The sequence below is a fragment of the Symphalangus syndactylus genome, chromosome 2, assembly GCF_028878055.3.
Source record: "Symphalangus syndactylus isolate Jambi chromosome 2, NHGRI_mSymSyn1-v2.1_pri, whole genome shotgun sequence".
NCBI classification, from domain to species: Eukaryota; Metazoa; Chordata; class Mammalia; order Primates; family Hylobatidae; genus Symphalangus; species Symphalangus syndactylus.
In genome coordinates, this window is record NC_072424.2 from 8,308,591 (window position 1) to 8,452,251 (window position 143,661).

At 46.3% G+C, this 143,661-nt stretch overlaps 2 protein-coding genes across 7 annotated transcripts; one reads left to right on the plus strand and one right to left on the minus strand.

Moving 5' to 3' along the window:
* Window positions 1-23,050: 23,050 nt before the first annotated feature.
* Window positions 23,051-67,369, plus strand: C2H10orf143 (chromosome 2 C10orf143 homolog). Of its 6 annotated transcripts, XM_063616521.1 has the most exons (7): window positions 23,680-23,727; window positions 24,069-24,264; window positions 29,478-29,607; window positions 29,712-29,859; window positions 51,271-51,435; window positions 51,544-51,606; window positions 54,221-61,402. In XM_063616521.1, the coding sequence occupies exons 4-7, from the start codon at window positions 29,815-29,817 to the stop codon at window positions 54,518-54,520; spliced, it is 573 nt and encodes a 190-aa protein (XP_063472591.1). In that variant the 5' UTR covers window positions 23,680-23,727; window positions 24,069-24,264; window positions 29,478-29,607; window positions 29,712-29,814; the 3' UTR covers window positions 54,521-61,402. The 6 variants fall into 6 exon arrangements, 5 of the variants coding, with proteins under 5 accessions (XP_063472590.1, XP_055101404.1, XP_063472592.1 ...); XM_063616522.1 differs by lacking the exons at window positions 23,680-23,727; window positions 24,069-24,264 and adding an exon at window positions 23,254-23,637; XM_063616523.1 differs by lacking the exons at window positions 23,680-23,727; window positions 24,069-24,264 and adding an exon at window positions 24,272-24,456.
* LOC129464326 (melanoma inhibitory activity protein 2-like) lies at window positions 25,436-27,927 on the minus strand. Its single transcript, XM_055245418.2, is given in 4 exon segments — window positions 25,436-25,572; window positions 25,575-26,224; window positions 26,354-26,747; window positions 26,749-27,927. Coding segments are annotated over 4 exon segments (2,286 nt in total). The 5' UTR covers window positions 27,892-27,927; the 3' UTR covers window positions 25,436-25,473.
* Window positions 67,370-143,661: the final 76,292 nt, after the last annotated feature.

Sequence of the window (143,661 nt, forward strand, 5' to 3'; positions counted from 1 at the left end):
GGGAGGGGCAGCACCAGGATTCACTGCCCCGACCAGTGCCCTGGAAAGTCCATCGTCTCTCCCTATGACCATGTTAGGGCCCACAGGGAAAAACTGGCCGTGACCCTATGAAATTGGCCTGGGCTGGCACAGAATGCGCTGGACGTGGACTTTCCCTTAAGCCCCATTAAAGCTGAAAAGCAAGGACTGTGGCTGATTGTGGCCATGTGCCCACAGGTTCCTCCTGGCCACTAATATTCTGCTGACCCTGTATATAAGTATATAAGCATCATTTAGCCATGTTTGTTTGTTTGTTTATTTATTTATTTATTTATTTTGAGATGGAGTCTCGCTCTGTCCCCCAGGCTGGAGTGCAGTGGCACGATCCTGGCTCACTGCAACCTCCGCCTCCCGGCTTCAAGCAATTCTTCTGCCTCAGCCTCCCGAGCAGCTGGGACTACAGGGGTGCGCCACCACGCCTGCATTTAGCCATTTAGCCATGTTCTAATCCTTCTTGGTGGTGGTGGTGGGGTTCCCATAGCCTGAAGAATAAGGGCCTGGGGCTCTGGGCCTGGGGGCTGAAGCTGCAGTGGAAGATGCTTTCCTGGACTTTGCTGGCAGCAAAAAACTTCATCTCTTGCCCGTGAATTGCCTGTATTTTAAAGGGTGTGTCTGTGTGAGAAACAGAGAGAGAGAGGGAGAGAGAGACGGAGAGAGAGAAAGAAATTGAGGTGTAATTATTTTGCTGGGTAATGACAACAAACATTTACTGCTCCTAAACAGGCAAGGAAATGATTTAGCCATGAACTTTTCATGATGCCTCATTCCCTCCTGTAGTCCCGTGGTCCTCAGCCGGCGCGGTGGGAGAAGGGGGGTGGGGGGCCACAAATAACCCACGTGGAGAGGAATGCGGGGTCAGCCTCAGGAAAACTGGGAGGGGACGTCCCACCTGATGGGGGTCTTTGTAAACCCTACCAAGGGAAGCCCAGAGACACAAAAAGGTGCAGGGAGAGAAAGAAGGAGAAGGTGTTTTAAAGAGTAAAGCCTGGCATTAAAAAGTGTTGTTATTCGGGTAAAATGGCCAACGTTTCCTTTCTTTTAAGAGCGACTCTTAAATTCCAATTACTCCGCCCCCAAAGACCAGTTGAGAATAACCCCAACTGGAGGGAATTAATTTCCTTAGGAATTTCACTCTTACAAGATTAATAGAGCCCCCCTGCAGAGAAACAGTAAAACTGTAAGTACAGTAGATTTGCACCTGAAGGATACATATTTTAATTTCTGTTCTCAAGCTGCGATAACATCTTCTCCAGCTACTATAAAAAGCACAAATGAGCACCCGCACATCTGCTGAGAACTTGCAACCCCAGGCTCCCCGGGAGCAGCCCCGCGCCGACCCTCCACGCTGCTCGCCTGGGCGTGGGGACCGCGGCGTGGGCGCGGGGATGGGAAGGCCCGGGGCAAACAGCCTCCCCGAGAGCCGGATCGACCCAGCCCAGAGCAGAACCCCTGGACCAAATTATCCTAAGTCGACCCCTACCCCACCCCCAGCCCTGTCACCCACCCTGGCACCGCCCTCCCGCGGGGACAATTGGCCTGGACCAAGAATGGGGAGGCTGAACAGTGGCTGGTCTCCCACCCGCTCCTCCGGAGCCTGCAGCGGGGTTCAGCCTCTGTGCAGCAGACTTCCTGGCCCCAAGAACGGGCCTTGGGAAGGGTCTCCCCTGACTCCAAGTTGACAGCAGCCCGTCCCTTCTCCTAAGCCCAAGCCACTCTGGCAATGGAGACCCCCTCCCTCACGCTAACCAAGGACCGGTCTGGGATGGGGAGTTGGGGATAGGCTGTGAGGACTCTTCTCTCAGCCCTTAGGAGTCCAGAACTTATCTGGGAACCCATCAGCCAATTTTCTGTTCCCTTCTTGCCAAGAACTGCTTTTATTGGAAGAAGTCTATGTATATGCGTGCTATAAAGGTTGTTTATGCTGTCATAGCTAGATTTTTATTGGTTGTATTTTTGCTGCACTTGCTTGAAAAATAATTATTTTCAAAGAAAAGAAGAATTACATATCCAGTAAACTAAATAAGACTCACTGTTTATTAGAGACCTCTGACAGCTCCTCAAACACAAAAAAAAAGATTTCCAAGCAGTGGATGGACAATTTATGTGTAAGTTTATTTGTAAAACAGATTTCAAGACATACTTCATCTTGGCTCTGCCAATAAAAATACATTCCATTTCTTTTCAGAAGCATGTCTTGTCTGATGGCTTCACAGTAATCTGGTTTCCCCGAAGAAGCTAAGACTCTGGGTAAGTGTGTACCCAGTAGCCCAGTCTAGCTTTGGGTTGAGTTGTGGGGCTGCTATACAGAGGGGAAAAGTGATTATGTCCCACAAGGGGTTCTCTAGAAGAAATGTATTTATAAGAAATGTAGTTCATAAATCCCAACCCAGCTATTGCAATCTCTAAAAATGAGTTAAAACAATTTTCAAACATGTTTTTAATTGTTTGTTTACAATTTATCAGGGGGAAGAAAAACTCACCTTGGAATTGCCTGCCCATTTTCCATTCCCTGCATGGATTCTAATCTCTCTCCCACCTAGGATGAGTCAGGGAGTTGGGCGCGAATTGCAGTGCCAGATTCCAGGCTGTAGGTGGCATAAGTGCCTCTTCAGGCTGGAGAAACAGCAGCCTTTGTTGAGTGGCTTTATTCAACCTGAGAAACCACAGCTGAGAATTCACACAAACCGATGCTGTATTTGTGGAGGCTCCACCGACCCACCCAAAATACGTGCTTTTCCCCTGACCTGCAAACTTTTAACACTTTCTTCTCTTCCCGTTTCACTAGGCTATTTGAGATCCTGCAAGATTTATCAAGACTGTACTAGCCATATGAAAGCATGTTAACACAGGGAGGGAGAGAGGAAGAGCCCCCCACATGTTATGACTGGCGTACACGCTTACAAAGCATCATTACTAACCGAAGGCCCAGTTCCTGAGGCGATCACCCCAGACACACTGAATGCAATTTGTTGGTCACTGAGTGTGTATACCTAATCACCACAGATGTTTACATGCAGCTGCATTTTCTCTCCGTTTGAGTCACAATGTTTTATATGTAAATAGTATTGTGTGCATGTGTGTGCATATGTGTATTTATCCTCCAAGTCCAGTTGGAGTTAATTTTCTGCTGTTATTTGTAGTTCATGTTTCATATCTAAGAAACTAAGGACCCAGATGAGCTTTCCTTGGTGTCTCACAAACTTTTTTTTTTTTTTTTTAATAGAGATGAGGTCTCACTATGTTGCCCAGGCTGGTCTCCAACTCCTGAGCTCAAGTGATCTTCCTGCCTCAGCCTCTCCAAGTGCTGGGATTACAGATGTGAGCCACTGCACCTGGCCAACAAATTTCTGATTCTTATAGAATCAGATGTAATTCCTTAGAGACCTGAGAAGTTCTATACTCAGGTTCTTTCGTGCTGTCTGACACCAAGAACTCTCGCCTGAAGGAAGTCCCTTCCAGGACACTGGGTCCCAACCCACGCCACCTCCTTGGAGGATGTGTGCCCTCTCTTCTGCTGACCTTGATATTCTTACACAGGCTGCTTTTGCACAGAGGCATCACCTCCCAGGGGGGACCTCTTGAGTGGCCCCAGGCACCAGGTACAGTCAGCCGCTCCTACCTGTGGAAGGCAATCAGGGTTGAAAGGTCTGGGAAGCACTAAAAATACACACAATCCTTACAAACACAACTCGGTGATACACGCTAATAGTTCTGGGCTCCAAGCTGGGGCCAAAGCACAGACTCCACAGCTAGTTCTAGCGTGTAGCAGATGTCACCCAACCTGGGAAGCTACTTGGTTGAAATTTAGTTAAATCAGTGGCCACAGCAGTTTTATACTTGCCCTGAGTCCTCCAATGTCTGCCACGCCTGCAGTGGCTTCCTTCCCATTCTCTCTCTCCTCTAAAATACAAGAGGCATTTCCCCCCAGTGCAGGAAAATGGAACATACTATTTTGGTTAGTCGTCTAAATTTGTGTTCTTGAGTTTCTTCTGGAGTTGTCCAGGCTGGGGCTGCATGAACATTGGCCCACCACAAATGCCTCCCTCTGCCGAGAGTGAGGTGGGCTGGTCGGGGCAGAATGCCTGCTTCTCATGGCACCCCTTGCTCACTCAGCTCTGGGAGCCCCCCTGCCAGCGTGCCAGAGAGCTACTGTAAATGAAGTTCGAGTTCCATTTCAGGAAGCTGGTGAGACAATAAAATAACCCAGGATGACGTGAACAATTTTGCATTTGCTTCAAACTCTGAAAGGATTCATAGTTCCCACGGCCTCCAGACTGGATGGCCCATTTTGGGTTTCAATGGCAGGGTGATTTTTCTGTAAAACAATGGCTGGCTTTAAATTTCTTCTTCTAGAACAAACCAAAAAAGAAAAGAAAAAACAAACCACTAATTTTTAAAGGATGCATAGGCCCCAACTGCCTGATGGTATGTAGAAAGAAAGCCCAATCCCTGACGGTATGTAGAAAGAAAGAAAGAAAGAAATACAGCGATAAAGTCCTGGTGAGGGAGCTAATTTCATAAGAGTCAAGTGGAAGTTTGCTGTTGACTCCATGATTAGCCTACGTCTGAGGTCGTATCTATTACTTGCCCATCATATGAAATATGCTTTAATCAGAAACATCTTATTGAAACACTCCATGCCAACATTACCTTCAGACTTTCCCACCATAACATAAATGTTCTTTTTCCAGTTAGCCACTGGTTGAAATCACTGAGAAGTGGAAACAGGAGATGCAGGAAGAAAGTCACCCTCCTAGGATGAGAGATGGATGTGTGGGGCCCTAATGAGGAACCCTTTACTCCCTGAAACTGAGGGAAAGAGCTGCGCTGAACCATATCTGGCTGACTCTGCACAGACACAACAGGGCAGCTCTGCCGGCCACCAAGCCCATCAGCAGCCAGGTGGCCAGGGAGGAGCAGCTGCCCTGAGGGCTGATGGTAGGAGGCTGAGAGCCCAGAGGCCGAATGAACAGAGGGCTCATTGCCCCGCTCCCTCCTCCTCAGCCCCCCCATGGGGGAGCACAGTTTGGCCCCATTTTCAAAACCACTTTGTTTTATTTCTATCGTCCCAAACTCTCTGGCCTTCTTCCTGGAGAACACCAAGAGAAATGCTGTCACCAGTTTGGTTGAAACCCTTATTTTTCAGTTTGTGCACATTCTATGTCACTGTGCTGAATGACCAGATGTATTAGTCAGTTTTCATGCTGCTAATAAAGACATACTGGCCCAGCATGGTGACTCACGCCTATAATCCCAGCACTTTGGGAGGCAGAGGTGAGCGGATCACCTGAGGTTGGGAGTTTGAGACCAGCCTGACCAACATGGAGAAACCCCATCTCTACTAAAAATACAAAATTAACCAGGCATGGTGGTGCATGCCTGTAATCCCAGCTACTCGGGAGTCTGGGGCAGGAGAATCGCTTGAACCTGGGAGGCAGAGGTTGCAGTGAGCTGAGATTGTGCCACCGTACTCCAGCCTGGGCAATAAGAGCGAAACTCTGTCTCAAAAAAAAAATAAATAAAAAAGACATACCCAAGATGGGTAATTTACAAAGGAGAGAGGTTTAATGGACTCACAGTTCCATATGGCTGGGGAGGCCTCACAATTATGGCGGAAGTCAAAGGAGGAGCAAAGTCATGTCTCACATTGAGGCAGGCAAGGAGCTTATGCAGGGAACTCCCCTTTATAAAACCGTCAGATCTCATGAGACTTCTCACTATGGAGAGAACAGCACAAGAAAAACCCAACCCCATGACTCGATTACCTCCCACAACACATGGGGATTATGGGAGCTACAATTCAAGAAGAGATTTGGGTGGAGACGCACCCAAACCATGTCACCAGACTGCCTCTTCAGGGAGTGAATCACAAATGTATTCCTGACCACCTTCTTTTCTCCCCTCTTGAATCAGGTAAGTCCTTGCCCAGGACTGAGATTGGTCATAACTGTATTTGCCCTAAAGCAGTATGTCCTTTTATGATGGGATATATTTATTAAATAACAGTATTCTGATATTTAATGACTACATGACCACTAACACAGCTGGATGAAGTTGAATTCCAAAGGAATCCCAAGGCCTGATCCTATCCTTAAATAAAATATTCTTTTCTTTGAAAAAGGGTCTTGCTTTTTCACCCAGGCTGGAGTGCAATGGCGTGAACACAGCTCACTGCATCCTAGACCACCCAGGCTCAAGGGATCCTCTGCCTCAGCCTCCTGAATAGCTGGGACTACAGTCGTGTGCCACCACACCAGGATACTTTTATTTTTATTTTTTATAGAGATGAGGGTCTCCTGTATTTCCAAGGCTGGTCTCCAACTCCTGGGCTCAAAAGATCCTCTGCCTTGGCCTCTCAAAGTGCTGGGATTACAGATGAGAAGCACCATGCCTGGCCTAAAATGTTCTTTTTTAAAGAGATAGCTATAACAATCTTTAACTATTTAGCAATCCATTTTTGGGGGGAAGGTTGTCTCTTGTTTGTCAGCAAATGTAGCATGTGAGTTTACATGTCTTTGCTTTCATTGTATAATTTCAAATAGTCAGAAAATATTGCATTCACTGGCAATCAATTTATTTTGATTGATAAAAAGGGGTTAATAAAAACCCCCTTAGAAATAAAAAGAAGGTGAATAGTAATATATCAGTCATGGTGCCTTCTTTCTGCTATGCATAAAGAAAACAAGCTTTTTTACTTCTCCCCAATAAGTCTTCTCCCCTTATTTTCTACACCTATGGAGTCATTTATAATCTTTATTATTTCCAACCACACACTAACATGGCATCAGTCATATTTCCACATGCTGGGGTTTTTTTTTTCCTTACTATGTTGTGAGAACTGAGAGGCAAAAATGTCCTATAATTTATATGAAAATACATGTCCAAAATGGATTATCAGACATAACTGATGTGACTTCATAAACCTGAAAATAAAAAAAATGAGGATGAAATATAAAACATCATGGTAAAATTTCAATCTAATGTTGAAACAAAGCATGACTTAGAAAGGACACTGGTGTGTGGCATTTAACAAACATTGTCAAGCTCTTAGAAGCAGGGGTAGGTTAAGATGGGAGACAGTACTTTCCATTCAGACATAAAACTATTGACTTTGGAAGGTACATTTGTGGTTTATTAATATTTTTATTTATCAACAGCACCTATGAAGAAAATGCAAAATGACAGACTATAAAATTCTTACCTTCTGTACATAGCAAGTGTTTATAGTACCATTGTGAGATAGACTTGGGCATATACATTATACAGTGTCATATAGATCTCTAATTTGCACTGGTCATAGTTTTTTGTTTGTTTTTTTTTTTTTTTTTTTTTTTGAGACAGGGTCTTACTCTGTCACCCAGGCTGGAGTGTAGTGGTGAGATCTTGGCTCACTGCAACCTCTGCCTCCCAGGTTCAAGTGATGCTCATGCCTCAGTCTCCTGAGCAGCTGGGATTACAGGTGCCTGCCATGACACCTGGCTATTTTTTTTTTTATTTTTAGTAGAGACGGGGTTTCACCATGTTGGTCAGGCTGGTCTCGAATTCCTGACCTCAAGTGATCCACCCACTTCAGCCTCCCAAAGTGCTGGGATTACAGGCGTGAGCCACTGTGCCTGGCCTAAAGTCTTTTGATATTAAACAATTATCTTTCTTTATCATCCTTAAAAAGCACATTTACAATGTCAAAATAATTCAGGGCACTGACTTAGATTACAAAAGTCTGCATGTAGAGACATTATTTTGAAAGTTGAGGCCAGGTGTGGTGGCTCACGCCTGTAATCCCAGCACTTTGGGAGGTCAAGGCGGGTGGACCACCTAAGGTGGGGACAAGTTCGAGACCAGCCTGACCAACATGGAGAAACCCCGTCTCTACTAAAAATACAAAATTAGCCGGGCATGGTGGCGCATGCCTGTAATCCTAGCTACTCGGGAGGCTGAGGCAGGAGAACTGCTTGAACCCAGGAGGCAGAGGTTGCGTGAGCTGAGATTGTACCAGTGCACTCCAGCCTGGGCAACAAGAGCAAAACTCCGTCAAAAAAAAAAAAAAAAAAAAAAGAAAGAAAGAAAGTTGAAAAATGGTGGATTGTTACTTTCTTTTTTGTTTTAATGAGGTTTTCCTGGATTATTATAAGGATTGCATTTAGAAAAGTCTTTCTCTTTTTTTAATCTCATATTTATGAGCAGGTAGAAAAGTCTTAAACTGAGTCTTATAAAAGAAAATGCAGCCTAAGCTAAAATGATATTGGAACAAAACCATGACCCTCACCAAAACAAATGTGTGGCTTCCCTTGTAGGGAGAAGGGCATCCTTCAGGTTCTAATCCTCTTAGGCTGGAACTACTGCCCTGTCCACAGGGAGAGGAGAGGGCTAAAGACCGAGGCTAGACAGGAGAGACAAGAGACAGCAAAGCGTGAGACCCTCCGTAGACAGTCCTATGCAGCTATTCTTTAGTGATGCGATTTGAACATACAAGTGTCAGATGTCATGAGAAAATCACGAAGCAGCGCCTGCGTGGCTTGTGCATTCTCACCGACTTGTCTCACTTAACATCGAGCTGTGTCTGCTTCACTGGAGCCTCTCCTGCAGAGAGGGCGGGAGGGCAGGGGGACCCCTCCTAGAGGCCCCCCCGAGGGCTGGGCCTGAGCAGACACCCCACAGCTAACTGCTGAACTCACCCATCCCCTGGCCTCGAGCAGGCACCCACTCTGGGCCCTGCCAGTGTTGGGCATCAGGACACACAGATAAGCACACACAGGGCACCTGAGCTCCCTCAGCAAGTCCAGGTGAGCAAACGCGGATGGCCGGCAGAAGGGGGAGCTCCTTTGGAGGACCAAGTGCCAGGAGAGGTCAGAGGAGCAAGCCTGAGCCATGATGGGAAGTCCCCACGCAGCACTGGCTGCACCTGGCAGGAGGAGAGAGGTGGGGAGGGCATGGCATGAAGCCAAGCCTGGAATGCACGGCCCTGGCAACTGGCTGGTAAGTGGGACCAGCAAGGAGCCGCGTGGGGAGGCAGACAAAGCCCTTAATAGCACATGGCCCTGCACAAGCCACTTCAGACGCCGAATAAAGAGTACACAAGCGTGTGCAACAAGAGGCTCATGTCAGAAAGCCACGCCCTGGGCCTTGCACGTCACTCCCCAGCAGGGCGCCCAGAAAATGCCACTGGGAAATAGAGGCCTTTGGGGTAACTGACAAGCTAGAGCTGTGGGTTGCTGTTTTCGTTTGTTTTTGTCTAACTCACCTTGTTTTCAGGAAGACTTGCAGCTTAGTAAGGAGGCTTTACATGGGAATGCAAAGGCTACTGGGTGCAGAAGGGTGGGAAACCAGATGGACTTGGTTGAATTCAGGTCTGCCACTTGGTGGCCTTGCAGCTGTGGACACCATGGGTAACTTCTCTGAGCCTCAGTTTTTTTTGTCTGAACATGAGGATAGTCCTGTGGTATTTCTGTGATAATTAAATGAAATCAAAGGTGCCAGGCTAACTAGCAAAGTCTCTGTTGGCACACCTCTTTCCTGAGTGCCTGCAGTGTGCCTGGCTCTGGACAGCAGGGAACAAAGCACTCTAGGGGGTTGGGGAGAGAGTACAGAACATCAACTTGTGAACCCCGAATATCTGAGACAAGCCTCGGTTAATTTAGAAAGTTTATTTTTGCCAAGGTTGAGGATGCACGCCTGTGACACAGCCTCAGGAGGTCCTGATGACATGTGCCCAAGGTGGTCAGAGCACAGTTTGGTTTTATATATTTTAGGGAGATACATCAACATATGTAAGATGTACATATCGGTTCGGTCCGGAAAGGCGGGACAACTCGAAGCGGGAGGGGGCTTCCAGGTCATAGGTGGATAAGAGGCAAATGGTTGCATTCTTTTGAGTTTGTGATGAGCCTCTCCAAAGGAGGCAATCAGATATGCCCTTATTTCAGTGAGCAGAGGGGCGACTGTGAATAGAAGGGGAGGCAGGTTTGCTCTAAGCAGTTCTCAGCTTGACTTTTCCCTTTGGTGATTTTGGGGCCCCAAGATTTACTTTTCTCTCACAAAGCAGAAGAGAAACTGCCAGAGTGATGAGCACCCTGGAGAACTGGAATTGAGCCACACAGGCCAGCACCAGGTGGCTGCTTTAGCCTGGGTGGTCCACACGGCTTTGCTAGGAAGGGGACATTTCAGTCAAAATCTAGAAAACAAGAAGCAAACGAGGTGTAGTTGAGGGATTGAGGGGTGATATGGTTTGGATGTTTGTCCCCTCCAAATCTCACGTTGAACTGTGACCACCAGTGCTGGAGGTGGGCCTAGTGGGAGGAGCTTGTTAGGGGTAGATCCCTCATTAATGTCTCCGTGCAGTCCTCCAGGTACTGAGTGAGTTCTGGCTCTATGATTTCATGCAAGAGCTGATTGTTTAAAGAGGCTGGCACCTCCTCCTCCCTCCTTGCCATGTGATACCCCGCTGCCCCTTGGCCTTCTGCCATGATTGAAAGCTTCCTGAGGCCCCACTGGAAGCAGATGCTGACACCATGCTTCGTGTACAGCCTGTAGAACCATGAGACAAATAAACTGCTTTGTAAATACCCAGCCTCAGTATTCCTTTATAGCAGTGCAAAACAGACTAATCAAAGGGGGAAGCATTTCCAGGTAAAGACGATAACCAATTATTGTAATATCTAAAGAAACTGTAAATTTCAAAGGTAAAAACTAACCTTATTCTAGTGCCCAAGGAAGTGCTGGGAATGTTTAAATAAGAGGGCAGCAGGGAATGGAAGGAGCGTCTCTGAAATGCCTACTCCATGCCAGGCTCCCTACTACAGGCTTTACGTGTTATCTTGTACATCTCAGTAGTAAGATGAGCAGACATGGTGCTTTTTAAAAGACGTCATGGGAGTTTGAAAGTGGGAAGATTGGGTAAATGCAAGAACAGAAGTAATGGCTTTGCAACAGTTGAATCAAACTGCTCCTTGGCCCAGCCCCACCACACACACAGATCCCCCTTGGCATGGCCAAGATGAGTGTGTTCATTGGCAAATCAGCAGCCACTCTTGGAAGCTCTGACTTCTCTGGAAGGCAGATGACAGAAGCAGTCTATTTTATTCCTATTTTATACATGAGGGAACTGAGGCTCAGAAGCAAACACTCATCATTTGAGTACAGGAGCCATTACCAAATCAAACCTCTCTGGAAACCTCCTGAACTCTATGTGATCCAGGAAGGGGAAAGACTACGTGCTCAGTTAGAGAAAGACTAGAGATAGTCACACCAGCTACCATTAGTTGAGAGCTTACCAGACACAGGGCTCACCACTCTGAAGTCACAGACAACATCTCACTTAAAACTCCAAAGTGGCCAGGTGTGGTGGCTCATGCCCACAGTCCCAGCACATTGGGAGGCCGAGGTGGGCGGATTAAGGGTCAAGAGTTTGAGACCAGCCTGGCTGACATGGTGAAACCCCATCTCTACTACGAATACAAAAATTAGCTGGGCGTGGTGGCAAGTGCCTGTAATCCCAGCTACTCAGGAGGCTGAGGCAGGAGAATCGCTTGAACCCGGGAGGCAGAGGTTGCAGTGAGCCGAGATCACACCACTGCACTCCAGCCTGGGCGACAGAGTAAGACTCCGTCTTGGGGAAAAACAAACAAACAAACAAACAAATCCAAAAGTATTCCACTGAGGTAGAAACTATTAGCATCCCAATTCTTAATTTTATTTCTCTAGTTTTTAGACAAGGTCTCCCTATGTTCTCCAGGCTAGAATGCAGTGGCCATTCACAGGTTACACCATAGCATACTATAGCCTCAAACTCCTGGGCTCAAGCAACCCTCCTGCCTCAGCCTCCCGAGTAGCTGGGACTACAGGTATGTGCCACCACGCCAGGTTTTATTATTCCAATTGTTGTGGGAAGTCAGGGACCCCGAACAGAGGGACTGGCTGGAGCCGAGGCAGAAGAACATAAATTGTGAAGATTTCATGGACATTTATCAGTTCCCAAAATTAATACTTTTATAATTTCTTACGCCTGTCTTTACTGCAATCTCTGAACATAAATTGTGAAGATTTCATGGACATTTATCAGTTCCCAAAATTAATACTTTTATAATTTCTTACGCCTGTCTTTACTGCAATCTCTGAACATAAATTGTGAAGATTTCATGGATATTTATCACTTCCCTAATAATACTCTTATAATTTCTTATGCCTGTCTTTAATCTCTTGATCCTGTTATCTTCGTAAGCTGAGAACGCACATCACCTCAGGACCGCTATTGTACAAATTGATTGTAGAACATGTGTGTTTGAACAATATGAAATCTGATTGTAAAATATATGTGTTTGAACAATATGAAATCAGTGCACCCTGAAAAAGAACAGAATAACAGCGATTTTCAGGGAACAAGAGAAGATAACCATAAGGTCTGACTGCCTGCGGGGTTGGGCAGAATAGAGCCTTATTTTTCTTCTTGCAGAAAGCCTATAGACAGATGTGCGAGTAGGAAAAATATCGCTAATTCTTTTCACAGCAAGGAACAACCCTGGGGAAGGAATGCATTCCTGGGGGGAGGTCTATAGATGGCCGCTCTGGAAGTGTTTGTCTTATGCAGTTGAGATAAGGACTGAAATACGCCCTGGTCTCCTGCAGTGCCCTCAGGCTTACTAGGATTGGGAAATTCCAGCCTGGTAAATTGTAGTCAGACCAGTTGTCTGCTCTCGAGCCCCGTTTCCTGTTAAGATGTTGCCTGTTTCCTGTTAAGATCAAGACAATGCGTGTACAGTGGGACATCAGCCTTCATCGGTAATTCTAATTTTGCCTTGCCTTGTGATCTTTGTTGCCCTTTGAAGCATGTGATCTCTGTGACCTACTCTCTGTTCGTACACCCCCTCCCCTTTTAAAATCCCTAATAAAAACTTGCTGGTTTTGCAGCTCGGGGTCATCATCATGGTCCTATCAATATGTGATGACACCCCCAGAGGCCCAGCTGAAAATTTCTCTTTGTATTCTTTCTCTTTATTTCTCAGACCTGCCTACACTTAGGGAAAATAGAAGGAACCTACATTGAAATATTGGGGGCTGGTTCCCCTGATACCAATTTTATACACCAAAAAGGGGAAGGGGACTTAGAGGTTCAAGCAGCTTTGTCCAGGTGCTGGAAACTGACAGGGTGGGATTGAACTCAAATCACCTTCCACCTGAGACATACTTCCCTTGAAGGTGGTGTGCAAGATGACAGTTAGTGGTGCATAAACAGGTATTTATTTATTTATTTATTTATTTATTTATTTATGGCAGGGTCTTGTTGTGTTGCCCCAGCTGGAGTGCAGTGGCATGATCATGACTCACTGCGGCCTTGACCTTCTGGGCTCAAGCGATCCTCCCACCTCAGGCTCCTGAGTAGCTGGGACTACAGGTGCATGCCACCACACCAGTCTAATTTATATATATATATTTTTTTTTTTTGTAGAAACCAGGCTCTCCCTATGTTGCCCAGGCTGGCCTAGAACTCCAGAGCTCAAGTGATCTCCCCACCTATTCCTCTCAAACTGCTGGGGTTACAGGTGTGTGTCACCATGCTGGGCCATGAGAAACAATTTTTATTTTATTTTTAGAGATGGGGTTTTGCTTTGTTGCCCATACTGGTCTTGAACTCCTGGGCTCAAGTGATCTGCCCTCCTCAGCTTCCCAAAGTGCTGGGATTACAGGCATGAGCCACTGCACCTGGCTGAGAAACTTTTATTTTAATAATGTATTTTTTATTGTGGTAAAATATATGTAAGATGAAGTTTACCACCTTAACTATATTTAGGTATATGCTTTAGTAGTGTTAAGTACATTCACAATGTTGTGCAAACATCACCATCATTCAGCTCCAGAATGTTTTCATCTTCCCAAGCAAAAGCTCTGTACCCACTTAACAGTACCTTCCCATTCCTCCTCCTCCTCCCAGGCCCTGACCATCACCATTCAACTGTCTGTCTCCACACCTTTCACTACTCTAGGCAGCTCATATAAGTGGAATAATAGTTTGGACTCTTTATGATTAGCTTATTTCACTTAGCATTACGTCTTCAAGGTTCATCCATGTTGTAAAATGTGCCAAAATTCCCTTCCTTTTTAAGGCTGTGTATTATTCTATCATATATATATACAGTAGAATATTATATATATACACATACAGACCACATTTTATTTATCCATTGATGGACATTTGGGTTGCGTCCAACTTTTGGCTATCAGGAATAATGCTGCTATGAACACGGGTGTACAAATGTCTGTTTTGAGTCCCTGCCTTCAGTTATTTTGTGTATATTCCCAGAAGTGGAATTGCTGGATTATATTGTAATTTTATTTTTAATTTTTTGAAAAAGCACCATACTGGTTTCAACAGTGGCTACAGCATTTTACATTCCCACCAGCCATGCACAAGGGTTTCAATTTCTCCACACCCTAGCCAAAACTTGTCATTTTATTTATTTTTTTTTTGAGAGGGGGTCTTCATCTGTTGCCCAGGTTGGAGGAGTGCAGTGACACAATTTCAGCTCACTTGCAGCCTCGATCTTCCAGGCAATCTGCCCATCTCTCAGCCTCCTGAGTAGGTGGGACTACAGGTGGGAGCCACCATACCTGGTTAATTTTTGTATTTTTGTTTTTTTGTAGAGACGAGGTCTTGCCATGTTGCCCAAGCTGGTCTCAAACTCCTACACTCAAGTGATCCACTCAGCTTAGCCTCACGAAGCTCTGAGATTTCAGGCATGAGCCACCCACCATGCCCGGTTTTTTTTTTTTTTTTTTTTTTTTTTTTTGAGACGGAGTCTCACTCTGTCGTCCAGGCTGGAGTGCAGTGGCACGATCTTGGCTCACTGCAACCTCTGCCTCCTGAGTTCAAGCGATTCTCCTGCTTCAGCTTCCCAAGTGCTGGGATTACAGGCCTGCACCACCACACCTAAGTTTTGTATTTTTAGTAGAGACGGGGTTTCACCATGTTGGCCAGGTCTTGAACTCCTGGACTCAAGTGATCTCCCTACCTCAGCCTCCCAAAGTGCTGGGATTACAGGCATAAGCCACAGTGCCTGGTCACTGTTTTTTTTTCTTTTTGATAATAGCCATCCTAATGGGTGTGAAGTGGTATCTCAATACGGGTTTGATTAGCATTTCCCTAATAACTGATATCTTCATGTGCTTATTGGCTATTTGTGTATCTTCTTTTGAGAACTGTCTATTCAAGTTATTTGTCTATTTTTCTGTTTTGATTCTTCTTTGAGACAGGGTCTCACTTTGTTACCTCAGATAGAGTACAGTGGTGAGATCATGGTTCACTGCAGCCTCAAACTCCTGACATCAAGTGATCCTCCCACCTCAGCCTCTCTAGCAAGAGGCTAATTTTTTGCTTTTTGGAGAGACAGGGTCTTGCTCTCTTGCCCATGCTGGTATTTGCCCATTTTTCAATCAGGTTTGTTGTTGTTGTTGTTGAGTTGTAGGCATTCTTTTTTTTTTTTTTGAGATGGAGTCTCGCTCTGTCATCCAGGCTGGAGTGTGGTGGCGCAATCTTGGCTCACTGCAACCTCCACCTCCCAGGTTCAAGCAATTCTCCCGCCTCAGCCTCCTGAGTAGCTGGGACTACAGGCACATACCACCACGCCTGACTAATTTTTGTATTTTTAGTAGAGATGAGGTTTCACCATATTGGCCAGGATGGTCTCGATCTCCTGACCTCGTGATCCACCCGCCTTGGCTTCCCAAAGTGCTGGGATTATAGGAATGAGCCACCGCACCCGGCCAGGTATTCTTTATATAATCTGGATATTAACTCCTTATCAGATATACTATTTGAAAATATTTTCCCCATTTCCTGGGCTGCCTTTTCACTGGATTAATAGTGTCCTTTAATGTACAAAATTTTAAATTTTGATATAGTCCAAATTATCTATTTTTTTTCTTTTGTGGACTGTGCTTTTGGTGTCATATGCAAGAATCCAATATCATGAAGTTTTCCCATATTTTCTTTACTTTTCTTTTTTTTTTTTTTTTTTTGAGACAGAGTCTCACTCTGTCACCCAGGCTGGAGTGCAGTGGTGCGGTCTCGGCTTACTGCAACCTCTGCCTCCCAGGTTCAAGAGATCCTCCTGCCTCAGCCTCCCGAGTAGCTGGGACTACAGGCACGTGCTGCCGCCACCACGCCTGGCTAATTTTTTGTATTTTAGTAGAGACAGGGTTTCACCATGGTGGCCAGGCTGGTCTCGATCTCCTGACCTCGTGATCCACCCGCCTTGGCCTCCCAAAGTGCTGGAATTACAGGCTGGAGCCACTGTGCCTGGCCAATTTTTCTTTCTTTTTTTTTGAGATAGAGTTTTGTTTTGTCGCCTAGGCCTGGAGTGCAGTGGTGTGATCTTGACTCATTGCAACCTACGCCTCTAGGGTTTAAGCAATTCTCATGCCTCAGCCTCCCAAAAAGCTGGGATTACAGGCATGCACCATCATGCCTGGCTAATTTTTGTATTTTTAGCAGAGACAGGGTTTTGCCATGTTGGCCAGCTGGTCTTGAACTCCTGGCCTCAGACAATCCACCTGTCTTGGCCTTCCAAAGTGCTGGGATTACAGCATAAGTCACTGTGACTGACCTCCCATATTTTCTTCTAATAATTAATCTATTTAACATATTAAAATAGTGAGCATTCAAACCATCACTTTATAGATGTCACATATTATTATTTTTTTTTTTTACTTTTTTTTTATTAATTTTTTTGCATACAAAAACAATAAACATTTTCTAAAAATACATACAAACAAAAAGATGCATATCAAACATATTAGGAAGGTTGCACATGGGAAGTCGGGGAATAGAAATGGGGGGTGGGAGTTAAAATAAATGAGAGAGGGACTTTATATGGATCAGTGATAATAACTCAATCATCTATTTGACAAAGAAGAGGGAGAAGGAAGAGGAAGAAAAAGAAAGTGGGATAAAGGATCAGAAAGGGAGGAAAATAGAAAAAATTAGAGTATGACTCCAGGGTAGACCTGTTTTGTTGTCACTGAGTTGGTTGGTTGGTTTGTCTGTTGTATTCTTCATGTTTCGCCAAGTTGGCCAGACTGGTCTCGAACTCCTAGCCCGAAGTGATCAACCCGCCTCACCCCCCAGAGTGCCAGGACCACAGGCGTGAGCCACCACGTCCAGCCCCCACATTGCTTCTGGCCTCCGTGGTAGACCTCCCAGACGGAGCGGCCAGGCGGAGGAGCTCCTCACTTCTACCCAGACACGGGGCGGCCGGGCAGAGGAGCTCCTCACTTCCCAGACGGGGCGGCCAGGCAGAGACGCTCCTCACTTCTTCCCAGACGATAGGTGGCCGGGCAGAGGCGCTCCTCACTTCCCAGACGATGGGTGGCCCGGCAGAGGCGCTCCTCACCTCCCAGACGATGGGTGGCCGGGCAGAGGCACTCCTCACTTCCCAGATGGGGCGGCCGGGCAGAGGCACTCCTCACCTCCCAGACGATGGGTGGCCGGGCAGAGGCGCTCCTCACCTCCCAGACGATGGGTGGCCGGGCAGAGGCACTCCTCACTTCCCAGATGGGGCGGCCGGGCAGAGGCGCTCCTCACCTCCCAGACTATGGGTGGCCGGGCAGAGGCGCTCCTCACCTCCCAGACGATGGGAGGCCGGGCAGAGGCGCTCCTCACTTCTTCCCGGACGGGGCGGCCGGGCAGAGGCGCTCCTCACTTCTTCCCGGACGGGGCGGCCGGGCAGAGGCGCTCCTCACTTCCCAGACGGGGCGGCCGGGCAGAGGCGCTCCTCACTTCTTCCCGGACGGGGCGGCCGGGCAGAGGCGCTCCTCAGTTCCTCCCGGACGGGGTGGCCGGGCAGAGGCGCTCCTCACCTCCCAGACGATGGGAGGCCGGGCAGAGGCGCTCCTCACTTCTTCCCGGACGGGGCGGCCGGGCAGAGGCGCTCCTCACTTCTTCCCGGACAGGGCGGCCGGGCAGAGGCGCTCCTCAGTTCCTCCCGGACGGGGTGGCCGGGCAGAGGCGCTCCTCACTTCTTCCCGGACGGGGCGCCCGGGCAGAGGCGCTCCTCACTTCTTCCCAGACGGGGCGGCCGGGCAGAGGCGCTCCTCACTTCTTCCCAGATGGGGCGGCCGGGCAGAGGCGCTCCTCACTTCCTCCTGGACGGGGTGGCCGGGCAGAGGCGCTCCTCACCTCCCAGATGATGGGAGGCCGGGCAGAGGCGCTCCTCACTTCTTCCCAGACGGGGCGCCCGGGCAGAGGCGCTCCTCATTTCTTCCCGGACGGGGCGACCGGGCAGAGGCGCTCCTCACTTCCCAGACAGGGCGGCCGGGCAGAGGCGCTCCTCACTTCTTCCCGGATGGGGCGCCCAAGCAGAGGCGCTCCTCACTTCTTCCTGGACGGGGCGGCCGGGCAGAGGCGCTCCTCACTTCTTCCCGGACGGGGCGGCCGGGCAGAGGCGCTCCTCACTTCTTCCCGGACGGGGCGGCCGGGCAGAGGCGCTCCTCACTTCTTCCCGGACGGGGCGGCCGGGCAGAGGCGCTCCTCACCTCCCAGACGATGGGTGGCCGGGCAGAGGCGCTCCTCACTTCCCAGACGGGACGGCCGGACAGAGGCGCTCCTCACTTCCCAGACGGGGTGGCCGGGCAGAGGCGCTCCTCAGTTCCCAGACGGTGGGTGGCCGGGCAGAGGCGCTCCTCACTTCCCAGAAGATGGGTGGCCGGGCAGAGGCGCTCCTCACCTCCCAGACGATGGGTGGCCGGGCAGAGGCGCTCCTCACCTCCCAGACGATGGGTGGCCGGGCAGAGGCGCTCCTCACTTCCCAGATGGGGCGGCCGGGCAGAGGCGCTCCTCACTTCCCAGACGATGGGTGGCCGGGCAGAGGCGTTCTTCACCTCCCAGACGATGGGTGGCCGGGCAGAGGCGCTCCTCACCTCCCAGACGATGGGTGGCCGGGCAGAGGCGCTCCTCACCTCCCAGACGATGGGTGGCCGGGCAGAGGCGCTCCTCACCTCCCAGAAGAGGCGGCCGGGCAGAGGCGCTCCTCACTTCTTCCCAGATGGGGCGGCCGGGCAGAGGCGCTCCTCACTTCTTCCCGGACGGGGCGGCCGGGCAGAGGCGCTCCTCACCTCCCAGACGATGGGAGGCCGGGCAGAGGCGCTCCTCACTTCTTCCCGGACGGGGCGGCCGGGCAGAGGCGCTCCTCACTTCTTCCCGGACGGGGCGGCCGGGCAGAGGCGCTCCTCACTTCTTCCCGGACGGGGCGGCCGGGCAGAGGCGCTCCTCACTTCTTCCCGGACGGGGCGGCCGGGCAGAGGCGCTCCTCACTTGTTCCCGGACGGGGCGGTCGGGCAGAGGCGCTCCTCACTTCTTCCTGGACGGGGCGGCCGGGCAGAGGCGCTCCTCACCTCCCAGACGATGGGTGGCCGGGCAGAGGCGCTCCTCACTTCCCAGACGGGGCGGCCGGGCAGAGGCGCTCCTCAGTTCCCAGACGGTGGGTGGCCGGGCAGAGGCGCTCCTCACTTCCCAGACGGTGGGTGGCCGGGCAGAGGCGCTCCTCACTTCCCAGACGGTGGGTGGCCGGGCAGAGGCGCTCCTCACTTCCCAGACGGTGGGTGGCCGGGCAGAGGCGCTCCTCACTTACCAGACGGTGGGTGGCCCGGCAGAGGCGCTCCTCACTTCCCAGACGGTGGGTGGCCGGGCAGAGGCGCTCCTCACTTCCCAGACGGTGGGTGGCCGGGCAGAGGCGCTCCTCACTTCCCAGACGGTGGGCGGCCGGGCAGAGGCGCTCCTCACTTCCCAGATGGGGCGGCGGCCGGGCAGGGGCTGCAATCCCAGCACCCTGGTAGGCCAAGGTAGGTGGCTGGGGGGCGGGGGCTGCCGCGAGGCCAGACCACGCCACCGCACTCCAGCCCGGGCAACACCGAGCACTGGGTGAGCGAGACTCCGTCTGTAGTCCCAGTACCTCGGGAGGCTGAGGCGGGCAGAGCACTCGGCGTCAGGAGCTGGCGACCAGCGTGGCCAAGATGGCGAACGCGTGCCTGCAGCGAAAGGAGAAAAGGCAGGCGGTGGCGCGCGCCGGCAGACCCAGGCAGTCCGCGGCGTGGGCAGCAGCAAGCCGAGTAGATTGCAGCCTGGGCCAGAGAGGGAAAAGAAGAAAGAAAGAAAGAAAAGAAAGGAAGGAAGGAAGGAAGGAAGGAAGGAAGGAAGGAAGGAAGGAAGGAAATATTAAAACATATTATTTTTAAAGTTTTTGAAACTTAAGATATTGAGAATTTAAATAAATATACTATGTAAATAATAGGAGAGGTTTAGCATACATCTTGCAGTTACTACCCAAGTGACTGATGCTTGGTAAATACTGTGCTAAGCTAAACTGCATCCTTCTAAATATACCTATTGCTGTATCTTATTCCTAGGCTAAGTAGTCCCCCCCAGTACCGAATGGTTGCCTCGTGCATCCATTTAAGAAAGACAGCAGACCAAAACTGGAGTCACTAAATGCTAAGGATCCATGCCACCAAACTGAAATCTGGGTTGCTTACTTGTAAGATCTTCTGAGAAATCAGGAGAGAGATGAAAGCCAAATTACATTACACCAAGATTTCGCTTACACCTCTATAAGGAAAGTAATCTTGAAATGGCTGATCTGCTATTTGTTCATTCTTCCTGCTTTCCTCCACTTTTTCCTGCCTATCAAACTCACCCACTCGGTCCTCACTGGAGCACCTTTCTATGTTGTAGACTGCCTGGTGCATGCAATGTTAATAAAAGCCAATCAGATCTTTGAAACTAAATTTGTTGAAGTTTTGTTCTTATACACATCTGAAAAGCAGCCATAAGTATAAAGGCCAGTGATATAAAAAATGGGTAACAAAGCAAGTCATCTAAACTGCAAGACAAGCATTTTTAGAGGCCTACAACATACCTTATTTTCAATTCTGAAATGCAGAAAGTCCTCCAAATTAGTTTGTCCCCACGCTTGGAGTAAACTCATTTGAACTGATAAGAGACTATTTACAACCTTTATTTATTTATTGTGTTTATTTTATTTGAGACAGGGTCTCACTCTATTGCCCAGGCTGGAGTGCTGTGGTGTGATCACAGCTAACTCACTGCAGCCTCAACCTTCCAGGCCCAAGCAATCTTCCCACCTCAGCCTTCTGAGTAGCTGGGACTACAGGTGGGTGCCATAGTGCCCGGCTAATTTTGTTATTTTTGGGGGTCTCACTGTGTTGCTGAGGCTGGTCTCAAACTCCTGGGTTCAAACAATCCTCCCTCTTTGGCCTTCCAAAGTACTGGGATTACAAGCATGAGCCACTGTGCCTGGCCCTATTTACAACCTTTATATATCCCACTTAGGGTGAATATTTGTGAATACTCACACATTTCTGCTATAGAAACATTGTTTGACTATGGGGGCATACAATATATCTCACCTTTTTTAAACATTCAAAAAATTCTGAATTTCACAAACACATCTGGCCTGAAAGGTTTTTGATAAGGGACTGTGAATCGGTGGCATAATTAGTCTTAGAAGTACTAACTAATAGGAGAAATACAACATTTGTTGAGTACTTAGTTTGTGCCCAGCATTGTTCTAAGTATCTTCTATGTAAATGCCTCATGTAATCCTCACAATCTCTATGCTTTATCATCCTATCCTTTATAAATGAGGAAACTGAGTGAGATTAACTATTTAATTTGCTGAGGATCATGCAGCAAATAGCCCGAAGAGGGATTCATGCGTTTCACTATAATGGTTAAGAACAGAGCTTTGTCAAAGGATACCTTCAACTGCAGCAGAATGATGGACTCAAATCACAGAGACACGACAAAGTGACCAGTAGTCAGTTGTGGGTTGGTTCAGAGGCTCAGGCTGTTCTGGCCCTAGGTGCTTTCCTGCTTTCCTAGAGTTCCCACCAGCTGCCCTCATGGTGACAAAAAGGCTGCCGCAGCGCCAGGAAACTTACACTGGGCAAGGACAACAGGAAGAAAACAGTCCCCACCCACCCAACTCCCTTTTTAACTAGAAGATCTTTCCCAAAACTCTGCCTCAACAGACCTCGCTTACTTCTCCCTGGCCCGTACTAGGTCATGTGCCCATTGCTAGCCAATCGGTGGCAACGGATTGGCCCCGTTTTAATTTATCCAAAAAAGGCGCCGGTCTGGGCTGTTTGGAGCAGTCAAGGAAGCTCCGTGCTAAGGCAGGAGGGGCCTGGACATGCGGCTGCAGGAGTCCGGGCCTCGGTGCCCTACGATGAAGGCTCAGTGGTGCGCAGCACCGCGCCGGGCCAGAGACTGAGCCGCCGACGGCTGTTCAGGGTTGGTTGGCTGAACCCCCGGCAGGGGCCAAGCGGAGCGAACATCACCGCGACAACCCCCTCCGGAGCACACGCTCCCGACAGTAGCTGCGCTTTTCCTATTCAGCACAACCCAAAGGCCCCGGCAGCTCAGCACCTGCGACTTCCTAGTGCTCTCCAGCCTACGGAGGAGCAGAAGTGCTTCCGGGGCCTCCCAACCAGCAGCCACCAGCCACCACTGCCGTGCGCCGCGCGGGGCTGGCCTGAAGGCTCTGCGTCTTCCCACCGCTGCAACAGCCTCTCCCACCCGGAAGCGAAACAGCCTTGTGGACCACAACTCCCAGAAACACCCGCTGTCTCGCTCAAGTTAATTGGCCCGCTGGCCATCTATTAGCCAACCAGCCACAGGCAGACGGCTCCCCACGAGGCCTAATAACCAATCATAAGACAGAGGAGGCGGGCACTCCTCCTGCCGATCCACAGGCTGTTGTCAAAAGTTTGGCGGGATCCTGAAAGAATGCTTTCTTTAGAGCCCCACGGCTGCTCCTGGGAAGGGAGAAGCGACAAGCAGGGATATGCAGGGACCTCTCTGCGAAGTAATGACTTGGGGCAGACGGACAACGCCCACAGCGTCCCAATAGTCTCATAAGACTCTGTTCTCTGCTACTCCTGCCTGCGGTCCTCGCCTTGGTGCTCTCGCGCTTCCCGCGGCGTCCCGCCCCTCCGTCTCCTTATTGGCTCCCCAGGGCCTTGTGCGGAAGAGGGCGTGGTGCGCGGGCCTCGGCCAGGCCTGAGAGGCCGGGAGGGTTTGACCCTGGGGCTTCATGGACAGCTTAGCGCTCGGCCGCTGGCGACGGCGGAGGGCGGAGGATCTGCAGGTTCCGGGGGACGTGGTGAGCCCCCGGGGCCTGGACGTTAGGGACGGGAGGGCGGATGGCCCCTGGGCGGGTTCCCACCGCGCCTCGTGTTTGCCGGCGGGGCCCTGCCTGTGAGGAGGCCTGGCCCAGGACACTCGCACGCGCGCGCACCTCCCTGGGAGGGCGTGCCTGGCTGGGCGTGGCCTGTTAGGGCTGGGTTGTGACACCGCCCTCCCGGTTTCGCGCCTGCGCGGACGCGCGCGGAGCTCGGGCACCTTCCTGACCCACACGCTCACTGGGGCTCAGACCCAGGCTCCCTAAAACATGGGCCGGGACTCACCGCAGGCCCTCGGGTGCTTGGTATCCGTGTCATGTGTTCTACTGCCGTCTACACTTGACTGTTTCTGAGTCTCGTTCACTGAGCGCCTGCCGCGTGCCAGGCCCAGGGCTGGGTGTTCGGGGACGGGTACGTGGGGAGCGAACACGCGCAGAAAATTACCCGGCATTGAGCGTGTTAGTGCTTCTTGGGCTGAGTCCATTAACTGATGAGAAGAGGGTAAGATGAGATGGTAATGGGGAGACTTGCACAAGATCCCAGGGTGGGTGGGTAAGTCAGGTATGTGTGAGACTTGAAGGATGAACGGGGTAGACAGGATGGGAGCTGACAAAAAACAGTGTTGGAGGAAGGAGCTTAGCGTCCTAGGGGAACGGAAAGAAGTACTGCAGGATTGGAGCTGGAAGACAGAGCTGCTTGGCATTACTGTATTTTATCTTCTACCTCTGCTTGCAAATTGGCCGGTTCTTACTCAACCTCATTTATTTCAAAGTTCCTTGCTAAGGGCAGTAGTGAGCAGCCAGCATACCGCATATTTACTTTTTTTTTTTTTTTTCTTCTAGAGCTACACAGGCTTGGTAAGTGCAGGATCCGTCTTCCGGCACTTAAAAAATGCAGGCAGCATTTTTTAAGATGTATTTACTGCGCAGCGGGAATGACTAGCTTTCTACCCTGCACCATCTCTTTCCTCACCACCCACTGCCGGGCCGTGAAGCCAGTACCACTTAGGTTTCTGTCACAGCCGCACCCCTCCTTCAGGTACCAATTGTTATATTACTAGGGTGCAGGTTACCCCAGTAATATAGTAATAATATGGTATAGTAATGTAGTGTAGTAATAGTATAGTACAGTAATATAGCAAGTTAGGGTACTTTTGTAACCAAGAGCCTTCAAAGCACGCTGGCCCTAACAAGATGGAAGTTTGATTCTCCTGCATAGAACAGCATGGAGGTGAGCAGTCCAGTGGGGTGGAACCCAGGGTCACTAAATATAGGCATAGGCCTGGTGGCACCCAGATCAGGGGACATGCAGGGACCTAGGTTCCTTCCCCTCACACCATCCCCTGGGTGTTACCCTCCTCTGCATAGCCAAGGGTGGCTCACCACTACTGTGCTACCAGACGGCAGGAGAACAAACAGAAAAGTGACATGATTATGCTGATGTGTTGAGACCTTACTCCACTGCCCGGGAAAATGAAAGGTGTGATCAGGGTGCAGGCAGGGAGGCAAGGCTTGTGGCTACAGTAGTATGTCAGAGGAGAAGTGGCAGAGGCTTGCACAAGAGAGGGCAGTGGGGTAGTGACACTAGACAGACGTGACTGTGTATTTAGAGGGAGAGCAGACAGTCTCACTGATGGAGTGGCAATGGCAGGGTAATGTGAAGGGCGGAGTCCAGGGTGATGCCGGGGTTGACTTGAGTCCTAGGAGGGCAGTACTGCTGTTCCTTGAGAGAAGAGTGGTGTGGAGGCAATGAAGAGCTCCTGTTAGGCTGTGCTGTGTTTTCTGCGACTTTGAGACATTTAGTGGAGACACGGCAAATACTGCTAGTGATTGAATGGTTATCATGTGGATTATCTGAATTTTTTTAATCAACTAAAATTTATTTAATTAAGCATAAAGTTACTTTCACATTTGTCTACATCTACAGTAAATACAGTTGTTGGCATAAAGACACAGCCTTTAGAATTTAAAGCCTCTCACCTGCAGGATTACATATGTAAAACTCCCACTGTTGTTTCTATAATAGTGGATTAATCAAATTAAAATAGTTACACTATCTAGAATAAAATACAATGGAAATAATTTACTCATAAGATTCATATTTAAATAATCCTTATTTACAAAATACTATCCTAAGAATTATAATTCCATTAAGTTTCAATTTGAGCAAAAGTGTAATCACTTAAGTAACAGCAGTTACTTAACATGAGATCAGTCAGAATTACTTTTGAAGAGAGCAAAAATATTGTCAGGTGTCTTGCTGCGGTTTTGGATGTTCAGTAGCAGGCTCATTTGAAGGCAGAATCAGCCCTGAAGGGAACTCACTTAAACCTTCAGAATGTGGGGGTTGGGGGGAAAAATCCAGGTCTTGAGGGGAAGGTAAGGAGGAAAACCCCTCGGTGGATAGACGTTTCTGATTGCAAATGGAGCGTGTGGTGGACCTGGGAAATCCCTTGGTGGACAATAACCTCGAGAAGCTCCAAACCTGGTTCCTGGAGGAGGTGGGGGGAAAGGAGGTCCTCTTCTCATGAACAGGCCCCTTGTATCCACTGGAAACAATGGGCCTCTGATTGGGGCAAGAGGTGGAGGAACAAAGCCAGGGCCAGTTGCTTCATTTTCAGCAGGGAGAGATGAATCAGGCATATTTAAATTACCAAGATCATCTTTGGTGTCATTTCTACTGGATTCCATTTCTGAAGGCATTGACCCACCCATTTTATCCAAAGGAGGCGTATTAAAACTTCTGAGTTCTGCTGCTCCAGACAGTCTAGCAGAGTTAGAATAAAATCTGTCTTGCCTTTGTGGAGGAAGAGCTGAATCAAGATATGATTGCCCTGGTGGAGGAAACATCATCCTACAGTCCTATTCCCTCAGAGGTGACAGGGACCCAGTGTCAGAAGGAGACCTGTGAGGATCGGTTAACCTCTCACAGCTTGATTCTCCTCTTTCCTTGGTAATCTGGTGGTCCAGAGGATTCCCTGGGCCTCTTGAGCCTCTTCCTTCTCCCCCTGGAGGCAAAGGTGAGAGTCTGAGTGGACCCTCCAACAGAGTTGCGGGAGAGAGAAAAGCTCTCGTTTCAGATGAAGGCCAACCCAATGATGAGGGACCATATGGGGAATGCTCTCTGCCAAATGCTGTATTTGGAACATCAAGTACATAAGGACCTTTTTCTAAAAGTTCAAATTTAAACTCTGTTTCAGTTAATTTTTGTCTGTTGTGAGCATTTTCTTTCCTTAAATCATTGAGGTTTCTTTCAGCGGTCCAAGCTGCCAACCAATTATGATGTGCTTTTTTCCCATGGGAAATAACCTGCTGTTGATAATAATGAATAGTTATCTCCAATTCTTCTTCAAGATCTTTGGCTTGCTGTCTGTAGGTCTCCAGCTCTTTAGTGGCATGGCTGATCTTTTTGTCTACCTTAGAAAGTTTCTCTTCTTTCTCTAACTGGTTATTTTCCTCTACTGTTAATTTCCTGTAGAGTTTCATTTCATTTTCTTGATATGATTCAGTCATTACTTTTAAGTTTCTGTTGAAGCTTCTGATTCTCACTTTCAAAATGTGTGTTTTCTGACTGCAAAGATGCTTGTTCAGTCCAAAGATTTTTAATATGCTCTGTAAGCTCTTCCTTTGTTTTATCAATTTCAGATAGCTGGATGTAAATTTGCTTTCTTTCTCCTTCTAAGGTTTTTAAAGAAGCATTTAACTTAGCAGCATGAATCAGTTTCTTCAAAGCTCCTTTTGGAGGATCATCTAAGTAAGCACCATCTTCTGATTCACTGTTCACTTCTAATTCTAAGTTATCATCATCCGTTACGTCTTCTCTAAGCCTAGCAGCCCGATCTTTCATCTTTAGCAAGCGTTCAGTCAGAGTCTTGATGCGATTTGCTTTATCATTTAGAACTTGTTCTGCATGTACTTTGGAGTCTTCACATGTTATTTTCTGTTTATTAAGTTCACTCACTTGTTCGTTCCATACTTCAGCTTCTTGGAAAAGCTGTTTCTGGCTTTCCTGAAGTTGAGAATTTTCATTCAAAGCATCTTTTATTGCTATCTTCAGTTGTTTTTCAGTCATTTGAAATCCCTTGAAGATCATTTTGGCTTCAGCTACTTGTGATTTGAGGGATTTTGACTTATCTGCTAGAGGCTGTATCCTTTTTGAAATATCCGCCATCAATTCATTTTGTTGAGAATGTTTAGATTTCTCTTCTTTTAACTCTTTTTCTAGACAGAGGATTTCATGCTCAAGTTCAGAACTGGACCTGTTCAGCTTTTCACAGGTTGCCTCCAAACTTCGTGCTTCTGCTGCCGCCTTCTCAAAGCTGGCGTCCTCTAAAGATGACGCTACTTCATAGTCTTCATACTCTTTTTGAACAAGGCTAAATTTTTCAAGTAGTCTACATTTTTCTTCAATTAGTCCAGAAAGCATTATAGCAAGCTTTTTCTCTCTTCCCACGTAAAGCTGACTCATAACCGATCTAAAACTTCTCCACAGAAAAAGGAGAACAGCAAAAAATGCAGCAACAGCTGCACATATCACCAATTCCCATGGAAAACCATGAGGATTCGAATCCAGTCTCATACTTTCAGGCAGTGCTGCCGCAACCCTGCGTAGCTCCCCCAGGACCAGCCCCAAGTACCGCGGAGGGGTAGCCCCTGGCTCCTCCATAGCGCCAAGGCTGCTCTGGCGGTCGCCGCAGTAACCCCGGCCACAACAAGCAGCGGAGAACTGGCAGCCTTCCTTCCACCCGGAACCCGAATCCGCAGCCGGCAACCGGAGCGGACCATTGTGGAGCCGGCTGCGCGGGGGGAGCTGGGGGATGCTCACAGGCCCACTCTGCCCACCCCAGCCCCCTTGTTACACTACATCCTGAGGTAGCACATGTTGGACCCGCGCAAGCCCCACGCCTCGATTTGGTTTTGGCCAGGCAGCCGTGGGGAGGTGGGGAGTTTTTTGTTTGTTTGTTTGTTTGTTTTTTTGTGGAGGGGGGACGGAGTCTCACTCTGTCGCCCAGGCCGGAGTGCGGTGGCATAATCTTGCCTCACTGCAACCTCTGCCTCCCGGGTTGAAGCGATTCTCCTGCCTCACCCTCCAGAGTAGCTAGAATTACAGGTGCCCACCACCATGCCCAGCTAACTTTTGTATTTTTAGTAGAGATGAGGTTTCACCATGTTGGCCAGACTGGTCTTGAACTCCTGACCTCAGGTGATCCGCCTGCCTCAGCCTCCCAAAGTGCTGGGATTACAGGTGTGAGACACCGTGCCCATCCTGGATTATCTGAATTTATAGCACAACACTGCTAAATTATTCCCATGATACAAAGGAGGCAACTGAAACACAGAGGGGGTAATTAACTGGCCTAAGGATACACAGCTAGTAAATGGTGGAACCAGGTCTTAAATCCAAGCCATCTGGCTCCAGAGCCTGCCCTCTTAACCACAGGGCTACACAGCTTCCCATGTGGCATTTGTGGAACTAAAATACAAAGCAGGCTGGGCGCAATGGCTCATGCCTGTTATCCCAGCACTGTGGGAGGCCAAGGCAGGCTGATCACTTGAGGTCGGGAGTTCCAGATCAGCCCGGCCAACATGGTGAAACCCTGTCTCTACTAAAAATACAAACATTAGCTGGGCTTGGTGGCACGCGCCTGTGATCCCAGCTACTCGGGAGGCTGAGACAGGAGGATTGCATGAACTCGTGAGGCAGAGGTTGCAGTGAGCCGAGGTCACAGCACTGCATTCCAGCCTGGACGAAAGAGTGAGACTCTGTCTCAAATAAAAAAGTAAAAATAAAATATACCCACAAAGCTTCACAATGAAGTCCTAAATTGGCCATCATAAAATGATGAAAAGTGTGATGCTGTGGGCTGTCAGGGAAGGGGAGCTAGAGGTCATTATTGATCAGAGCGAACAGGGAAGGTTTAATGGAAGACACCCTGAATGATCTATCAGGTTGGAATTGCTGAAATTGAGTGCCAGGCTTCAGGTTGCAATACTTCTTGACTGTTACCAAAGAATAATGAGTTGGGTATCTTATTGGCATGGTGTATATTGCCTCTTAATTTGATAAAGTTTTGTTTATGTTGTATCGTGTCCTAGTCTTTGATTTAATAATCCAGATTGAGTTCAATAAAGTATCCAAGTTCTACCAAGTTTTCTGTCCTCTCTCTGCCTCTCTGTGTATTTCTCTCTCACAGGCGTCTCCAGAATTTGGTTACTGAGGAACGGTAACTAGTTTCTTACTTCTGTTCACAGCCTAGAGGCTCTATACTCTGCACATAACCACCAGCAAAGTTTTGGAAAACACAGCAGCCAGGACCCATCTCTGTAGTGACTTTGCAGGTGATTCTCGGGCAGGGCCAGAGTGAAGCACCTCTGCTGTGATGTGAGTGTCTTATCACTGTGCATTTCCTTGCAGTCCAGTTAGCTAGCGTGGTCACATGTGTCATGGTTCAATGACAGTAGTGTTTTATCGTTTCCATTGGGCAGACATGTTTTGAGCACCTGCTGTGTCTCAAGCCCTGTCCTAGGCACCGGAGGTGAGATGAAGAAAAGATGAGTTGAGGCCTTGCTTACGTTTATCCTGCAACTCATGACGAGGCTTACTCTGCAACTCCAGTGCTCGGCTTTTTACACAGTAAGTGCCCTGCTTACCACACCCTGGCCACACTCATGTGTTTCAGATTGAAAGTTGCCTGCCTAGAATGCCTAAAGCTCCATGTCCACTCAGTCTTTCATCTCTGCTGAGACTCTCCTCCCTAAAGAACTCACTGAAGACCAGGTTTCTTGGGTAGAGCAACATTTTAGATGGCTGGGCTGGAAAATCAAGTTGATATATTTTTTTTTCTGGTGTCATATGGGTTGATTCAAGATCCTTCTTTCTAGCTTTTTTTTTTTTTTCTTTTTGAGACAGAGTCTTGCTCTGTTGCCCAGGTCGCAGTGCAGTGGAGCGGTGATGGCCACTGCAGCCTCCATCTCCTGGGTTCAAGCGATCCTCCTGCCTCAGCCTCCTGAGTAGCTGGGACTACAGGCAAGCATCACCACGCCCAGCTAATTTTTTAAAACTTTTTTGTAGAGACGGGATCTTGCCATGTTGCCCAGGCTGGTCTCAAACTCCTGGGTCAAGTGATCCACCTGCCTTGGACCCCCAAAGTTCTGGGATTACAGGCATGAGCCACTGCACCTGGCCTCATGTACAAGTATATATGTATGTATGTATGTATGTATGTATTTATTTACTTATTGAGACAGAGTTTCGGTCTGTCACCCAGGCTGGAGTACAGCGGTGCCATCTGGGTTCACTGCAACCTGTGCCTCCTGGGTTCAAGTGATTCTTCTGCTTCAGCCTCCCACGTAGCTGGGACTACAGGCATGTGCCAGCGAATTTTTCTAATTTTAGTAGAGATAAAACTAAATACCCAAAGGAAAAGGCAGAGAATAAAAAAATCAAGACTCGGCTGTGCGTGGTAGCTCAACACCTGTAATCCCAGCACTTTGGGAGGCCGAGGCAGGCAGATCACCTGAGGTCGGGAGTTCAAGACCAGTCTGACCAACATGGAGAAACCCTGTCTCTACTAAAAATACAAAATTAGCTGGGCGTAGTGGCGCATGCCTGTAATCTCAGCTACTTGGGAGAATGAGGCAGGAGAATCGCTTGAACCTGGGAGGCAGAGGTTGCGGTGAGCCGAGATCGCGCCATTGCACGCCAGCCTGGGTGGGCAACAAGAGCGAAACACAATCTTTAAAAAAAAAAAAAAAAAAGACTCAATTATAAGTCCATCTATAAGAAACTCACTTTAAATATAAAGATACAATAGATAAAAAAAAGATGCAAAAAAAATCATGCTAATACTGACCAAAAGAAAGGTGGAGTTGCTATATTAATAAAAGACAAAGTCAATTTCAGGGTAAAGAATATTACCATGGATATAAAAGGTGATTTCATAGTGATTTAAAAAGTCAATTCACCAAGAGGACATAAAATTCATCAATGTTTATGCATCTAATAACAGAGCTTCAAAATATATGAAGCAAAAACTGATAGAACTGCAAGGAAAAATAGAAAAATCCACAATTATATTAGTAAGTTTCAGTATCTTCTCACAAAAATTGATAGATATATGAAGAAAATTATTAAGGATATAGAAAATTTAAAGTAAACTACTGGCCAGTGCAGTGGCTCACGCCTTTAATCCCAGCACTTTGGGAGGCCAAGGCAGGCGGATCACTTGAGGTCAGGAGTTTGAGACCAGCCTGGCTAACATGATGAAACCCCATCTCTACTAAGAATACAAAAAATTAGCTGGGTGTGGTGGCAGTCGCCTATAATCCCAGCTACTCAAGAGGCTGAGGTGGGAGAACCACTGGAGGCAGAGGTTGCTGTGAGCTGAGATGGCGCCGCTGCACTTCAGCTTGGGTGGCAGAGTGAGACTGTCTCAAAAAAAAAATAAAAATAAAAATAAAAACTATCAAACCACCTGACTTACTTGAAATTTATAGAACTCTTCACTCAAAAACAACAGAATACAAATTTCCCAAGACTAATTATATTTTGGGCCATAAAGGAAGCCTCAATAAACATAAGCTGGGACTACAGGCACGTGTCACCCCATCCCAGCTAATTTTTGTGTATTCTTGTAGAGACAGATTTTCACCACGTTGTCCAGGCTGGTCTCAAACTCCTGGGCTCAAGCAATCTGCCTGGCTTCAGCCTCCCAAAGTGTTGGGATCACAGGCGTGAGCCACCGTGCCTGGCCTCAATTTTGTTTTCTGCCTAAAGGAATTTTTTTTAAACATTTCTTATAGGACAGGTTTGCTGGTGATAATTTTTTTTAACTTCTATAGTCTGTAAAAGTCTTTTTTTTTTTTTTTTTTTTTTTTTGAGACGGAGTCTCACTCTGTCACCAGGCTGGAGTTGCAGAGAGTTCATTGCAACCACTGTCTCCTGGGTTCAAGAGATTCTCCTGCCTCAGCCTCCCAAGTAGCTGGGACTACAGTTGCCTGCCACCATAGCTAATTTTTGTATTTTTATAGAGATGGGATTTCACCATGTTGGCCAGGATGGTCTCAATCTCCTGACCTCATGATGTGCCCGCCTCCGCCTCCCAAAGTGCTGGGATTACAGGCATGAGCCACCGCGCCTGGCCAAAAAAATCTTAATTTTATCCTTATTTTGAAAGATATTTCCACTATGTGTGGAATTCTAAATTGATAGGTTTTTTTCTTTCAGTAATATAAAAATGTTGCTCCACTGTCTTGCCACAGTTGCTTCCAATGAAAGATCTACGGCCACCCTCTCTCTGTTCCTCAGTGTTGAACACTGGCTGCCTTTAAGGTTGCCCTTGACCTGTGGCTTTGAACTGCTCATCACGTGCTCTCATATAGTTTTCTTCATGATTTTGTGCTCGGGTTATTGAGATTCTTGGATCTCTGGGTTTATAGTTTTCATCAAATTTGGTACATTTTCAGCCTAGATAAATAGACAAGATTTTTTTTTTTTTTTTTTTTTTCCAGACAGAGTCTCTGTTGCCCAGGCTGGAGTGCAGTGGCATGATCTTGGCTCACTGCAACCTCCGCCTCTCAGGTTCGAGTGATTCTTCTGCCTCAGCCTCCCAAGTAGCTGGGATTACAGGTGCGCTCCACCACACCCTGCTAATTTTTTGTATTTTTAGTCGCCACAGGGTTTCACCATGTTGGCCAGGCTGGTCTTGAACTTCTGACCTCAGGTGATCCACCCACCTCAGCTTCCCAAAATGCTGGGATTATAGACGTGAGCCACCATGCCCGGCCTCAGCTATTATAGCTTTCAATATATTTTCTGTCCCTTTTCTCCCCTCTCCTTCTACAACTCCCACTGCACATCTGTTAAGCTTCTTGATAGTTGTCCCACAGTTCCCTCACGCCACGTCTACTTTTAAAAATCTCTTTTCTGTGTTTGATTTCTGATAGTTTCTGCTGCTGTGCCTTCAAGTTCGTGAATCTTTTTTTCTGCAACGTCTAGCCATCCATTAATTACATCCAGTGCATTTTTAATCCCAGACAATATAGCATTTGATTTGGATCTCATAACATTTGATTTTTATCTTTTAAAAAATATCTTCCGTGTTTTGTTTAATATTTTGTACATATACAATTATATTAACTCTTTTAACGTTCTTCTCTGCTAAATTTAACATCTGTGTCTGTTCTTTGCCAGTTTTTGTTTTTGAGACAGAGTCTCCCTCTCTTGCCCAGGCTGGTGTGCAGTAGCTCACTGCAACCTTCGCCTCCCAGGTTCAAGCAATTCTCGTGCCTCAGCCTCCAGAGTAGCTGGGACTACAGGCACGTGCCACCACGCCCGGCTAATTTTTGTATTTTTAGTAGAGATGGGATTTCATCATGTTGGCCAGGCTGGTCTTGAACACCTGACCTCGTCATCCACCCGCCTCAGCCTCCCAAAGTGCTGGGATTACAGGCGTGAGCCACTGTGCCTGGCCCTATTTTGTCCATTTTTGGTCAGTTCATGCAGGAGAGTAAATCTTGTTGGTCCAGTTTGGCCCAAAGAGGAAGCTGGATAATACAGTTTGGGTCAGAGTTTAAAAGAAAATGAAGGCCAGGCTCAGTGGCTGACACCTGTAATCCCAGCGCTTTGGGAGGCTGAGTTGGGTGGATCACAAGGTCAGGAGTTCCAGACCAGCTTGGCCAACATGGTGAAACCCCGTCTCTACAAAAATACAAAAATTAGCCGGGTGTGGTGGCACGTGCCTGTAATCTCAGCTACTCAAGAGCCTGAGGTGGGAGAATCGCTTAAACCCGGGAGGCGGAGGTTGCAGTGAGCCAAGATCGCGCCACTGCATTCCAGCCTGGGTGACAGAGTGAGACTCCGTCTCAAAAAAAAAAAAAAAAGAGAGAAAGAAAAAAAAATTAGGTCCAGCGTGGTGGCTGTAATCCCTGCACTTTGGGAGGCTGAGGCAGACGGATCACTTGAGGTCAGGAGTTCAAGACCAACCTGGGCAACATGGTGAAACCCCCGTCTCCACCAAAAAATAAAAAAATTAGCTGGACATTGTGTCACATGGCTGTAGTCCCCAGCTACGCAGGAGGCTGAGGCAGGAGAATCACTTGAACCCACGAGGCAGAGGTTGCACTGAGCCGAGATCATGCCTCTGCACTCCAGCCAGGCGACAGAGTGAGACCCTATCTCAAAAAAAAATAAAAATAAATAAATAAGCTGGGCGCGGTGGCTCACGCTTGTAATCCCAGCACTTTGGGAGGCTGAGGCGGGCGGATCACGAGGTCAGGATATCGAGACCACAGTGAAACCCTGTCTCTACTAAAAATACAAAAAATTAGCCGGGCGTGGTGGCGGGCGCCTGTAGTCCCAGCTACTAGGAGAGGCTGAGGCAGGAGAATCACTTGAACCCACGAGGCAGAGGTTGCACTGAGCCGAGATCATGCCTCTGCACTCCAGCCAGGCGACAGAGTGAGACTCTATCTCAAAAAATAAATAAATAAAAATAAATAAATAAATACATAAAAATAAAAGAAGATTCAGAGTTAAATTTTCTTGTTTTACCCCATCAGTTGCAGATTTTATAGCTCATCTGCTGAGTAGGATCTTTGCCGTGAGAACTTAGTAAATAACCAGCTGATGATGATGCAACCCCTGACAGAAGCCCTTATTTTGCCTTTCTGTGGTCACTCTTCTCCTTCGAAATAATTATCACCCATTCCTCAAGAAACAAGGTATTTAATTCTCTCACCCATTTTGTATTTTGGAAACAATCTGTTGAGCTATGTTATACTGTTTGTTATACTCAAGTTTAATGAGCTTCCACTATCCTCCCATCTAGATATAGGAAACTGATCGATGATAATTCATCTTTGGTTACAACCCTAATACAGGTGTTCACTCTGCCAGTTATGCCTAGACTCAATCATTTCTTTTTTTTTTGAGATGGAGTCTTGCTCTTTTGCCCAAGCTGGAGTGAAGTGGCATGATCTTGGCTCACTGCAACCTCCGCCCCTGGGTTCAAGTGATTCTCCTGCCTCCGCCTCCCTAGTAGCTGGGATTTTACGGGCGTGCACTACTGCGCCCGGCTAATTTTTGTATTTTTAGTAGAGACGGGGTTTCTCCACGTTGGCCAGGCTGGTCTCGAACTCCTGATCTCAGTGATCCACCCGCCTCGGCCTCCCAAAGTGCTAGGATTACAGGCGTGAGCCACCATGCCCAGCCAATCATTTCTAATTTTTGGCAGGTTTCTTTATATATGACACAGAAAGTCACAATGAGGTTAGGATCGGCAAGGAGGCCATTTTCTGTGGTTAGCCACCTCTTCAGGTATCTGTTATGTCCAGCACTGACCCTGGAAGGACTCTGCCATGGTTTCTGGTTCTTTAATTACAAAGTGCCCAGAACTGAGTGGGGCACATAGTAGGTATTCAGGAAAGGCTTTTTGGTTGACTGACATGTGAGGGTGTGTGTGTGTTTAGCTGAGAATTGGTGAGAGAAGGATTAAGCAAATGCATAAAATTGTTGGTATTTTCAAAACGTCTTTGTTTAGGGAAAATTATAATTAATTTGGGGAAAACGCCATCAGCGTGCCACATGGTCACCCTTCATTATCATCACCTAGCTACTATCTTTTCAGATTGCAGTTACCAAGACCATGTTATTTAGGTTTAGAGTTTTTTTGTTTTTGTTTTCTGAGACAGAGCCTCCCTCTATCATCCAGGCTTGAGTGCAGTGGTGCGATCTCAGCTCACTGCAACCTCTGCCTCTGGGGCTCAAGAGATTCTCATGTCTCAGCCTCCAGAGTAGCTGGGATTACAGGCACATGCCACCATGCCCAGCTAATTTTTGTATTTTAGTAGAGACAGGGTTTCCCTATGTTGGCCAGGCTTGTCTCAAACTCCTGGCCTCAAGTGATCCTCCTGCCTCGGCCTCCCAGAGTGTTGGGATTACAGGTGTGAGCCGCCGTGCCTGGCCAGGTTTAGAGTTTTTTTTTTTTAAGTGTGTAATTAAGTGGTTTTTAGTAAACTTACAGCTGTGTAACTATCACTACCCAGTTTTCATTCTCTTCACTTCAGAAAAATCTCTGGCCATTGGCAGTCACTCTGTTCGCACCCCTAGCTCTAGGCAACCACTGACTGACTATCTGTCTCTGGATTTGCCTTTTCTGGAACTTTCTTGTAAAGGGAGTCATACCTGATAGGGTCTCCTGCAGCTGGCTTCTTTCAGTTTGCATCATGTTTTCAAGGTTCATCCAGATAAAGCATAGATCAGTAGTATGCTCCTTTTTATGGCTGTATAATATTCCATTGTGTGAATAGAACACATTTTGTTTATCCATTCATTTTGGTTATGAATAGTGCAGAAAATTCTGAAAATTCACATAGGTACCGATCTTGTGTGACCATGTCTCTTAGACTGATACTTAGGGCTAGAATTGCTGGTTTCTATGGTAAATTTATTTTTAACTTTCTAAGAAACGGCCAAAATATTTTCTAAAGTGGCTGCACCATTTTACATGCCCACCACCAACACATGAGGGCTCCATTTTGTCTGCATCCTCATATATAGTCATTCTAGTAGATGCGGAACAGTATCTCACTGCAGTTTTTATTTTTACTTTTTTTGTAGAGGTGCAGTCTTGCTATGTTGCCCAGGCTGGTCTCAAACCCTGGCCTCAACCGATCTTCCAAAGTCGGCCTCCCAAAATGCTGGGATTACAGGCATGAGCGCCCATGCCTGGCCATTACTGTAGTATTGATGTTGAACATCTTTTCATATACCTATTTAGCTTTCATATGTCTTTATTGGGGAAATTACTCTTCACATCTTTTGCCACGTTAAAAAAATGTGTTGTCTTCTTGTCAAGTTGAGTTTTTAATATATTCTGGGCTTTGTGGTGTTGTCTGTATTTCCTGAATTTGAAAGTTGGCCTATCTTGCTAGGTTGGGTAAGTTTCTCTGGATAATATCCTGAAGAGGGTTTCCAAGTTGGTTCCATTCTCCCTGTCACTTTCAGGTACACCAGTCAAATGTAGGTTTGGTCTTTTCACATGGTCCCATATTTCTTGGAGGCTTTGTTCATTCCTTTTCATTCTTTTTTCTCAATCGTATCTTCATGCTTTATTTCATTAAGTTGATCTTCAGTCTCTGATATCTTTTCTTCTGCTTGGTCGATTCAGCTATTGATACTTGCGTATGCTTCGTGAAGTTCTCGTGCTGTGTTTTTCAGCTCCATCAGGTCATTTATGTTATTGTCTAAACTAGTTATTCTAGTTAGCAATTCGTCTAACCTTTTTTCAGGGTTCTTAGCTTCCTTGCATTGGGTTAAAACATGCTCCTTTAGCTTGGAGAAATTTGTTATTACCCATCTTCTGAAGCCTACTTCTGTCGATTCATCAAACTCATTCTCTCTCCAGTTTTGTTCTCTTGCTGGCGAGGAGTTGTGTTCCTTTGGAGGAGAAGAGGCATTCTGGTTTTTGGAATTTTCAGCATTTTTGCGCTGGTTTTTCCTCATCTTCATGGATTTATCTACCTTTGGTCTTTGATGTTGGTGACCTTTGGATGGGGTTTCTGTGTGGATGTCCTTTTTGTTGATGTCGATGCTTTCTGTTTGTTAGTTTTCCTTCTAAGAGTCAGGACCCTTTGCTGCAGATCTGCTGGAGTTTGCTGGAGGTCCACTCCAGACCCCGTTTGTCTGGGTATCATCAGCAGAGGCTGCAGAACACCAAAGATTGCTGCCTGTTCCTTCTTCTGGAAGCTTTGTCCCATAGGGGCACCTGCCAGATGCCAGCTAGAGCTCTCCTGTATGAGGTGTCTGTCAACCCCTGCTGGGAGGTATCTCCCAGTCAGGAGGCACACGGGCCAGGGACCCACTTGAGGAAGCAGTCTGTCCCTTAGCAGAGCTCAAGTGCTGTGCTAGGAGATCCGCTGCTCTCTTCAGAGCCTGTAGGCAGGAACGTTTAAGTCTGCTGAAGCTGTGCCCATGGTCGTCCCTTCCCCCAGGTGCTCTGCCCCAAGGAGATGGGAGTTTTATATATAAGCCCCTGACTGGGGCTGCTCCCTTTCTTTTAGAGATACCCTGACCAGAGTGGAGGAATCTAGAGAGGCAGTCTGGCTACAGTGGCTTTGTCAAACTGTGGTGGGCCCCGCCCAGTTCAAACTTCCTGGAGGCTTTGCTTACATGGTGAGGGGAAAACTACCTACTCAAGCCTCGGTAATGGCAGATGCCCTGCCCCCCCACCAAGCTCAAGCATCCCAGGTTGACTTCATACTGCTGTGCTGGCAGCGAGAATTTCAAGCCAGTGGATCTTAGCTTGCTGGGCTCCTTGGGGGTGGGATCCACTGAGCTAGACCACTTGGCTCCCTGGCTTCAGCCCCCTTTCCAGGGGAGTGAATGGTTCTGTCTCACTGGTGTTCCAGATGCCACTGGGGTATGAAAAAAAAACTCCTGCAGTTAGCTTGGTGTCTGCCCAAATGGCCGTCCAGTTTTGTGCTTGAAACCCAGGGCCCTGGTGGTGTAGGCACCCGAGGGAATCTCCTGGTCTGTGGGTTGTGAAGACCATGGGAAAAGCATAGTATCTGGGCTGGAGTGCACTGTTCCTCATGGCACAGTCCCTCACGGCTTCCCTTGGCTGGGGAGGGAGTTCCCTGACCCCTTGTGCTTCCCGGGTGAGGCGATGCTCCACCCTGCTTCAGCTCTCCCTCCGTGGGCTGCACCCCCTGTCTAACTAGTCCCAGTGAGATGAGCCAGGTACTTCAGTTGGAAATGCAGAAATCACCTGCCTTCTGCATTGATCTTTTTGGGAGCTGCAGACCAGAGCTGTTCCTATTCGGCCATCTTGCCAGCCTCCACTTTCTTAATGGTGTCATTTGAAGCCCCAAACCTTTGAATATTGGTGAAATCCAAATTTTCAACTTGTTTCTTTTAGGGATCATTCTTTTGGTGTTGTATCTGAGAAATATTTGCCTATTCCAAGATCATAAGGATTTTTTTTCCCTATGTTCTCCTTTAAAATTTTTATACTTTTAGTTCTTACATTTAGGCTTCTGATCCATTTCAAGTTAATTTTTGTGCATGATATATGTCAAGAGCCCAAATTTATCTTTTTACATGTGGATATTGAATCATGTCGGCACCATGTCTTCTAAAGACTGTTCTTTCTCCATTGAATTTTCTTGGCACCCTCGTCAAAGATCATTTGACCATCAATATAAGGGTTCATTTCTGGACTCTCAGTTCTGTGCCATTGACCTGTATGTTCATCCTTATGCCAATACCATATTGATTACTGGAGCTGTATATTAACTTTCTATTATATTAAGTTTTGAAGTCTTTTTTATACATTGTTTAGTTTCTAGTGCTTCTTTAGTTGTATTTTTCAGTCTTATTTCTCCACCTAGCCTGAAAGCAGACTCAAGACCCAGCTCGGTCATTTCATGTCACCAGACTTCAGGCAAGTTGGCTAAGGTTTTTTTTTTTTTTTAACTTCTTTTTCCTCATCTATAAAATAGAAATAGAACTCCATATCCCTCCATTGTCACAGGATTATTGTGAGGATCAAATGAAACAACAAACGTGGAAACACCTAACTAGTTTTCTATAAATGCAGAGGACATTTATTAGGCTCTGCCTGTTGCAAGTAAATGTGCATAACTGGTTTCCTTAAGATCCGTAATTTATTCAGGACTGTAACTTAGGTTTAGGGTGTGCTTGGTAAACCTTGCAAGCCTAAAATTAATCCTCAACAAGTCCAGTGTGTTCATTTATGTCTTTTTCAGAATCAAAGTAGAAGAGTGGTTTTTCTTTAATCTTCTCCATTATCTCAAGATAACTCGCTCCCCTAGAATTCAGTTGCCCTCTTACTTTGAGTGTTGGCTTGCTCATTTCAGAACTTGCCTTGTCTTTGCCAAGCTAGACTTGGTCAAGAGTGTGGACTGAAATCTTGAGCATAGTAGGCCGAGGAGTCTTTTTTAAAACAGATCACTGTATCAAAATGTTAAGATCCAGTTGGTTAAAGCCCCAGTGTGCCCTGGTAATGCAGGAGTTCAGTGTGAGAATCCTAACTTCTGGCCCTCCTTAGTTGATGCAGTACCAAATGTCATAGGAAGAAAACTCCTAAGAGTACAAGGTCATTCTCCAAATGAAAATGTCATAGGGAAGGAATCTTTACTTGATGGAAAGAATGCTTTCTTTCTAAATGGCAGTCTGTGGCGCCTTCTTAATCTTGTTCCATCCAGCATTACCTGTTCTGTGTTCAGACCAATGGGCATCCGTATCAGCTGCTCCATCCTGCAGAAGTAACTTTACCATGGCAGGACTTGAACTAAACTGAACCGAAGAAACCTCCCTCAGCTGACTGTTCCTGGTACCTAAGACTGAATTACCCAGCATTATACACTTACACTGCAAATGATCTTCAGCATAGGGGCCATTAGTCAATAAAAATTCTCAAAATACCTTCAAAATGAAAGATTATTTTATATAAAATATATTTTCTTGTGGACTTATTAATTGCATTACTGATTTCTAATGATTTCCTTTGGTATTTTATTTAAATAATTAATTTATTTTTTTGAAATGGAGTTTCGCTCTTGTTGCCGAGGCTGGAGTGCAATGGCGTGATCCCGGCTCACTGCAACCTCTGCCTCCCGGGTTCAAGTGATTCTCCTTCCTTAGCCTCTTGAGTAGCTGGAATTACAGGCATGTGCCACCATGCCTGGCTGATTTTTTTATGTTTAGTAGAGACAGGATTTCACCATGTTGGCCAGGCTGGTCTCAAACTTCTGATCTCAGGTGATCCACCCGCCTTGGCCTCCCGAAGTGCTGGGATTACAGGCGTGAGCCACTGCACCTGGCCAGCTCCTTTGGTATTTTAATTTGCTGTATATTTGCTTAACTCATATGCTTGCTCACGTGTTAACACATGTAATACATATGCTTCATTCAGTGTGTTTGATGTCGAAGAGTGTGCCATCTTCTTGCTTTGCTGACTGAAGAGAGCACGTGGTGCTTTTCTGTTGAAGGGGTCAGAGAACCATGCCTCTTCTCTATTCTCCACCCTCCTCTTGAGCCCAGAGCAGAGGCTGCCAGCATGGCCGCTCCCCACCGGTGGCAGAGCTGGCGCTGGGCTCTGCTCACCCTGCTCCCTGTTCTCTGGCCCTGCTGTGTGTTTCTAGGGGCTTTGTGGAGATGTCCTCTGTCTGGTTTGTATAAGGGCTGGCTCTTCTCAGCACAGAAACCAAAGCTTTGAATCTCATCTCTGGCAAACTGTTAGGTCTTCAACCCCTATCCCTTACAGACACTTCACTCATTAAGTTCACTTGGGACCATCACCTCCAAAAAGGAAGAAGTCCCCCTCAACAAATGGTTGGTCTTGCCTCCTCAGGACAGGCAGCGAGGCTTCCTGAGACCTGTGGCAGCTTCGTGTGTTTCTATCATTGAGGCAGCACCATCCCTGTTTGCTATTTTAATTTAGCATCGTTTGAAACAGCGTCTGTTTCTCGGCCACGCTCCTGCTTCACCTTTTTCTGATGAGGATGCTGGTGACTTGATCTATTCTAGTTATTGTTATGTAGTGGGGTCTTTGTGTATACTTAGGATTTTCATTTTGTTCATATAGTGCAAGTGTCTTTTTAGCTTGGCATGAGTCTTCATCTGCCTTTGGGAAGGCTGACAGATCTTCTCATTCAACATAAGCAGCCCCCGATGTAAATGCCTCTGTGGCAGTCATTTTTCTTTGGTCCAGGCCAATCCATGACAACTGAACTATTTCCCAAGTAAGTGTATAGATCAATATCATATGTGGTCAGCTCTCAATAATCCACAGTAAGTAACAGAAAATATGAATAAATTAATTCACTGTGCTGGCTGAGCGCCACTGAGACGTCATCCTCACATTCCCTAGTGGAACGCACACTCTGCTCACCTTGATGGCAGAGTATGACTTGGCTCTCCTTTCTCCTACGACATGCTGTCAGGACCCTGGCCCTTTCAGCCCCCTGCGCCCCTTGAAGAATGTCAGCTTTTCATTGCAGATAATCACAAGTCTGCTGACCTTAATGTGCCAACGGTCATTCAACCACACAGAAAAGGTGTAGAATATAGTTTCGTAAGTGTTGTAAATTTCATCCAGAAAGTACTGGTTCTCATTCATATTCATGCATGCCTGTTTGCTTTCCTTTTGAGTAAGTCCCATGTTATTGAGAAAAGAGGAAGGGAAATAATATTATTGCTGTTAGCCGACTATGGTGTTACTGATGGGGGGGAAAATTGAAACTTGTAAAATTATGTGGGGAATACTTAATATTTCCACTTTTCCCCTTTAATCCAGATGATTGAAAGTTGACAGCAAACCAGTTTTAACATAACACACCTCCTTTTGCACTGTAAGGATTGAGCAGATCCTGAATAACCAGAGATTGAAAGCCTTGGTCTTAGTTCTTCAAACTGTCATCCAACTTAGATGAAGACATAGAAGGCTGCATTATTTGCAAAAGTCCTAAAGATGATTAATACGATTACTGTAATATATGGCAGAATAAGGATTGAATATTTTTTATATGCTACAAATCAAATACATATTCCATGGAAATCAGATTTAACTAGTGTACATAGGAGAGCCTACAGTTAAATTAAAAGAAGAAAAAGAGGAAGACAAAGTCTACTTAATAAGCCCCAGGAATGGGAGAGTACATTTGTGTGGAGAAGCTGAGGGGGTTGCAGGGGAGGTGAGCTCGCATGGACCTGTGTGTGATGTGGTTGCTGGGGCTGTTGACCTAGCATGGGTTTCTCCTGTGGAAACACAGTGGCAAGTGGTGATTCTACTCTGCTAGTTACATGGCATTGAAAGTATTTTGCATGGTTTATTTTAAGTGGGATATTGGCAATTTAGAAACACTAGACTAGGGTGTCTAGGATATGAAGAGTCTGAAGAACATCTTTGAAATGGAATAGTGAGAGAGACTAGGGATGTCTAGTTGGAGAGAAGAAGCCTCCGAAGTGTCTGAGAATGATCATCAAATATCTGAATGTTTATCTCATACACAAGGGGCTTTGTTTATTTTATGTTGCTCAAAGAAGAATAATTAGAAACAGTGGGTTGGGGTTGTGAGAAGGCAGTTTGGTTTAGATCAGTATTTCTCTCGCATTAGGGATGCAAGATATATATATATTTTCATTTTAAAAATCTTGTTATTTTGAAATAGTTTTAGGCATACAGAAGGGTTGCAAAAACATAGTATAGAGTTCATATGCGTCCTTCACTTAAGCTTGTTAATGATCTTAGTATAGTTAGCAAGCCATGAAATTAATGTTGGTGTGGTACTGTTAACTATAGACCTTATTCCATTTTACCAGTTTTTCCACTAATATCCTTTTTCTGTTGCAAGATCTAACCCAGGATCCCACATTGCATTTAGTTGTTGTGTTTCCTTCCTCTCTTCCAATCTGTGACACTTTGACAGTCTTTTAGGACCTCGACACTTAGTGATTATTGGTTAGTTATTTTGTTGTCCCACATTTTCTTATGATTAGAGTCAGGGTGCGCATTTTTGGCATGAGTACTGCAGAAGTGATGTTGTGCCATCTTGGTACGTTGTACGGAGGAGGGTTCCTGGTATTGTGTCCCATTACTGCTGTTGTTAACTTTGTCACTTGATTACAATGGTTTTATCCACGGTAAAGTTACTATTTTTCTCTTTACAATTAATACGAATCTTGGGGAAGATAGTTTGAGGCTGTGCAAACATCCAGTTTCTCCTTAAACTTGCCTCCTGATTTTAGCATCTATTATTAGATCTTGCCCGCAATAATTTTTACTGTGGTATTTACTTAATGCATTTCCCTCTTTTCTTTTGCATTTGTTAATTAGAATTCAACTGTAAGGAAGTCCTGTCCCTTCTCACCTATTTATTTACTCAATTATTTTTGATATGGGTAGACTAATAGGCATTTACATTATTCTGTGCATTATCCATTGCTGTTTTTATTTATTTTATTGCTTAAATTATTCCAGCTTTGGCCAACAGGAAGTCCTTCAGGTGGATGCCTTTCTCTTTTTGACATGCCGTCGTTTTACAAGAACTTTCTGAGTTTTTGGCCTATAAAGTGTTTCAGGCTCATCTTGTTTTTTCCCTGCTCCTTCCCTAAATCAGCTGCTTCCCATGGAGTCCCGATTCCTTTCATGGGAAAATGGTGTTTAGAAACCAATTTCTAGGTGCTAAGTATAATCTTGCTACTAGGATGCCACTGTCCTTAGTGGACACAGCTAGGATATATATACGTGTGTATGTGTGTTTGTGTATGTGTATATCACCCGCACACACAGTAACCCACACATACATATCTTTATATATTTCTATATCTCTGTCTGGATATGTATAAAAAATTCTAATCCAACACCACTGGGTTCATCGTAGCCTCTCCCTTTTCTGTATTTTTAGCTTATTTCTTCAACAGTGAGAAACTTAGCTCTTATTATTTACAATGTATTTACTTATTTATCCAATGCCAATAAAGTAATTTCAAAATTGCTAACCCTGTAATAAACACATTTACTAGCTAGAGTACAGCATTTCTATACAGTGCTTTTTGTCTTTATTTAGCGTTTGAGTTTCTAGTCAAAATAGTATTTTTTTTGTTTTGTTTTTGAGACGGAGTCTCACTCTGTTGCACAGGTTGGAGTGCAGTGGTGCAATCTCGGCTCACTGCAACCTCCACCTCCCATGTTCAAGTGATTCTCCTGCCTCAGCCTCCCAAGTAGCTGGGACTACAGGTGCCTGCCACCGCGCCTGGGTAATTTTTTTTTTTGTATTTTTAGTAGAGATGGGGTTTTACCATATTGGCCAGGCTAGTCTCAAACTCCTGACCTTGTGATCTGCCCGCCTTGGACTCCCAAAGTGCTGGGATTGCAGGCATGAGCCACCACGCCTGGCCCCAAATAGTATTTTTTAAAGTTATTTGGGGTAGTTCTTTTCAGTGTGGCTATGTTACTTATTTGTAATGTAGTTAGTTCATTATTTTTGTATTCCACTTGGGTTCCCCTCCCTCTATGTCCTGGTTTACTTACACTTTTCCCTTACTTTTTGGCATGTGAAATGTTACTCTGGTGCTTCAATGCAGAGCTATACACTCCCTCTTCATTTCTGTTCCCATGCCACCCTGTTCCCCAACCCTTTCCTACCCACTCTCTATAGGAAAGCAGTCTCTTTCATTTCTCAAATATCCTTCCTGTATTTCTTTTGCAGAAATGAGCAGATAGTGTCCATTTTCTTATAACCTCTTCTTTCTTACACAAAGGATAGCATATTATAGATACTCTTTTGCACTTCATTTTTTTCATTTAACAATATATTCTGGAAATCACTCTAGACCAGTTCATGGAAATCTTCCTCTTCCTCTTCTCAGTTGCATAGTACTTCATTGCTTGGATGTGCCATAGTTTATCCAACCACTCGCCGGTGTAGGGGCATTTAGGTTGTTTCCGATATGTTGCACTATTGAATAACTCTGTGCAAATGTGCTTTTTTCCCACGTTGTTGGAGGTGTATGTTTAGGGTAGATTCTAGAGTTGTAATTGCTGGGTTAAAAAATGTGCATATAGCTTTGTAAGGTATTGCCAAATTTCCCTGCAGGAATTTGCATTCTCACTAGCAAAGCGGGAGGTGCCTGTTTTTCTGCAGCCTCACCAACAGGGGCTACACCACATTCTACAATTTTTGCCATTCTGATGATAAATGATATCTTGATGTTGTCTTAATTTGTATTTCTTTAAATATGAGTGCGTTTGAACACTTTTTTCATGTTTGAGGACCATTTTAATAGCTTTTGTAAATTGTTTATGTCTTCTCCATTTATCTTTCCAGTTTTTGGTCCTTTGTCGCTCAGCTTTTGTAATAATTTCTTATATTCAGGTTATTCACCCTTTTTCTGTGGTATATGTTGCAAACGTTTTTCTTCCCCTTTTATCAGTTGTCTTTTGATGTTGTTTAGGATTTTTTTGTTCGTTTGGCCTTACAGAAGTTTTTATTTTCATATAGTCAAACTTATCAATCTTGATTTTATTGCCTCTGTATTTCGAATCATAGTTAGAAAATCTTTCCCTACACCAAGATTAGAGAATTCACTCGTATTTTCTCCTAGGAATTGCATAGTTCTTTATAATTAGATCTTTTGCATTCAGGTCCCTAATGCATCTAGTTTGGTTTTGTATGTGGTTGTATTAGTCTGTTTTCACGCTGCTGATAAAGACATACTGGAGACTGGGTAATTTATAAAGAAAAAGAAGTTTAATGGACTCAAAGTTCCGTGTGCCTGGGGAGGCCTCACAGTCATTGCAGAAGGTGAAAGGCACGTCTTATGTGGCAGCAGGCATGAGAGAGAATGAGAACCAAGCAAAAGGGGAGCCCCTTATAAAAACATCAGATCTCGTGAGACTTATTCACTAACACGAAGACCGTATGGGGGAACCGTCCCCATGATTCAATTATTGCCCACTGGGTCCCTCCCACAACACGTGGGAATTATAGGAGCTACTATTCAAGATGAGATTGGGTAGGGACACAGCCAAACCATGTCATGGTGTGAGGTACAGATCTAAATTTCTTTTCTCCAAATGGCTCCAAGTTGTCCCGGCACCGTATATTAAAAAGTCCATCCTGCTGAGCACAGTGGCTCATGCCAGTAATCCCAGTACTTTGGGAGGCCGAGATGGGAGGATGGCTTGAGGCCAGGAGTGTGAGACCAGCCTGGTCAACATAGTGAGACCTCATCTCTAAAAAAAGAGAAAAGTATGTATGTATATATAAAAAGTCCATCCATATCACAGTGATTTGAAGCCAAACTTTCATATATATTTGGATTTATATCTGGACTTTTAATGCTACCACACTGGTCTGTTTGTTTCCTTGTGTGCCACCGTGTTTAATTATGGAGTGTCTATGGCTTGTTTTCATATCCAGGAGTTGTTTTATTTTTTTCTTCAAGATTTTCCTAGCTCTTCTTGCATATTTGTTTTTCACTGTGACCGTTAGTATCAACTAGTGTAACTCTATAAAATAGTTTACTGAGATTTTTACTGGGATTATATTGAATTTACAAATTAATTTTTAGGGAGAACTGTCATCTTTATAATGTTCGGTTATCCTATCCAAGAGTTGGGGATGTCTTTTCTCTTGTTCATATCTACTTTAGCGTCTTTCAAAAATGCCTTACATTCTCCTTATATAGATTTTGTGCAATTCTTGTTAAATTTGTTCCTAGATATTTAATCCTTGTTGCAATTTTTTTTTTTTTTTTTTTTTTTTTTTTGAGACAGAGTCTCGCTCTGTCGCCCAGGCTAGAGTGCAGTGGCGCAGTCTCGGCTCACTGCAACCTCCACCTCCCAGGTTCACGCCATTCTCCTGCCTCAGCCTCCCAAGTAGCTGGGACTACAGGTGCCCGCCACCACGCCCGGCTAATTTTTTGTATTTTTAGTAGAGACAGGGTTTCACCGTGTTAGCCACGATGGTCTCGATCTTCTGACCTCGTGATCCACCCGCCTAGGCCTCCCAAAGTGCTGGGATTACAGGCGTGAGCCACCGTGCCCGGCCCTTATTGCAATTATTTTAAATGGAGTTTTCTCTGATTATTATTTTGTATTTGAAAGGTATTGATTTTTATATGTTAATTCTGTATTAGTGAATTCTTTTATTGTTTGAGTTAGTTTTATCGTTGATTCTCTGGGGGTTTCCAGATATATATGGTTATCAACTGCAAATAGAAGTGGTTTTACTACTTTACTCCTTCTTATAATGCTGATTGATTTCTCTCGACTCAATATATTGGGTAATACCTGTCATACAATGTTGAACAGAAATGGAGACAGTGAGCATCTTTGCCCTGTTCCTGACAGTAGTAGAAATGCTATTAGTTTTTCCCCATTTAGTAATGAATTAAGGAATGTGTATTTTATTAATTTAATAGTATAACCCTCAATTCCTGTTTTCTGTAACTTTTATCATAAATAGGTTTTAAATTTTGTTAAAGGATTTTTCAGAATCTATGGAGGTCATCACACTATTTCCTTATGTTTATTAATATAGTACATTATATTGAGAGTTTCCTAATATTTCGAATATCTTAGACCTCATTTCATATTTTTACATTGATATCGAGCAATTGATTGGTATGTAGTTGTATTTTCTTGTCCTTTCTGTCTGGTTTATCAGTGTTACATTTGCTTCATAAAAGGAGACAGTGTGCTAGAATCTTCTTCATAGAGCATTGGCATTACCTGGCCTTTGAAGGTTTGGGAGAATTCCCCTGGGAAACCGTCTGGTCCTGGGGCTTGTGGGTAGTTACTTAATAACTCTTCCTGTTTCTTCTGGGAAATCATCAGTTTAAGCTTTCTAACTCTAATGGGATCAGTTTTGGTAATCAGACTATCCTTAGGAAGTTATCAGTTACATCTACATTTTTCAAATTCATTTGCATAGAGGTCTGTGAAATATTCCCTTAAGATTTTTATAATTTCTTGTTTCATTGGTTATTTCCCCTGCGTCCTTTCTTATTTTCTATTTTTGTATTCACTCCTCCTTTTTCTTGAGTAACTTAACTAGTGGTTTGTCTACTTTTTTCCCTCCAAAAACCAGGATTTATATTTGTACATTAGATCTACTGTTTTTCTATTCTCTACCTCATTAATTTTATCTTATATATTCTTTTTTTCTCATTAATTTTAGCTTTTTTCTTCATTTTTTCTTTGTGTATTCTTTTGTTTTGCTTTCTTGTTCTTTTCCTAGTTTTTATGAGCTGGGAATTATTATTGTTATTATTTATTTTTTGAGACAGTCTCGCTCTGTTACCCAGGGTGGAGTGCAGTGGCATGATCTCAGCTCACTTCAGCCTCAGCCTTATGGGCTCAGTCTTCCTACCTCAGCCTCCTGAGTAGCTGGGACTACAGATGCACCACCATGCCTGGCTAATTTTTATATTTTTTGGTAGAGACAGGGTACCATGTTGCCCAGGTTGGTCTCAAACTCCTGGCCTCAAGCGATCTGCTTGCCTTAGCCTCCCAAAGTGCTGGGATTACAGGCATGAGCCACCGTGCCTGGCTGGGAATTATTAATTAATTTTCATTCTTTCATTTTTATTGATAAAAGTGTCAGTGCATTGAATTTTTCTCTGACTGCTTTAAATGTATTTCATGGATTCTGATACGTAGTGTTTTCATTGTAATTATTTTTTTAAAATTCTTTCCTCTCAGTTGGTGACCTAAGAAATAATAAGACTCTTAAATTTCCAGGTGGAAGTGCCTTTCCGTTTTTTTGTTTTTGTTAGTAATTGATAGTTTATTGCATTATAATCAGAAAGTATTTGTTATGTTTCTACCCTATAGAAATCATTGTTTTTTCCTTTAATGCCATCAGTTGTGACTGTGCTGTGGGTTCTTGAGAGGAATGTGTATACTCTATTATCAGGGTACAGAGTTCAATATATATGTCCATAAGGTCAACCTCGGTTGATTATGTTGTTTAAGTCTATCTCCTTGTTTTCTGTATACTTGCTCTGCCTTGTACTGAGAATGGTGTATGAAACCTCCTGTTATTAGTATGTTTCTAACTGTGTTTGCTCACATCTCCTGTAGTCTTTGTTTGATAAAGGTTGTGGTTGTATTGTTCGGCTCATAGGTGTTCATGAGCATTATGTCTTCGCTATAAACTGTGGCTTTTAGCATTAAAAAAAAGTCCTTGGTTGTAGTTAACACTTTGGGGCTTATGTTCTATGTGATCTGCTCCTGCTCTCTTTTTGTTTTTATTTCTCTGTTATACCTTGGTCCATCCTTTTTATTTTTAGCCTTTCAGAATCACTTGATTTTAAGTGCGTCTGTATAGTTGGGTCTTGTTCTTTGAAAATTTTGGATGTAGAATGATTTGTATTTTCTAGTGATTATTTGTATTTAAACCGATTTAATATCCTTAGTTCCTGTTTTATTATTTAACCCTTTATTGTCCGATTCTCAGTTTTTTCAGCATCAGTTAATACTCACCTATTGCTTATACAATAATGAACTATACAATAATGAGAATTCGCCTCTCTTCCTTTTCCCTCATCTCCCATTTTTAATGCATCATTTCTAGTCTGTCATAAGGTTTCTATATTGTGTAAATGCATTAAGTGAAAAAAGTCCATTAAGAATATATTAAATAATAATAGTACGGATAATAAACACATTTTGCAAAAGTGATAAAGGTGGTTTGCAAGTGACTGCAGAGGTTGGGGAGATGCCAGTGTACCATGAAGTTTGTTCTGACATCGGGGCTGTCCAGCAGCAGGGCCTCTTGAGCTGGCCGCCAGGGCTCCTGGGGTGGATTGCTGGCCCTGGGCCAGGGTGGCCTCCATGACTGTTTACAGAGGTCCTCTTGCCTCTGAAACTCTGTGTCAATTACAACATTGTTACCCTAAAAATACACAAAGTCTTGGGACTTTCAAACTGAGTACTTTTTTTGTTTAGCATTAGAGGATTCCTTTTGTAATTATTTTCTTTAGTTCACATAGTAGTAAAAACCAAATGCTAACTTTCCCAAAGGTTATCAGTTATGGACTGTGTGTGCAACCTTTGAAATAAATAAAATTAATTTGCTCTTCAGTGCCAGTGAGACACAGAAGTAGTCACATGTGAATTATTCATATTGTATTAAGAAAGTATGTAATTTGATACTAAGCACAAGCATATAACCAGTTTCTTGAACAAAATTTATAGGTTTTGCACATTTTCAATATCAATAAACCAGTCACCATAGTTTATTACAAGAGTTTCAGCCAAAATTATTTGAAATGACTATTTTAAATGTATAAAGCTAAGTAAATATCAGGCAATGCAAGAAATAATGAGGTTAAATGTAATGGATGATTGTTATTCTGAAAAGATAAAGTTTAAAGTCATCTCCTCAAATGCCCTATAAAGTTTTCCAGCTCCACAGGGCTCTGTACTTGCAGCTGAAGTTTTCTGAAAGCAAATTCAATTAGAGTGTTGTGTGCTTTATGAGACCATCTAAAGTGAAAATTTGTTTGTTTCAGAAACGGGCATGCAGGAGATTAGAAGCCAGTGGGCACGAGCGTGGCTGCCACCAGGTGAATGCCTGTGCCCTGGCATCCTGGGGCCCAGAGGACCAGGAACCTTCATCAAGAGGCTGCCCCCCAGCACCGAGGCCAGAGAGTGGCCAGGGGAGGCTAAGTACGGGGGTATGTTCCCGTTCCCACCAAACTAGTTGTGAGCATGTTGAAATATTTTAATAGAAAGTGTAAATAATCATTGTTCTGATATATCTGCAACTGTGATTTGTTAACTAGATTTCTCAGAATGGTGGAAGGAGCTCAGCCCAGCCTTGCCCAAGATGTATTGCAGGGGAATCTGTAAGTGCATTAACCTTCTTGCTGTGACATAAAAGATAGACTTCTTCTTAAATATTAGATCCATAAAACAAAGTTAATAAAAACTGCAATTACGTTTCTGAAGAATGAGGAACATAAATAAAAAGGTGAAAATTGATTTAAGCTTTTCTTAGAATTCTATCGGTGTACAAACTAATTTGTGTCCAGCTTCAGATTGGAAATAGAAATTGCAAATACATTTAAAATTCCTTCTAAAAAACAGGGTTTAGGAAAGGGACCAGGCCACTGGATTTGGTTAAAATAGAGAATCATTTAAGGACATCTTGGAGAAAAGATCTTCCTCATTTAATTTTCCAAACAGCAATCAACATTGCTCTTTTCTTTTCCCTGTTTATGCTTTTCTTGCATGTTTCTATCATAAACTTCACATAAATCACAGATTTCAGAAGGAAACACAGTGTTCACACCATTAATTCAGAGTAAAGGGAGGTCAGAAACTGCCAGAGTCAGATTCTCAGTCTTACTTCTATTGGGCAGAATATCATAAAGTATATATTAGCATAATAATACCTTTGTTATTAATTTTGAACTTACTCCGAGAACAAGTTAATATGTCTTTGATAACCTCTATAATTCTTGGGTTTCTTTAATTTTACATTTGAAATCTTAATATTGCAATAAAATAGAATTATATTTAAATTCCACCTAGAAACTAGGAATTTGTGTGTGTGTGTATGTGTATTTCTGAGATTGCCCCCTAAAGATCTTTAGAGAAATGTATTGCTGTTTTTGATAAGCAAAAGATTGAGTCAATAAATTATGGAGATCCTCAATTGACATACTATAAGCTACTGTGTTTTACAATGATAAGCACTGATTTTGTTTCAAACAAAGACCTAAAACCATGACAGCCATCACCATGTCTGATGACAGGGTGAACCTCTAGCTATCTGAAGTCCTTAGACAAATAGGAAAACAAAGTTTAGTATGAAACTCATTCCATGAAGGTATACTTTGCTACTTTTTATACTCTCTTTAGAAAAATTTTCATAGGTTATGTTGCATTCTCTGGTGTAATTCTGAACAATGGTGTAATTCTGAACAGTGGTGAAATGAAAGATCCAGCAACTTGAATTTAGTATGCTTAGGTTGATTCATGTAGCTATTAAACATACCCTAGAATACAAATGAATAATGCTTACTTTGAGAACTATGCCTCCATTGGGGTTGAATTCCTTGTTTGCCGATGACTGACCAGTGCCTTCTTTGTCCCCCATGGAATGTATCTTTCACATCCCCCCATCTGTTGGAAGCAAACACTTGGAATGTAGTACAGATTCTTATTGCTTTGAGAGCTTGTGTTCTGGCGTGAATGGCTTAAAGAAAAAAAAAATTTAGTTCAAGCAACTGATTGGATCATTTTGGCTAATATTCTGTTTGAACAACAGTACCTATTTGATTAGGGTTTTTCCTTTCTTTGTAATTCCCCAAGCCTGCCTCCGTTATGTTTCGTAGGAAATGAATCTATGAGCAGAAAACCTTCATTGATATGTAAATATCATTTTTTTTTGTTAATACTCAATATTCTTTCATCTAAATTTCAGAAACTGACTTTAAAAAATCAGTTTCCTTTTATTTGTAGTTATTCTCAATAAAATTTCACCCAGGCTTGGGCGTTTTAATATTTACACCCACTATTTCTGAAAGTCTAATGTAAATAAAGATTGAAATGTGAATTTGAAAAGTCACACCTCTTGATATTTGAACAGACTGTAGCTGCATATATCTTCTTCTTCTAATAATATGGTTAGTTTCTCTCCTAAGCTTTTAAAATAATAAGACACTATTTTTGTATTATAAAACATCAAAAGGTTCAGTGTTAAATAAAAAGCAAATAGTATTTTTAGAAATGCAAGATCCCTGGGAGTCGTGCTTAACAATAAATCACCAATGGGGCACAATTCCAAATTTCAGAAGACTTTATTAAACTTGCAGTTCCATTCACAAATGCCTGCTTACACATGGGCCTGCCCACTCTCCCATGATGCCCATAGGCGGCTCAGAATGGTTCTCTTGGTCAGAGAGAAGCCAAGGTGATGTGAGGGGTAGTTTGTGTGGAATTCCTAATGGGAAACTTACATGTGATTCTCAGTTTATTTGGTGGCTTTTCTCCAGTAAGCTGCTTTGCATCCTGAATTCTCTAGTGTATTTTTGACCTTCGTAGGATGTCAGCTAATCTGATCTGTTCTGCTCTGAATTCTCAGTATAACCCCGTCTGAGCTTGGTGGTCCTTGTGTTCCTAAGCTTTTTGTTACGTTTATGATTGAATTGTTGCTCACACATACAGGGTTTTGACATTTCTCATATGCAAGGACTTCCTTGGTAGACCTCTTCAACCTCATTTTCCAAGTTTGCATTTCAGTCTATTTCTGTTGACCCCTTCTGGTGCATTGTAACCATTGTTACAATGGTTACTATTTCAGGAGTGGCTGAGGTGGTTTCTTACAGTAATTACTGTGAGGGTTCACCTCCTGCTGCTGTACATTATTATTTAGGAGCGTCACCTCGTAGCCCTGAATCACCCTGCTCATGTTACTGATGATCGAAATGAATGTGGTGGCACCCGGTCTTGCAGCATCCAGGGCGTCCGCTCCTGCCCAGGGTTGGGCTTCTTGCTCTCCCTGTCGTGCGCTGTCTGGGGCTGCAAGTCCCGCGGAGGATGATCGCCATCGCTAGGAGGCTTCCTTTCCTGCCACCAATGGCTCCCACGCTCGGCCGTCACCTGGGCTGCAGGCTTCTCCGTTCCCGGCTCCGCGCGGCTTGCGTGTGCACAGGCCACACAGTAACCAAGTGTAAAATGGAAATGAAGCTGCACCTTGCAAATTCAAAGCAATTAAATGAAACCTTAGGGGGATGCCAGAGGTCTCCAAAATAATGAAAAGAAGGTACGTGAAAAGGGGAGGAAGGCTTATAAGGCAGAAAACTGTAGAAAGGATTTAGGATATTGGTTGAGGGGAGATGTGATGATATTTCGTCAGCACCGTGTTTTCCTAGTGGTCTCTGGTCTCTGACGTTTAGTAGCCTCTCAGTGCTGGAATCCTCTGGAGAAGGGGCCACGCTCAGATCTTATTGGGTCACCGGTCAGCCCGTTGCCTGTTTTTTTCTCAGCTCCGACCTCCTTTGTCTGCCCTTCCTCTGTGTTGTGGAGACTGTGTTTCCCAGACTCCTTTGCTTCTGACTTCTGGGAGAATCCAGCCAACATGAGGCATTGGTGGGACACAGGAATGTGGGGGAGAAGGAGGAGGAGGCCAGAGCATTTCTCTCTCTCTCTCTCTCTCTCTCTCTCTCTCTCAGCCCTTCCCCGGGACATAGCTCCTGCAGTGTAGTGCCTCTGGGCCCATCTCTTGCGAGGTCCACTTTCTCCTCCCTTTGTCCTCCTGGTGAGTGTTTGGCTCCTGTACTAGTCCATTTTCACATCACTATAAAGAACTACCTGTTGCCTGTGATTCCAGCTTGGGAGAATGGGCAGGAAAATTGCTTGAACCTGGGAGGTGGAGGTTGCAGTGAGCCAGGATTGTGCCATTGCACTCCAAACTGAGTGACAGAACGAGACTCCATCTCAAAAAAAAAAAAAAAAACACACACACACACACATACACACACAAAAACTACCTGAGACTGGATAATTTATAAAGAAAAGAGATCTAGTTGACTCACAGTTCCACAGGCTGTACAGGAAGCATGGCTGGGAGGCCTCAGGAAACTTACAATCCTGGTGGAAGGTGAAGGGGAAGCAAGCACGCCTTACCATGGCAGCAGGAGAGAGAGAGAGAGCCAGAGGGGAAGTGCCATACACTTTCAAACAACCAGATCTCATGAGAACTCACTATCACGAGAACAGCAAGGAGAAGTCCGCCCCCATGATCCAGTCACCTCCCACCAGCTCCCCTCCAACACGTGTGGAGTATAATTCCAGATGAGATTTGGGTGGGGACACAGAGCCAAACCATATCAGCTCCCCCGTTTGGTTTCTCATCTCTTCCATCATTTGTGTAGCCAAATCCTGTTACAGTCCCTCTGTTTGAAATACACCTAGATTGGTTTCTGTTTTCTTACCTGTGCTAATCAGCTAATGAATGGACAGATTCTCCTGGGGAGAAAAGTTGCTGTTTCTAACAGAGGTCTCCAGGCCTTTGTTGTCCCCTGTAAGGGCCTAGTCAGTAGTCCGCAATCTTGGCACTCCAGAGTGCTGGCAGGGTTGATCCTGGTGATAAGCCACGTGAGTCCCGAGAGCCTGGACATGAAAGCTAAAAATACAGTCAGGCCCTTCAATGTTGCCCATCGCTAATGCTCCTTCGCTCCCTTTCATCTGTGGTTTTTGGTTTTTATTGCTCAAACGGGTAGGGAGTTACCACTGAAGAGCCAGCAGGCAAAACATGGTGTTTCCTGGTGCCTTGGAGCCTCCGCTCCCCACCTTGATTCTGGATACCAGCATTGTCATTAGCCTTATCTTTTTTTCTTTTTTTTTCATTGAGGGCAAATAGCAAACGAGCAGTCTTAATAAGCCTCCGTATTATTCACTTTTTGACATTGAAATCTATTGCCTGACAACATTTGTGTGTGTGTGGTATATATGGTGTGTGTGCATGTGTGTGTCTGTGTACGTATGTAGTGTGTGTGCACATCTGTGTGTGTGGAGTCAGGCAATGTAGGAGTAGAAATTGAGGGCAGGGGAAGGGAGGTGTTTGGTCCAAACCTATTGTTTTGGTTCAGTTTTCCCTTGTAGGGACACCAGGAGGAGCCAAAGTATGATTATTCCGATTCTAAATGGATGCATTTTTTCTTTGTATTTCTTTTTATCTCCAAATGGGTTACCTTCAAAGTATTTCTGTTTATTTTGTTTACATATCTGTACGTTATTGGTCATTGCTTTCTACAGCTACATCATCTATAAATACTGCACTAGAATAGGAAGCCTGGGAACCCAGTGATCTCTGCCCTCCGCTGGTGCCTGCAGTGACGGCAGAGAACGCTGCCTGTACTTGCTAGGGCGGGTCCGAGTGTCAAGCTGGGGACGGGACCGAAGATGGAAATGTAACGTTCTGACATCGATGAACAGAGATCGATGCGCAGTGCCCTGCTCTTTGTGTCCTGTCTTGGCCACAGCTGATAGCAAGCATCCTTGTCAGTCCTTTCTTCTTCTGTCCTGAGAGAAGAAAATACAATCATGGAGGGATCAGCGGAAACTTCACTGATCATTCTGTAAGAATCAAGTTGTGCTCCATGCATTTCTCCCCCCAGGTTTGTCAAAGATCCTGGAGTTCATTGGTCTAACCCTGTCAATTTACAGATAAGGAAAGTGAGGTCCCCAGGGGCTAAGCCATTGGCCTGGCACCGTGGTTGATGGGGAGGCAGGGGCCTGAGCACTCGGCTTGGAGCCCCCTCTGCTCTCTGCTCGTTTTGGCTGATCAGTGTGTTTGCAGTCAAGACGCCGGCATCACTCCCCAACACCGGCGGCCCAGCGTCAGGCTCGAACACCCTCTGAGAAGTGTGGCAGTGACAGTGCGGGTTTTTGTGGACTTCATCCCCAGACACAGTGAGAAGCTCTTGGCTAAGACACAGAGCTGATTTACTCACACTGTGAGGGAATAAGCTGGGAACGGAAGAGTCTGGCTGTGTCGGTATAGCCAAACACAAATCCCAGAATAGACGGGTCTGAATAGACCGCTGACAAAATCTTCAGATTTAGCTTCTAGCAGTGGCTGACAGTGAGTACTTTCTCTGGAATATGGATATTGAAAAACTACCTTTAAAAAAATTTTTAACTGTTATTTAGGTCATTTTCTGCTGCCGAAGGAGCTGAGGGGCTTCAGATGACTATAAGAAAAAAGTTCAATTGGGACTTCCTACAAACATGTTAGCTAAAACCAACACAGATGTGTCCCCCTCCTGCTGCAGAGACTCAAGGTAGACTGGGATAAAAAACATGCAGCTGATCATGTAATAGGTGAAGAGAGAAATCAAAAGTAGAGCCGTTGGGACCAACACACTCTTTAGTGGCCGTTCCTGGGTCTGGGTACTTGTTGGGTTTGGTCCTAGAATGCACCCAGGGCTGGGAACTGGAATGCTCATGTCCAGAGATAGATGTGGTTTTGGCCTAACAGGTGTGGGAGCTAGAATTTGGATCCTTGCATTAAGTTTAGAGCCTGAAGATCTGATTATACCCTAAAAGGGGACGGGAAATTACAATACCAGGCCATGCATGGGTGTGGGTTCCAAGTTTATTTTATCTCAATCGTATAGGAACCAAACGTAGAAGCCCTGCCATAAGAACAGTTGCAGCCCATTGAAGTCCTGAAGGCCTCAGGTGGTGGCAGGTGTGGAACTGTCCTGTAGGCATGACTCCACCACCCACTGTGTAGGAGATTTGGAGATAAAACAGCCCCCACGGAGGATAAGATCACAATAGAAAAATAAGCACATAAACAAATCTACCAGCCTGGTGAGAAGAGGGGTCAGGAAATAAACAGTAGAATCGAAATCTCCAACAATCTGAAATAATTGAAGAACCTGAAGTTGGATATAAAGTACAGGCACAACTCATTTTATTGTACTTCACTTTATTGTGCTTTGAAGGTATTGTGGTTTTTACACATTGAAGATTTGTGGCAACCTTGCATTGAACAAGTCTGTTTGGTGCCATTGTCCCAAAAGCATATCCTCATCTCATGCTTCTGTGTCAGCATTTTTAAACAACAAAGTATTTTTAAATTAAGGTATGTACATATTTTTAGGCAGAATGTTGTTGCACACTTAATAGACTACAAGCATATTGTAAACAAAACTTGTATATGCACTGAGAAACCAAAAAATTTGTGTGACTCACTTTATTGCAGTGTTCTGCAACCAAGCCTGCCATGTCTCTGAGGTATCCTGTAGTTATTTTATAAAATGATTAAAGAAGAAATAGAGCCATAGTAAGAAAGGAAGACAGTTTGAAAAAAATATTGGAAGGTTTTTTTTAAAAAGAACTAAAAGTGCATGATATCTTCATTGAAGTTTTTTTAAAAAGTCATCAGATTAGACACAGTTAAACACAGAATTAGTGAATTAGAAGATAGAGCTAGATAAATCCCCCAAGCATAGCAAGAGAGGTAAAAAGATGGAAGGTATAAAAGTGTAATTAGGAGTCATAGAGGAAAGAATGAGAATGCCCATTAGGAAATCCAGAAGGAAGGACTTTAGAGAATGTTTGAGTAGAATAGTTGAAAAGATAATGGCTGAGAATTTTCCAGAACTGAAGAAAGGCATACGTGGTCAGACAATTTTGAAGTAGAATAACAAGCAAGGGAAATTATCCATCAGATATCAAGATATATTACAAAGCTGTGACCATTAAGACAATGTGTTAACTGGCCTAAGTGTAGACTAACCAATGAAATAAAATTTAGATCTTTAAATATGCATATATGGCAGTTTGAAGGCATTATAAATGAGATTTACATACACCTATAAATTGTGCCATGGCAATTAGTTATCCATGTATGAGGAAAGATAAAATTAGATCTCTGCCTCACACAAAATCAATTCTAGGAGGTGGGAGGTGGGGGTGGGAGTTAATAAGAACCTATGTATCAAAAAAAAAACAACAAAAAACCTTTGTTAGTAGAAAATATAGAATATGACGGCCAGGCGCGGTGGCTCATGCCTATAATCCCAGCACTTTGGGAGGCCAAGGTGGGCAGATCACCTGAGGTTGGGAGTTCAAGACCAGCCTGACCAACATGGAGAAACTGCATCTCTACTACAAATACAAAATTAGCCAGGCATGGTGCATGCCTATAGTCCCACCTACTTGGGAGTCTGAGGCAGGAGAACCGCTTGAATCCAGGAGGCAGAGGTTGCGGTGAGCCGAGATTGTGCCATCGCACTCCAGCCTGGGCAACAAGAGTGAAACTCTGTCTCAAAAAAAATATATATATATAGAATATAACTGCATATATTAAGACATGCTACATATCAGAATTCTTTCATCATTGTCTAAGAAAAGCTTTTTGCAGGAAAGATATTTACAGTGCACAAAATATAAAGATGGGTATCTTGAATAAATATGGAAATCAGTCCAGTAAATAAATGGGCAAAGTATATGACCTGGCAGTTCAGAGAAGAGGAAACTCAAAATAGCCAATAAATAGGTGTTCAACCTCATTAGTAATTTAAGGGCTTGCAAATTAAACCATCAAATTAGCAAAAATAAAAATGGTGCTATAAGTGTAGGTGAGGTTGTAGAGTGAAAAGATGTGTTCACTTCCTCAGAAGCCATGTAAATGGGTAAAGCTTATGGTGGGCATTTCTGGTGAGCTAGAAGATATGGTCCTAGGTGTATACCCTAGTAGATGCCCAAGAAAGTGTATACAAAATATTTGTTGTATTTGGGAGGCTGAGGCGGGAAATCATTTAAGGTCAGGAGTTTGAGACCAGCCTGGCCAATATGGTGAAACCTCATCTCTACTAAAAATACAAAAAACATTAGCTAGGCATGGTGGCGTATGCCTGTAGTCCCAGCTACTTGGGAGGCTGGGGCAAGAGAATCACTTCAGCCTGTGAGGTGGAGGTTGCAGTGAGCCAAGATCCCGCCACTGCACTCCAGCCTGGGTGACAGAGCAAGACTCTGTCTCAAAGCAAAAAAAACCAAAATATTTGTTGTAGCACTGTTAGTGTAAGAAAAGTCAGAAACAACCTAAATGTTCATCAATAGAATGGATAAATGAATTGCAATATATTTACTCAATGAAATGTTATAGAGAGCAGTGAAAATGGATCAAGTAGAGAAAAAAGCAAATTATAGAAGGATCTATGTAGAATGACACTATCTAGATACAATTTTAAGCATGGGAAACATTGACATATATCTACTAAAGGAATAAAAACATTTGTGAGAGTGGTAAACAACTTCAAAACAAGGAAGTTATTTCTACTGAGTGGAAGGGCTCAGGGTGCAGTGTTTTGGTGATATCTAATGTTTTATCTCCTAAGTTTTGTGATGGTTCATGAATGTTTGTTATGTTGTCGTCTGTACCTTTTTTTGTATGTCTGAAGAATCACAGTGAGTCTTGGGCGTGGTGTATCCACACATAAATAGGTCATCATGACACTGGAGGACATCAAAGGCAGAGAAACATCTGTAGAGCTGCTAGAGAGAAATGACTGGCTAAGCATGAAGGGATGATAATTTGACAACAGATCTCTCATTAGTAGCAATAGATGCCAGAAGAGCTTGGAATGCATCTTTGAGCTGCTAAGGGGACTGCACTGTGACATGCATGTGGACAGGCTGCACCAGGTCTGGGGCTGCGATGGCCACTGCAGTGGGGTTCCTCTCCCCACCCCAGAAAATTCAGTTACCAAAACTGACTCAAGAACAGAGAACAGAATCAGATCAGTAACAATGGAAGGATCTGGGAAGGTTATCAAAAAGCTCCCATCACAGGGATTTTACAGATTTTAAAAACCCTGTATGAAAGAACACATGGATGATTTAACATTAGAAAAACGACTACCTTGTCTGATCAAAAGGAAAAAAGAGATCATCTATTAGATGCAGAAACAGCATACAGTCAGATGCTAATCCCATTCATGATATATATTTAAAAACTCCACAAACCAGAAATAGAAGGCTTTCTTCTGGTAAAAACTAAGGACGTGATACTTAGTGGAAGGATCTGTGTTGAAGAGAAAAGGACGAGAATGCTATTAGCACTTCTGCTCGGTATGCTAGGGCTCCTAGCTGGCATAATGCGATAAGAAAAAAAAGAAACAATAGACATAAGAATTGGAAAGAGAAAAATCTAAATCGTTATTTCCAGATGGTATAATTATCTACATAGAATACCCAAGGCTGACCACAGTGACTCATGCTTATAATCCCAGCACTTTGGGAGGCTGAGACAGGAGCATTGCCTGAGCCCAGTAGTTGGAGGCTGCAGTGAGCTATGATTATGCCACTGTACTCCATCCCAGGCGGCAGGGTGAGACCCCATCTCTTAAAAAAAAAATTTCCAGAAAATCTGCAGATAGACTACTAGAACTAATATCCAGCAAGGTTGTTGAATATAAGATGAATACACAAAAATAGATAGACTCTTATTTACTGGTAACAGTCAATTAGAAGAAAAAAACTCCACCGGGTTGCAGCGTGAGGATGTAAGTTACTATCTAGTGTTCTGTATTTCATCCTGAAGGACTCCCTTCAGCATTTCTTGTAAGGCAAGTCTTCTAGCGACAGATTTTCTGTTTTTGTTTATCTGGGGATGTCTTAATTTCTCTATCATTATAATTTCAATGTCGTTTGGTTTTGCTGGGTATTGAGGAAAGGTGTGTGTGGCCACATGGTTTTGAAGTAGAGTAACAGGTGCTGACAGTCTTTCTTCTGGCACTTGGAATATGTCATCTCGCTGCCTCTCACTCCATGATGTCTGATGAGAAATCAGCTGTTAGTATCACTGAGGCTCACTTGCGTGTGGTATGTCGCTTCTCCCTTTCTGTGTTCAAGATTCTTTGGTTCTAGATCATTTTATTATGATGTGTTGAGGTGTGGATCCCTTTGGGTTCGTGCTAGTGGAAGTTAATTGAGTTTCTTGTATATATAATGTTTTCAAATCAAATCTGTGAAGTCTTTGGCCATTATTTTAAAAATATTCTTTCTGACCTTTCTCTGTGTCCTTTTCCTCTGAGACTCCTGCTTACAGGTGTGTTGGGACACCTGATGGTGCTGCACAGGTGTCTTCGAAGCTCTGTTCATTTTCCTTCGCTTTTTTTTTTTTTTTTTCTGTTCCTCAAACTGGATAATCTCAATTGATTTCATGTTCACTGGTTCTTTCTTCTGCTTGCTTAAATCTGCTGTTGAGCCCCTTTAATGAAATTTTTAATTTCACTTGTACTTCTAAACTGTAGAACTTCTGTTTAGTTTATATGTATAAAATTCTCTTTATTGATAATTATCTGTTTGGTGAGACATCATTCTGCTTTTCTTTAATTCTTAATCATGATCTTCTTCTTTTTTTTTTTTTTTTGAGATGGAGTTTTGCTCTTGTTGCCCAGGCTGGAGTGCAATGGCATGATCTCAGCTCACTGCAACCTCTGCTTCCCAGGTTCAAGCGATTCTCCTGCCTCAGCCACCCAAGTAGTTGGGATTACAGGTGTGCGCCACCACGCCTGGCTACTTCTGTATTTTTAGTAGAGATGGGGTTTCACCGTGTTGATCAGGCTGGTCTCAAACTCCTGACCTCAAGTGATCCACCCACCTCGGCCTCCCAAAGTGCTGGGATTACAGGCGAGAGTCACCATGCCCGGCCATGACCTTCTTTAGTTCTTTGACCATATTTAAAATGGCTGAGGTGATGTCTCTGTCTGATAAGTTCACGTCTGGGCTTTGTGTTCTGTTTGCCCTTCTGGGTCAGATCCACTGCCCACCTTTCCCGGCATCTGCGCAGGAGGCCAGCCTGCGTGGCTTACATCCAGGGGTTGCCTGGGCTCTCCCACTTCCCTTTGGGCTCAGCCACTAGGGGGATTTGGGGCAGGCAACAGGAGGCTGGAGAACGAGGGCAGGGTATGTGGCCATGTCCCCTGGCCAATGTCACTCAGCAGCATGTGTCACCTCCTCCTTCCAGGTTCTGGTAGCCGCTGCTGCCCTTTATCCCTTGGGTCTGGACCCTGCACTGTCCCTCGCGGCTCCCAGGACAACTTTGTGACAAATCCTTTTGTAATTAAACCCCTTTGTGAGGTCTCCTGTTCGCCCATGTATCTGTTTCCTTTTGGGGCTATGACTGATACAGAAGGGTGCACGCCCACTTTCGAGTGTTGACGCCTCCAAGAAGGAAGGGAGGAAGATGAGGCAAGGGTGTGACAGGTGTCCATCGGCACAGGGCGCAGCAGGTGCTCTAAAGACATTTCATCATACAAAGATGCATGCGGACAAAGACAGATGATTGTTTTAGAGGTCCAAGCTTTTACTTTAGGCCTCTGAAGAATTCTCTTGAGAAGGGACAGTGTTTTGTGGCAGTAAAGACGAATATGCTGTTAAAGGAAGAAAAAGTGACTCCTCTGGCAGATGGTAATGGCAGGAATCATCAACATCTTTAACCCACAGAGGGCTACTGTCATTCTGTCACACAGGTACTCGGGGAGAAGCAGAGAGCTAGCCACAGCCAGGGCTCTGCCCATTAAGGAAAAATGGCTTCAGCAAAAAGGGAAGGGGATGCGGGATGCAGTTCTCTCCCCGCCCAGTCTACAGGGATGACTTGCAGCTAGATGTACCGGAGGTGAAGGCATCAATCTGCGTGTTTCACGTGATGGTCCCGGATGGAGTGAGGTGTGTCCCTGTCGGCCCTGCTGTCCTTGCTGGCTCCACAGACAGGTCATGGAGAGCCCAGCGAGGAAGGCTTCCAAAAAGGAAAGGGGGACGTTTTGAGGGAGTTCATGAGTGGTGGTAAACCCCGCAAAGAAACCGTTGCAGTGAGAGATGAAAGAAGGGCTGAGGCCACACATGTGTGCCCCAAGGGTGTGGAGGAGAAGGCGCTGGGCAGCGGGTGCAGCCAGAAGCAGCCGGCCCCGGGCCCTTTTCATCCCAGGGTTAGAAGCAAATAAAAACTCCCTCTTCACAAACATCGTTCTCTTGCTCCGTGGAATTGTGTTTTACCAAAAGTGGAAAAGGGTTTCTCATTATTGCTGATCAAATCACTTTTCAAGCCTGACCAAACAGGAGGCAAGGCATTTTAATTGTCCACAGTAAGTAAGACTCACAGTCTCGGCACAATGAGCCTGACGCTTCTCATCAGACCTGCCTCTGGTGGCTGGTGTGGGCCATCTGTGAGTCCCAGAGTCCGAGGGCTTGAGGTCCTACTGGCCCAGCCCCGGTCTAGATTGGGGTCAGAAGTAAGGCTTCTCTTTGGGTGTTACTGGGGGCTGCTTGCTTTGAGAGAGACAGAGACAAACTGGGACGTGTCAAGAAGAGAGAGTAGGATGATGCGGGGGCTTGAGATCATGCCAGGGCAGAAGGTTTAAACAAGCAATTTCGAAAGGTTCCTTTGTGTCTAAGAGAGAGTAGAATGATGCGGGGCTTGAGATCACACCCGGGCAAAAGGTCTAAAGAGCAATTTCTAAAGGTTCCTTTGCGCCTAAGATTCTGGGTCTTGGCCAGCTGGCCAGCTGCGTTGGCTCACACCTGTAATCCCAAGACTTTGGGAGGCTGAGGCGAGTGGATCGCTTGAGGCCAGGAGTTCTAGACCAGCCTGGACAATATGTTGAAACCCTGTCTCTACCAAAAAAAAAAAAGAAAAATTAGCCAGGTGTGGCGGCAAGCACCTGTAGTCGCAGCTACTCAGGAGGCTGAGATGGGAGGATCTCTTGAGCCCAGGAGGCTGAGGCTGCAGTGCACCATCATTGTGACACTGCACTCCAGCCTGGGTGACAGAGCCAGACCCTGTCTCAAAAAAAAAAAAAAAATTCTGGGTCTCAGTCCTCAAATTGATGTGGCTCTTCGTACCCAAGTTTTATCCTTTCTGTCTCAAACATGTCTTCCAGATATACCCCTCCTTGAACAGAGCAGGGAAGGATGCGTCAGGAGAAAGTCACCTCAGTGAATAGCTTTTTTTAAAAAAAAAAAATCATTCTGTTTTTCAAGTTATGTGGTTGGTGATGATGAAATGAATTAAACAGCATTTCCCTGCAGTGCCCCCGTCTCTCCCCTAAGAGAGGCCCACTGTCTCCTGGGCCTGCACACCTCACAGCACCTCCAACTGAGCCTCCCAGGCTTCCGCTGACTGCCCCTTCAGTGCACAGCCCAGAGCCACGATTCGCCAGCTGGGTTCCTGTGCTCAGAGTCTCCCAACAGAACAGGTTCTTGTCCAAAGAAGTTCAGGAAATGCTACATATTCCCCTACCTCTTAGAGATTTGACGTCCATTAGACTATGAAAGACCTCGAGAATTGTGTGAAGAAACTTGTTTCCAAACTGTCCTTTTGTAAAGGGATACCTGCTATACATGTGATTCTGGCAATGTTCTGGGAAGCACAGGCCTGTTGAGCAAATGCAGCACCTGTACTCACCATGGCATCCAGGGCCCTACGAATCTCAGTGCTGCTTGACCTCCCAGACAGCGGCTCCATCCCTGCCATGTGGGCCACAAGCCCCTGCTCCAGCCGCCACAGCTTCTCCAATCCTGGAACGGTCTGACCTTGTGCTGTTCTTACTGCTTGGGGTATACCTTCCCACCTCCAAAGATTCTCTTGCTCCTTCGTGGCCCATCCGAGATTCCTCTCTTGTGTGAAGCCTTCTTCAGGCCCCTCACCAGGTAGGGTCACATGCTGTCCTCCCTGGCTCCTGTAGCATTTCATTCTGATCACTCGAAGGAGCCATCAGTATCTCACGTCAGTACTCTGCTGTCTGATAGTCTCTCCAGGCAAGTCCAGAGTCTCTCCTGTCTGGTCCCTGTGGGTCAGGGCAGCCCCTGCCTTCCAGGAAGCAGGGACATCATCAAGGACTGGACTGCTTTGTCCCCCCACCGCCCAGCCTACTCCACCCTTCCTGGGCTGCAGCCAGATCAGGAGCCTGTTGCCCTGATGGTGGAGTCCTTGCAGGACAGGGAGGCTGTGCCTGTCTCTGCCTGTGGGCCAGAGTGCCGTGCTGCTATGTGCCAGGATATGTGGCCAAGTGTGACAGAGATTCCTAGATGCTGACGAGCCTCTCATTGCACAGTGGTACAGTGTCTGGCCAACTGTCTATCCCCAGCCATCTGGTTCTCCCAGTTACTTCTGCGGGTGAAGGTGAGGAGATGAGAGGCCTGCTCCAGGAGATGGGTGGGGGGCTGGAGGGGCCCTGGTGGGGATTGCCGTGAGCCTCTGTTACTCCCAGATGTCCCTGGTGAGAGGAGCCACTTGTGTGTTGCTTTTGTGCTGAATCCTGATTCAATACTTAAACATTTTTAAAAAATTTATTTTATGAATATATGAATAGTATTTTCATTCTCTTGCTATTCCTCAAAGTACTATAGGAAAGAAGGGAAGTAACATTTATTGAAAGTGTTCTGTGTACCAGTCACTGCTGGAAATGCTTTAAATATCTTAATTATAAGTAATATATATTAATATGTCTATAAACAGATACCTCAGGAATTAAGATATCACTTATAAGTAGTCATTTTAAATGTAGTGCTTTGTGTTGGCAAATGTATAGCCAAGGTGTATTAATTTGGTCAAGGTAAATTAATTCCCACAATGTGCTATTTTATCTTTGTAGGGACATTTTAACCATACCAAGAATCATTAGAAGATGCAAGCTGGAAAAAAGAAGATCCCAGTTTTGGTTTCGAACCCTTCATGTTCTAGCAAATGTGAATCTCCTACAGATGGGTTTGGGGATTTACCTGTTCAAATAGCAGCCCGGTGTCCTCTGTGGGTCGGGGGGGAGGTTTGTCTGTCCTTTCATTCTAGTAAATCCATCATCCTCTGCACGAGAGCCAGGAGAATCCACGTCACTTCAAAAGAGCCCCCAAATCATTACTACGTACTACGGCCTCCTTTCGAATGTTCCTGGTTGAGAGGGAGATCAATTGCATTATTTACAAGTCAAAAAGTTTTGTATCAAACTTCCTATGAGCTTGGGCACTCATGGCCTATGGAGGCCCGCCCAGATGCAGCCCCGCCATCATGCTTTTTCATTGTTTTGTGGATGTACCCAGGGCTATTTACACACTCTTTCATTAAAAGGCTTATTTTTATATTTAAAATGTTCTAATCCTGGAGTGAATTTTATTAAATGCTAGTGTCCAATCTGTTCCCCAACTGAAGGTATCAGAGACAGAATCCCTGTAAGTGGAAATTACTCATTTTCTCTTGGGTTTTCAATGTATCATCTGACTGTGAGGCTGGCATTTTCTCTAGGTTTGAAAGCTTCCTGAGCTGTTCTGTTTGTAAGCTCCTGTCCGCATCACGTTATCTGCAGGGAACGTGCTCCCTCCAGGGAGTGTCCTCGGCACTGATGTGGGAAGAGCCCCTTCTATAAGTCATCATGGGGTTCGGTCATGGGGAGAGTTCCCTACGGCAAAGATGGAGCAGAGGAAGACAAGGTGTTGAAACCAGTACAGCGCCACCTGGGATATGGATGATCCGGAGTTACAGGACACTTCTTCATTAACCCTGGGTAAGATCCCAGAGCTGTGACTCGATCAAAAAATGCCAGTTCGTGCCAAACAACCAAAGCCGGGAGAGAGGGAGAAGGTGTTGGTGTTCGTGGCTTTACGAAAGATTTTTACGAAGAGCTTTAGTTTGTTCTCTTTTCAAAATGAGATACACATCTAATTTTTATGGGAAAAAAAGAAAACTCTTAGATTCACAGCATGTTCTTTTTTGTGTGTAAACTCTTCCTTCTCACCCTCACTCATGGAGAGAGCAGGTGTCCACGCGGCATCGGATGGGTGTTTTGTAGCTGATGTGGCACGTCCCTCCAGCTGTTCATATGAAGCTGGCTTTTGTAGAGAACAGTCCCCGGGCATCCTCCTGCCCCAAGAAAAATGCCCCCACTTCAGAGTCAGACAGACGTGAGTTCCCATCTCACCTCCACCAGCCATCTCCATGTGACCTTGATGAGTCCTTGGACTTCTTGGAGCCTCTGGTTCCCATCTGTGTGGTAGGGAGGTCGCCCTCTGGGTTTGCTCTTAGCCCACGGTGCGAGTCCTTGGTGTCTGTGCCCTCTCTCCCTGTGCACAGCCCCTTCAGCCCAAAGCAGGTCTTCTGTTCTGGAAAAGCAAAGCTCACAAAACGTGATGACCCAGGTGACAAGGACGAAAGGGATGAGGTGTAACTGGCTGGAATGTGGGTGTATTAGGGTTCTCTAGAGGAACAGAATAGGATAGGTGTATATGTGAAGGGGAGTTTATTAAGGAGTATTGACTTGCACGATCACAAGGTGAGGTCCCACAATAGGCTGTCTGCAAGCTGAGGAGCAAGGAAGGCAGCCTGAGTCCCAAAACCTCAAAAGTAGAGAAGTCGACAGTGCAGCCTGCAGTCTGTGGCTGAAGGCCCAAGAACCCGTGCAAACCACTGGTGTAAGTCCAAGAGTCCAAAAGCTGAAGATCTGGGAGTTCGATGTTCAAGGGCAGGAAGCATCCAGCACGGGAGAAAGAGGAAGGCTGGAAGACTCGGCCAGTCTAGTCTTTCCACATTCTCCTGCCTGCATTATTCTGGCCAAGCTGGCAGCTGATTAGATGGTGCCCACCCAGATTGATGGTGAGTCCGCCTCTCCCAGTCCACTGACTCAAATGTGAATCTCCTTTGGCAACACCCTCACAGATACACCCAGGATCAATACTTGGCATCCTTCAATCAAGTTGACACTTGATATTAACCACCACAGTGGAGAACCAGCGGCTTTATCCAGGTGCTGGAGTTTCCAGACTGTGAGGGGAATGGAGGAGCTTGTGACTGGGTACCTAAAAGGGGGGATGGCAACATTTTCTTGGTGTTTTCAGCCATTTTAGTGCAGGCCATGAAATAGAAGGCTCAGAAATTCCAGATTTTCCTAGGTGTGGTCCACACCTCAGTCCCATCCTAGTCTGGCCTTGCGTGGACAGAGGTCCTGCCCGTGGCCTTGTCCCCTGGCAGCCGCCCCCCGCCCACCCCCTGACTTGCTGTCACAGCTGCCCTGGCATCCATCCTGGCCTTCACCCCCACCTCCCGGGCTCCAGAGTCATCCCTGGCCACAGGACAGTCTCTGCTCTCCAGCCCAGCCGCCTCCTGCTGGGATTACCTGGAGGAGCTCGTCCTGTTTCTCCCTGGCAAATTAATTTGTCAGCACCACAGGTACTAAAACAGATTTGCTAATAGGCAAAACCTGCATGGATTTCACTAAACTGGGTCTTGATGCACCCATGACGAGCGTGAAATGGGATTATCCCTTTAAAGTGCTTCATCTTTGTATTCTTGTCAAAAGAGGAGGAAAAAGACATTTTCTTACACCCTGAGGAAACAGACTGGGCATTGATGTGTGTGTATTTCCATTAGATAAATTTTCAATTTGTTCTTTAATTATAATCTGTTATTGCTTTTGGGGGGATATAGGGGCTAAAAATGTCAAAACGTACCTTTACTAATTTCACAAAGTAAGTTTGTAATGGTTTCTAAACCAACAACTTATGAAACTCATTTTAGAACATTCAAAAGCATGGTAAGTGGTTAACAAAGATGTGTTAACACCATTTGACATGTTTTTCCTCCTTTAAAAATATAGTTTGTTTCCAAATTTGTTTTTAAAACAATAAAAAAGTATACTTGAAATCCATACTTATTAAAGAAACAAATTTTTAATTATAAATTTTAGATAAAAATGAAATAATCCCATAATCCCATTACTCAAAAGTAACTCATGTTCACATTTTGATGTGCGTCCTTTCAAAGTTTTTTCTATGTGAATATATGCTCCTAAGCATGTACTTTTAAAATTTATATTTTATTTTATTTTGAGACAAGGTCTCACTGCTGTTACCCAGGCTGGCGTGCAGTGGTGCAGGCATGGCTCACTGCAGCCTTGACTTCCCTGGGCCCAGATGGGTCCCTCCTCGGCCTCCTGAGCCACGGGGACCACAGGCGTGTGCCACCATGCCCGGCTAATTTTTGTATTTTTTGTAGAAGTGGGGCTTCACCATGTTGCCCAGGCTGGTCTTGAACTTCTGGGCTCAAGCCATCTGCTCATCTTGGCCTCTCCCAGTGCTGGGATTACAGGTGTGAGCCACCGTGCCCAGCCTAGCATATACTTTTTTTTTTTTTTTTTTTTTTTGAGACGGTGTCTCACTCTGTCGCCCAGGCTGGAGTGCAGTGGCACGATCTCGGCTCACTGCAAGCTCCACCTCCCGGGTTCACACCATTCTCCTATTCTCCTGCCTCAGCCTCCCGATAGCTGGGACTACAGGCGCCTGTCACCACACCTGGCTAATTTTTTTGTATTTTTAGTAGAGATGGGGTTTCACCATGTTAGCCAGGATGGTCTCGATCTCCTGACCTCGTGATCCGTCCACCTCGGCCTCCCAAAGTGCTGGGATTACAGGCATGAGCCACCGCGCCTGGCCGCATATACTTTTTAAAGTTAACATCATGTAAATCTTTTAATGTCAACTAATATATATTAGATTACCATTTTAAGTGATTACACAGTATACCGTTAAATGGAAATGCTACATTTACCCAGTTCCTTCATAATGAGTGCTTAGGTTGTATCTGTCTACTTGCTATTATAGAAGTTGCTGTGTAAACATCCTTATATTCTGTAAAGTTTTGCAATTATATTCAAAAGAACATTCTAGAAGTTGTGCTGCTGGAGCAGAGGGCACCTTCTGGTTTTCTGCCCTCTGGAAAGGTATCAAGAGCCCGTGTCCTGTCCCTGTGCATCAACATTGGCAGAAACATTTTTTTTTTTAGCACGGAGCATTTTGCACCCACAAAAGTAGGCAGGACAAACAGACCGGACAAGGAGCCCCGTCAGCTCTCATCCAGCTCCAGTGATGATCGGCCACTGCCAGTCCTGCCTGCCTGTTCTCACCCGGTCCCACTGTTAGATGCAAATACGAGACAGAATATGACTGCAGCTGTGCTTTTTTTTTTTTTATGTCTCTCCTAAAGAGACATTTAAAAAAGCAAAACCACAATACAATTGTTACTCCTAACACAAAATTTACAGTAATTCCTTATATCATGAAATAGGTAGCTTTTAATCAAATTTCTACATGCTTCATCAATTTCATGATGATTTTATTTTGTTTTGTGTTTTACAACTTGTGTCCGAATCAGGGCCACATACTGTGACAAGCTGATGGGTTCCTAAGTCTCTCTCTCTATGCAAGGATCTTCTCTCTCTCTCTTCCCTCTCCAGAAACTGGATTATAGAGTTTGTGCTGATTTCGCTAATTATGTCTCCCTGAGGTTTTATTGGCTTCCCTGACCTGTGTTTCCTACAAATTGGTAGTTGATATAGAAGCTTAAGCGGATTCTATTTTGATTTTTTAGCAAGTCTTCTCTTTTGATTGATGCCAGTATGGTCTTTGCTAGTTGCAGTTTTAATTTGCATGCCACACACTGCTTTTTGGAGATGCTTACTGGCCGTGTGTGTCTTTTATAAACTTTCCACCTTTGCCCATTTTTCTATTGGAGCATGTGTCTTTATTTATTTTTAAGAGTTCTTTATATATTAAGGCAATTGAATCTGTTTTTCTCTCATGTTGGAAATATTTTTCCCAGTTTATTATTTTTCACTTTCTTTTCAATGATATTTATATATCATTTGCCACACAATTTTTCTCTGTCATATCTGTCAGCCTCTTTTTTGCTGGCTTCTAGCCTTACAATCATTTGAGAAAGGCCTTCCTTTCCCCAAGGGCATGTACATTACATGAGTTGATTGTAACGTATACATCTCCATTTTTGCACAATTCTGACATTTAAAACTTTAGCTACAACTTTCTGGTGGGTAAAGAGTGATATATCTAACTTTATTTTTTCCCCAAATATTAACCAGTTATTCTAACCACATCTTTTCCATTGACTGTCCATTCCATTTTTATCATACATGGAGTAGTTTCTGTACGTGCTTCTCTGTTCTTTGATCTTTCTCATGCAGTGGCCATAACATTGTGCATGTGTGTGGGTGGCCTTTTTATTAAAATATAACACACATATTGCAGAAGAGTAAATAAATGTGTGCCCAGGTCTAGTGCACCTGCATGGGTATGATCGACTTTAGGATCATTTTGTCAAATCTCAAAAAAACCCCACATAAAGTGTTGATGGGGTCTGTGCTGATTATTGATGAATTGCAGGATAAGGAGTAGCTTTACAGTATTGAGACTTATGCAGACACATGGTACATTTTGCTCTGATAAACATTTTCCTGTTTTGTTAGTATAGGTCCTGCACTTTAAGCTCATCCCAGATCATCTTTGTTCAGTTACTGTTTCTATGTCTAACTGTTATACCAGATTATTTCTGAAAAAAAAAAAAAAAATGCTGTTTGAAACCTGCTAGTGCATTTTCCCCAGATGCAAAGGGAAATTTTGATCAAATTTCTACATGCTTCATCAATTTCATAATGATTTTGTTTTGTATGGCCATCCTCAGGAAGCCCATCCTCCCTGAGCACACTGTATGTCAGACACCGTGCTGAATACTTGACTTACGTTATCATATTTAACCCCCAGAACTCCTGGAGAGAAGAAGTACCTTCATTGTACTAGGAAGAAGAGAGGCCCAAGGAGGCTGCATCACTTGTCCACAGTCAGATGCTGGGGTCAGACCTGGCCTCCACTCCAGCATCTGCCTCCTCCAGACCCTCACTCCTAGAACTGCACATGGATTGTGGGGTGGCAGAGTGGGGGTGGGTGTCTGGTTAAAATGCAGACTGTCAAGTCTGAGGCAAGGCCTGGGATCCTGCATTTCAAATAAGCTCCCAGGAGATGCCACAGAGCATGCTCAGGACTGTTAAGGCACATTGCCTGCCCACATCATCTAGAATATGGTAACACGGGATCTTGTGGAGGTGCAGACAATTCCCCGGCTCTAGAGTGGAAAGCATTCTGTTTTGGGAAATAATCTGAACAGTTTACCTTGCCAGTCTAGGAAGCCCCTCACCTTGGTGCCACTTCCTGGAGTCATGACATCTGGGGGTCTGGGCGGGCTGCCTGTCTGGGGCTCCTCTGCCACTTACTCAGTTTCCTTATCTGTGAAATGAGAATAGCAACAGTACCTGCGTCCTCACTCCCTGAGGAGTCAGTGACATAGGTCTATATTTGAGGCTCTTGGAATGCAGCATGGTGGCCGTAGCCACTTTTACTGCGTGCACTTGCACAGGCCTCAGAAGCCGCCACTCCAGCGCCCAGGGCCACAGTGGCACAGGATTAAAGCCAGCCCTCTGCCATCCACATGCTGACCCTGTTGTGAAGCCCCCCTTCCCCCACAATCTCAGGCCTTGTGGAGAGGCTGTCTCAGACCTCGTCTTCTCCACCCGCTGCCTCTTAGCTAGGATTCGTGATTTTTATGCAGTTTTTTGAGGACCTTTGGGAACTTCTGGCCCCCCAGTTGCTTACCAATATGTCAGAGTATTTGGTGAGGATTTCCTGGCCTGGGTTTCCATGATCACTGTCAAGTCTTCGGCAGCTTGGTAGAAAGACAAGGTGGTCCTAGTGCAAACTTGGAAGGGCCCAGAGGGGACAGCAGGGAGTTAGTGTTTAATGGGCACTGAGATGCAGATGGGGAAGATGAGAGTTCTGGAGATGGATATGGGGATGATGGTTGTACAACAGTGTGAAAGCACTTAATGCTGCTGAACTACACACTTAAAAACGGTTTAAATGGTGAATTTTATGCCATGTATATCTTACCACCATGAAAAATTAAAAATCCAGCTGGATGTGGTAGCTCACACCTGTAATCCCAGCACTTTGGGAGGCTGAGGCGGGAGGATCACATGAGCCCAGGAGTTCAAGACCAGCGTGGGCAACACGGTGAAGCCTCATCTCTAAAAAAAAAAAAAAAAAATAGCTGTGCATGGTGGTAGCATATGCCTGTACTTTCAGCAAGTAGTGAGACTGAAGTAGGAGAGTCACTTGAGCCCAGGAGATCAAGGCTGCAGTGAGCCATGATCGAGCCACCTCACTCCAGCCTGGGTGACACAGTGAGACTCTGTATAAAAAATGAAAGAAACTGGCCGGGCAGGGTGGCTCATGCCTGTAATCCCAGCACTTTGGGAGGCCGAGGCGGGCGGATCATGACGTCAGGAGATCGTGACCATCTTGGCTAACATGGTGAAACCCCGTCTCTACTAAAAATACAAAAAATTAGCCGGGCGCGGTGGTGGGCGCCTGTAGTCCCAGCTACTCGGGAGGCTGAGGCAGGAGAATGGCGTGAACCCAGGAGGCGGAGCTTGCAGTGAGCGGAGAGAGTGCCACTGCACTCCAGCCTGGGTGACAGAGCCAGACTCCATCTCAAAAAAAAAAAAAAATTAAATTAAATTAAATTTTAAAAAAATGAAAGAAATAAGAAACTCTCAATGGCTCAACCCTTCCCTTTCTCTGTAAAATGACCTTGTTTCTTTTCCTCATTTTTCACTGACTATGGACCAGCCAAGTACGAGTTTTCAGTCACCCACATGAAGGTCCTGGGGTATTCACTGAATGCTCGACTCGGCATGACCCTTGCTTTTGAGCCCTGTGCATGGAGCGGCTCTCAGGGGTGCTGCCCTTGTCCTGCTCATGACAGCACCCTCACCCCTAATCTTCCGGTACAGCCACTGGAGCTTGGAGCCATGAGGGGCAGCACTTCCCTCTGGGCAGGAGCCCAAAGACCACCAGTGGCTTGCTAGGGTCGGTAAGGATTAATTGCACATTTACTAAATACACGGCGATGTTTTCAGCCCTAAATCAGGACAAACAAGATTTCCTTTCTGACATCTAACTTTACTTACTTTAAACTGCATTTAATCATTTATTCAGTGACCATTATTAAAAAGAGTAAAGTTATTTAAAAAGTTAACAACCATCAGCCACCAATGCATTTTTCAGTTAAAATGTTCTATTTCATCACTCTTCTGATGAGGCCCATTTTTCTTTTCTTTTCTTTTTTTTTTTTTTTTTACTTTTCGAGACAGAGTCTTGCTCTGTCACCCAGGCTGGAGTACAGTGATGCGATCTCAGCTCACTGCAACCTCTGCCTCCTGGGTTCAAGCAATTCCCCTGCCTCAGCCTCCCAAGTAGCTGGGACCACCAGCCCGCACCACCACATCCAGCTATTTTTTTTGTGTTTTCAGTAGAGATGGGGTTTCACCATGTTGGCCAGGCTGGTCTCAAACTTCTGACCTCATGATCTGCCTGCCTCGGCCTCCTAAAGTGCTGAGCTTACAGGCATGAGCCACCGTGCCTGGCCAGGTGAGGCCCATTTATTCAGATTTCAAGAAAGCCAATTCAGTGGTTATTCATAATTCTTAATTTTTTCAAACATTCTTGACAAGCCTTTTAAAAATTAGTTTGAATCAGTAGAAGAAATTAAATCTCAGGAGTCATAAATGCCTTGGGCAATCACTGCAAGTTGTTGATGATCAAAAATGACCCATGGCCATTCCTGTGTCTCCTTTGGAGAAATGTCCAAAGCCCATTTTTAAATTGGGCTATTACTTTTTTTTGCTTTTGAGTTGTGTGAATTCCTTATATATTTTGGAAATTGACCCTTTATCAGATATGTGGTTTGCAAATATTTTCTCCCATTCTGTAGGTTGCCTTTTCACTCTTGATTGCTTCCTTTGCTGTAAAGAAGCTTTTCAGTTTGATGAAATCCCACTTGTCTATTTTTGCTTTTGTGGCCTGTGCTTTTGGGGTAATATCCATGAAATCAATTCCAATGTCATGAAACTTTCTCTGTTTTTTTTCTGGGAGTTTTTTGTTTGTTTGCTAGACATTAGCCCACTTGGTGAAATCTGGGAGTTTTATATTTTTAGGAATTACACTGAAGTCTTTAATCCATTTTCAGTTGATTTTTTTTGTATGGTGTAAGATAATGGTTCAATTTCATTCTTTTGCATTTGCATATCCAGTTTTCTCAATACCATTTGTTGGAGACTGTCTTTCCCCCATTTTATATTCTTGGCACCCCTATTGAAGAGCAGTTGACCATATATGGTTGGATTTAGTTCTTGACTCTATTCCATTGGTCTATAGATTTGTCTTTATGTCAGTACTGTACCATTTTTATTACTGTAGCTTTGTAATATATTTTGAAATTAGAAAGTGTGATGCCTTTAACAGATATATGAAAAGACATGCAGTGTTACTACTCATCGGGGCATTGCAAATCAAAATCACAATGAGATACCACCTCACACCCATTTAAAAAACAAAAGACAAGTGTCGGTGAGAATGTGAATAAATTGGAAGCCACGCCCACTGTTGGTAGGAACGCAAAATGGTGCAGCCGCTATGGAAAACAGTGTGTAAGTTCCTCAGAAAACTGAAAATAGCACTACCCTATGATCCAGCAATCCCACTTCTGAGTATGTATCCAAAAGAATTATAATGAGATCTCAAAGAGTTATTAGCACTCCTGTGTTCATTGTAGCACTATTCACAATAGCCTGGATGTGAAAACAACCTGCGTGCACACTCAAAGACAGCAGATGAGGAAAATGTGATGTATACATATGATGGAATATTACTCAGTTTTTAAAAAGGAGGAAACCCTGTCCTATGTGACAACATGGACAAAGCTGGAGGACATCATGCTAAGTGAAACAAGCCAGACACAGGAATAAACATACTGTGTGATTCACTTCTCTGTGGAACCTGGAAACTTTGAGCTCACAGAAGCACAGAATAGAATGATGCTTGCCAGGAGCTGGAGGGAGGGAAAACGGGCAGTTGCAAGTCAGCCAGTAGAAAATTTCACTTACGGCAGATGCATAGGTTCCTGAGATCTGCGAACAACACCGTGCCTGTAGGTAACGATGCCATATTGTACACTTAAAACTCTGCTAAAAGGGCAGATCTGATGGCAAGTGTTCCTGCCACAATAAAATTTAAAGCAGCATACTGGCCCGTGACCCACGGTGGCACTTGGAGGGAGGGCTCATGCTTGCTGTCGTCCTTTCCATTTGGGTTCAGATACTCACTCTCCCACGTGAGAATCTCCCCATCCCAGGATGGTCCCTAAGGGCCCTTCCCCCACTCTACCGGGGACCCGCAGTTTCTCCTTGAGTTGGTGCTGGGCCAGCCTCCTGGCAACAGAGTGGGAGGAGACTCTGACAAAGCTTCCTTTTCTTTCCAGATGGTTCCACTTAAGACGCAGTTTCGCTGGCATCTATAGTAATTGACAGATGTACTCGGGATCCCGTGTCCAAAAGTCCTGGCTTTCGAGGAGCCCTCTTGGCTGCTGTGCTACCCGCAAACTGCGCCGAGTCCCAGCCATTCGCCCCCTTGAGTCTCACGCCCCACAGCACGCTCCTGACACAGGTGAAAATATTCCTGTGGGGGTCTCATCTGCCTGGGGCCTTGTTCTGGAAAACACCATCACAGAGGTAGAGGCAAGAACAAGCGGGTCTGACTCTGTGGTCCCAAACACCTTAATGAATAACAGTTTTGTTTTAGCAGCTTAAAAAACATCCTGAAGTATTTTTTATATTCTTTCAAGCTCTCCATCAGTATAAAAACTTAGCAGCTTTGGCCGGGCATGGTGGCTCACGCCTGTAATCCCAGCACTTTGGGAGACCAAGGCAGGCGGATCACGAGGTCTTGTGATATATCAGGAGATTGAGACCATCCTGGTCAACATAGTGAAACCCCGTTTCTACTAAAAATACAAAAATTAGCTGGGTGTGATGGCGGGGGCCTGTAGTCCCAGCTACTCAGGAGGCTGAAGTAGGAGAATTGCTTGAACCCTGGAGTCGGAGGTTGCAGTGAGCCGAGATTGTGCCACTGCACTCCAGCCTGGGTGACAGAGCAAGACTCCATCTCCAAACAAACAAACAAACAAACAAAAAACACTTAGAAACTTCTAGCGTAACAAAACCCAGCATTTTGCCACTGCCTGCCCATAGTTCCTCTGTATACACAATTCATAGAAATGTGCAAGACTCTGCCCCACACTTGGTATTCCTGTTTGGCTGCAAAGGTTTGCTGTACGAATGACCTCCACCAATATTCGACTAGAGTTAGCTGTGTTTGGAAAACATTCTTAGAACATGCATTGTTTTTCTCTTCAGAGTGAATGCAAGAATTTTCAAATGGTCTACTAATAATTTTCTTTATCTTCAAGGGTACTGAGAGGCCCACAAAAGAGCAACGCTGATTAGTTGGCCAGTAGTCTTATTCACTGGTGTCCTGGTCTAAGCTCTTCCTTTAATCCTGTATTTTTATTAAAACAGCTCCTGATATTAAAATAGGCAGCTTACGTCTGTGATTAGATAGGTACAGTCAAAGCCTATGATGACGAGGTGAGGGGGTCCAAAGATTCAGCTGTGTAACCTCAAGTGTACCATGGGGCTGACGAAGGCTGGGGCAGCCTCCTCAAAGCCAGCTTGCACCTCACGTGTCCTGGCTGTGTCATCTGGGGGCAGTAACTATCACGGGGATGCTTCTGGGTGTGGGGGACAGTGGTTGGTGCTCCCAGCTCCCATGGCTACCTTCTCCAGAGATCGCCCTGGTGGTTCAAGCTGCCTCACCTGGAGGTGCCTGGAGTCACCCTCCATGATTGGGTGGCCCAGGGCTGACCGCCGTCCTGTGCAGGGTACATGGACCCCCACTTCTTTGCCTCAAGGAGCTCCATAGAGCAGCATGTGATCCCCATCGGGCTCCCATCCAGGTTCCTAACCCAGGGCAGAAGTGCATTGTAGAGAAGCTATTTTATACAGGCCGGAAGGATGTATGGTGGTGGCCTCCTGAGGTGGGGGCGGGAGAGGGAGATGAGACTCTTAACTAGGTGGGGGCGGGAGAGGGAGATGAGACTCTTAACTAGGTGGGGACGGGAGAGGGAGATGAGACTCTTAACTAGGTGGGGGCGGGAGAGGGAGATGAGACTCTTAACTAGGTGGGGGCAGGAGAGGGAGATGAGACTCAACAAGGTGGGGGCGGGAGAGGGAGATGAGACTCTTAATGAGGTGGGGGCGGGAGAGGGAGATGAGACTCTCGACAGCCACTGAAGGAAGGTGAGCACAACGGTCACCGTTTACTAAGTATTACAAAAGCAAAAGCAAGTATGACCAAGTGTTAACAGTTAATTCTGGTGAGAACATGGATGTTCGCTATGTATTGTAGTTTCCATTTTTTGTGTGTTTCAAACATGAACCTTGAATAAATGACAAGTTGGCTTAGCAGTGGAATCTAAGGACTGTAATCGCAGCCAGTGCTGCATCTGTCCACGCACGGGCTGGCGTGTTTTGCACATAACAGCTCAGTGGTCCCTCCACAGCCCGAGATGGGACCATCATCCACGTTGGAGACAAGGAAGTCAGGGCACTGGCCAAGGCCACACACCTGCCTATGGCTGAGGTCGGTGCTCCAGCACGAACTGACTCCAGACAGAGGGGCGCCAGGGTTTACGTCCTGTGTTAAGAGCTGATTCGGTTGCCACATGCTCTTTATATTCAAAACGATCTCTTAGAATAATTTCTTAAATAGCATCTGAGAGATAATGCATGCTTCTTTGTTTATGTGAAATGAACTCAGATGCTCCCTATTGTAATTGAGGTAGAAAATGGCATGTATAGATGTTCAAGTTTCTTTAAAAAAAAAAAAACACATTGTTTTAAGGCCTTACTACCCGTTATTTTCCATTTTGCCTTTATTTTGTGATGAAAGTGATTCTGATTATTTTATTTATGTATGAATGAATGGACAGGGTCTTGCTCCATTATCTAGGCTGGAGTGTGGTGGAGAAACCAGGGCTCACTGCAGCTTTGACTTCCCATGTAGCTGGGACCACAGGCACACGCAGCCACGTCTGGCTAATTTTTGTCGTTGTTGAGGTGGGGTCTCGTCATGTTGCTTAGGCTAGTCTTGAACTCCTGGGCTCAAGTGATCCTCCTGCCTTGGCTTCCCAAAGTGCTGGGGTTACAGGCGTGAGCCACCGCACCCAGCTGAACCTATTCTTAATGAGCCTCAGAACTTCGGGAGCCACAGCCACAGTTCTGCACTTGGCCGGGGCTGGCCAGAGTGCAAGTTTGGGTGTGAGGCTGGCCCATTCCTGCTTCTCGGTCATGCACCTGCAGCCTGCCGGGAATGTCTCACTCAGACGGGCCCCACCACCTGTTTTCTGTTTCTGAATCCTGCCCCAGCCTCTCGTTTTTCCATTATGGCTGATGATTTTCTCCTGGGTATAAAAGCTATCCATGCACACTGTCGAGGCCCTGAAAACACAGAACACTTGGAGATGAGATTTTAAACCACTCAGTTTCATCACGGATGGTTTTTACAGCCATGTTTTAAATGTTGCTGTATTTTCCCTCTTTCTCTCCTTTGATTCTGTAGCAATACCATCTACAAGGATAGAAATTCAAATTAACATCTTGAATTTTTCATTTAATATTTAAATCATTTCTTTGACTTTTAAATCTCCCCAATTGTTATTTTGGAGAGGTCTTCAAATTCTAAAAACCCAGACTCAGTCCTGCCAGTGGAATGGTCTCCCTCCTCGGGACTCAAAGCGGCTCTTTCTACATGTTGTCTGCAAAAGAACCGTCACTGGTAGCAGTGACAACAAAGTGACTGCGAAGTCAGCGCGAGTTGGCCACAGCGTGAGCCCAAAACCCCTGTAGGTTCCCTTCCTGGGACCCACCTTTGAGCGCCCACCGGTCTGAGTGGGGGATCTGGTCCCCAAGCCCCTGCCCAGGACCAAAGGGTCCTCCAGCATCTTCCCAGGCCTGGTTCAACGAGGGCCCCTCCAGATGGAGGTGATCTGGCTGGCCCAGGGGCTGCCTGGTCTGCTGCACACCATGCTTGCCCCACCCTGGATGGCACCCGGGGCGTGTTTTCCACCTGGAATCAGTCGTTTGGCGCTCTGGCTCTGAATAAATGAGCCACAGAGTCACAACACACCAGGGTGGCGAGGGGCCCCTGCACGGTGTTCCCTCCAGTGGCAGAGGGGGAGCTTGCCTGAGCCCCCATTGCTCCAAGATGCCTGCTGTCTCCATGATCACCACTGGATGATTTTCCTGTGGATGGAGATCCAACGTAGGAGGTGCAAACTCGTGAGCCCAGGCGCTGCACCTGACATTGCAAAGGAAGCCCGGGCAGTGGGCTGGCAAGGAGCACAAGCTGGGGCTTGTCCCTCAGGGATCAACCTGGGACAGTGCTGAGAGAAGGAAGCCCCGGAGTCCTAGGGGCCAGCTGCAGCCTTGCACATTTCAGAGCCTCTGCACTCGGTTATATTAAGAAAATGGAGCTGGACACGGTGGCTCACACCTGTAACCCCCAGTGACTGGGGAGGCCAAGGCAGGAGGATCTTCTGAGACCAGGAGTTGGAAACCAGCCTGGGCAATATAGCGAGACCCTGTGTCTAAGAATAAATAAGTAAATAAATAAAACTAACTGGGCGTGGTGGCACATGCCTGTAGTCCTAGCTGCTTGGGGGGCTGAGGCGGGAGGATTGTTTGAGCCCAGGAGTTCAAGATGACAGTGAGCCATGGTTACACCACTGCACTCCAGCCTGGGAGACAGAGCGAGATTCTGACTCTTAAAAAGAAGATGTGTCTCAAGCTCATGGCTTCCTCTGCATTGTGTGGGCTACAGGAAGACTTGGTGCACCAGAGAATCTGGAGCTTTTGTAGCCGTGGGGCTAGTAGGTGGCCCTTGGAGCCTAAAAGTGACCGAGGTCCCTGCACATCTCAATTCCTTGGGCTCCCATGGATCTGGAACCGCCAAATCCACTTGCCCTGTGACGTGAGATGGGGACTTGCAGAGACCCTGGTGTCCCAGCAGAGGGTACTGGGGACTTAGGCGAGTGTGTATCCAGCCAGTCACAGGCTAGGTAATGATGGGGCTAAGGAGGGGGGTGCCAGAGAGTGGGCGCCCCAGGAGAGTGGGAACCTACTCTCAGCCAACCTGGCCAGTAGGAGGGGCACCCACAGACTGGGGCTCTTACCCTCTGTCAAGGCAGGTGGGTCCAGGGAGGGACCACAGCCAGGTCATCTTTCCCCTGGGCCTGCTGTCCTGCAGCTGTAGGGGTGAGCTGGACAGCTGACCCCCAGACAGCCCTCATATATCCACAGAGGGCTGGCAGGCCTGCTGTCCTCCCCTTCTTGCCTCCTCCTCCCTGATAGCTTCCATCTGTCTGCTTACTGGGCTCCAGGGCACCAAGATGATAGGGGGCCTGTGATGCCCCATGACTGGGATGAAGTCCTGCGATGAGCCACAGAGGGAGAGGCAGGAGACAAATTGCAAATAGTATTGAGGGGGAGACACTTGGACCAAAAGTCAGGCTGCCATACTGGAGCACTCGATTTTTGTCTGGGCTTCAAAGGCAAAAACAGCTGGCCTCCAGAAAGGAAGCACATCTGTGCTTTAGGGGAAGCCACATTACTTTCCTTGTGTTAAATCCGGAAAAAAAAATGTTTCCAGTGGGTCTTTATGGAAATGACATTGATGGGAGGAGGGGAAACCGGGTTTGGGCATCTCTTATGGGCACTAGAGGCCAAGGCCACCATGTTAAAATAGAAGGATGTGAAAGCATGTCTCGAGCTAGGGTCACGTGGCCTGGGTGTCACCTGTCCATGGGTTTAGGGACAGGAGTGAAAGAGAAGGTGGACCCCTCATCATTCAGCTCAGCTAGCTTCGTCCGGGTCTGACCAGCTCTGGACGCAGGAAGCCTGGAGTGCGGGAGCCTTAGTGAGTTACTTAGTGCAGGAATCCAGGAATTTGAGAAAGTGGCTGCAGGTTGAGAGCTGTGGGCATCATCAGGGCATTAAGGCAGCCTCAGGGAAGGCAGGCTCTGGAGGCTTCCCTACCAAGTACGCAGCCCCCCCTCAGTGCCTTACACAGACCACCCATGCCCTGTGCTGATGCTGGGGCTGAGAGAGAGCGAGGGAGCAGACTGCCTTTATTTCCTTTGCAATAATAACAGGAACAAAATAGCTTCACTTCCTACCTGCAGCCAGTACTGTAGCACTTTACTCCATGGAATCTTCATCCCCACAGCAACCCCATGGGGTCCACACCAGCCTCCCCTGTATGATAACGCCAGGTCCAGAGAAGCTGCAGAATGCACCCAGTGCATCCACCAGGCTCACACAGGGGATTGGGTGGCTGCTTTTGGAGCCCATCTGGGTATTGGCAGGAGTCTAGACCAACCTCAGTGCCCTGATGTGACAAGCCAGCTGACCGCTGTGGATGCAGGACACATCTCTTCCAGCGAAACACCTGGATTACAGTGTGCAGGCCTTTCCTGCAACGGAACAGCTGTACTGTCTGTTGACTGGAATACAGAACATTAAAAAGCAAGTGTGCACGCTTACACACACACGCCTCAGGGGTGGGCTCACACTGCCCACTTCCCCACTCTGGCACCCCCAGAAAGGTCAGGGAGCTCCCCCTGGGGGACGGGACTGGCGCCTCCTGGGAGGTTTAGGCCTAGGCGCTGCATAGACGCACGGATTAAATGAACCTCCGTGTGCAGGTGAGCGGACGGCGGGGGGTGGTGAGCAGGTGGCCTCAGGTGCACGGCCCAAGGCCCCTTCCAGAAAGGACACGCCCAGCCCGCAGCGTTTCCAGTTAGCATATTTAAAAGAGCATGGCCGGCTTCCTATCTGAAGTGTGTTTCCCCGGAGAGACCACCACCATTTGATCTATTTTTGATTAAAATGTAAAAATTAAAAATTAAATCAAATGGTAGCATAACTCCTCGGGGAAAACACACTTCGGTTATGAAGAATTCCCTGCAGTAACCCTGAGACTCTTACGGCAGCACTGTCTCGTCTGTAGGTGGTCTTTTTATGTCACACATAATTAAGAGGAATTGTGACGAGAACCACCGAAGACTGCCTTCGTGTGGGGTCCCGCAGCTGGCGCTTCTGGAGCAGGTCCCGGGGGAGGCGCTGGGCGGGGGAGTGGCGTGCACGGGTGGGGCTGCCCACCTGCAGGGAGCCCGAGTGTGCGCCCTGCGCCACCCATTGCCGTGCCCCGCGTCCCGTCCCTCGTGTCCCGCGCCGAGCCTCGCCCCACCCACTCCACCCCACTCCGTGCCACGCCCCGCGCCCCACTCAGGCCCCACTTAGCACCTCTCGCCCCACCCCTCGTGCCCTGCCCCTTCCTGTGCCCCACGCCACGCCCCGTCCCACGCCCTGCCCCATGCCCTGAGCCACTCGCGGTTCCACATTCCGTCTGCCCCGAGCCCTACCACGCGCGTCCCTCTGTGCCGCGCGTCCCATGCCCAGCCCCACATCCCATGTTCCGAGCCCCACCCTGGTTCCAGTCCAGCACCTCACGCCCGGCAGGTGAGGTCGAGTCCTCGGAAGGGGGCTCCTTTCTCCCCCGCACGCGGCAGGCACGTTCCCCACACGACGGATTCCGCGCAACAGCCACGACCGGCGCCATCGGACTTCCTGGGAGTGGAAGCCACAGGTGACGCGGACCTGACTGCTCCTTAGCTGGGCCTCGAGTCGAGGCAATCACATTTGCCTCCATGTTTTCCCGCCCACTTGGCGGGACGCGGCTGTGACTTAATTAGTCGTGACTTCACGTCCAATTGTGTGGGGTGTGGCTGGACATACCATGGCAGCCTATTGACACCTTGGCTGCATTTATTTTTTGGCACCTCTGCTTCAAATGAAAATGCCAGAGAACAGAAACGTTCCCGGAACGAAGGTCTGGAGGCAGCTCCCAGGGGTGCCTCCCGGTTTTGGGGCATGGCGCTCGTGGGAGGGCATCCTGGGGGTGCAGCTGCAGAGCTGCGGGGCGGGGCGTTGCTGCCCCTGTCTGCGCTGCACTGTGGGCGGGGCAGCAGAGTTGGGGCTGTGCGGTTCGTTACCTGCTAGTTTCAGTCCGAAGACGTTTGACGCCTGTGCGGGTTTCCTTTTCTGTTGCCAAAAGTTCTGGAAGCAGGGCCTCGGAGTCAGGAAGGAACTGCATTTCAGGAGCTGAGGAGAGCAGGCCTCGCCGACCTGCAGGTGCCTGCCCAGAGCCTGCCTGCCCTGCAAGAAAAAGCCATTTGGGGGCCCCAAGTGGCCAGTACTGGGACAAAGCTGTTCCCTGCCCTCAGGAAAGCCAGACCCAGGCTGGGTCAGGTCCTAAACTTTCTCCATGGGGTGGGTTTTGTTCACCTCCACAGGCAGTGGGGGCTCCTGGATCCCAGAGAACAGAGGGGACTGGGGGACAGGGCAGGAGGGCCTGGTAGGGAGGCATCGGGGTGTGGCAGGCACTGGAGCATCAGCCACACGCCAGTGATGGGCCGGTAGACCTGAGCTCCAGCCTAGGTCTTCACCTCACTGAGTAAGGACCCTGCTTGCAATCTGCACACCTGTGCGCAGGGCTGGGTATTGCTGTTGGTAGTAATAGCCTCTCTGTTTGCATCTCTTGTCCCACAAGCCATAGGAAGCCCTTTCTGGAGTACAGAGGTGGCGAGGGTACACCCCCAGAGGAAGTCTGGACTTCCCAAGACTGACAAGTGGTCTGTTGACAAATGGATCCACGGGGTCATCTGGTTCATTATTTCCCTTCCGTCATGCTGGCAACTTGCACGCGCCCCTTCCATCAGAAGCCAAATGGGATTTAAGAGCCAAGCATCCCTTTCCCTGACTTTGCTCATCTGCAGCTAGGTGCACTTTGTAGCCCAGCATGATGCCTTTCTGAGTCCTTAGCAGAGTGACCAGCTCACCTCAATGAGGCCCCCTTCCTCAAAGGCCACACCCGGGGTTCCCAGCCCCTGGCTCCCTGGCAGACCTGGCTGGAGCAGAGCCTACCTGGCAGGTAGACGTGGAGGTAAGGAAGAAAAGCAAGCCTGGGAGTGAAGGGAAGCCCGGGCTGGGCTGGGCTGGAGGAGGCATCATGGGGTGCAGCCAAGACCTCTCCACTTTCCTCCTCCAGCCACATCCCCATATCCTATTTTTAAATCACAGGGAATCTCACCTCCAGTTCCCACCTCGGCCCCCATCCAGGCTCAGCCTGTTCTCAAATGTCTCGGCCACTTTTCTTGCCAAGGCTTCTCCTATCACAGTGCACCAGTGGGTGGCTCCTCAGGGGCGGTCCCCGGACAGCATCCCCACAGCCTTGCAAGCTTTCCTGACCAGGTTCACAGGTTGGCCTGGGCAGACTGGAGGAAAGCAGCTGTCCCAAGCTAAAGTCCTCTCCCTCTTCACCATCTCTCTCTCCCTCTCCCTTCCTCCCTCTCCCTCTCTCTCTTTCTCTCTCTCTCTCTCTCTCTCTCTCCCTGCTGCGGCCTGCAAAGGCCCCTGGGCACTGTCCAGGTGCCCAGGCTAAGCCCCAACCCTAAGAGTGTCACCTCTGTAATGTGCAGAAACTACCAAGCCTCCCATCATGACGAGCTACAAGTAGGTTCCACCTGCAAGAGGCGGAGCTCCACACTGCTGGGGCATCTGTTCTTTCATTTTAGTTTAACTGCCAGGATGGACGGTGCCCTTGTTATGCCAAGGCAGGGCATAAGCACCTCTGGAACAGTGGGGTGGGGATGCTTCAACTTCTGGAAGACCACACCCCTCGGGGAGAACATCTGGGTATCAGGCACAGGAGAAAAGGCACGTCTGACTCAGCAGGAGAGCAGGGCGCCTGGGGGTGCTGACGGGGCTTGTTTCCCCAACCTGCCCCTTGGTCTGGGCATGAGTGCCGTGGTTGAGGAGGGGAGAAGACCAGGGCTGACAGAGGGGTTGCGGAGAGACTTTCTGCTGCTGGAACGAGCAAAGTTCCTGAGCCGCCTAGAGAGCGAAGCACAATACAGAGGGGTGGAGCTTTTTCCCACCTGCCCATCTTGGTAATGGGCATCCTGTAAAAATCATACTTTCCAGTGGGTTATGGCTGATATTTAGGAGAGCTGTTACATTTGGTGTGTTTGGTGTCTAGCCAGCTGATAACCTTTCCAATTTGTTTTAATATTTTAACAAATTCTCTTCAATTTTCCAAGAATACCAGCATGTTTATAAGTAATGATGATCAATTTTTTGCGGTATAACGCCTCGGGAAAACACACTTAGGTTATGAAGCATTCCCTGTGGTAACCTCGAGACTTAAGGCAGCATTGTCTCATCTGTTGGTGTTTTAATTATATCAGCTGCTTAACTTTCTTATTTTAAAAAATGTATTGTTATGGAAAATTCAAACATTCTCAAGCATGCTAGGCCAATGAACCTCCGTGCCCCTCACCCAGCTGCAGTGAGCATCAGCGTTTTGCAGGCTTGCTTCTGCACTGTGTCTGAGTTTTTTCCTGGAGTGTATTAAGGTAATCCATAATTCCACCTTAAATACCTCAGTGTGTGTCTTTAACAGATATGGGTATTTTGACATGACTGATACACACATCTAACAAAATGATCCATAATTCCTTAATAGAGTCTAATATCCAGTTCACTTTCATGTTTCCTCCAAGCCGTGATGGCCCACCTCCTTTCCCAGCGTTGCTTTCCCTACTTGTATTTTCAGTTTCCACCTTCTCACACTGGCTCTTCGAATACAGGCTCTCCAGATGTTGGCTGAGATGATGAAAACAGTATGTGGCTTTCAGCAGCTCTGGATCCAAGGACAGAGAGGTGGATCCAAACCTGACAGCAAAGAACTAATTTCAGATGCCCATGGTGCAACAGCAGAGCGATGGCTGACAGGAGGGGTAGGCCAGAGCTGAGGGAGGTCTCCCATCCGAGGGGCTGAGCTTGCTGTCTTGGGCAGCACAGAAAGGGCTTCCGGGCTCCAGCCTGCAAACACACCAGCTAATTGTCCAGGACTGAGACCGTTTGAGAAAATGATGGTGAAATCGATCACAATGTTTCTTCTGAGGAAGTGAGCCAAAGGAACTTCCTTATATTTATCCATTCACAAACTCTTCTAAGAATGTAAGTTTAATCAAAGTAGCAGATTTTCTATTCTTCTGTTTCCTTTGTCAGTTAAGTTAGCTAACAAACGGCGTGAAAGTGGTTAACATTTGCAGAATGATCGTTCCATGTATGTGATAACTCTACCCACATTTTCTGATTTAGCCTAAACCGTCTAGCCCTGAATCAGAAAGTAACAATCATTCCCTTCTTCCCACATGAAGCCCACAGAGCTCTGCCTGGGGATGTGTGTGTGTGTGTATGGGTGTGCACATGAGTGTGTATCTGTGTGTACATAGTGTGCGTGTGTGTGTACACACGTGCACACAAGTGCATATTTGGGTATGTATGAACGTGTGTGCATGCATAATGTGTATGAGTATGCATGTGAATGTGTGCTTAGGGTGTGCATGGGCATGTACATATGTGGTTATGTGCACACATAGGTCATATGTGTGTAATTGTATGAGTGTGCGCATGTCTGTGCATGTGTTCACGTGTTCATGTGTGAGTATGCACATGGGTGCATGTGTGTACATGCATGTGTGTGTGTGTGTGTGTGCAGAGCTTATTAAAACTCTACGTAAAAGTCCTGCAAGTTTTTTTCACTTAATTTGTCCTGAAAGTGTTTCCTATGGACACATCTCATCAGCACAGATGGAACTCATCATTTTAAAAGCCATGTGTTACTACATTGAAAAGATGAACAGTAATTCACATAGCTGATATCCCCCTGACAGATACATAAGTTGCTCTCAAATTTTGGCTACAGCAAAAATGTTAAAACTCGTAAGTTAAAAATGCAAATCAAATTTATAATATATCATTTTACTAGCAAGTTGGCAACATGTTTTAAAAATTATAATAGTGCTGGTGAGGATGTTGGAAAATAGGCACTCAGTCAGCACTGGTAGCAATGAAAAAAGAGTTTCCAACATTGTGGAAGACAATTTGGCAAAACCTACCACTATTTGAAATGCCCCTGCTTTCTGGTCCATCACGGCCTCCTCAGCACTGACTCTGAGCTTAGATTCATGCCTGAAGTTGCTGTCCCAGCCTTGTCCCCTGACCTTCGGAGGGGACTCAGTAGGGGTCAAGCTGGTGATACCTGTCCACACACCTAAAGGTTCAGGTTTGTGGAAACCATCTGGACTCAGGAACCAGAGCTTCCGTATTTAGGTGCTCGCTGCTTTGCATTTTATCTCAAACATAGCTTCTCCCTGGTAAGACGGCAGTTCAGGAGCTTGGCCTCCTGAGAAATAGAACAGATTTCAACCCACCTGCCCTTCAGTGGAGAGAAGAGGTGATACCATTAGGATGGCGCAGCCCCTCCCACCCACCTGCCAGGGCCTCCTGGAGGTCTGGGAGTGCCGGTGGCGGGGGTCCTCACTAAGACCCAGCGTCCCTTCCCATGCTGGTTCATGCCCAGGAGTGCTCCCCAAGCAAGGAGGCCAGTGCAGCTTCCTGAAGCCCCATGTCCCTTGGTGCCCCCTCACTGAGCCATAGGCCCCACCACTGTGGTCCCTTCATTCTACTTTTTTTTTTGTTTTTTGAGACAGAGTTTTACTCTTTCACTCAGGCTGGACTGCAGTGGCGTGATCTCAACTTCTGCCTACCAGGTTCAAGCAATTCTTCTGCCCTAGCCTCCTGAGTAGCTGGAATTACAGGCACCTGCCACTAAGCCCGGCTAATTTTTGTATTTTTAGTAGAGACGGGATTTCACCATGTTAGCCAGGTTGGTCTCGAACTCCTGACCTCAGCTGACCTCCACCCACCTCGGCCTCCCCAGGCATGAGCCACCACGCCGGCCCATTCTACTCTCTTGAATAAGGCGCTTCGCTGTCTGGAGGCTGCAGGGTGGGGGGAGCGTCTCAGGAGACTTGCTGCTGCCTTATTCTGATGTGCAGGAAGAATGTGACTCCAGTACTCAGTGTCTTATGAACCAAATGATCCACTTCCTAAGCCATTTTGCAAAAGAAGCCTTCGAGTGATCTTCACCTTGGAGAGACCCAGAACTCACACCACCCTTGCACAGCAGGCTAGGGATCAGGCTGCTCTGTCCATATACAGGGACAGGCAGATGTCATGATATGGTCCTCGGTGCTCTTTCTGGACTGCTCAGCAACAGGCCAGCTGGGATTGGGGTGCCTTCAGCCCAGCAGGGACTGGGGGCTGGGAGCATGGATCCCAGGCCTCCTGATGGTGGCTGCTGAACTTCCCAGCAGTCCCTTAGGGAGGGGGCATCCAGGCTCAGATGACTCTTACCCCAGCTCCTCGTGTTCCCTGCTGATGAATGCACTCAGCCCGTGAAAAGGGAGAGTGGCAGGGGACAGGTCCCCTCCTGGGGCATCCTCACTAAGCTGCCAAGAGATGGGAGCTTCCAGACCTCCCACTGCTGACTTCAGAATTAGCTTCCCCAGGCAGGCCAGCTTCTTATCCCAAACCCCGCACAATGCTGTGTGATTTGCCACGTCCCTAAATGGTTCATGCCCAGTGGCTCTCTGGGGACAGCAAATTGGTAGTCACCCACTGTGCTTTCCTCAGTGTCATCCACAGTACCCTTGGGGAAGGCCATTGACCCAAGGAGAAGAGCACGTGAGACGTCGGGAGCCTTCCTAGAGGCAGAGGTCAGCCTCCCCGCCTGCAGCGTATGGATGAGAAACAGGCCCAGGGCGTCCGCTGACTTGCAGGGCATGAGTGTGAATTTTATGGGTCCACGTGGCTGTGCCACAGGATACCCAGATAGCTAGTGAAATATTATTTCTGGGTGTGTCTATGAGCACGTTTCCGGAAAAGGCCTTGAAATCAGGAGACTGCATGAAACACTGGTGAGATCAGCATGGGCAGGCAGCATCCAGCTCATCGAGGGCTGAGCAGAACAGGAAGATGAGGAGGGCGCGTTTGCTCTCTCTGCTTGATCTGGGCTGCCCGTCTTCTCCTGCCCTCAGACGCTGGTGCTCCTGGTTTTCTAGTCTTCAGACTCACACTGGGACTCACATGGCAGGCTCCCCTGGCTCTCAGCCTTTGGGCTCAGACTGGAAAGCATCACTGGTGGTCCAGGGCCTCCGGGTTACAGACAGCAGGGTTTGGGACTTAGCCCCCAAAATCACATGAGCCGACCCCATAAGGAATCTTTCTCCATGTATCTGTATATATCCTGTTGGTTCTTTTTCCCTGGAGACACTGGCCAATACACAGATGGACAGAGCAGCACCGGCTGGGCTAGTATCACTGTTCCCAGCTGCTGGGGTGACAGAGCAGCACTGGCTGGACTAGTGTCACTGTTCCCGGCTGCTGGGGTGACCAACTGTCCTGGTTTGTCTGAGACTGAGCCTTTCTTGGGATGCAGGACTTTTAGCACCAATACCAGAACATCCTGGGCAAACTGGGAAGAGTGGTGGCTCCACACATTATCTGTCAAGCCCCTCCCTGCGTCCTCCCTACCCAGGGCAGCACTCCCCTGCCCTGTGGTCAGAGCCTGCTGGCCCATCACTCCCTCCTGCCTTGCTACCATCTCCGCCTCCTCCAGCTTAGCAGGAAAAAGCATACACAGTCGGTGCTTAATGGTTGTGCTCTGTGGTGCACTGAGGTGGGCTGTAGGCAGGGCCAGCAGATGATAATTGGGAGGGCAGCCCAGTCCCACGTTCATTAGCTGGGGAGGCTAAGGCCAAAGATGGCCCCAGGCATGGCTCAGCCTGGGGGTGGGGAAGGGCCTGGGCAGTGGTTGGCACCCACACCTCGGTCTGTCCAGGCAGTCCCTTTACATCCCATCATTTAAAACGATCAAACGCCAATTAATAAAATAATCCCCGAAACCATTTTCCTCCCAGATTGTGAGCCTGCATCAGAGGTGAGCCTGCATCAGAGGTAAGCCTGCAGGGAAGTGTTACACAGGCTCATCAAGACCTTAAGCGAGGCTGTGGGGCCCACCCTCATCCCAGGGGCCCCCAAGAAAGACGCTCCTGGATGAAATGAAGTGCAAGCCAGGGGCTGCAAGGGAGCCACAGGCCGGGGCGGCCTTGCCTAGACAACGGCCTGTTATTCTCCATTTACTGCATTTCTCTCCCAGTAAACAACATACAACTGAGGACCCACTTCTCATGCACAAATGAGCAGTTCCGAACCCGAAACATCAGTTAGCGGCTGGCCCCCTCTCTCAGGCCACCTGTCACCTGCTGGCCCAGTTGCTGCGGGGTCCACGCCTCCCTCCGTGCCTGTACCTGCTGGAAGAGGCCGCCGCATGTTACTCCCTGTCAAGAAAGAATTAAAGAGAGCATCTTGGGTAGGAAGCAATTGTGGAGGGTGGAAGTTTCTGGCCAGGCAAATAAATTGGATTTAAGTATATTACAGTCATAATCTTTTTCTGCCCCTCTCCAGACGGTCTCTGTACATGGAAAAATGAGAATGTATTCGCAGACAAAGCTTGACCTGAGGGAGACGCCTGCCGGAATCTGGATTTTCAATAACATAAGACAATAAAGCTTAGACTTCTAACCTGCCGCAATATGGGAAAAGTATAAAGAGCTTAGCTGCTAATAAAAGGGAAGGGTCTTCCCCTCATATTTGAAGATCCGGACCCCCCAGAAGGACACTTCATGAAGATCACAGTGGGTTAGCCAGGATCATGCAGACACGAGGCCCCTTGTTGACCGATTGTCTGACAGTTGTCACGTATGGGTCTGATATTAATAAGGCCCGCATTGATTTCCTTGGGGTATTTTTGTCCCTGTGAGTGCGCAGCCTCCTGTTGTGCCTCTAGCCTCGGCTGCGCTAAGCTACAGTTGCCCTTGGCAGGATGCACAGGTGGGGCTGCCCTCCCCGGGATGTGCACACCTTGCCAGTGGCACCTCCCTCGGTGGGTGGCTGGAGGGGAAGAGGGGACGTGCTAAGGACAGGGGACAGAGTCAGGGCCACTCCCTTGGAGACCGGGTACCCTGGTCCACCCACAGCAGCCAGGGCTTGTGAATGGTGGGCTTGGGGGTGAGCCTTCTCTTGTTTTGCTTGCTCATCCAGTACTTCCTCTAGGATGCAAGTGGGCTGCCGGCAGTGTGACTGGGGTAAGTAACTGGGTGAAGTCGGCCGGAGGAGAGCGTCAGTGCTTAGTTAAAAGTGTTCTTTGACATGTAACATATGGCAGAAGCGGCGGCCCGGCCTTGGTGAATTTCAATGCTAAGAAGCCTTGTTGGTCACCCATCTCCTCCCACAGGGCAGAGGGCATCACCCTGTCCCCATGGTCCCCACCCAGACTTTCACCAAGGGCACTCTTCAGTGTCATCTGTACTTTAAAATGCCATTGAGGCCAAGCTTTCCAAAATAGTCCAATTCTGCTTGTACCACGTGCATCCCTGCAACTGCACCTCAGAGGAGCCAGCCCCATCCACAGTGCACACATCCTCCTAGAGGTTTCGTTTCCAGTGCGGCCCCTGGTGGGAAGGGCGAGCAAAAAGTGTGGGATGCTGTGTGCTCCAGGACAGGCCCACACTCTGCACACCTGCTGGGCACCATTGTTCTCTGGTAACTTGCACCCAGCACCCAGGGTCCTCTGGAGAGAAAGCAACACAGGACAGTGTGCACCTAGGCGGGCTGCATGCTGACTCGCTGCTGTGTCATATTTTGGGAACCTGGGACACTTTCTACAGTGAGTCAGAACAATCTCCAAGCCATGTGGGCTTCCCACTTTGTCAAATACTATTGAAACGCAGGATGCTTACAGGAAGCAGGTGGCAGCTGGCGAGATGGGGGCCGCTCCTCTCAGGGTGGAGGCTCCAGGCAGGGCTTGGAGAAATGGCCCAGCCCAGGGTGTTCTGGGGACCTGCAGAGGGAGCTGCCTGCTTCTGGGTCAAACAATCAGGGCTGCCATGAGCCGGGACTGAGCGTTGAGATAGGGACTGAAAAACCATCTCGTCCCCTCCAGCCAGCATGGCAGCTGCCTGGACAGGTGATTACCATCGTCCTATGACAGGAGGGCCTGAGGTCTGTGGATGGTGTCCATGACCTATCAGGCCTGGAAGACCAGAGCTCAAGACCCCAGATGGGCTCCTGGTCAGACAGGCCTGGCATGGGAAGTGGGCACCGAGCTGTGTCACTCCCTAGTTCTGTGACTGGATCTTCCTGAGCCTCAGTTTCCCCATCAGAGTACAGGAGAAACATGGAGTTTCTATGAACCGAATTGCATCCCCCTAAAATTCCTATGTTGAAGCCTTAACTCCCAGTGTGACCGTATTTGGAGATAGAGCTTACGAGGAGGTAATAAGGCTTAGATGAGGTCCTAAGGGTGGGGCCCAGATATGATCGAATTTGTGTCCTTATAAGAAGAGAAACCAGAGAGCTCACTGTCCCTCTCTCTCCACCAGGTGAAGATACAGCAGGAAGACAGGCATTTGCAAGCCAGGAAAGGAGGGCTCACCAGAACCTAGCCATGCTGGCAGCATGATCTCAGGCCTCCAGCCTCCAGAATGGAGAGAAAATGAGTTTCTGTTGTTTAAGCCACACAGTCAGTGGCATTTTGTTATAGCAGCCTGAACAGACTAAGACAACATTGGGCAGATAACTGAATTAACCATGTAAAGCACAGGCCCAGGATGCAGTGAGCACCAGATGTGTGGTGGTCTATTCACTTCTCAGCTGTGTGGTTTGGAGTCATTCTCACGTCTGCAAAATGGGAATCCTGGCAGCTCCCACCCTAGAGGATAGGGAGGATAAAGCGAGACAGGACATGTGAGGGCACCGTGTAAGCAGTGAGGGGGCAACTAACGCCTGGGGAGTTGCTGCCTGAATGCCCCACAACATAGGGGCCATGAGGCAGCTGCACCCGTTTGCAGCCTTTTAGGAGAGGGTAGTCCTCAGCCTCTGAAGGGCAGTGTTACGGCTGAATTGAGTCCCCCCAAATTCATGTATTGATGTCCTAACCCCCGGTAAATCAGAATGTGAGTATTTGGAGATAGGGTCTTTAAAAGTAACAAAGGTTAAATGAGGTCTTTGGGGTGGGTCCTAATCCAATATGCCCAGTGCCTTTAGAAGAAGAGGAGGCAAAGACACAGACGAAACACACCAAAGGATGGCATAGGATGACACAGGGAGAAGGTGAGCATCAGCAAGCCGAGGAGAGGGGCCTCGGAGGAAACCATATCTGCTGACACCTTGATCTTGGACTTCAGCCTCCTGGATGGTGAGAAAATAAATTTCTGTTGGTTAAACCACCCAGCCTGAGCTGCCTAATACAGGTTGATTTGTTCACAGCTGCCTCTGCCCTCTGCCTAGAGAGAGTTGCTCTTTTATTCTTCAGCCTCCTCTGAAGGTTTTTCCGTCTGTCACTAAGTCACCTGCTCACAGGCCTCCCAGCTTTGTGACAGGTGAACAAAACACTTACATGTTAGAAAAAATATGGGCATGGCCTTAACTCCTACTGGACCTAAAACTCTAGACAAAAAAGAAAAACGAAAAACAAGCTCTACTCAATTCTCTGCTTAACCTTTGAACTACACATGCTTTTAGGCAGACTCAATGCATTTTAGCTAAGGATAAAATATCTAAACTGTGATTTGAGCTGTTACTAAAGAGACAAATTTGCCATTTAAGTTTAACTGAGAAAAAAAATTAACATTCTCTGGAAGATTAGAACAGAGTCTAGAACCTCCACAACATAATGTTCCTAATATTCAGGATATAATCTAAAATTGCTTGACATATGAAGAACCAGGAAAATGTGACCCAGTTTCAACCAAAAAGTCAATCAACTGAGAACAATTCTGAGAAGATCAGGATGTTGAAGTTAAAAGACAAGGATTTTCCCAGCACTTTGGGAGGCCGAGGTGGGCAGATCACGAGGTCAGGAGATTGAGACCATCCTGGCTAACATGATGAAACCCCGTCTCTACTAAAAATACAAAAAATTAGCCGGGCGTGGTGGCGGGTGCCTGTAGTCCCAGCTATTCGGGAGGCTGAGACAGGAGAATGGCGCGAACCCGGGAGGCAGAGCTTGCAGTGAGCGGAGATCACGCCACTGCACTCCAGCCTGGGCGACAGAGGGAGACGCCGTCTCAAAAAAAAAAAAAAAAAAAAAAAAACAAGGATTTTAAAAAAGATATTACAACGATACTCAATGAAGTAAAGGGAAATATGCTTGCAGGAAAGAAAAGATAAGAAATCTCAGCTAAGAAAAAAAACTGAAAATAAAGACCAAGTGGAAATTCTGGAACTGAAAAAAAGACAATATCTGAAATTAAAGATTCACTGAATTGTCTTAATAGCAGAACAGAGATGAGAAATGAAGATCAGTGTACTTGAATACAGATAAAATCTGTTCTGAAGAGGAGAGAGAAAAATGATTTAGAAATAATGAACAGAGCAGTGGGAACCTAGGGGGTAATATCAAAAGGTGTAACATAGATATAATTTGAGTCCTATGAGCAAAGGAAACAGGATGGAGCAGACAAAACATTCGAAGATGTAGTGGCCAAAGCATTTCCTAAATTTGTTGTTGTGCCACACAAATGTGAGATTGTAAAAGTTCAGTGAACTCCAAATTGGATGATTTAGTCCTTTTCTTGTTTAGAAAAAATCGTGCAGCTTGCTGCCAGCAGTCACTTAGTTTTATATAAACACGCTCTTTGAGGCTGAAGCAAATCTGACTAAATTTCAATGTGAAAATAAACTATAAAACTATTCTTGGGTTTTTTTTTGAGATTGGTCACTGAGGCTGGAGTACAATGGCACGATCTTGGCTCACTGCAACCTCCACCTCCCAGGTTCAAGTGATTCTCCTGCCTCAGCCTCCCGAGTAGTTGGGATTACAGGTACGTGCCACTATGCCTGACTAATCTTTGTATTTTTAGTAGAGACAGGGTTTCACCATGTTGGCCATGTTGGTCTCGAACTTCTGACCTCATGATCCACCTGCCTCAGCCTCCCAAAGTGCTGAGATTACAGGTGTGAGCCACCGTGCCTGGCCTCTTGGAGTTATTTCTAAACAGAGCTCACATCAGAATTGTCTATTCCAGAAAAATCTGATTCATCAAATGAATCTTTGGCCAATAACTGTTCAAGAATGATGTTAATATAACGTGTAGGAAAGCTACATTTTCTAGGATTTGATATTTTCAGCAATCAAGAATTACTATATGTTGTAAATGAAAATATCGCTGCTGAAAACAGAATGCTATAAATAGAATGATGTATTTTGTTTCCAAATTTGATATACCAGAGTGATGCAAAAATAATAATAAAAGGCCAGGCGCAGTGGCTCACGCCTGTAATCCCAGCACTTTGGGAGGCTGAGGCGGGCGGATCACAAGGTCAGGAGATCGAGACCATCCTGGCTAACACGGTGAAACCCCGTCTCTACTAAAAATACAAAAAATTAGCCGGGCGCAGTGGCAGGCGCCTGTAGTCTCAGCTACTTGAGAGGCTGAGGCAGGAGAATGGCATGAACCCGGGAGGCAGAGCTTGCAGTGAGCCAAGATAGCACCACTGTAGTCCAGCCCGGGCAGAACAGCGAGACTCCATCTCAAAAAAAATTAATAAAAATAATAATAATAATAAAAGTGAGATATTCTGTGGCAAAATTATCTCAGGGTAAACACTGCAGTGCCAACCCAAGTATTCTCAGGGAAAACAGGGAAAGGGTTAAATAAATCTATGCCTGTACATTATTGTTAAATTGCTGAAAACCAAAAGAAAGATGAAATCCTTAAAGCGCCCAGAGAAAAACTAGACACATTACACATGGAGGAATATGATTTAAATAACTGCAGACTTCTCAAAACGATGAGGCCACAGAGCGGTGGAACAATATCTTTAAAGTTCTGGAGGCCGGGTGCAGTGCCTCACGCCTGTAATCCCAGCACTTTGGGAGGCCGAGGGGGGCGGATCATGAGGTCAGGAGATCAACACCATCCTGGCTAACATGGTGAAACCCCGTTTCTACTAAAAATACAAAAAATTAGCCAGGTGTGGTGGTGGGCGCCTGTAGTCCCACCTACTCGGGAGGCTGAGGCAGGAGAATGGTGTGAACCTGGGAGGCGGAGCTTGCAGTGAGCCGAGATTGCACCACTGCACTCCATCCTGGGTGACAGAGTGAGACTCTGTCTCAAAAAAAAAAAAAAAAGCTCTGGAAAAAGAAACTATCAACCTAGGATTCTGTAATCAGAATAAAGACAAAACGAAGCTATTTTCAGATCAAAGAAAACTTAGAAGTTCTTTGAAGGGAGATGATACCAGTTGGAAATTCAGATTTAAAGAAGTAATGAAGAATATCAAAACTGGGAAAGGTTTCTCTTTCCCAGAAATGAGGAACACGAAACAGAGGGAAGAAACAGAGAACAAATAATAAATTAGCACACCGAATCTAACCATATCAAAAATCATGTTAAATGTTAATGGACTGAGCATTATAATTAAAAGGCAAAGATTGTCAGACTAGATTTTAAGAAACAATACCCACATTTCACAACCATTAGGAAGGCTACTATTAGAAAAAGAAAAAAGACAGATGTTGAAAAGGATGTGAACTCAGAGCCCTCATACCATGTTGGTGGAAAATGTAAAATGGCACAGCTGCTATAGAAAAACAGTATGGCAGTTCCAAAAAATTAAATGTAGAATTTCCATATGATCCAAAAATTCCACTTCTGGGTATATATCCAAAATAATTCAAAGCAGAGTTTCAGAGAAATATTTATATACCCATGACACCCTCATTAATAGCAGTCTTATTCACAATAGCTAAAAGGTGGAACCAAAGTTTATGGACAGATGAGTGAACAAACAAATGTGATATAGCCAAAAAAAGGAATATTATTTGAACTTAATAAAGAAATAAATTCTGATACATGATACAGCCTGGCTAAACCTTGAGGACATTATGCTAAGTGAAATAAGCCAGTCATAAAAAGACAAATACTGCATGATTCCACTTACCTAAGATATCTGGAGTAGACAAACTTATAGAAACAGAATGCTTGTTGCCAGGGGCTGGAGAAAGAGAAAAATGGGGAGTTATTGTTAACGGGTAACATGGTTTGGGTCTGTGTCCCCACTCAAATCTCAAGTTGAATTGTAACCCACAGTGTTGGAAGAGGGGCCTGGTGGGAGGTGATTGGATCATTAGTGGATTTCTGCTTGCTGTTCTCATGATAGTGAGTGAGTCCTCACAAGATCTGGTTGTCTACATGTGTAGCACCTCCCCCTTCTCTCTCTTTCTCCTGCTCCAGCCACGTGCCTTCTTCCTCTTCACCTTCTGCCATGATTGTAAGTTTCCTGAGGCCTCTCCAGCCATTCTTCCTACACATCCTGCAGAACTGTGAGCCAATTAAACCTCTTTTCTTTATAAATTACTCAATCTCAGGTAGTTCTTTATAGCAATGCAGGAATGGACGAATCCAATGGGTATAGAGTTTGTTTTGTAAGGTGACAAATTTCTAGAGATTGGTTGCATAACAATGTAAATATACTTGACACTACTGAACTGTGCATTTAAAAATGGTTAAGGTGGTAAATTACATGTTATCTGTATTTTAACACAATAAAAAGTGACTTTTTTTAAATGCAAGACCTATCTGTAACAGTTATCTTAACAATTCACTTCAAATATGAAAACCTGGACAGATTGAGCATAAATAGTCGGAGAAAGATATACCATGCAGCCAGTAAGCATAAGAAAACTGGAGTGGCGGCCGAGCACAGTGGCTCACACTGGTAATCCCAGCACTTTGGGAGGCTGAGGCGGGTGGATCATGAGGTCAGGAGTTCAAGACCAGCCTTGCTGACACAGTGGAAGCCTGTCTCTACTAAAAATACAAAAATTAGCCAGGTGTGGTGGTGCACACCTGTAGTCCCAGCTACTCGGGCGGCTGAGGCAGGAGAATCGCTTGAACCCGGGAGGTGGAGGTTGCAGCGAGCTGAGATTGCACCACTGCACACCAGTCTGGGCAACAGTGTGAGACTCCATCTCAAAAAAAAAAAGAAAGAAAAAAGTAAACTGGAGTGGCTGCATTAATATCCAGTGAAACCAACTGCAAGACAAAGAGCATTAAAAGCAATAAAGAGGCCGGGTGTGGTGGCTCACGCCTGTAATCCCAGCACTTTGGGAGGCCAAGGTGGGTGGATCACGAGGTCAGGGGATCGAGACCCTCCTGGCTAACATGGTGAAACCCTGTCTCTACTAAAAAAAAAAAAAAAAAAAAAAAATACAAAAAAAAAAAATTAGCCGGGCGTGGTGGCGGGTGCCTGTAGTCCCAGCTACTCGGGAGGCTGAGGCGAGAGAATGGCGTGAACCCGGGAGGCAGAGCTTTCAGTGAGCTGAGATCACACCACTGCACTCCATCCTGGGTGACACAGCAAGACTCTGTCTCAAAAAAAAAAAAATGGCGATAAAGAGGGTCACTTCATGAGGATGAAAGAGTCTGTGTATCAGGAAGACATCACAATCATAAATATGTATGCACCTAATAAAAGAAGAAATAGACAATTGTACAGTCTTAGAGATTTTAGCGGCCATTTCCCAGCAATTGATAGAACAAATAGAGAAAAATTCAGTTAAAATATAGGCGATATAAAAAGACGATCAATGACCTTGACCTAATTGGTATTTACACTATACGCTGCAACTTCAGAATACACATTCCTTTCAAGTGTGTGGCACGTTCTGCAAGATAGACCACCACATGCTGGGGCACATAACAAGTCTTAATCCATTTAAACAATTGAGATAATGCACATCAACAAAAATGGAATACGTTAGAAATCAATAATAATAGGATATCTGGAAAAATTCCTATGTTAGACAGAATAAGGTCACCCCCCACCCCACAAGATATCCATATCCTAATCCCTGGAACCTGGGAATATATTACCTTTCATGGGAAAGGAGAATTAAGGTTGCAGATGGAATTAAGGCTGCAACGCAGCTTACTCAGAGAATAGGAATATTATTTGGGGTTGTCTGGCTAGGTACAGTGTAATTACAGAGGCCTATTAAAGTGGAAGAGGGAAGAGAAGAAGCCTTCAGGAGGGAGTAATGTGAAAAAGTTTCTGCCAGCCATTGCTGGCTTTGAGGACGAAGGAGGTGGCCGTGAGCCAAGGAGCACAGGTGGCCTCTAGAATCCAGGAAATGCAAGGAAATTGATTCTCTCCCGGAACCTCTGGAGAGGAATGCAAGTTGCCTGGTGCCTTCAGTTTAGCCCAGTGAACCCCATGTTGGACTTCTGACTCACAGAACTGTAAGATAATAAATTTTGTGTGAAGTCACTAAGTTTGCGGTAATTTACTATGGCAGCAATATAAAATTAATACAACCCCCAATTTCAATTCACTAGGGTTGTTACAATAATTAGGCTTAATTAAAATTAAGGAGGTTAGAAACTAAAGAGGAGCATGTCTTGGAGGAGAGCTGCATCTGGCTCCCCCTGTGCCTCCCTTCCCTGGCACTGCAGTGGGGTTTGGACAGCAATGTTCACCTTTTTCACAGTTGGCTGGACGAGCAAGTCCCATACCTAGCTTAGCGGTTGGTTTGTGTCCATCCAGAAATTCATGTCCACCCAGAACCTCAGAATATGACCTTATTTGAAAGTAGGGTTTTTGCAGATGTAATTAAGGCTCGAGATGAGATCCTGCTGGACGAGGGTGGATGAAAGGACTCAGACACGGAGGAGAAGGCACTGTGACCGTGACTGCCGACACTGAATGATGCGTCCGCAAGCCATGGAGTGTGAAGGATGCTGGCAGCCCCCAGAAGCTGGGACAGAGGCATGGGATGGGTTTTCCCTCAGAGCTTCCCGAAGGAACCAGCCCTGCCCACACCTTGATTTCAGACATGAGCCTCTAGAACTGTCAGATAATACACTTCTGTTGGCTTAAGTCACCCAATTGGTGGTCTGTTATGGCAGCCATAGGAAACCAATCTGCCCAGAGTGCTGGTCTCCTGAACTATCACCACAGAAGCAGATGCCCAAGGGCTCCAGGGAGAACCAGGCTGCAGTGTCGGCTGGCAGGAGCAGACACGGGGAATCACACTCACTTCCTTCTTCCGCTTTTCTGGACTCATTCTGCCTGCAGTGAGGTTCCTGAGGCATCAGTGCTCTCCCCTCTACCTTCATAGCAGCCCTGACCCAGGAGCTGACCTAGCCTCCTGCCCCTGTCCATTCCCTGGGTGCTGGCCCATGCCCAAGACCCACTCTGCCTGGGGCCACAGCGGCAGCAGGAATCCCTATGGTCACGGCTGGGGCCTCATTGGAGGCCACATCACCTCTTATACCCTGAAGCCACCCAGCCTCTGGGACTTGTGGATGAGTAGTCTGGGCCCACACACTGGGTCACCCCCTCTTTGCCTTTCCTTCTCAAGCTTCCTTTCAGGTCAGGCAGAGCTGTGGGGTCAGGGGACCCCTGCCCTGCCGGTCCCTCACAATTACCAGCTGCTGAGGACTTGCCCAGAGCCCACCTCTCACTCAGGCGGGCGAGGCATCTGGGTTGTTGCCAGAGAGGCCTGTGCAGCTGGCTGGCTGGGCTCACCCAAGGAAGGGAGGCCCTGGTGCTGTTGGCTCTGAGCCCAAGCAATGCACAGGACCAAAGGGAGAGTCCCCGCCCACCGCCCAGGGCTGCTGATTCTACACAGGGTGCATTTGGAGTGGTGGTGCCTGAAGTGTCTGGCCTATGCAAGGCCCTCAGAGGCAGGCACTTAGCACAAAAGACAGTTGTCCATTCAGGATTCAGAATCCCAGGGGGTCATCCTCTTCAACAGGACAGGCAGCTGAGCAGAGGGCTTGGAACCCTACATCCAGGGACGGCCCTCGCCAGGGGCAGAGCGACCCCTCGCCAGGCCCTCCTGCTGAGACAAGTTGAGGAGGCAGCAGGTGAAGCTCTGCATGTGACGCCCACAGCACACGCACTGAGGAAGGGGTTTTGGCCCCCGAGGAGAGCAGAGCAGCACCTGGGCCTTCAGGGACTGTCCTGATTATTCCAAGCAGCTGCAAGTGAAAGTCTCATGGCCGAGGGGCCGGGGTTGCCAGGATTGGGGTGGTGGCCGTTCAGGGTCTCAGGATCCCCCATAGAGAGGAGTGTTCAGGGATCTGCAATCAAACCTACTGGAGTCTCAGCTCTGACAATGGTGCTGACTTGAGCCCCAGCTGCAGCCTTGGCTCTTGCTGAACGCTAACTCAGCCCACCTTAGCTTCACTGAGAGCCAGCCCACAGGTGGAACTATAGTGCATCCTTCCCTGTCTCCCTGAACCCTAACTCCCAATCTACCCTAACTTCACCCGGCGGTGGGATAGCAAGTCCCCGGGTAGGACTGTAGCCCATCCTTCCCCGCCTTCCTGAACGCTAACTCTCAGTCTACCTTTAGCTTGATCTCACTGGTGGGATAGCCGTCCCACACATGGGAATGTAGTACACCCTTCTCCATCCCAGAAGCTTTGGGGGCAGAGTGTGGCCCTATGTCCCTGGTTGGCCGTGGTCTCCACTCGGGTGTGGAGGTTTGGGGGGAGGGTGTGGGGTGGTGGGCAGGCGCGTGGGTCGGGGGAGGCTGCGGGTTGCTCCACCCCATCGCCGGGCCTTGTTTTGCCCCCCAGGGAAAGCTCTGAAGCGGGGCAGGGGGAGACCATGAGATGGCAGCAGTGAGGGCAGCAGTGGTGGCCTCCGGATGGGGATGGTGTTGGTGCCTCTGTGCAGCCTGGAGTCTGTTCCAGCAAAATGGCAGTGGACACGGGGATATTTCTACTCAAACAAAACTCTTCAGGAGCAGCGGGCCTGTTGGGCAGTAGTACGTGGACGTTTCTCACTAGAGCTCCCCCAGGGCCTGGCAGCAGGTGGGCGGTGGGTGTGGAAACCTTCCCCTCACTCGGAACCCCTCAGAGTCAAGGGGCACTTAGGCTCGGGCTGACAGCCTGAGGACTCAAGGCCGGCAGGTGCTCACTCTCAGCCTCCTGCCTCCCACACAGAGGGCTGTGCTCCCTGGAGCACCATGGGCACGGGGTCCTGCCAGAGGCACCTGTTTCTCCCCAGTGGTCCAGGATTCATATGACCTCCCTGATGGCCAAAGAGCCACAGATGTGGGGAGGTCCCCGCACCCTTGTTCTCAAGGCCTGTGGCTTGGCTGCTGGAGGCAAGAAGCTCCGTGGGCCCAGTTTTGGCTCGTGGGTCACTTGTGGCTGCAGGTCACGAGCGTCCATCTGACCAACAGGCCTGTTTCTCACCGGAGCCCAACAAGCAAATGGTGCCACATGGTGGAATGCCACTTCCCTGCCCCTTTTGTGTGTGTATATATATGTGTGTGTGTGTGTGTGTGTATATATATAGATATATATGTGTGTGTATATATATATATGTGTGTGTGTGTGTGTGTGTGTGTATATATATATATTTTGTTTGTTTGTTTGTTTGTTAGTTTGTTTGTTTTTGAGACGGAGTCTCACCTAGGCTGGAGTGCAGTGGTGCAAACTTGGCTCACTGCAACCTTCACCTCCAGGGTTCAAGCGATTATCCTGCCTCAGCCTCCCGAGTAGCTGGGAATACAGGCACCCGCCACCATGCCTGGCTAATTTTTGTATTTTCAATAGTGACTGGATTTCACCATATTGGCCAGGCTGGTCTCGAACTCCTGACCTTGTGATCCCAAAGTGCTGGGATTACAGGCGTGAGCCACCACGCCTGGCTCCTTTTATATATTTTGGTACGCACGGAGAGGTGTTTATTGCCTGAACATGGAGCCCAAATTACCTGCCCCCACCCCCCACACTGGTCAGCACTGGAGCTCTGGTGCAAAGCTGACCTCTGGGATCATTTTGTGGATTCTCAAGGGCTGTGAGGGGAAAACATTTCAAATTAGGGAGGATGCCCAGTAACTAGGAGCACTTGGAATCTCCAGCCTCACAAACACAACCTCATCTAAATGTGATTCAAAGAGAGGAAAAATTACCCTCCGTGAATATCCCTTGAAATTGCCCAGCAGAGAATACTCTGGAGTGGCAAGTGGATGCGTCCCGAATTCTTTGGAAGGAGGATGTGAAGAATGACCAGGCTGGCATCCCCTGGATAGTATAGCACAGGCAGTGTGGAGCCTGAAGAAGCACAGGCAGGTGCGATGTGGACAGCAGCACGGACGTCGGGCCACCCAAGTGTCCCCTCCCCTTTCAACCGCAAATCCCACTGTCAACGCTGCAGACAGACACAGTTCACTCCATAAGAAAACCTGTGAAATGGGGGCGCCCGACCACGTGCCTGGAAATGTGAAAGGATAATTCTTACCACTGTGAGCGGCTCCTACCACTGTTCATGGGAGCCATTTGCCTGTAAACACAGACATTAAAACACATCCTTCTTAGCATATGGCAGGGTATCATCAGCGAATCAGTCAAAATACAGAATTCTAAGGACAAATGAATAAGATCACAAAGGCTTGCTGTCTTCATCTTCTGGGGCTGACAAAATGCCACCACCTGGGGCAGGATGTGTTAAACATCGTGTTTATTCTCTCATTATCTGGATGCTGGAAGTCCAAGATCAAGGTGCCAACAGGTGGGTTTCCCCTGAGGCCTCTCCTCCTGGCTTGCAGACAGCAAAGGTGCTGGGTTCTCGGCTGGCCTTACCCTCCGTGCACGAATCCCTGGTGCCACTCCCTCTTATTATAAGGATGCCAGTCCCACTGCGTTAGGGCCCCACCTTTAGGACCTCATTTAACCTCCGTTACCTTCTTAAAGGCCCCAATTCCAAATATAGTCACACTGGGGGTCAGGGTTTGGAGCTATGAACGAGGAGGGGCACAGTTCAGCCCCTGACATGCACCAACATTCTCTCCTTCCTGGCTTGAGTGTTGGTTAAAGCTCCTGCTTGGCTTTGGCCCGTAGAATCTCAGAACCCATAATAGAAGCTCGCCCACCACTGCTCTGAAGCAGGGAGCCTGGGACCGACGGCCCTGGGGTGAGGGCCTCCCCCGCACCAGCCATGCTGCTGGGGGGTTCTGCACCTCGTCTTTGATCCTTGTGACACCTACAAGACCAGGGTAACAGTCCCATTTGCAGAGGGTGGAACCAAGTTTCTAGGAGGTGAAGCCATTTTCCCAAGGCCACTGGGCTCATGTGTCCAGGCCCTGGAGACGGAGCCGGGCCATAGACCTTCCTGGCCTTGTCCAGGGTGAGAGACAAACGGGTGATGTGCTCATGCACCCTGTGGATAGCATTAAATGGCCATGCTGATGGGCACAGGGTACATCTCAGAAGCGTTTTGTGAACCATCCTGTCTCCAATTTGCACTTTTTGTGTACTTTTAGAAGGCAACTTGTAACCTGCTTCCAACAAATGTAAAAGAAAATGAACTTCCAGCACATCTTACACCTGTGTTTCATGAATGTCTGCTGACCTCAGCAAGAGCAAGAGTTTCTCAAGTGGGAATGAGTTGGTCTTAGGTGATGAGTGTGCACAGCAGGCTCTTGTGGGGCTGTTTCCATCATCTGCAGGAGACGGGCACAGGCAGAAGACGGGTACAGGCGGGAGACGGGCACAGGCGGGAGATGGGCACAGGCGGGAGATGGGCATGGGTGGGAGATGGGCACGGGTGGGAGATGGGCACAGGTGGGAGATGGGCACAGGCGGGAGATGGGTACAGGTGGGAGATGGGCACAGGCGGGAGATGGGTACAGGTGGGCACAGGTGGGAGATGGGCACAGGCAGGAGACGGGCACAGGCAGGAGATGGGCACAGGCAGAAGGCGGCCAGAAGTGTGCTGGGGGGATACGCTTGAAGTGGGGCGGGATGTGGGCTAACAGGGTGGGCCCTGAGGAAAAGCTGCCCCAAGTCTCTGCTCCTGGTGCATCCCGTGGGGCCGGGGCAGCCCTTCATGGCATCAGAGACAGGGTAGTGGGCCACTAGGGGCCAGGCTGCCAGGCAAACACTGCCACCTTGTCCATTGGAGAGCTGAGGCCATGGCTGTCTTGTTCTAACACATCAGAAACTGCAGGACGACTTCCTGAGCGAGGACGTGAAGTGGGAGTGAGGCCTGTCAGGAAGGGGCCACAAACTGATTCTCACCAAGGCACAGTCTGGATGAAGGAGACCGGGCCCAGCGCCCTGTGGGGGCAGAACCATCCTCACCACCTTGGCTTGCACAGAGAAGGTGACTGTGGCTCCTGGGGAGGCCTGTCCTGCCAAGCCAGTGGGGTCCCGGGCTCAGGATGAGCAGTCCAGCTGACACATGGCTCTGTGGTCTGGCCCCCGTGGACTTGTGCCTTCTGCACCCAGGTGCCCTGGCTGGGCCCGGGCCAGGTTTGGAGGAGGCAGATGGTGAGGCACACCAGGGTCGGGAGGGAGGCCTGGGAACGCGTCCCATCCTGCCCCACTATGTCTGCAGGAACTCCGAAGCTCTTTGACCCCGGGGCGGCCCTGCTTGCCCCACACAGCTCTGTGCCCCGTGCCCACCTAGGCTCCCAGGACAGCCAGCCCCGGTGTTCCCCACCCAAGAGTCTGGATGGTCAAAAGAGGTGCCCTCTCCAACGTCGTGAAGCAGGGCTCAGAAGTGCGTGTGGCTGCTGCTGATTATAAACAGAATTGCCTAAATTAAGGGAATTTGAATTTAATGTCAAGATATCAGCCATTGTTGCTGTGAATGCGAGCTGGGTGACTGTCCTGTTAGCAAGTCGAGCATGGGGCTGAGGTGGTTCCCGGGTCTTCTGAGAGGAAAACTACTCTTGGCCTCACTCCCCGCTTTTGTGCGGGGCTGATGCCACCGGAGAGAGCAGGGGTGCACAGGAGAGTGGGTGGCGTCCTGTGGCTGCCAGAGCCAGACCAGCAGGGCCCCCCAGTGACACATCACGGGGGCTCGGTCACCTCATCCGTCAAATGGGGATAGGAGCATCTCCCTCACCGGATGTGGGAAAGAACGAACCCATCCAGGCAACATGAGCTTGGCCCTCGTTCTGACAAATGTCAAGCCCTTGACAAACAGCGACGGTTGCTTCTCTAATCCCTGCTTTGCCAACGAGGCCCAAGTGTTTCTTCTTTAAGTACATGTAAAGTTCAGTTCAGCCAAATGATCCTATTTGGTGATTCATTGATGAGTGCCTCTGTGGGCCGGGGACAGCCTCCAAGACCTGCGTGCAAGAGGGACAGGCAGATGCAGATGTAGATGATAGAATAACACCCCCTGAGGTCATTGGAAAAGTGGGATGTGCGGCAGCAAAGGGAACCCAGAGGACGGGGCAGGGCCCAGGAAGGCAAGGAGCCCATGGTGCACCCAGAGGGAGTGAGGGCTTTGTGCTGGGGGTGCCCCACGCTGCCTCAGCAGGGCAACCCGACGGTGCAGGGTGGGTGAGCTGCAGCCTGGGCTGCAGGGAGCTGATTTTTTCCAGTGGCTCCCTGAATCCCTGAATGAATTTTCTAGGGCTGCCGTCGCAACAAATGGCTGCAAACTTGGATGGCTGAAAACAACAGACATTTATTCTTCCACAGTTCTGGAGGCCAGAAGTCCAAAATCAAAATAGGGTCTGCAGGGCGGTGCTCTCTCCCAGGGCTCCGGGGCGGGTTCCGTCCGGCCTGTGGGTTCTCAGTGCTCTCTGGGTTCCGCGGCTTGCAGCTGCTGCATCCCGTCTGCCTCTCCAGCACCACATGGCCGTCTTCCTCCCTCTGTCTGTGTGTCCTTTCTTCTCCTCATAAGGGCACCAGTCACTGGGTTAGGGCCCACTCTAATCCAGCATGACCTCCTCTTAACTAACAGCATCTGCAGAGACCCTATTTCCAACAAGTTCCATTCTGAAGTGCAAAGTGGATGTGGATTTGGGGGGACACTGTGCAACCTACTCCAGTCTTTTTGGGAAGTCTAAAGAGCAGCCGCTGTGCACCCAGCTTGGGATGACTTTGGCTTTTCTTCTCCAGATGATGCCTGTGATGCCCCCGAAGTCTCATGTGATATCAATGAATATCGCAAGTGTTTTGCATTCTCCACGATGAAAACAGCACGAGCACGGAGTTCTGTCCGGGTTAGCCGAGTGGCCCTGTGCTTTCTCCTCTGGTGAGGGGAGGTGCTTCCCCCAAAGCCTAAACTAAGCCCTACAGCAGTGACAACGGGGCAATGGGTGGGGAAGGAGCTGCTGGCCTCAGGCTCTAGCCACTGAAGGGCTGAGCTCCTCCTGGCATCCCTGGACACACCATTCTTGCCCCTCTCCTCTGATTGCACTCGCTGCAGCTTCCACCACCGCTTTAGATTGGACTCATTTAACCAGACTTCATAGGGCTCATCTGCTTGCATGTGGTAGACACAAAACGAGAACTGGCTCAAGCAGAAAGAATGACTCAGTGAAAACACTTGGAGACGCCTCAAGAGCCACTAAGCTACTAGAAAAAGCAAGAATGAGCCAGACTCTGGACACGAGCTCCAGGCCACAGATGCCCCTGGGGCCCTGCTGCTCCTTCCCCACTCTCCTCCCTTGGCATAAGGGCCATTGGCTTCTTTCACTTGCACTGCAAATTGGCTTTCTCCATGGCAGCCAACAGCTTCCAAATGGGATCTCAGCTGACAGAGAGAGCCCCACACCCCTCTCCAGGTCCAGAAACCTCAGAGCAGCGACTCATTGGTCAGGGCCTCCCAATCAGCAGAGGCCAGCCAGGGACAAGGAGCCCCCAGGGGACGGTGGGGGACCGGGCAGGCAAACCAGGGAAGTCCACACCACGCTGCCCTCACACAGTGATCTTCGGTTCCGGGAATGGCATTTGGAAGCCACTAGGCAAATGTTTGTCATTTGAAACTCATTCCCTGTGCAGGGCTGGGCAAGTGCCTGGTCTGGAGCTCAGAGCAGCCATTGGAGCCATTTGGCTGACATCTGCTTGTGCTTACAAACGAGCGATGTTCCAGCGCCGGTGCCACCAGCTTCTTCCAGGGCCTTAAGGTGCAGTGACCAGGGAGGGTGTGGAAGCTTCTCTAGGCCAGGAACACCATGCCCTCGGAGGGCCTTTTCCATCAGCTTGCCCGCAGCCAGCCTGACAGTCGCCCCCACTCCCTGGATTAGGGATTCCGAGTCCCTGAGCAGACAGTGCTGGCTCTCACAGATGACAGCCTCATGTTCCTGCATGCTTTTCAAGTGTAGGCGAGCCCGTCAACAGCTCAGAGAAGACAGCAGGAAGTAAGGGGTGGAAGGGAGAGGAGGAAAGGCAGACACAGCGTGCTTGGGCCACACAGGCAGGGGAGTGAGCCAGAGAGCTGGGAGGAATCTGTGGAGCAGAGGACCTCTGAGGGCTGCCCAGTGCTTCTCAGCGGGGGCCAGATATCAAAATGGTAACTTCTGAATTGGGAATTTTTGATGACAACTTGAGCAAGTTTAGCAAGAGGACTTACTGGGTTGAACTAGAGAGTCTAGAAACATCAGTGGCTTCAGGCATGGAGTGACCCATATCAGGGGCTGGCAGCCTGTGGCCCGAAGGCCAGTTCATCTGCCCTGCTGCCTACATGTGGCCATGGACGTTTGTTCAAGTCTTGTCTTTGTCTGCTTCTACTCTACCGTGGCAAAGTTGAGTAGGTGTGGCAGAGACCATTGGCTGCAAAGCCTACAATATTTATTGTCTGTTCCTTTACAGAAGAGATTAACCGACCTCTGCCCTGCAGCTCTGATGTCCAATATGGCAGCCACTGGCCACATGGGGCTCTTGTTTTCTGCACTCTCGAAACGTGTCTAATCTGAATGGAGATGGGCTGTCAGTGCAAACTACAGAACACACCAGGTTTTAGACTTAGTGTGAAGAGAAGAACGTGAAGTAGCTCATTAGTAATGTTTGTATATTGATTACATAGTAAGATGTTTTTAAATTGTTGGCTTAAATAAAACATAGAGTTAATGTCACCTGCTTATTTTTACACTTTTTTTCAAAGATGGGATCTTGCTGTGCTGCCCCGGCTGGTCTTGAACTCCCAGGCCCATGATCTTCCTGCCTCAGCCTCCCTAGTAGCTGCATGACAGGTTCATGCCATTGTGCCCAGCCTATTTTTACACTTTTAACAGGGCTGCTACAAATTTGAAATTGTATTTTTGACTCCCTTTGCATTTCGGTCAGACAGGGCTGATTTAGAGGCTCAACCGTGTGGCGTGTTTCTTCCACTTCCAGGTGGGTTCTCCACACAGGGTTGGCGAGCTGGCTCCCAGCACCATCTTATTCAGATTGTAGCCCATTAGTGGACCAGGAAATCTTGGTCATGACTTTATAGTAGATCATGACCAGTATTTTTGAAAAATGAGATAGAATAAAATAGAACACATTTAGAGCAAATTACACACTACAGATGAGTGCTGGTTTGCAAACCCTATTTTAGTTACGCATTATTTATTTATCCACCTAAGTGGATGTACCATGATTTTATGACCAGCGAAGAAAGAGAACACAGCCAATTAAACCATGGTGCAAGGCATTGATGACAGATACCTGGAACAGCAGAATCAGTCACAGCAGCCTCTTGGTGCTCTTGAGTTTCCTCTCTGTTCCGAGGGATTTGCCCATTTCTTCTGCCTTCAGTTGCATCTCCCTACACATGTCCCGGTCACCAAACACAACAGTGGCCAAGTGGTGTCTGGTGCCTCTGTGTACCCAGCTGCCCTGAGGTGTCCCTTGTGTTTTAGCAGAGATCCTGTGGAAATGGTTTTGAGCATCCGTGCAGTAAGAAGGAGAGGCTCCGAGACTCTAGCCAGCCCTGTGGCCTGTCTGCCTTGCAGTTCTAGACGAGCATGGTGAGCTCACCTCCCTGGCGCCCCAGGTGGGTGGGGGCCCCACTGCCTGCAAGTCCTCTTTGCAAATGGCTTCTTGGCCTTGTAGGTGCTGACTACACACCCAGCCCGCAGGTCTTGACCAGTGGTCCACCCTGTCCTGCCCCTCACAGCAGAAGCCACCAAGGTCCCAGGCCTGGACACATCAGAGTTTATGTGGGTGGTGAAGCCTGAGAGTTCTTTGGACTGGGCATCCAGTTTCTCTTGCGGATGCACAAAACGAGCAGAGCCTGACTTCCTGCCTCTCTTGGGTAGTGGTGGCAACCTCACCCCATCCCCCTGGCATTGTTTTTGTGTGCCGCACAGCCTGAATGTTGAGCCTTCAAGCACAGGCTGCAGGGCCATGACACAGCTCTGGTGAGTGAGTGCAGAGCACGCGGCTTTATAATGAGGTTGGAAAGTTTTGGGCTATGCATTTAATGAATTTTGTATTAAGGCTTAACACAGATGCTATCATTTGCATTTCACAATGCTGTTTGGAACAGATGTTTAATACTAAATGAAGAGTAAATTTGGATATGGCTATGCATCAAACACCTGCCATTAAAGAAAAGAGCTTCAAATGCAGTGAAGTCCTCCTCCAGCAGTGGTTTGCAGCAGGAAGCAATGAATCGTCCAGCTGTCCAGCTGGGCTACAGGAGAAAGGATGATCTTGAAGGAGGTGTGATCACTCACCTCAGCTCCCTGGTTGGGCAGTGGACTCGCTCTCGGAGCTGCAGCACAGCAGCCCCCTCCTGCTATTGGGAGGGGCTCCCCGAAGGCCCTGAAACTGCTGTATCCCAGCTGACCACCGAGGCTGGTCCAGCCCAACATCCTACCTCATTCTGAAGAAGCCTTGGTGAGTTTTCCTCTCCAACACAGATTGTTCTAGAAAGGCATCCTAGCCCTTGCAGAGTGATTCAGGAAGTTGAAGCAAAGTTATGGATATGTGACAGCCCTTCTATATATCATGATGCATACTGTGTTCCATGGAACACTACCGCGTGCTTATTATAGTTTATTTCATAACGAGATGCACCTTAAGAACAATTTATTCGAATATTAATATCTCTTAAGGGAGACATCATCAGCCCGACTAGAAACATTATTATGGTAAAGTCCTGGGGAAAACCTTGCAGAGCAAGGCAACAAAATCGATGAAAAAAAACCCAGCAGCACGTGGCCTGTGTGATGAAGGACGTGAGGACCCTCGCTACGCCGAGTTGCTCTGGCCCCTTAGAAGGGCTGCTTGCAGGCAGGCCTGGAACCCTGCCCAAGGGACCACTGGCCACCCTGACTGTAGCCCAGGAAGGCCAAGCTGGCTGAGAGTCCGGCCCTGTGGCAGGACAGACCCTGCCTTTCTGGAGGGAAGGAGCCTCACATAGCTGAGAGCTGTTATTTGCCCCCAGGATGGGGCCAAAGATGGGGGTGCATGTGAACACCTGGGAGAGGGCAGGGGAGTCAGCAGATGCTTCCGTCACTGAAGGCAGGAGCCCAGGTGATCTGGGGTAAGTCGCAGCTTCACACCTATCAACCAAAAGGCCTCTGATGAGTATCTCTAAACTTTGCATATCCGTGCCTCAGTTTCCTCCTCCGTAAAATGTGAATAATGCCGTGACTTGTAAGGGTTAATAAGGATGCAGTGCTCAGACCAGCCCCTGGCACAGAATGGGCACCACGGCGGTGTTTGTTATGGAAGCTGCTATCATGATCACAAGCAGCTGCAGGACTTCGGACAAGTCATTTCCTCCCCCTGGGCTTCAGACTTTTCCCTTGCAAAATGGAGACAATAATACTAGGCATCACCATAAAACAATTAAATTTACGGATGGCCCCAGCTGGCATTGGCCTGCCCTGCCCGGCTCTCTGTGGATGGAGCCACCTCCTACCCCCGGGACCCCAGCTTCCGGCTGCTGCCCAAGCCTCAGGACTCTGCCTGGAGAGAGGCAGGCCGGCTGCAGCCCCAGCTGCAAGGCTCATTTGGAAAATGGAAATGTACGTCATAACCCCATTTGTCATGCGATCGTACTCCTGACAGCTGCACACTACCGTCCAAAGCAGAGATTTAGACCTAACGGGGAAAAATCTGTGAAAATTGACATAGCCATTAGATGATTTTAGAACTGAAAACGTACTCTTCATGGAGTGTTAGGATGACTTCTTAGGTGATGCTAAATCAATATCTCATACTTTGGGTGAATTCATTATTTTGTTTTATGAGAACTGTCTGGTTCCTAAATTCTTCCTGTGTTGCCTCTTCAGCACTGCCCCAGGAAGGCCACAGATGAATCTTTTAGATGCCAGCCATGCTTCTGACCCAAAGTCCCCCTGAAACGATGAGAGATAAGGGAAATGGGCAGATGGTTTCAAGTAGATCTGACGTCACTGAAGGGGGCTGTGCTCTCCTGTCCACCAGGTTGCCTCCAGACTCCAGTGCAGGGCCGTGTCCTCTGGAGCAGTCCCTGGGACCCCGTGCTGGCACCTCACCTGCATCTCCCCTCTGAGCTGTGGGCCCATTCAAGGCCAGGTCTCCTATGGCTTCCTTCTGCCTTCTTCTATGTTATAATTTCAACTTTTATTACAGATGAAGGGGTACATGTGCAGGTTTGTTACATGGGTATATTGCATGACTCTGAGGCTTGGGGTCCAAATGATCCTGTCACCCAGGTGGTGAGCACAGGACCCAGTAGGTGTTTTTTCAGTCCATTCCTCCCCACCTGGTCATCCTCAGTGTCTGTTGTTCCCATCTTCATGTCTGTGTACATTTATAGCTCCCACTTATAAGTGAGAACACGTGATATTTGGTCTTTTGTTCTTGTGTGAATTCACTTAGGATAATGGCCTCTAGCTCCATCCCTGTTGCTGCAAAGGACGTGGTTTTGTTCTTTTTAAGGGCTGTGTAGTATTCCATGGTGAATATGTCCATCCACTGTTGGAGGGCACCTAGGTTGATTCCATTTGCTATTGTGAACAGCGCTGCAGTGAATGTACGAGTGCCTGTGTGTCTTTTTGATAGAATGAATTATTGTCTTTTGCATATACCCCTTGCACTTCTCTCGGAGTGGACACCAGAGGAAGGACAGTCTCTCCCATGCAGAGGGAGGGGACACTTCTGGCTGCTGTTCTGCTGACCAGTCAGGTTTCTATGTCTCCCAAAATGCATGGGAGACTCAACCAGTGGCCAGCAGAGGGATGGTGGGGCCTCGGGGGGACAGTGGCATGGGTGGAGGGCTGGGGGCAGAATCTGGAGGGAAAGAAGCAGCACAGGAGCAGCCCAACCCCCACCCCTGCCCCTCAGTCCCCAGCCTGCCCGCCTAGTCCCAGGCCCACTGGGATAGGGCCTGAGCTCGGCTGCTGTGCACGACCAAAGCCCTGAAGGCGAAAATGGAGGTTTCCGTATGATTTTTGTCTCTGAATCAACGTTTTCATTCACATCTAAGAGCACACCACATAATAGGAAAACCACGAAATTCCATGTAAAATATAAGCCTTCAAATCAACCACTTGTTTTGGTAAGTTTGAAATAGCTCTCCTGAGGAAGCAGCCCAGGACCCGGGCGGACAGGAGGTGTCTGGAACCAAGTCCCTGCACTGAGTGTGACCTGGGTGTGTTCCAGCCGCGGCTGGGGCAGCGGCTCTTTGTTTCTGCGTCTTTGTGACGGGGACAGGATCCTTCCCACCTTGCAGAGTTCCATCTGGGCTCTTCCCATTGCTGATTGGTATTATCTGTTATTATTATTCCTGCTGTTGTTTCCAACCCACATGGCAAGGGAAGGAGTCTTCCTGGCTGGGCAGTGGCCCAACGTTTGTGGCAGCCGGTTGACCTGACAGAGACACGCCCACGTCCTGGGCCAGTGCCCCAGGCCCAGTACCGCGGCTCTGCTATGCCAGCGCCCACCCGTTCACCCTCACCGGCGCTCTACCCGGCTCATTCACCGGCATTTCAGTTTTCCTGTTTGGATGATGAACTTGACTTAGGTTGCACATCACACCAAGGGGCCTTGAAGTCCTGAGCCTCTGAGATTCTGTGAGGCCATCCCATTCATGCCCAAGAGAAATGTCCTTGAGAAGAGAATGGAAACATGAGGTCAACACAAAAAGCCAGGAAAGCGTTGCTGTTCATTCAGGCAAGCGTCTTCAGCACACCTTCACCCCCGCCATGGCCCGCCTTCTCTTCCGCTAGCTTTGTCCTATCAGGCGGGGACTCAGAAATGACTTGGAGTGAGGGCGGGAGCAGAAGAAATGCTCAGTCACGTGGGTGGGCGGGGAGCGACTGTGTTCGGAAAGACCCACCGGTGAACCCCAGGTCCCCCAGCTCCCAGCTTCGTGGCCTCAGAGAGCCGCCCGGAGATTTTGAGCCTGGAAAACCTCGCCGCCGGCTTGGGAGGGTGACGCCGCCTGTATTGTTTCCCGCGGCTGCCTGGACAGATGATCGCAAACTGAGTGCATTTAAATTTATTTTAAAGCAACAGACATTTATTCTCTCACAGCTCCAGAAGCCAGAAGTTGAAAACCAAGGTACTAGCAGGGCCGAGCCCCTGCGGCGGCTCCCGGGGAGGGTCTTTCCTCACCTCTTCCAGGTCCAGGTGGTCCAGGCATTCCTGGGTTTGCAGCTGCACCCCGCCCAGTCTGCCTTCCCCTCTGGGTTTGTATCACATCTCCTGTGCACACCTCTATGAGGACACGCAGTGGCATTTAGGAAGCCCGCCGGGATGACTGGGGTGCACTCCGCATTCAAGATCTTCACTTCGTTGCATCTTTTGTCGTGAAGGTAATAACCACTTGCTTGCCACATAAAATCACATTTGCAGGTTCCAGGGATTGGGTCATAGACACACCTTTGGGGCCACCATTCTGCCCACTCCACCACCTTTCAGGCACGGTGGGGATCAGAGGAGATGTCGCTTGGTTTCCGGTTGGTGGCCCTGGTTGCTCGCCCTGGTTGCTCTGTTCAGCCTGCATGAGGCTGAACACTGCAGCCAGGAGCAGAGTCATGGGACATTGGTCATCGCTCCGCCCCGGCTCTGAGCCCCAGGGTGTTTCTTGCAGGATGAGAGGTCCCCATGTTACCGAGACTCTGGGAGCTGCTTACGCATTTCCACCACTGTGTGCCCAGGGCCACTGTGTGCCTGGTCCCCAGTGGGGCAGCTGTGCTGTGGAGGGCCCTATTTGTATCCCTGGGCCCTGGTGCCCTGTGCTGGTCCTGCCAGAGAGCCGCCAGCACTGCCCTTGAATCTCTCAATGCCACCTGCCTGGGGTCCAGCCCCCACCAAGGCCCCGCTCTTCCAGGCCTGCTCCTGTGCTCCAAAGCTCCCCCCACTAACCTCCTGCATCCTCCGGATGGGCTCGGAGGGACCTCACCAAAAGGGGATTTGTGGATCTCCTGAACATGTCCCCCTCCTGCCTTGGGCTAGACTTCAGGACTAAGTACACCAGGCAGGTGTTTTCTTCCCGAACCTCAAAAGCAAGAATAAAGCAGAATGTGGAAATCCAGATCTCTGCTGGGAAGGAACAGAGTGGCATTGGCAAGGCCCCACTCTGATTTCAAATCCAGACTTTTCCTGCTCGGCGCAAGGCCCCACTGTGACTGCACTTTGCCTGTGGCCTGTCATGCTTTCCTGGAAGCACACGTCAGGGGTGAGCGCAAGGAAATAATTTTGTTTCTGGAAGATCTAACACACATTCCAGACCCAGGCTGCCTTTGGAACTGAAAGTCTGTTTTGTTAAAAGTGAAAAAAGCAGAATACTTATGACACGCTGTGAATTTCTGCTCCAACAATGTTCATCTTGCCTAAAACACCAGCCAAGACCCATAAGTCATGGTGATTACAACCAGGCGACGGTCGGCAAGCCCGCAGCGGCTGCAGAGCCCTGCGTCAGGTTTCCTGCTCTAAGAAAAAGAAACGGCGCTTTGTGTCTAATCCATCTTCTAATTATCCGTTCTGAGGACAAGGTTTATAACCAGACCCTTTCAATAACAATGTGATTGATACGGAACCTGATTCAGGTTTGCCCTAAATGGCTGTGATGCCATCCAGAAATGATGAGTCTGCCGTGTTTACCTACGAGCACGCACGTGTGTTTCCTGGATGTTCACGTATGTACTTGCTGCTGTGTGGAGGACGGTGCATCTCAGTCAGGCCGCAGACACTGAGGTTATTCACCTGAGCTGGCCCGTGGGAACATCCACTTTTTTCAAAATCAGAAAAACAATGCCAGCAAAGCCACAGAAGTTCACATTCGTAGAAACCGTTTGTATCTTCCTTTTTGTTTTTTCTCCTTTTTTCAATTCTTATTGAGTTCCTACAAAACAAAAGCAATTGCTTATTGCAAAAATTCATCTAACACAGAAATAAAGCAGGCATAGCATGAAGTTCAAAGTGAAAGCCCCTGTCATCCTTCTCTTCCTTCCAGACCCCCTCCCTGGAGCAAAGGCCACCAGCCAGTCTTGCCTATGTACAAATATACACATTCTCTTTTAAACAGTTTTGTTGAGACACAGTTCACATATAATTCAATTCAGCCATTCACAGCATACAATGCAGAGGTTTCTAGTATATTCACAGATAAGTACGCTCATCACCACAGCAGTTTTAGAACATTTTTAGCACTCAAAAAGAAACCCCTCCCCCTTTAACTGTCCCCCTCCCCACCTCCGCCACCTCATGCCCCTGATCCCTAAACTACACCAACCTCCTTTCTGTCTGTATAGAGTCCCCTGCTCTAGACAATTCAGATAAATGGAGTCTCACAATATGCATCGTCTCGTCCTCTGGCTTCCTGCACTTCCTGCTCGGTGTTGGAAAGCACGTAGAATCTGCATGTCCAGGTTTTCTGGAAATTGGGAGGAGATAGCCACCTGCACCCCTCCCCACATGGCATTGGCTCTGCAGGAGTACCTGCCTGTCACCCCGGCAGCTCCGTCCTGGCCGCCCTTGCTGGCCGCCCTTGCTGGCTGGCACTCCTGCTCCTGCCTCGCCCCTGAAGCACGGGGGTTGCGATTCTGGGCTAAGGACTCCTCCCCTGATAGATGTTTACGTTGCTTCCTTTGTTTGATTGAATGAGCTAGCAACAGACAACTCCCGGATCATACTGTCTTAACATAGCCTGGTTGCTTCTAGCTTGCACTGCCGGTGCAACATGGGGGAGCCTGGCCCTCTCCAGGAGCCCAGGCTGGTGGAGACACCTTCTCTCACAGGCTCTGCGACCACCCAGAGTGGGGAGCGAAGGGGGCTTGAAAATAGAACTGAGGCCCTTAAACTGTTTGTCAGGAAGTGACACGTTGCCCTCACGTGGACCTGTCAAAGGTCAAAGGGATGTGTCCATCTGAGTCTGGAAGGTTTGCCAAATGGCACTGGGACTCCCTTGGGTACCAGCTGGGCTACAGGACATCCTGGTACCTGCATGCTTGGTGGCTTTTGGTCAGACATGGACAAATCACCTTTGATTTTGCCTCTTGCCATAGCCTACAAGTAATGCATCCCCTTCTAAATGTGGTATAAAGTTCCCGTGTGGCCTGTTTTTAAAAGAATGGACGGAAATAGGCACCGTGGTTTTGGGCTACTCCGTGAACACTTGGAAGCGTGGCTTCATCTGCTGTGTTTGTCCTGCTCTCACCTGCACAGCTGACCTGGGGAGCCCTGCTTCCTTCCAGGACCTGCCCTCACTAGCCAGGCAGTCCTCAGAGCCCTGTTTATTTCCCTTGACCCACCTCCCAGGCCACAGTCACTGCATGAGGGAGAGGAGCAGCCAAACTGCCCTGAAGCACCCTCAGGGTCTTTACCCGTCTTCCTCTATGGAAAGGACTCCTGTGAGTCCCAGCTGAAATCACGGACCCCAGAGAGACTTGCCTTTTGCAGCTCTGAGCAGCTGGGCTGACTAGGACTGGTGCTACCCTGAGCAGGCTCCGTAGAAACAAACACTCGCCCCATATCTTCCTCTGCCTTCCGGCCAAGCAGCAGGGGCCTTGGTGATGGCGGCCATGGAGTAGTGGTGGAGCCCTGTGCGGGAGCAGCCCCCCGGCCTAGAGGCTGGAGGGCCCCATGGAGCCAAGTGTGTGCCCATCTCAGCACAATTAGAGGTATGCATGGGCTTCCCAGGGCTGCATGACAAAGTACCACCAGCTGGTGGTTTATAATAATGGAAATTTATTATTTCACAGATCTGGAGACCTTTTTCACGTCCAAAATCAAGGGTGTTGGCAGGGCTGTGTTCCTTCTGAGGGCTCCAGGGCGAGGCTCCTTCCTGTCTCTCTCACTTCAAGGGGTTGTTGGGGTCCCTCTGCATTCCTTGGCTTGGAGCTGGAGCACGGTGATAGCTGCCTCTGTCATCACACGACATTCTCCCTGCCCGTGTCCCTGTGTGTCCTCTCCTCTCCTCGTAAGGACAGCAGTCGGTGGGTTAGGGTGTGTCTCTGTCCATTTTGCATTGCTATAAAGGAATACTGATGCTGGGTAATTTACAAAGCAAAGAGGTTTTTTTGGCTCATAGTTCTGCAGGCTATACAGGAAGCATGATGCTGGCATCTGCTTCTGGTAAGGACTCAGGAAGCTTCCACTTGTAAACCAAAAATAAAATTCTAAGCCCTACAACCATCTAAATGGACCCCTGCATTCAGCCAAGGGCATTCTAAAGTCAACCTGAAATCTCATTCAGGCTATGATGGGAAGGGGGAGCTGGACATGCCTCGTTACCCTGTTCCCTTTTGGAATCACTGATTGAACAGGATCTTTAAGTCTGATAAGAAACGTTTACAATCTATTCCCTCTGAAGCCTGCTACCTGGAGGCTTCATCTGCTGATCAAACTTTGGTCTCCACAACCCCTTATCGTAACTTAGACATTACTTTCTATTGATAATAACTCTTTCAACCAATTGACAATCAGAAAATCGTTAAATCTACTATGACCTGGAAGCCCCTACTTCAAGTTGTCCTGCCTTTCTGACCAAGCCAACGTACATCGTACATGTGTTGATCGATGAATCACATCTCCCTAGAATATATAAAACCAAGCTGTACCCCAACCACCTCAGGCCCATGTTGGGACCTCCTGAGGCTGTGTCGTGGTGACATCCTTAATTTTGGCAAAATAAACTTTCTAAATTGACCGAGACCTGTCTCAGATAGTTTCAGTTTATTTACCCAATCCTGCAAGAATAGCACCAAGCCATTCACAAGGGATCCAGCCCCACAACCCAAACACCTTCTACCAGGTCCCACCTCCAACACCGGGGATCGAATTTCAGTGTGAGGTTTGGAGGGGACACACATCCAAACAGTATCAGTGTACACCCTCATCTTAACTAATCAGATCTGCAAAGAACCCTGTTTCCAAATAAGGCCCCATTCTGAGGGTGGATGTGAATTTGGAAGGATGTTACCCAACCGAGTACAAGGAGAGAAATAGCACCTTCTTTAAATTGCAGGATCCTTTGAGACCCTTGCTTATGACAGCTTTACCTGTATCCTAACACACTAACCAGTCAGGTTACCTCCCTGGTGATTTCAGCCGGGGGCCAAAGCAGCCAGGAAGAGCTGACACTTCGAACAGAGGACGTGCTAACTTCAGAAATAGAACATCTCTATAAAAAGAAAGATGGTGCATCTCGCAGCCCCTAGCTAAGACCCTCTAGCCGCTGCCTTGGGTTCCTCTGTCTCCAGCTTAGAGAGTTCCTCTATGTAGCCCCTCCCGTGGGAGGCCTTGCCCCCATTGTGGTGGGGCCTGTACCAGCCCCTCTGTGTGGGGTCTGCTGGGGGCTGGAAGGGCTGCCCCTGACCGTGCTGCTCTACCCTCGAGTCTTGTGTTAAAGGTCTGTCTCCCTGCACTGGGGTTCCCAGAGTCCCAGGACAGGATCAGCGTAAATGCCTTCCCGCCCTCTGCATGTCCTTCAACTCTCCAACCCACATCTGAAGTCTTGGGCAGGGAGCCACAATTTGGACACCCCCTCTTCCAGGCAGCTGGCTCTGTCCCCCGACTTCCCATGATCTGCGGGGCAGTGGGGCAGGCTTTCCTTTCCTTCTCTGTCCTCAAAGGACCTTTTTAAAGGTAAGATCCCAGGATCTGATCCGCCAACCCTAACCCACAACATGCTAGAAGTTAAATGAATTTAGAAAGTCCTTTGTTTTTAAAAATGCCTGTACTCTAAGTCTTGCCACAAATTCCAGCTTGGATTGGAATGTCAGAACCTGGACATTAACTTCTTCTTGCTGCAGAAATGCTCACCCACCCTCTGCCCACAGAGGCGGGTGGATGCTCCTAGCTGCCCGGGGAAAGGTTGCCTGTGTGCAGAACAAGAAGAAGAACATGAGTGTCTTCCAAATATTAGCTCATTACATGGAGTTACCCTTCTCTCAGGGAAATGGCACAGAATTCATCTGAGCCACAACCAAAAACCATGTAGGCCTTTTATGATGATTATAAAAGTGATAATATGTGTCCATTTGTAGAAAAATTAGAAAATCCAGGCAAAGAAAATAAAGACAAAAATTAAAGCGTCCACAATTCCTTTATTCATCCATTTATTAAAAGCAATCATGCACCGCTTAGTGACAGTGACATGTTCTGGGGAGTGCATTGTTGAGTGATCTTGCTGCTGAGCTAGATCTTGCTACAGCACATCACTGTACTGATCCTGCAGGCGGTTGTACGAAGGTATTTGTGTATCTAAAGATATCTAAATATCACAAAGGTATAGTAACAATGCAGCATCAGAATTTTATGAGACCATCATTGTATACATGTTTCATTGTTAACCTAAATATTGTTATGCAGTGCCTGACTTTCCTAATTTTGGGTCTACTGGGCGGAGCCCTGGGTATACAGTTGTGAGCAAAATTGGTGCTCATGGCTCCCCTGGACTAGTAAAGCAGCAGTGAGGAATAGAAAGACACACGAGTGAATATATTGCAAATTCTGATAAATACTAGAAAGGAAGGAAAAAACCTCTGCTCCACTTGTAACCATGAAACTCCAGGGAGATCCCTCATCTATCTTGATATTAAATAAGTTAAATGTTCAAATGAAAGTAACTGTGAGCATTCTAGAATGTATTTTTCCAGCGCAAATGTGCAGGTATGTGACTACAATTGAATCATGCTATTATATTGATTTATAATCTTTTTTAAACATTTAATTTATATTAAGAACATATTTTTGTGTAACTAACTGTTTATGTCCAGTACAATTTTAATGACTGGGTAGCATTGATGATATGGGTTACCTTCATTTACTTTACCCTTTCCCTATCTGGAATTGCTATAAGTTGAATCGTGTTCCCCAGAAAGATGTTGAAGCCCCTATACCCAGTATCTGTGAATATGATGTGATTTGGAAATGAGGTCTTTGAAGGATCAAGTTAAGATGAAATTATTAGGGTGGGCCCTAATGTAATACAACTAAAGTCCTTACAGACTGGGCAAATGTGAGCACAGAAACACACACACACGGAGAACACCAGGTGAAGATGAAGGCAGAGATTTGCAAGCCAAGGGAATTATTCCATTCTCAAATCACTATAAACAACTATCAGAGACTGTGTAATTTGTTAAGAAAAGAAGTTTGATTTGCTCAAAGTTCCACAGGCTGTATAGGAGGCATGGCTGAGGAAGGCCTCAGGAAACTTACAATCGTGGCAGAAGGCAAAGGGGAAGCCAGCATGTTTTACATGGCTGGAGCAGGAGGAAGTGAGCAAAGGGGGAGGTGCTACACATTTAACAACCAAATCTCATGAGAACTCAATTACAAGACAGCACTATGGGGATGAGGCTAAACCATTAGAAATCACCCCCGTGAACCAATCATCTCCCACCAGGTCCCACCTTCAACACTGGGAATTACAATTCAACATGAGATTTGGGTGGGAACACAGAGCCATACCATATCACCAAGTAACAGCTAAGATTGCCAGCAAACCACCAGAGGCTAGTGGGGCAACTTGGGGAAGATTCTGCCTCCCATAGTCAGAAGGAACCAACTCTGTTGACATCTTGATCTCAGATTTCCAGCCCCCAGAACTGGGAGAAGATAAATGTCCGTTATTTATAATCACCTATTTTTGGGTAGTTTTTTACATCAGCCCTGGCAAGCTAATACAAGGATAGAGAGTTAGTTTCCAATGTTTTGGATTGTTATTATTTTTTAATTCCTTAAATGAACATCCTTGTAAGTACCAGGGACAGAATAGGCACTCAATCAGTACTGTTCCTCATCCAATTGTTCATTTGTGTCAAGTGAAGAGCTGAGGGATCCGATTGAAATATATTTTTACATACTTACTCAATTATTATCTTAGCCTAAATTCTTAGACATGAACTGCTGGACTCACAGTAATCTTTTTTCTAAGTTTTGATCATGTTATCCAGTTGGCCTGAAGAGCCCAGGGGACCAGGCTCCCCGTACACCTGTCATTACGAGCTCTTCTCCTCCCCTCTCTCCTCTCCTTCCTCCCTTTCCTCCTCTTCCTGCCACTTCTCCCCACACCGCTTTTCCTTCAATTTTGCTAGAGATAAAATGTTAGTTGACTGTCTTATTTGGCGATTTTTAATTTCTTCTTTGGTGAGTTTGTATCCTTTCTCTCTTTTTTTTTTCTATAGACATATTTAAGGATTTTTGTTATTAATTTAAGAAAGTTTTTTATATTAACAATGTCAACCTCTTTGTCCTCCATATCTGTGGCAGATATTTTTCCCTAGTTGAGACAAACTTTTTTCAGGTGTGAAATTCTAGAAGTTTACAGCATGAATCCTCACATAAGGGACATTTGGTGACATAATGGACATGAGTGTCTTTTATTGCAGTTTTCAAACAATATAGATACACTCTTCAGATGGCCATTTTTTATATTGACCCTCTATAAAGTCCAGTGGCATAATACTAAATCATAAATAAGTGAAGACATTTTTACAGGAAACAAGGATATTGAGGTCTGTGTACATAGCTTTTACCCCACATTTTTTAAAATTATAAAAGTAATACACACACAAAGTAAAAATATTAAAGCAGTATAGACTGATATTAAATGAAAAAAGGAAAGTTTCCTGCCCTTAGTCCCGCTCTCGGGAGAGAACCATTTTAGCAGTTTATGTTTTCAGATCTTGTTGTTACCACCATAATTCTAAATAAAATGCTTTTACTTTGTTTCTAGATTTATCAATTTTCGACCATTTCTATTTGATGTCCCAGTATGAAAGAGAAGTTTAAGTCATTTCCACTTCCTACGTTATCCCCTTAATTTTGTTAGTTACGTCATTTTTAGCTCTTCCATGTTTTTGGAAATAGCCCGGAGTCATGTGCATAGACCTCTGTTTCTGTTTCACCAGACTGGGCACTGTTTCATGACTCCCTTCTGTGTCAAGTGAAGAGCTGAGGGCTCCTATGCTCTATACCCTATGTGCCAGCTGGTGTCATGAAGCCCTTATGTTTACATTGCTCAGATGTCATTTGCTCAAAAAAATGTAGTGAGCACCTGCTATATGCCGGCCACTATTGTGGGCAGCAAATCGAACAGACAAAAGCCCCTAGCCTTACACAGCTCATTTTCCAGTTTGAAGGAGACAAAAAATAAACCAAAATCAATAGGTAAATTAGACAATATATCAGGTGGTGATAAGAACTATGGAGAAAACTAAAGCAAGGAATAAAGGAAGAGAGAGTCATAATTTAATAAGTAGCCAGAGAAGATGTATAACATTAACTCTCTGTTCTGAATCTGTAACTATGTCTTCCCTGTAATTGCCAATATTTTGAGTCTATAATTCTTAAGCTAGGAAACATGTATTATGATTTCATAAATATTATTCCTTTCTGTACCCAGGAAGGAAATGAAATCTTACACCCCTAAGCCTGGCTGCTGGCAGGGGATAATCTGGGAGCCAATGTTTAAATGGATACTTTTTTACACTCTATCAATTGCCCATGATACTCTTCCATAACTCTTTGTTTATCCTGGCCTTGCTAATTGCCTTTGTTTTTCCATGTTGATGGAAGAAACACATGAGGAAGACTATCAAGCATCCTCATTGTACTATTCTGAATGGCTCATTTGTATCAGCTGCTTTTTAGACTTTCAGACTAGAATTTTTTTCTGTTGCACATGGGGTAATGCAACTGTTTTCTGATCCCATTTCTCTTTTTCTTGAATTACTTTTGTTGTAACTGGCTTTATTGGAGTACATCCTGAAACAATTTCTTCTCAGAAAAAGCACAAAAGAAGGAGCAGGAGATAAACATCCCCCAAACTTGCATATCTGGAAATTCATCCCCAGACATAATTGATGGTTTAGCTGGGCACGGATCCTGAGTTCAAAATACTCTTCTTTCTTACAATTCTAAAGGTCAGCTCTGTGGTTTTCCAGCACCCACTGAGCCTGATGAAAAGTATGTTGCCAATCAGATCCCCATTTCTCTGTGGTTTGCCTGTTTTTTCCTGTGTGATTGCTCCAGAGATCTTTCCATAATTCTTGATATCCTGAAATTCCCCAAGTCTGGTACGAGGTTTGAGTTTCCTTTCAGTCACAAGAAACAGAATCTCACAGGACCAACAGGGCTGGGTAGCTTGAAACATGAATGCAGGCTGTGGACAGCTGCTGTGTTGTAAGAGGGCCTGTGCAGGGCAGACAAATTCATACTAAGGTGTGAGTGGCTAATGGGCCAACTGCTCCCAGGAAAGGTAAACAGAGAGTTGTAAGATCCGAGGAAGCTCCAGTTCTTGGTGTGTGCATGGAGACCTTCTGTGGCACAGAGCCCCTCCCACCACCACAGTACCCACACACTCCACTTCCTCACCCACACCAAGCACACTCACACCCTGACTCACGGATGAGGGTCACCTGTCTGGCACTATAGTTCTGAAAGTGTGCCAGCCTTGCAATGGCTGGTTAACAAAGCCTGTTATGCAGGCACAGTTTAGAACCCTGAGGTCAAGTCCTTGACACACCACGGGTCCAGCTGAGAAATCAGGAACGTCTTTGCAGTTGGCACTGAAACAACTTAACCTGTCAGGCTGACATTGCACTGCCTGGGTCCAGTAGGAACCCAGTTTCAGCGTCCTCCCAGAAGTGCTCACATCAGCCATGCCTTTGTTCTCAGCCAGCTCTAGGGAGCAGAGGTCTAGAAACTTGTCATTGCCTAGGCTTGGGGTGGAGTTATCACCTGTGGCTGCCTGCCCATATCTGGTTTCTATGAAGTCACATGTCAGAACAAGACCCCAAATCTTACATCTGTCTGGCAATTTTCATTTATGCCCTGCTCCCCAGCTTCCCACCTTGAGGGAGGTTTGGAGACAAACAGCTGAGAGAGAGAAAGTTCTTGTTGGAAATGATTTGAGTGAGTACCTGACGTCAGTGTCTTTCCCTTTGTAAACTGTGTTTGCGGATGGCCCAGGCACAGCTGGACACTGGCTCCAACTATGTCAGTCACTGTGGTGGGCTCCTGGGCACTGGCAGACTCTGATGGGGCCTTCCAGGGACCCTTGCAGCTGGGCCGCTAAGACGCGGATGTCGTTTTCCCTTTGCCCCATCTCTTGGCATTGTGCCTTCCATTTGGGGAGTCTGTGCAGGGCCTGCTGGGTCACCCTTGGGCCCACATGCAGATTAGACACCTTGCCTTGCCATGAAAGCCCAGGTCCCTGGCCTGGCCAAAAGGCAGATGGGAGGAAATTCCTGCACATTTGAGAAGAGGCCATCCCCAGCTCTGTCTTTGCAGGCAGCTGGGCTGGCTGGTTGGGGCTGCCCACTGCAGGTGTCTGGAGGCCAGCCCCGGCCTCAGAATCCAGCCTGGGTATGACAGCCGGAGTCAGTGGCTGGCAGCACCCAGCATGCTGGGCAGGATTGGCTGGGCAGCTGGTCTCCCCCACTGCCTCTGCATCTTCTTCACAGAGGGTATCTGGGTGTGGGGCTGCTGTGACAGGCCTGGCACCCTCAGAGTCCAAGCACAGGTCCACAGCCACCACCCTATGTCTGGAAAGCTTGCAGTCCACAACACATCTGGGCCCAGAGGACGGCTACTTCTCAGCTTAAGATCATGGGGAGAGGTTGCACCAGCAGTGGGACAGGAGCCAGACCCAGGCCCCAGAGAAACCAGTGGGGTTATGGTTTCTGAGGCAACAAACAATAACCACCGCTCATCTCTAGAATGGGCAAGTGTCTTGCATGGCCGTGTGCTCCTGGGTGACATTACAGCTGCTGGTTCTGAGTGAGATGAGCTCCTCCTGCATCTTCCCAAAGGTGAAGGCCCCCATAGCCATGCTGGTGGCAGCATGGGCCCTGGGTGGATCCGTGGCCAAAATGGACGAGAGAGAGGTGGGAGTGAGGATGACACCCTGATTTCTGGTTTCTACAACAGATGGGTGTTGCAGCCTTGGTTAAAGATGTCCAGAGGGCCAGGTGCAGTGGCTTACACCTATAATCCCAGCACTTTGGGAGGCCAGGGTGGGTGGATCCCTTGAGGCCAGGAGTTCAAGACCAGCCTGGTCAACATGGCAAAACCCTACCTCTACAAAACTACAAAAATTAGCTGGGTGTGGTGGTGCACACCTGTAGTCCCAGCTACTTGAGAGGCTGAGGCGGGAGGATCACTTGAGCTCAGGAGGCAGAGGTTGCAGTGAGCCCAGATAGTGCCACTGCACTCCAGCCTGGGAGACAGAAGGAGACTGTGTCTCAAAAAAAAAAAAAAAAAAAATGTCCAGGGCAGCCCAGGTGTCGGATAAGAAGGAGGAGTTCAGAGTTAGACAGGACACATACCCGGTGGAGAAGGGGCCAGTCTGGGCTGGAGCCCCAGATTGAGGAGTGTAGTTGGCTGAATGATGGCCACCCCAAAGATATCAGGTCCTAACCCCCAGAACCTGTCATCTTACTTCATAAGGAAAAAGGGTATTTGCAGATGTGATAAAGATCTGGAAATGAGGAGAGTGTCCAGGATTATCCAAGTGGGCCCTAAATGCAATCACAAGGATCTTTATACAAAGGAGGCAGAGGGATATTTGATTCAGACAGAGAAGAGAAGCTGCTCTAGCCTCAGAGGTAGAGAGCAGTGATGCAGCCACAAGCCAAGGAAGCCCTGCAGCCTCCAGAGGCTGGAAGAGGCAAGGAATGGCTGCTCCCCTTGAGCCTCCGTTAGGACCACAGCCCCACTGATACTTTGACTTTAGTCCAGTGATACTGACTTCTGACTTTGGGCTTCCATTTCTTATGAAAGAATAAATCCCTGTTGTTTTAAGCCACCAAGTTTGTGGCCATGTATTACAGCAGCCCCAGGACATGAACACGGACAGTCTTCCAGGCACAGAGGTGTTTGGCATCACCCGTGTGCAGAAAAGCTCCCAGGGAGCTGGTGTGCACATCCCAGGATGGGGGCCCCAGCCTCTGAGATAGCTGGTTGTATTAGTCCATTCTAACACGGCTATAAAGACATACCAGAGACTGAGTAATTTATAAAAGGAAGAGGTTTAATTGACTCACAGCTCCACGTGGCTAGGGAACCTCAGGAAACTTACAGTCATGGTGGAAGGTGAAGGGAAAGCAAGGACCTTCACATGGCAGCAGGAGAGAGAAGTGTTAGCAAGAGCTGGGAAAACTGCCTCATAAAACCATCAGATCTCTTGAGAACTCACTCACTATTATGAGAACAGCATGGGGGAAACCGCCTCCATGGTCCAATCACCTCCCACTGGATCCCTCCCTCAACACATGGGGACTATGGGGATGAAAATTCAAGGTGAGATTTGGGTGAGGACACAGTCAAACCATATCACTGGTCTACCAGGGAGGTGATCCTAGGACACACTCAGAGGGGTGTGGGGAAGTCAGGCAGGAAAAGCTGGGAAGTCAGTGCAGGGCATGTGGATGTGCAGGTCACCACAGTGGGGCACTGGGGCTCAGTCCTGCTGTGACATCATGAAGATTCATCCTACCTGCATTAGGATGTGGGTGTCCTCTGTCCCACGTGCAGGCCGAGTCGGTGCCTGTGGCCAGTGTCCTTCCAGGGAGAGGGCCTTGCAATGTGCAAGTGCCAGGGACATTAGTGGGCACAGAATGCACCTGCTCCAAGAGAGGGGATGGTGGGGTCTCTGAGTGCAGTGGATGGTCTCTTTCAAAGACAAGGCAAGCTTGTGTGGAGGGCCCACAAACAGCCAGCGGGGAGTGGGTGGAGGCTGAATGGTGGAGAGGCTGAGGAGAGGGTGGAGGCTGAAAGAGGCACTTCTGGTATCAGAATCCCAGGCTCAACACCACTAGCTGATGACCTTGGGAGAGCTGCCTGTCCATGCTGTAAAGTTGGATGAAAGTAATATGCACTAAAATGTGCCAACTGGCACACAGCAGGTGCTCAGTGACTCTTTCTTTCTTTCTTTCTTTCTTTCTTTCTTTCTTTCTTTCTTTCTTTCTTTCTTTCTTTCTTCTTTCTTTCTTTCTTTCTTTCTTTCTTTCTTTTTCTTTCTTTCTTTCTTTCTTTCTTTCTTTCTTTCTTTCTTTCTTTCTTTTTTTCTTTCTTTCTTTCTTTCTCTTTCTTTCTTTCTTTCTTTCTTTCTTACTTTCTTTCTTCTTTCTTTCTCCTTCTTTCTTTCTTTTTCTTTCTTTCTCCTTCTTTCTTTCTTTCTTTCTTTCTTTCTTTCTTTCTTTCTTTCTTTCTTTCTTTCTTTCTTTCTTTCCTTTCTTCTTTTCTCCTTCCTTCCTTCCTTCCTTCCTTCCTTCCTTCCTTCCTTCCTTTCTTTCCTATCTTTCTTCTTCCTTTCTCTCTTTCTTTTTTTAGGGAAGGGACCTCACTCTGTTGCCCAGGCTGGAGTGCAGTGGCACCATAATAGCTCACTGAAGCCTTGACCTCCTGGGCTCAACTGATCTTCCTACCTCAGCCTCCCAGGTAGCTGGGACTACAGATGTGAGCCACTGTGCCTGGCAGTACTCTTTAATTCAATTTTAAAAATTTGATATCATTGTAGATTCACATACAGTTGTAGGAAATAATACAGAATACCTGTAGTCTTTATTCAGTATCCCTCAATGATAACATCTCATAGAGTACAGTACAATATCGGTGCACTCATACAAGGTACTGTACAACAACGGGAAAGCCATGTTGATAGGAAACTACTACTTTAGTAGTAGGCAACCTTTTCTCTGCATCCTCACCAGCATTCATTATTGCCTGTCTCTTGGATAAAAGCTACTTTAACTGGGGTGAGATTATATCTCATTGTAGTTTTGATTTCCTTTTCTCAGATGATCAATGATGTTGAGGTATATGACCTTTTCATATACCCATTTGCCATTTGTATGTCTTCTTTTGAGAAATGTCTACTCAGATCTTTCGCCCATTTTAAAATCAGATTACTAGGTTTTTCCTATTGAGTTGTTTGAGCTCCTAATATATTCTGGTTATTAATCCCTTGTCAGATAGTTTGCAAATATTTCTCCCATTCTGTGGATTGTCTCTTAATTTTGTTGTTTCCTTTGCTGTGCAGAAGACCTTTATCTTGATGTGATCCCTTTGGTCCATTTTTGCTTTGATTGCCTGTGCTCATAGGGTATTACTCAAGAAATCTTTGCTCAGACCAATGTCCTGGAGAGTTTCTGAAATATTTTCTTTTAGTAGTTTCATAGTCTGAGGTCTTAGAATTAATTCCTTAATCCATTTTTGTAGACAGATAGAGAAAGGGGTCTACCTTCATTCTTCTGCATATGGATGTCCAGTTTTCTGAGCACCATTTATTGAAGAGACTGTCCTTTCCCCAATGTATGTTCTTGGCACTTTTGTCAAAAATGAGTTCACCGTAGATGTATGGATTTATTTCTGGGTTTTCTATTCTGTTTCATTGGTCTGTGTGTCTGTTTTTATGCCAGTACCATGTTGTTTTGGTTACTATAGCTTTGTGGTATAATTTGAAGTCAGGTAATGGGATTTTTCCAGTTTTGTTTTTTCAGCTTAGTTTTTTTTTTCCCCCCCTCAGGGTAGCTTTGGCTATTCTAGGTCTTTTGTGGTTTCATATAAATTTTTGAATTTTTTTTCTATTTCTGTGAAAAATGTCATTGGCATTTTGATAGGGATTGCATTGAATCTGGAGATTGCTTTGGGTAGTATGAATATTTTAAAAATATTGATTCTCCCAATCCATGAATATGAAATATCTTTCCCTTTTTTTTGTGTGTTTCCTCTTCAATTTCTTGCATCAGTGTTTTATAGTTTTCATTGTAGAGATCTTTCACTTCTTTTGTTAAGTTTATTACTAGGTATTTTATTTTATTTGTAGCTACTGTAAAAGGGATTACTTTATTGATTTCTTTTTCAGGTTGCTCGCTTATAGCATATAGAAATGCTACTGATTTTTGTATGTTGATTTCATATCCTGAAACTTTACTGAATTTCTTCATCAGTTCGAATAGGTTTTTGGTGGAGCCTGTAGGTTTTTCCAAATACAAGATCATATCTGCAAGCAAGGATCATTTGACTTCCTCCTTTCCAATTTGGATGCCCTTTCCTTCTTTTTTCTTTTCTGATACCTCTAGCTGGGACTTTCAGTACTATGTTGAATAACAGTGGTGAAAATGGGGATCTTTGTCTTGTTCCATATCTTAGAGGAAAGCCTTTCAGTTTTCCCCTATTCAGTATGATACTAGCCGTGGGTCCTTTGTATATGGCTTTTATTGTGTTGATGTATGTTCCTTTAATACCCAGTTTTTTAAGGGTTTTAATCATGAAGGGATGTTGAATTTTATCAAATGCTTTTTCAGCATCAATCTAAATAACCATAGTGTCTTTGCTCTTCATTCCATGCATCAATGGAATGAAGGGCAAAAACCATATGATCATTTGGATACATGGAGATGGTATATCACACTTAATGATTTGCATATGTTAAACCATCCCTGCATCCTTGGGTAAATCCCACTTAACCATGATGAATGACCTTTTTAACGTTTGGTTGAGTTCAGTTTGCAAGTATTTTGTTGAGGATATTTGCATCAATGTTCCTCAGGGATATTGACCTGTAGTTTTCTTTTTTTGTCGTGTCTTTGTCTGGTTTTGATATCAGGGTAATACTGGCCTCATAGGATGAGTTTGGAAGTATTCCTTCTGCCTCTGTCTTTTGGAATACTTTGAGCAGGATTGGTTAAACTCTACAGTTTAACTTCATCACCCTGCTTTTTAACTTTTTTTTGTTTCTATTTATATCTTATTATACTGTCTATGTCTTGAAAATTTGTTGTAGTCATTACTTTTGAAAGGTTCATCTTTTAGTCTTTCCACTCAAAACTAACCAAGACCCAAAATTCAGCAGTGAAGCTTTTGGGTTTGGGGCTTTTTTTTGATGGAGACTTTTTATTATGGCTTCTATTTCATTACTTGTTATTGATCTGTTCAGGTTTTAGATTTCTTCATGGCTCAATGCTGGTAGGTTGTATGTGTCTAGGAATTTACCCATTTCTTCAAGGTTTCCCAATTTATTGGCATATAGTTGCTCACAGTAGCCTCTAATGATCCTTTGAATTTCTATGGTATTTTGTTGCAATGTCTTTTTCATCTCTGATTTTATTTATTTGGGTCTTCTCTCTTTTTTTCTTAGTCTGAGTAAAGGTTTGTCAATTTTGTTTATCTTTTTGAAAATCCGATTTTTCATTTTGTTGATCTTTTGTATTGTTTTTTATTTCAATTTTATTTATTTCTGCTCGGTTATTTATTATTTCTTTTCTACTAACTTTGGGTTTGGTTTGCTCTTGCTTTTCTAGTTCTTTAAGGTTTGTCATTAAGTTGTTTATTGGAAGTTTTTCTGCTTTTCTGAAGTAGGCACTTATTGCTATAAACTTTCCTAGTAGTACTGCTTTTGCATAGGTTTTGGTATGTTGTGTTTCCATTTTCATTTGTTTCAGTAAATTTTTAAATTTCCTTCTTAATTTCTTTATTGACCCCCTGGTCATTCAGAATCATATTGTTTAATTTCCATGTGTTTGTATAGTTTCCAAAGTTCCTCTTGTTATTAACTAATAGTTTCATTCCACTGTGGCCAGAGAATATTCTTGATATAATTTCAATTTTTTTTAACTTTTAAAGACTTGTTTTGTGGCCTAACATATAGTCTATCCTTGAGAATGATTTATGTGTTGAGAAGAAAAATGTGTTTCTGAAGCTGTTGGATAAAATGTTCTGTAAACACCTATTAGGTCCATTTGGTCTATAGTGTAGATTAAGTCCAGTGTTTGTTCATTGGTTTTCGGTCTGCATGATCTGTTCTATTCTGAAAGTGGGGTGTTGAAGTCTCTAGCTGTTATTGCATTGGGATCTATCTCTTTCTTTAGCTCTAAAAATATTTGCTTTCTATATCTGGGTGCTCCAGTGTTGGGTGCATATATATTTACAATTGCTATACCCTCTTGCTGATGGACCTCTTTAGCATTGTATCATGACTTTCTTTGTCTCTTTTTATACTTTTTGTCTTGAAATCTATTTCATCTGATATAAGTATAGTTACTTCTGCTCTTTCTTGTTTTCCATTTGTATGAAATATCTTTTTTTACCCCTTTATTTTCAGTCTGCCTGTGTCTTTACTTTGTAGGCAACAGATCATTGAGTCTTGTTTCTGAAAATCCATTCAGCCACTCTATGTCTTTTGATTGGGGAGTTTAGTCAATTTATGTTGGATGTTACTATTGATAAATAAGGACTTACTCCTGCATTTTGTTATTTGTTTTCTGATTGTTTTGTAGTCCTCCCTTCCTTCCTTTCTGTCCTCCTTTTAGTTAAGATGATTTTCTCTGGTGGCGTGTTTTAACTTCTTGCTTTTTATTTTTTGTATATCTGTTGTGTGTTTCCTGATTTGAGGTTATCATTAGGCTTGCAAATAATATCTTATAATCCACGATTTTCAACTGATGACAACCTAACACTGATTGCATAAACAAACTAACAAATAATCAAAGATAAAACTAATAGAAACTCTACAGTTTAACTTCATCACCCTGCTTTTTAAATTTTTGTTATTTCTATCTTATTATACTCTGTCTTGAAAAGTTGTTGTAGTTATTACTTTCGATAGGTTCATCTTTTAGTCTTTCGACTCAAGATATGGGTAGTTTACACAACACAGTTACAGTGTTACAATAGGCTATGTTTTTTCTGTGTTCTTACTATTACCCGTGAGTTTTCTACCTTCAGATGATGTCTATTGCTCACTTAACATCCTTTTCTTTCAGATCGAAAAACTTGCTTTAGCATTTCTTTTAAGACATATCTGGTGTTAATGAAATCCCTGAGCTTTTGTTTGTAGGGGAAAGTATTTCTCCCTCATGTTTGAAGGATATTTTTGATGGATATACTAGGGTACATATAATAGGGTGTATACTAGGGTAAAAATTTCTTTTCTTTAGCACTTTAAATATGTCATGCCACTCTCCCCTGGCCTGTAAGGTTTCCACGGAGTGGTTTGTTGTCAGACATGGAGCTCCTTTGTGTGTTATTTGTTTCTTTTCTCTTGCTGCTTTTAGGATCCTGTCTTTATCATTGACTGTGAGGAGTGTGAATATTAAATGTCTTCAGGTAGTCTTATTTGGGTTAAATCTCTTTGGTGTTTTAAAACCTTCTTGTACTTGAATATTGATATCTTTCTTTAGGTTTGGGAAGTTCTGTGTTAACTAGACCTTTGAATAAACTTTCTGCTTCTATCTCTCTCTCTCTACCTCCAGTCACTCTTACATTTGCCTTTGAGGCAGTTTTCTAGATCTCGTAGGCATGCATCATTCTGGGGAATGTGCTGGGTCACACTTGAAGCCAGTGTGGCTCTGAGTCTTGCCCCAGGCCTGTGGTGAGTATTGCCTGGCTACCACTGCTGATTGTTCAGAGGAGAAGAAGCTCTTTAGTGAGCAGATGATGAATCCTGCCAGGACAGCGTCCTTCCCTTCAAGGCAGTGAGTTCCCTTTTGGCCCACAGTGTGTCTAGAAATGTCATCCAGGAGTGAAAGCCTGGAATAGGAGCTTCAGGATTTTGCCTGTTGACCTATTTTAACTGCAGCTGAGCTGGTATCCAAGTTGCAAGACAAAATCCTCTTTACTCTGGTGTCTCCTCTCCTCAAGCAGAAGGAAGAAGTCACTTTCATTGTGGCAACTGCACTGCCTGGAGTTGGGAGAGGGGTGGCACAAGCACTCACTTGGCCACCCTGGCTGGTGTCTCACTAGGTCACATGTACCCCAAGTCCACTGGCTCCAAACCCAGCACAGCACCAGGATTTGCCCAGGAATTGCAGTCCTTGTAGCTTAGGCTGTCTCTCAAATTTATTTAGGACTGCAGAGCAAGTTAGCCTGTGATGGTGGGGCTTACCATAACACAGGTTCTGACCATTGGGATGGATGGTTTGCCTCTGGCTAGGCCTGGTCTAAATGCTCCTTCTGTGGGTGCCAGCTGAGTTCTGTCCCATGTTGCTTTCCACTGTGACAAAGCGGCACTGAGTTCCAATACAAAGTCCCACAGTCACCGTGCTTTCCTTCCCCCAAGTGCACAGATTCTCTCTCTAAGCCACACAGCTGCTGCTAGGGGATGGGAGAGGGGTAGTATAGTAAATGTAAATGGTCTAAATACATCATTAAAAAGAGAGTGACTAAAAGAGTGGATTAAAAACATGACGCGGTCGGGCGTGGTGGCTCACACCTGTAATCCCGGCACTTTGGGAGGCCGAGGCAGGTGGATCATGAGGTCAGGATATCAAGACCATCCTAACTAACACAGTGAAACCCCATCTCTACTAAAAATACAAACAATTAGCCGGGTGTGGTGGTGGGCACCTGTAGTCCCAAGCTGCTTGGGAGGCTGAGGCAGGAGAATGGCATGAACCCGGGAGGTGGAGCTTGCAGTGAGCCGAGATCACACTACTGCACTCCAGCCCAGCCTGGGCAACAGAGTGAGACTCCATCTCAAAAAAAAAAAACCAAAAAAAAGAAACATGACTCAACTATATCCTGTCTGTAGGAAACTCACTTCAAATATAATGATATAGGCAGGTTGAAAGTAGAAGGATGAAAACAGGTATATTACATAGACATTAATCGAAAGACAGCAAGAAGCTCCCCTTGTCTTAGTGTTCAGAGGTTTAATTATGAAGTGCCTTACTGTAGATTTCCTTGAATTTATTTGTTTTGGGATTTTCCCAGCTAGCTTTTCTTTTTCTTTCTTTCTTTCCTTCTTTCTTTCTTTCTTTCTTTCTTTCTTTCTTTCTTTCTTTCTTTCTTTCTTTCTCTTTCTTTCTTTCTTCTTTCTTTCTTTCTCTTTCTTTCTTTCTTTCTTTCTCTTTCTTTCTTTCTCTCTCTCTCTCTTTCTTTCTTTCTGTCTCTCTCTCTCTCTCTCTCTCTTCCTTCCTTCCTTCTGGTGGAGGACAGAGTCACTCTCTGTTTCCCAGGCTAGAGTGCAGTGGCATGATCTTGGCTCATGGCAACCTCGGCCTGCTCGGTTCAAGTGATTCTCGTGGCTCAGCCTCTCGAGTAGCTGGGACTACAGGCAGGCACCACCATGCCCTGCTAATTTTTTATTTTTTTATTTTTTGTATTTTTAGTAGACACAGGGTTTTGCAATGTTTGCCAGGCTGGTCTTGAACTCCTGACCTCAAGTGATCCACCTTCCTCGGCCTCCCAAAATGCTGGCATTACAGGAGTGAGCCACTGTGCCTGGCTCGCCCAGCTTCTTGAATCTATAGATTTATACCTTTTGCCAAATTTGAGAAGTTTTCAGCTTTTATTTCTCTAAGTACTTTGTCAGCCCTGATCTCATTATTTTCCTCTTGGGACTTCAATAAGATGATTGCTGAATCTTTTGTCATTCAAACCGTCTTTCCTTCCCTCTTCAGTGCCTCTTTCCTTAATATGTTGTCAATAGCAGGTACTGTGACCACTCACCTGATTTTTGGTCCTTATAAGAGTGCTTTTTTGTGTGGATAGTTGTTCAATTTGGTGTTCCTGCCAGGGGGACAATTGCTGGAGGCTTCTATTTGGCCATCTTCCTTCACCTCATGGCTGCATCATTTTACAGTCCTGCCAGCCATATATGAGTTATCCAGTTTCCCCACATCCTCACCAGAATTTCATGTTGTCATTATTTTGTATTTTAGCCATTCTGATAGGAATGTAGTGTTATTTCATTGTGATTTTAATTTACACTTCTCTAATGACTAACAGTGTTTTAAATATGTTCAAGTGATTAATTTCCATCTGTGTCTCCTCCTTGGTGAAATGTCTCCATATCTTCTGCTCATCTTCTAGTTAAATTATTTGTTTTTTTACTGTTGAGATTTGAGAGTCTTATATATACTCAGATACCTATTCTTTGTCAGATATATAATTTGCAAATATTTCCCACTAGTCTATTACTTTCTTTTGATCTTTTTATTGTGGGATCTTTTGCAGAACAAATGTTTTTTCTTATTTTAATAAGACTAATTTATCAATTTTTCCTTATGCAGATTGTGGTTTTGTGTCAAGTCAAGAACACTTTGACTAGCCCCAGGTACTCAAGATTTTCCCCTATTTTGAATTAGTTTTTGTATAAGGTGTTACACTTAGGTTAATGTTCATGTTTTTATCTATGAATGTCCATTTGATCTGGCATCTTTTCAAATGTATGCATTGCATTTAATACTATAAATTTTCCTCTCCACACAGCTTTTGCTGTATCCTAGAAATTTTGATATGTCGTATTTTCATCTTTGTTCAGTTGAATCCATTTGTTTTTTATTTCCTTCAAGATCTCCTCTTTGACTCATGGACTTAGTAGAAGTACCTTGTATAGTCAGGTGCGGTGGCTCATGCCTGTAATCCCAGCACTTTGGGAGGCCAAGGCAGGCAGATCACCTGAGGTCAGGAGTTTGAGACCAGCCTGGCCAACATGGTGAAACTCCGTCTCTACTAAAAATACAAAAATTAGCTGGGCATGGTGGTGGGCACCTATAATCCTAGATACTAGGGAGGCTGAGGCAGGAGAATTGCTTGAACCCAGGAGGCAGAGGTTGCAGTGAGCTGAGATCATGCCACTGCACTCCAGTCTAGGTGTCAGAGCAAGACTCCGTCTCAGGGGGAAAAAAAAAGTACCTTGTGTGGTTTCCAAGTATTTGAAGATTTTTCTGCCATTAAATATGATTTTGATTTTGTTGTGATCCTAGAAGACACTTTGTGTGATTTTGATTCTTTTAAATTTGTTGAGGTCTGTTTTATGGCATAGGTTATTTGGTCTAGATTGGTATATGTTCAATAGATATTTAAAAACAATATATAGAATGCTCTTGTTGAGTGAAATGTTTTATAAATGTCCTCTAGACTCTAACTGCATCAAATTGTGTTGATGGTGTGGTTGAATTCTTCTTTCTCTTAGCTGATTTTCTGTATAATCATTCCATCAATTGTTGAGAATGGGGTGTCAAAATCTCCTAATATAATTGTAGATTTGTCTAATTATCTTTTTATTTCTATCGGTTTTTGCTTCACACATTTTGCAGCTCTGTCTTTTAGTATAAACTCATCTAGTATTGCTATTTATTCCTTGTAGATTGACCCTTTTATCTTTATACAATGTCTCTCATCTCTGGTAATTTTCTTTGCTCCGAAGCCTACTTTTTCTGATATTAATATAGCCAATTTTGCTTTCTGTTTTTAAATTATTATTATTTATTATTTCCACGGGTTTTTGGGGAACAGGTGGTGTTTGGTTACCTGAATAAGTTCTTTAGTGGTGATTTCTGAGATTTTGGTGCACCCGTCATCTGAGCAATGTACACTGTAATAAACATGTAGTCTTTTATCCCTCACCTGACTCCCACCATTTCCTCTGAGTCCCCAAAGTCCATTGTATTATTCTTATGCCTTTGTATCCTCATAGCATAGCTCCCACCTATGCGTGAGAACATACAGTGTTTGGTTTTCCATTCCTGAGTTACTTCACTTAGAAAAATGGTCTCCAATTCTATTCAGATTGCTGCAAATGCCATTATTGTGTTCCTTTTTATGGCTGAGTAGTATTCCATGGTGTGTGCATGTGTATGTGTGTGTATCACAATTTTTTATGCATTCATTGATTGGTGGGCCTTTGGGCTGGTTCCATATTTTTGCAATTGTGAATTGTGCTGCTATAAACATGCATGTGCAAGTATCTTTTTTGTATAATAACTTCTCTTCCTCTGGGTAGATACCCAGTAGTGGGATTGCTGGATCAAATGGTAGTTCTACTTTTAGTTATTTAAGATATCTCCACACTATTTTTCATAGTGGTTGTACTAGTTTACATTCCCACCACATCCCCACCAATATCTATTTTATTTATTTATTTTTATTATGGTCATTCTTGCAGGAGTAAGGCAGTATCACATTGTGGTTTTGATTTGCATTTCCCTGATCATTAGTGATGTTGAGCATTTTTTCATATGCTTGTTGGCCATTTGTATATCTTCTTTTGAAAATTGTCTATTCATGTATTTAGCCCACGTTTTGATGAGATTGTTTGTTTTTCTTGCTAATTTGTTTGAGTTTCTTGAAGATTTTGGATATTAGTTATTTGTTGGATGTGTAGATTGTGAAGATTTTCTCCTACTCTGTGGGTTGTCTGTTTACTCTGCTGATTTTTTTTTTTCTGTGCAGAAGCTTTATCTTTTAATTACATACTATCTCTTATGTTTGTTTTTGTTGCACCTGCTTTTGGGTTCTTGGTCACTAAGTCTTTGCCCAAATCAATGTCTAGAAGGGTTTTTCTGATGTTATTTTCTAGAATTTTTATGGCTTCAGAACTTAGATTTAAGTCTTTGATCCATCTTGAGCTGATTTTTGTATAAGGTGAGAGATGAGGATTCAGTTCCATTCTTCTACATGTGGCTTGCCGATTATCCCAGCACCATTTGTTGAATAAAGTGTCCATTCCCCACTTTTGTTTTTGTTTGCTTTGTTGAAGATCAGTTAGCTGTAAATACTTGGCTTTATTTCTGGGTTCTCTGTTCTGTTCCATTGGTCTATGTGACTATTTTTATACCAGTACCAAGCTATTTTGGTGACTATGGCCTTATAGTATAGTTTGAGGTCAGGTAATGTGATGCCTCTGGATTTGTTCTTTTTGCTTAGTCTTGCTTTGGGTATGTGGGCTCTTTTTTGGTTCCATGTAGTTCTGTGAAGAATGATGGTGGTATTTTGATGGTAATTGTATTGAATCTACAGATTGCTTCTGGCTGTATGGTCATTTTCACAATATTGATTCTACCCAACCATGAACATGGGATGTGTTTCCATTTGTTTATGTCATCGATGATTTCTTTCAGCAGTGTTTTGTAGTTTTTCTTGTAGAGGCCTTTCACCTCCTTGGTTAGGTGTATTCCTAAGTATTTCATTATTTTTGCAGCTATTGTAAAAGCGGTCGAGTTCTTGATTTGATTCTCAGCTTGGTCGCCGTTGGTGTATAACAAACAGAGCTACTGATTTGTGTGCATTAATTTTATATCCTGAAACTTTGCTGAAATCATTTATTAGTTGCAGGAGCTTTTTGGAGTGGTCTTTAGGGTTTTCTAGGTATATGATCATATCATCCACAAACAGTGACTTTACCAATTTGGATGCCCTTTATTTCTTTCTCTGGTCTGATTGCTCTGGCTAGGACTTCCAGCACTGTGTTGAATAGTAGGGGGGAGAGTGGGCATCCTTGTCTTTTTCCAGTTCTCAGAGGGAATGCTTTCAACTTTTCCCCATTCAGTATTATGTTGGCTGTGGGTTTGTCATAGACAGCTTTCATTACATTAAGGTATGTTGCTTCTATGCCAATTTTGCTGAGGGTTTTAATCATAAAGGGATGCCGGATTTTGTCAAATGCTTTTTCTGCATCTATTGAGATGGTTGTGTGATTTTTGTTAATTTTGTTTATGTGCTATATCACCTTTATTGACTTGCGTATGTTAGGCCATCCCTGCATCCCTGGTATGAAACGCACTTGATCATGGTGGACTTTTTTTTTTGATGTGCTGTTGTATTTGGTTAGCTAGTATTTCATTAAGGATTTTTGCATCTGTATTCATCGTGGATAGTGGTCCGTAGTTTTCTTCCTTTGTTATGTCCTTTCCTGGTTTTGGTATTAAGGTGATACTGGCTTCATAGAATGATTTAGGGAGGATTCCTTCTTTCTCTATCTTGGGGAATAGTGTCAATAGGATTGGTAGCAACTATTCTTTGAATGTCTGATAGAATGCAGCTGTGAATCTATTTAGTCCTAGACTTTTTTTGTGGGCAATTTTTAAATTACCATTTCAATCTCACTGCTTGTTATTGGTCTGTCCAGAGTTTCTTTTTCTTTCTGGTTTAACCTAGGAGGGTTGTATATTTTCAGGAATTTATACATCTCCTCCAAGTTTTCTAGTTTATGTGTGTAAAGGTGTTCATAGTAGCCTTGAATGATCTTTTGTATTTCTAGTGGTATTGATTGTAATATTAATATCTCCTGTTTCATTTATAATTGAGCTTATTTGGATCTTCTCTCTTCTTTTCTTGAGTAATATCACTAATGGCCTATCAATTTTATTTATATTGTCAAAGAACCAGCTTTTTTGTTTCATTTATCTTTTGCATTGTTTTATGAATAGAATGTATATTCTGCAGTTGTTGGGTAGAATGTTTTGTAAATATCTGTTAAGTCCATTTGTTCTAGGGTGTAGTTTAAATCCATTGTTTCTTTGTTGACTTTCTGTCTTCATGACCTGTCTAGTGCTATCAGTGGAGCACTGAAGTCCCTCACTATTATTGTGTTGCTGTCTATCTCATTTCTTAGATCTAGTTGTAATTGTTTTATAAATTTGGGACCTCCAGTATTAGGTGCATATATATTTAGGATTGTAATACTTTCCTGTTGGACAAGACCTTTTATCATTATATAATGTCTCTCTTTGTCTTTTTTAACTGCTGTTGCTTTCAAGTTTGTTTTGTCTGATATAAGAATAGCTACTCCTACTCACTTTCAGTGTCCATTTGCATGGAATATCTTTTTCCACCCCTTTACCTTAAGTTTATGTGAGTCCTTAAGTGTTAGGTGAGTCTCTTGAAGACAGCAGATACTTGGTTGGTGAATTCTTATCCATTCTGCCATTCCGTATCTTTCAAGCGCATTTAGGCCATTTACATTCAATGTTAGTATTGAGATGTGAGGTAGTATTCTATTCATCATGGTATTTGTTGCCTGAATACCTTTTTCTAAGAAAACTGTGTGGCCAGGTGCAGTGGCTCACGCCTGTAATCCTAGCATTTTGGGAGGCTGAGGTGGGTGGATTGCCCGAGCTCAGGAGTTCGAGACCAACCTGGGCAACACAGTGAAACCACATTTCTACTAAAATACAAAAAGAAATTAGCCAGGCATGGTGGCGTGTGCCTGTAGTCCCAGCTACTTGGGAGGCTGAGGCAGAAGAATTGCTTGAACCCAGGAGGTGGAGGTTGTGGTGAGCCAAGATTGCACCACTGCACTCCAGCCTGAGTGATAGAGCAAGACTCTGTCTCAAAGAAAAAAAAATTGTTTTTATTTTATAGGTCCTGTGAAATTTGTGCCTTAAAGAGGTTTTATTTTGCTGTATTTCAAGGATTTGTTTCAAGATTTAGAGCTACTTTTAGCAGTTCTTGTAGTGCTGGCTTGGTAGTGTCGAATTCTCTCAGTATTTGTTTGTCTGAAAAATACTTAATCTTTCCCTCCCTCATTTATGAAGCTTAGTTTCACTAGATACAAAATTTTTGGCTGATAATTGTTTGATTAAGGAGGCTGAAGATAGAGCCCCAATCCCATCTAGCTTATAGAGTTTCTGCTGAGAAGTCTGCTTTTAATCTGATAGGTTTTCTTCTACAGGTTACCTGGTGCTTTTGC

Excerpts from the sequence above, each read along its gene's own strand:
- C2H10orf143 (XM_063616520.1), top strand. The coding sequence starts at position 23,139 with ATGGACAGCTTAGCGCTCGGCCGCTGGCGACGGCGGAGGGCGGAGGAT. Across the intron at positions 23,208-51,270 it reads TGCAGGTTCCGGGGGACGTG|AAACGGGCATGCAGGAGATT; the intron begins GTGAGCCCCCGG and ends TGTTTGTTTCAG. Across the intron at positions 51,436-51,543 it reads AGGGGAGGCTAAGTACGGGG|ATTTCTCAGAATGGTGGAAG; the intron begins GTATGTTCCCGT and ends TTTGTTAACTAG.